At 43.0% G+C, this 122,758-nt stretch overlaps 1 protein-coding gene across 3 annotated transcripts; it reads left to right on the top strand.

Annotated features, from left to right (window-relative positions):
* The first annotated feature begins 2,300 nt into the window (after positions 1-2,300).
* MSH2 (mutS homolog 2) lies at positions 2,301-101,617 on the top strand. 3 transcript variants are annotated; one of them, XM_050951798.1, is made up of 16 exons: positions 2,301-2,382; positions 12,021-12,175; positions 13,356-13,634; positions 15,029-15,175; positions 17,508-17,657; positions 22,360-22,493; positions 44,959-45,158; positions 53,052-53,161; positions 69,284-69,407; positions 72,302-72,452; positions 78,850-78,947; positions 81,884-82,129; positions 84,257-84,461; positions 84,823-85,070; positions 88,164-88,336; positions 97,786-101,617. In XM_050951798.1, the coding sequence occupies exons 2-16, from the start codon at positions 12,056-12,058 to the stop codon at positions 97,954-97,956; spliced, it is 2,556 nt and encodes an 851-aa protein (XP_050807755.1). In that variant the 5' UTR covers positions 2,301-2,382; positions 12,021-12,055; the 3' UTR covers positions 97,957-101,617. The 3 variants fall into 3 exon arrangements, with proteins under 3 accessions (XP_050807755.1, XP_050807754.1, XP_050807756.1); XM_050951797.1 differs by lacking the exon at positions 2,301-2,382 and adding an exon at positions 3,626-4,061; XM_050951799.1 differs by lacking the exons at positions 2,301-2,382; positions 12,021-12,175; positions 13,356-13,634; ... (1 more) ...; positions 17,508-17,657; positions 22,360-22,493 and adding an exon at positions 35,147-36,635.
* The last annotated feature ends 21,141 nt before the right edge of the window (positions 101,618-122,758 follow it).

Genomic DNA, 122,758 nt, shown 5'->3' with positions numbered 1-122,758 from the left:
AGTAATAATAATACATAGCATATATATGTAAGCAGAGTCAGGATAAGCTCTACACTGACATCTGGTGGAAAGAATTTCAGAGAGTGTATTTGCATAGGCATGCCTACCCTATCCCAGACTGCCAAGCTGTGGGACTGCTTGGTGACAAATTGCTCACCCTCAGTTGGGTGGTACTGGCTAGACATGGGACATGGGTTCCAAAACCCAGAGAATTGAGAGAGGCTGGGGACAGGTATTTGTGCCTAGCAGTGCAGTCTCCTTGTGGAGCCAGAAGCACCAGTTGCACCCCCTCCTCTCTCCACTGTGGAATGTCAGAGTTGATTTTTTTATTCCCTTAAGAATTTAAATACAGGTTACTGAGCTGAAATCACTTTGGGCTAATGGTGCACTAGCACTGGGGCTCCCCTACTGTGAGCTGGAATCACTAAGAGCTGAAAATCACTAAAAAGCTAAAATCACTGAGCTGAGAGCACTGAGTATGGTGCTAACTAGTGGGGAGCCCAAAGCTATACTGTGGAACAGAGCTGCTGGTGGAGTGGAGCAGTTCGTGGGGACGGCTGGAGCGGATCACAGGACAGCTGGTGGCAGCAGAGCAGCTGACAGAGCGGAGTAGCTGTGGGACGGGTGGAGCAGCCCACAGAGCGAGCGGAGCCGAGCAGTTTGCAGAGAGAACTGGAGCAGCTCATGGAGCGGAGCAGCTGGTGGAGCGGAGCAGTTTCTGAGGACGGCTGGAGGAGCAGCATGGAGCGGCTGGTAAAGCGGAGCAGTTCGTGGAGAAGGCGGAAGCAGAACCCATGGGGAGGCAGGGCAGTTGGCCCCGGACCATGTAAGGTGCCCCTTTCTATCCAGGCTGGGGGGAGGGACCTCTACAGATAAACTCTCGAACTCTGGGGTGGCATTGACCAGAGACTTTTGGGTTGTTGGACTTTGGGGTGATTGGACTTAAAACCCTAAGGGGAAAAAGGACAGTGCCAAATGTACTTGGAGGTGGGTTATTGTTTATGGTTTGTGTTATAACCCTGTTTGTGGTGTTTCTCCAATGGGATGCCGCATTAATTCCTTCCTTTATTAAAAAGATTTTGCTACACTCAGACTCCGTGCTTGCGAGAGGGGAAGTATTGCCTCCTAGAGGCGCCAAGGGGGGTGTGGTATGTGAGTGTCCCAGGTCACTGGGTGGGGGCTCGAGCCGGTTATGCATTGTGTTACTGAAACGGAACCCCTGGATACTGAACCCGGCCCTTGTTGCTGCCAACTCAGAGGGGCAGAAGGGTTACATATATAATGTGTCACACATTTAAAGTATGGTATGGTATATTGCTACTTATTCCTCACAACTCCTTGTGAGATAGATGGATAAGTATTATTATCCCCATTGTACAGATCTGGAAATCTTGAGTCGGAAGGATGAAGTCACTTGTCCAAGGTCACACAGTGTGACAGTGACAGACTTCTTAGAAGGGAATATGGATATAGCTTACCTTGGAAAATATTTGAAAATATGGTGCACTCAAAATGCTTCCTTCCAGAGACAAACAAATGCGTTCTTTAGAAGTCATCTAAATTGTATTAAGGCCTTCTTCCCTAATTGTCTTCCTCACAGACACAACATAAGAGAGAAACCCTTCAGATCATATGCATTAGGATTTTTTGTGTAATAAGTGTAAAATGAGAAACAGGCCTTAGCGTGTTATTTATAAAACCTTTTGATGTTAATATAGTTATTATTTACAGGGTCAAGCATGGTGAGCTTGGTAAAATGAATGAGTAGCTTTCATTGTGAGCCATGATTTATCTATTCCTGTTTCTAAACATAGTGGACTCTGATCACCACACCCTGCAGCAGTACTGGACTCTAGACTGCTTGATATAAAAAAAAAATCATGTCTAAGAGAATAAAATCAGTGCTAGCAAGTCATTTGGCGCAAGCTAATGGGTGATGTTTATCTTGCCCTTACTGACAATTCCGTAGAGCAGTGGTTTTCAAACTGGGGGTTGTGACCCAGTACAGGGTCATGGAATGTAAGGCACTGAGTCATTAAAAGTCCCATTGGCGGTGCTGCCCAGGTAAGGCAGGCTAGTTCCTACCTGTTCTGACACCGCGCTGTGCCCCTGGAAGCTGCCAGCAGGTCTGGCTCCTAGGCAGAGTGGCCACAGGGCTCCATGCGCAGCCCCTGCCCTGAGCACCAGCTCCACACTCCTGGCCAATGGGAGCTTGGGGGGGAGGAGGGGGACAGTGCCTACGGGTGACAGCCACGCACAGCTACTTGCGTACCTCCGCCTAGGAGCTGGACATGCTGCTGGCCGCCTCCGGTCAGTGGTGCCATGAGAGGGAGGAAGCCTGTCTAGCATCCTCACTGTGTCACTGACCAGGAGCCACCCAAGGTAAGCCTGTGCCCCAACTCCCTGCCCCAGGCCCCCAAAACCCCTTATCCCCGGCCTCAACCTAGAGCCTGCAACCCCAGCCCAGAGCCCCGATCCCCTCCTGGACCCCAACCCCCTGCCCAGAGCCCCCTCCTACAGCCTGAACCTCTCATTCCCAGCCCCACCCTGCATCCCTCACCCCCGCACGCAACCCCTCTGCCCCAGCCCTGAGCCCTTCCTACTCCCCTCATCCCCAGCTCCGTTAGGTCATGGGCATCAACAATTTCCTTTAACTGGGTTGCCACAAAAAAAGTTTGAAAACCACTGTCCTAGAGGGCAAGGTGACTGTCTTACAAAGGTGCATCACTGAGCGGATAGGTGACCACGTATGTTTGAAGAAATAGAAGACAGAGATCACTTTTACAAAACAGCATCTGTATTACACCCCGTATAAAATTATGTACACATAATGTACACAGGGTATGAGTATGACCCTATGCATGGTTACTGTTGTAATGTGGACAAAGTACACACTATTAATAAAGGCTATGGGTCATTGGTTTAGATTAAAAAAACAGAATATACCTCAGCATGAGCTTATGATTGCTCTCAATTCTGATTCAAGATCAAAGTAGCATGTACTGGTACACCCATCACCTAGCACATCTGCAGCATGGTGATACTGGCTATGGCCATGTTAGCTCTTGCTGCTGTTGGTTGTCTTGCAGCAGACATTCCTTTCTGTTGCCAACTCTTGTGAGTTTTGCAGCCAGTCTTGCAGTATTTTAAAACTCCAGCTCCTGAGAGTCACAGGAAGTTTTCATTGACAATAAATGTAAGTTTCTCATCGTCATGGTTGTGGTGCAAAATTTGAAAAAAGCCCTAACACCCCTCCTCGCCCCAAATTAAAAGACCGTAAGACCAATTATTTTTTAAAACTCTTTTGCTTTTTGAATGCTTGCGCTTGGCAATGCGGGCTCCCCCCGCAGCCAGTGGAGCTGAGCTCAGGTATAAGAGGCTCAGGAGCTGGGGGAGGAGCATGCACGAAAGGATCTCGTGGGCACAAACGTGGGCTCTCGGCTCGCTGGGGGCTGGGCGATACTTGGTGAGAAGGCAGTTCCATGGCAGCAGGGCCAGAGGTCCCCCGCACGGACAGGGAGGAGGGATCACTGATAACCAGGCTGGGAAGCAGGCCCAACCACAGCGCCCCGCCCCGTTACGGACACAGCAAAGCCCTCCAGGCAGGAGACAGCTCCGCCTCCAGCGGTGGCCGCAGTACAACGCGGAACAGCAGCGGCCTCATGACCGTGTGAGCGCAGAGCGTCCACAGCACAACTAACAGCAAACGCTCCACCCGCACCGGGATAGGGGCGGGGATAGAACCCGGCGCGCGGGTGACGCACTTGCCGGCCGCGCGGTGATTGGCGGAGCCGTGCGCAGACTGGCGGTGGCGCTGGCGGGAGATTGCAGCATGGCGTCGGTGGCGCCTGGGTCTGCGGCGGAGTCGCTGTGGCCGGAGGGCTCAGGCGCTGAGGGCGGCTTCGTGCGCGCGGTGTTGGCGTTGCCCGACAAGCCTGACACCACCGTGCGCTTCTTCGAGCGCGGCGAGTACTATACGGTGCACGGCGGGGACGCGCAGCTGGCCGCCCGCGAGGTCTTCCGCACCCGCGGCGTCATCCGGCTGCTGGCCGGGGGCCCAGGTACTGGCGCGGGGTCCGGCGGCGGTGTGCGGGCCTGTCCTGGCCGGGGCGGCAGCCGGCCTGGGGGTAACCTCGGGGGGCTTGGGCCAAGGGCCGGGGCGCAGGGTGGACCGTGGGTGTCCCTGTGTTTGGGGACACGGGTCTTGTGTGTGACTGTAGGTGTAGGTTAGGATGTGCTGGGCTCAGCAGTAGAGTCTCCCCTGTAGGCGCTGTTCACGGGGTAACTGTGAAAGGATGTGGGGTGGGCGTCCTGCTTAATGCTTGGCCGCTTGCTCCCAGGTCAGTCCTGAGCTAGAATCCTAGAATATCAGGGTTGGAAGGGACCTCAGGAAGTCATCTAGTCCAACCCCCTGCTCAAAGTAGGACAAGTCCCCAGACAGATTTTTACCCCAGTTCCCTAAATGGTCCCCTCAAGGATTGAACTCACAACCCTGGTTTTAGCAGGCCAAAGCTGCTGGCTGCCCATCTTCTACATATCCATTTGTTGTTCTTATTTTGTTACTGTAGCACTTTGCTTCCCTCCCTGCACCTGGCTGATTAAGTGAACCTGCTCCTCTTCTCCTTTGGTGTGGGTTTGTTTTTGGCTCTTAAATGTGTTCCAGAACCTTCTGAATAGCTGTCAAGGCCCCAGATTTGAACATGCCTGCTGCTGGTGCATAAGACTCTGGTTCATGGTTGAAATTTGAGGGACTCACTGTATATGACTGAGCAGAAAGTGTGACCTCAGTTATGTATACCTTTTTAACTATTTAGGAAGTTTCAACAGGTCTACAAATTTTTGCTGTGTCAGTATTGGGGACTAAGTAATCATTATAACAGCGAGGTTTTGTTAAAGCCGCATTATACAGTACTGTAATCCTCAGATCACTCTATTTAACTGTAAAAGCAGCAAAGAATCCTGTGGCACCTTATAGACTAACAGATGTTTTGGAGCATGAGCTTTCGTGGGGGAATACCCACTTCGTCGGATGCATGTTTTTGATGGGTTTCCACTCCGTACAGCTAAATGCAGTGCCTTGCATGGTGTCAAGTATCAGAGGGGTAGCCATGTTAGTCTGGATCTGCATCCGACGAAGCGGATATTCACCCACGAAAGCTCATGCTCCAAAACGTCTGTTAGTCTATAAGGTGCCACAGAATTCTTTGCTGCTTTTACAGATCCAGACTAAGACGGCTACCCTTCTGATACTATTTAACTATGTGTTGCCATATTGCAGAGTAAGCATCTTTATCATACCTGTGTTGTTTCTGATGAATTTATTACATTGAGTGAAAATTCAGATTACACATTTGACAAACCACCTATGCAGTGAAGCCCATTTAAAAGTACAACTGAGAAATACAGGACTGGACAGATTAGTTGGAGAAATGAGAGCAATGTGTTGTGGGGTGCCAGCATACCTGAGCTGGCTCTAAGCAAGAAATGTATTGTTGCTTTGCGTTCAGGAATGAAAATCTCTAGTATGGTTGCTTAAGGGGATAAGGTGGTTTCATTATGTTTAGTTAAGTTTAAAACACTTCTGAAAAACTTGCAGGCCATGGTTCCAAACCTGTAGTCATATTAGACACACACATTGACATTTTAAGAGTCTCTAAACACTTATTTTAGACCAGTAAGTGCACGTTTACAGGTCTGTGGGTTGCTGTAACTTATGCTCACTGGGTATTTCCCCGGTGCACTGCAAGTCAGCTGGGAATAACCAGACTATAACACTCTTCACAACCCTGAGTGCAAAGATGAGGGAAGGGACATGTTGAAACTTGCTGTGCTGGCTCTACACATGCTTGGAATTTCCCTAATTTTAGGCATTTATGGGTGGTTCCAGCTCCCCAAGTTCTGCAAAGTAAGTGTAATGGGACAGACTTTTTCCATATTATTGTGTGGCATTGGCCAGTTTTGAAATAAAATGTTTGGCTCCAAGCTAAGAAGATTGGATACCACCACTGCAAGAAAACTTTGTCCTAAATTCCTGTAAGCACTCTTCTTGATAGGTTGATAGGATGCTTGGAACTAAATGGTTCCTAATGTATTCAGCCAATTATGTAGTGCAGGGGTTGGCAAACTTTTTGGCCTGAGCACCACATCTGCGTGGGGAAATTGCATGTAGGGCCATGAATGTAGGGCTGGGACGGGGGGTTGGGGTGCACAGTGTGGGAAGAGGCTCAAGGCAGGGGGTTGGGGTGCGGCAGGGGGTTGGGGTGCGGCAGGGGACTCTGCAAGAGGTTGGGGTACACGATTGGTCTGGAGTGTGGGCTCCGGCCTGGTGCTGCTTACCTCGAGTGGCGCCGGGGTGAGAGCGGTGCGCAGCAGGGCTAAGACAAGCTCCCTACCTGCCCTGGCCTTGCACCGTGCTGCTCCTGGAAGTGGCCGGCTCCATGTCCCTGTGGCCCCTGGGGTGGTGGGGCAGAGGGCTCTGCATGCTGTCCTTGCCTGTGGGTACCACCCCTGAAGTTCCCATTGGCTGCAGTTCCCCGTTCCTGGCCAATGGGAGCTGCGAGAGGTGGTGCCTGCAGGCAAGGACAACACATGGAGCCCTCTGGCCCCCCCCATCTTTCCCCAGGGGCCGCAGGGACGTGGTGCTGGCCGCTTCCCGGAGCAATGCAGGGCGTGTGGTGCCATGGGACTGGCAATCGCATGGGCTGTAGTTTGCCCTCCCCTGGTGTAATGCAGTGTTACACCATGATTGGCAATATTTTTAATGCCCCTCATTCCCCAAGTGGTAATAACTAACCAACATGCTTTGAGGCATAGGCAGTCCAGGTACTATTTTCTCTAGTGGCTGTAACTGTGAATTCCCTTTTGTGAATTGCATTAGGCTGTTTGCCAAGGAATGCCTTGTAGCAATGAATTTAGCATGTTAATTACATAGTGCATAAAAAATTTTCTGTTCCCTCCCTGTTTTATTTATACTGTGAGCATCTAGATAAGCCCAGAGAAAACGATATCCAGAAAAATGCTTCAATGTTGAGAGGCAAACTTAGGTCATGTCTACACTGATGGAGTTTTTTTGCTGAAAGTTTGGTTGATGATCAAAAAAGTGCCAAAAGAAAATCGTCGTTGTGTGTTCACACAGTCTTCCTCTGTCAGCAGAGCACATCCACACTTGAGGCAGTAGCATCAACAGTGAGAGTAATGCACTATGGGTAGCTATCCCACAGTTCAGCTCTCCGCCTTCTGCCACTAGGTCTTATGGGAAGGTAGAGTGGATCGCAGCACATCATGAGTCAGTGTCCCATGATGCAATGCTTTCCATCCCGGCGTTCTATGTGCTTCCGTCTTTGGCTCAAGGCATTTTTCAGTGTCCCTTGTTTTCTGCTCACCGTGCCATCTGTCTGAAAGGATGGATCCCGCACTGCTATCAAATGCTCTTCTAGCTATCAGTAGCACATTGTGAATGGCAGTGCAGTTAATCATGAAGTTCTGATCTCAGCGGGATTCACAGTTGCCTGACCTGCTGTGCACCGTGGATAAAAGCAATACCGGATAACTTTTGGCATTCACGGAACCGCTGAACATGGTGGATTGTCGCTTTTGGGCACGGGAGCCTAGAACTGAGTGGTGGGACCGCATTGTTATGCAGGTCTGGGATGATGAGCAGAGTCAGCAGAACTTTTGGATGAGGTAAGCCGCCTTCCTGGAACTGTGTGCTGAGCTCACCCCAGCCTGCTGGACAGGGATGCCCTGCAAATGAGAGACGCACTGTCGGTGCAGAAGCGAATGGTGATGGAAGCATGGAAGTTAGTAACTCCAGACTGCTGCCAGTTGGTCTCAAATCAATTTGGAGTTTTGAAGTCAACCTTTGGGGCTGCGTTAACACAAGTGTGCAAGGCCATTAATCGCATCCTGCTATGAAGGACCATGACTCTTGGCACGTGAAATCGCAGATGACTTTGCATAAATGGGTTTCCCTAACTGTGGAGGAGTGATAGATGACACACACATTCCAATTTTGACACCGGACAACCTTGCAACAGCTTACATCAATAGTAAGGGGTACTTCTCCATGGTGTTGCCAGTGCTTGTGGATCACCACAGGCGTTTCACTGACATCAATACGGGGTGGTCTGGAAAGGTGCTTGAAGCACATATCTTTGGGAACACAGGCCTGTACAGAAAGTTGCAAGCGGGGGCTTTCTTTCCAGACCAGAAGATTACAGTAGGAGATGTTGAAATGCCCACAGTGATTCTGGGAGACCTGGCATACCCCTTAATGCCATGGCTCATGAAGCCTTACACGGGAACCCTAAATAGCAATAAGGAGCAATTCAACAATAGGTTCAGTAGCTGCAGGATGACCAGAGAATGTGTGTCGACAGATTAAAGGCTTGCCGGTGATGCCTTTATGGCAAGTCAGACCTCAATGAGGATAATATTTCCATGATCATAGCTTCATGTTGCACGATATTTGTGAAGGTGAGGGGGAAAAGTTTGCTCGAGACAGACTGCTGAGGAAGAATGCATAACTGCTGCTTTTGAGTAGCCAGATACCAGGGCTATTAGAGGGGCTAACAAGAGGACGAAATTCAAATCAGAGGGGCTTTGAGGCAACACTTTGAAGAGGAGAATCAGTAATGTATGTTGCTATGCTCTGGACTTCAGTGCTAAATGAAATAGAGTTTTGCAAGGAAGCACTTGTGATTTTTGTGGCCTACGATTCAATGTAAGCTAATGATTTAACTGCTTGTTTATTTGTTGCTGCCATGTGTTACCACAATTTGCAGGAAACAGAGTTCTTCAAAAAACTTTGCTTTTATTGCAGAAAAAATACAGCACCACCCACACCCACAGTTGCTGGGGGGAGAGGAGGTAGCAGAAGAGGGCCGACTTTCAGAGCTGTGCATAAGTCCAGCTCTCATCGGAAGAAGCCTCAGTGGGGGTGGAGTGAGCGGGAAAGGAAGAAGTCCCAGACAGCAGAAAGGAATTAACCGGTGGAGTTTGGGGAAGGCATGGGAAAGAGTTCTGAATATGCTGACAAAGAGGGCAGGCAGGCAGGCATCTGCTCAGTTTGGAGCATTATGGAGGACTGTAGCATCTTGGTTTGCTTCTCCATAACTTTTATTATCCTCTCCATTGAATCCCTATTGTAAGCCTCATATTCTTTTCTGTCATGCCTTTCGATTTCCTTCCACTGCCCGTGTTCTCTGTTTTCTGCATCTGACCTCCTGGAATGTCTCCTCTTTGCTCCATCTTGGGCCCTTTCTTATCTGGTGGAGGTGCTCTGCCTGTGTGTAGAGGGTGTCTTGGAAGGCCACATCTGCAGAAGCACAAGGAACAATACGCAGAAGCATGATTAAGTACACACACAGCATTGAAACAGTACAGTAAAATACACCTCTGTTAACACACAAATCACTTTCTTGCTGACCCTTGATGAGCACACATGCTGGTAAACACTCTAAGCATGGTGAGTTTACCCCAGTGCGAGGGACATTACATCAGGAGAAAATCAATATGAAAGGGTCGCAGTGCAGTTGACTAGGGACAGTATTCTAAATTTTGCACCCTTTTCCCCAAACGAGGGGTCAGTGTAATAGATATCTCACTCCTGAGAGGAAGCAAGGGTGCATCTACTACACGCTTGTGGCTTCCGTCCCAGTCCCTATGCTACTTGCCTGTGTGCTGCTTTGGTTCCTGCGCAAGTTCTTGCAGAATGATACGGGAAAGTTTCCTTCAATGGGGAAAGGAACAAAGCAGCTCTGCCAAGGAATCTTTGGCAGAGGATTGGCAAGTACGTCCAGGAAAGTTTCCTAGAGATCTCTGGAGGATTCCCAGGGAATCTCGGTGTGCATCGACACCCTGTTGTGCCATGCTGCTTAGCTGCACAGGAAAATGTCCAGCACATAGAAACACAGCCAGCCCTGTACATTTCTATGCCCTCAACCCCCCTCCGCGCTTCACAAAGCAAAACCACTTACCAGTGTCTCCTCTCATCCATGGAGTGGAGGTGGGGTCACTGCTGAAGATAGCATCCAACTCGTTATAAAAATGGCAGGTCTGGGGCGCAGCACCGGAGCAGGGATTTGCCTCCCTTGCCTTCTGGTATGTGTGCCTCAGCTCCTTGATCTTTGCTCTACACTGCCTCATGTCCCAGTCTTTTTGCCCAAGCTTCATGAAATTTGCCCGTAAGTGTTGAAATTCCTATGGCTGGAGCGCAGTTGGGACTGCACAGCCTTCTCTCGTCAAATACTGAGCAGATCCAACAGCTCTGCATTGGTCCAAGTGAGAGAGCATTTGCTGTATGGAACAAGATCAGTTGGGGAGATGCAATGTGAGCTCTCCATGCGGAGCAAACAGGAAGTTGAATTTCAAAAATTCCTGGGCCTTTAAAGGAGGAGAGGCGAGCAATTGCTTACCTGGCTGTAGGGCAACAGAGTTGGAGTTGCTGACCAGGGTGGCCAGGATGGGCATTGTGGGACACCTTCTGGAGGCCAGTTACAGCGATAAAATGAAGTGCGGTGTCTATACAGGCATTTTGGTGATACAACTTTTGGTGATTATATTTTGTCACCGAATGTGGCGTCGCAGTGTGTAAACCTCTGTTTCATTGCCAAAAGCTGCCTTTTGCCAACGAAACTCTGCATTGTAGACAAGGCCTTAGTATTGTGTTTGATCAGGAATTGCTTTAAGTACAGTGTAATGTTACTAGTTCACATTTATTTTACTAAATGTGAATGGCACAGTCACAGTAGTGATAGTAACTTTTCCCTCATTTGTATTAAGAGGGAAAACATTGTTCTGTAATACATGGCTAAACTTTGATTTTTCCATTTGCACTGTGAAGACTTATTGAGCTTGACAATGTATTACAAATTCTAAAACTTATAAAGATTCAAATCCAGAAGATATTATGCATGCATGCATTTATATTCTTACTTAGTTCCAAGTTTAAACTCCCTCGAGTTACATTTTGGTTATCAGCTACAGTATTAAAATGCCCTAAAGTATAACTTTTATTTTGAATGAAGGTCACGTGTAAAACTTCATTCGCACATTCATCCTGTGCGGCAGATAACATTTTAATTGTCTGCTTTAGTTTTACGTTAAATACTAAACATCATGCTATATAAACAATCCTGCATTGGCACAGAGAGAGCTTTACGGTGCATGTTACACTGGAATCAGAGGAAATGGAAACTCCTCTGTATGGCTATTTGTTTTCTTCATTCAGAATTCAACTATCTAAAATCCTGCTAGAGTTGTAAGATCTGTATGGTAAGTGGGTCTTATATTTAATAAAGATAAATTTCTATCAACATAAAAAGGAGAGAAAAGCTTCAAATTTGGTGGACTTAAATAAGAGTAAAAACAAGAATGTTGTCAGCTACACGTTGTTTCCTTAGGCTAGTGGGCTTTATGGTGATGTACAGGTTTTTTTGAGTTAATGCGCATGCTCTTAACTCTTTGATTGAGGCAGAATTCAGGTCACTACATAGTAGGAGGCCGTCCCTTGAATGAATGTGGACAATAGACTTTTTCATGAGTTGGTTGATGGAGATGAGTTACCATTGGTAAGACTCCCCTGAAGAGCTTGTCTTAAAGTTGTCTTAAAGCTCTGTCTTAGAGCTTGTTTCCACTATCCTTGCTCAGAAAATCTATTGTATAGTGTGAAAAACAAACTAGAATATCTGAGGGTAAAACCTATATTGAGGGAAAAGTAGATCAGTGAAAATTTTTTAAATGTACTTGGTTTCTTTCTAGGTAAATCAAGTTTTCTACAGAATCTGTATCTGTTCTTAACACTTGGAAATCCACCTACTCTTTACAATTAAGTGAGATGTTTTTGTCTTGATTCTTGGAATTTATGTGCTTGCTTCTTCCTTGCTTGTCAAAATAATACTGTATCCTCTAAAGGTTATTAAATTTATTCTTTGCCGAGCTCTCATTTACAAAATGTATCTAAGAAAACCAATAGTTATGTTTACTTTACAGATATTTTATTCTCTTTCCTTTTCCTGTAGGCAATCAGAAACTCGAGAGTGTTGTGCTTAGTAAAATGAACTTTGAATCTTTTCTGAGAGATCTACTTCTGGTTCGTCAGTACAGAGTTGAAATTTACAAGAACAAAGCAGGCAGTAAATCTACCAAGGAGAATGACTGGTATTTGGCATACAAGGTACCATTTTCTATCTCCATATATGATCGAAGTTGAAAAAATGCAGATGTTTACTATACTTCTATTCATCCAGTTAAAACTTTCTTACAGGCTTTCAGTGCCTCCAATTGGCTATATAATTAGGGGGGTAAAGGGGATGTCATCCACCTTTTTGTATGTCCCTGCATTTCCCCACTACTCCAGGGTGGGTGGATCCTGCACTGCAGGTGTGCCATATGATGCTCTAAGGGGAGCTTCAGGACAACTGACTTACTGTATGGTTAGAGGTTTAAATTCATAATTTTTTCTGCAAGTATAGTCTTAATAGTTTGAAAAGTTAGAACCTTGTCTGTTTTATGTACTACAAGCATGGTGTATTTCATTTGTTCCTTTGTACCTTTTTAAAAAATGCATGTATGTACAAACATATAATATTACTATGTTTTACAGCATCAAAATATCGCTACATTACAGCTGCCAAACTGTTTATAACCTCATACTCCAAAGACAACATTGTATTAATCATATTTAGGCTTTCTTTGCAACCATTAGGACAGGAAATTTTTTTTAATCAAAAGCTAAAACTGTGTAGAATCTGAATGTCCTGTGGTCCACAGATACAGACTGGGTGTTTTGACACTTATGGATTAGAGTAACATAATTTCAGACTAGAAAGGTAGTTCAAATTAACCTCTTAGTTTGAATGCAGTGTTATAGCTGTGTTGGTCCCAGGATGATAGACACACAAGGTGGGTAAGGTAATGTCTTTTATTGAACCAACTTCTGTTGGTGAGGTACAAGGTTTTGAGCTTACATAGAGCTTGAAGAAGACCTGAGACCTGAAGAAGAACTCTGTGTATATTCAAAAGTATGTGGCTCTCACTAACAGAAGTTGATTCAATAAAATATATTACCTCACCCCGTTGTCTTACTTTAACAGCAGTTTCAGATTTCAATATAGTCTGGGACTCCAATTGCACTGGGAATGGATTTTATTGGCTACAAACTTATAATGTACTTAATTATCATATTTGCTTTTTATTTCCATTTCAGACTGATTTTAAAGTTTGCAGTGTCTTAAAACTCTGATTTCACTGAAATGCAAAAAACCCCAATTTGTTCTACTAACCTTGACAGTTTTTGTTGTGCAAGAGATTAGAAAAAAATTGTTGTGCCATTCTAAGTTTTCTTTCTCAAATAGGGTTCTCCAGGTAACCTTGCCCAGTTTGAGGAAATTCTGTTTGGCAATAATGACATGTCGACTGCTATTGGTGTTGTGGGTGTTAAGCTATATACTGCTGATGGACAAAGAGTAGTTGGAGTTGGGTATGTTGACACTACACTCAGGAAGCTGGGTGTCTGTGAGTTTCCAGATAATGATCAGTTCTCAAACCTTGAAGCTCTGCTGGTTCAAATTGGACCTAAGGAATGCGTGCTACCAGGAGGAGAGACTGCTGGGGATATGGAAAAACTACGACACGTAAGTGGAGTGAATATGTGGACTGACTGATTTATATTTGTCTTAATTGAGAATGGAAAGAAAAATCTCTGAAATAAGTTGTGAACTAAGCTCCATAAAGGCTAAGAAATGAACGGGATTAATAAATTAAGGTGAAGGAATTCTGGATGATACATACGTCACTTGTTCGTTACATGTTTTAATCAACAAAAGATACTGTTAACCCTGGTCTATGCTTTAAAGTTAGATCTACATGAGGCAGCTCATGTCAACGTAATATTAAGTGTCTACCTTAAAATGTTACTCCTGCTGATGTAATGCCCACTATGCCAATTTAATAATTCCAGCTGCACGAGAGGTGGAGTGCTTAGGTTGACACTGTGTCTTTATAGACACTGTGTTGCTTACATGCACTGTTGCCCCACACTGACAGTTGAATTGGTGTAAGCACTCCTGGTGGGGACATGCACCACTAACACAAAGAGTGTAGTGGGGACATGCAAAAGTCTGTACTTCTGAGGGAATTCTGCAGTTGGGAGCACAGACCTCTGCCTGCACAGAGGTGGGAGATGACCCTACAGCACTGCTTCCCCCCCGCAACCCCGATGCAGCAGAAGGGCCAGGCCAACCCAGAAACACTCCAGGGCACAGACGCCAACTTTTTTCTGCTCCGGTGGGTGCTCATGCCCCTGCCCCGACTCCGCCCCACCCCAAAGTCCCCGCCCTAACTCTGCACCTCCCTGCCCCTATTGGACCCCTCCCCAAATCCCCACCCCGTCCCCGCCGCCTCCCCCAAGCATGTGATGTTCCCCCTCCCTCCCAGGCTTGCCGGGCAAAAAAGCTGTTTCATGGTGCAAGCGCTGGGAGGGAGGAGAAGCAGGATGCGGCAGCGTGCTCAGGGGAGGAGGCGGAGTGGAGACGGAGGTGAGCTGGGGCAGGGGAGCAGGGCAGGGAGTGGGTGCTCCAGCCCCGAAGTACTCATGGAGTTGGCACCTATGCCCCAGGGTCCTGCCCCTCAACATTAGGCACACCAAGATAGCAAGTGAGAGGGACAGAGTTTTGCATGCTCAGCCCTGTGACTGCTCTTGTGGCTTCCCTTTGCTTCTCTGTCAGAAAGCCATTTCTCTGTGGGGAAGCAAAGAAATCTTCAGGGGTCGTGAATTCTGCATGTGCGCAGTGGCATAGAATTACCTCAGGAGTAAAAAGTGATTTAATTACTCCGGTGCCTGTATGGAGTCATAATTTAGGTCAGCATAATTTTGTAATGTAGATATACCCTTGAAGTAAAATCCTATCTATCTTTATCTTCTCTCTGTATAGTCTAACAATTGAATACAAATTAACTTGTCTTTGAGAATACTCTGTGTAGTTCACTCTCACTCTCTTGAGAACTGGAAATGATTTATGCACAACAGATCATTCAAAGAGGAGGAATCATGATTACAGACCGAAAAAAGGCTGAATTCACAACAAAAGATATTGTGCAGGATCTCAACCGCTTGCTAAAATCGAAAAAGGAAGAGCAAGTGACTAGTGCAACGTTACCAGAGATAGAAAAACAGGTGAGTAACTTGTAGCAGCTGCAGATAGAACAGTGATTGATAATACGCTTTTTTTTTTTTTTAAATGGAACACTGTCAATTGTTGACTGACTACTCTGCTTTTACTGTATTCTTTTCTTCCTCTTGTCTGACTTTGTTAATCAGACTGTAAACTCCACAGGACCCAGACTGCCTTTCTATTTGGCCAATATCTGGCATATTTGAGCACCGCTAAAATGTGAACAGTACTTTTAAATGAGTTATAGCAATAGTGTATAACTTTGATTTCACTATACTGGTGTCACTGCTTTTGTAATGTCAGATGTTTAGAAGGGAAGCTTGAAGTCTGTAAGATTCTTTTAAAGCTTTCCCTGACCGCTGAAACTACATCACCTTGTAGTTAATTCTTTAACAGGCACTTTTAAAAGGAAAAACCACTGTTACTAGGGACTACTAAAGCATAAATGGAAAAGAATTTAAAATTTCCTGTGATGCATTTACATTTCTGTACTTAGGGTGGTTGTGGAATAATACTCTTCTTCATGGGTTTATAAGTGGTTTTAGGTTCTTATTCCTATCGTCTGAAACTTATCATAGAGGTCTGAGCTCTAACTTCTAAATTAATGCTCTCTGTATTGGTTCCCCATAGAATAGAATCCCATTTTCAGGTCCTGATGTGACATTCAAAGCTCTTTAAGGAATTGGGCATAGCTGCCTAACAGTGCATGTGCTCTCATGCTGACTTGCCATAACACTTACTTACTCTCAAGGAAGCAGTCACGTTTTAGAAGGAAGCTTGTGATTGCAGTAGAGGGCACCAGGAGTTGGAATTAAACTATAGAATTCAATCTCAGAAGGAATAGGCGTGTCTGCAGACCTTGTGCCTTCATAACTAATTGCAAAGCTCATTTTTATGACTTAATGCTCCCTAAATCTTTAATTACACATTTAGGTTAGTCATAGCAAAAGGAACGGGCCAGTGAGTCCAGTTCCTGCATGGCTGACCTCTGCATATGTGAGAATATCCTGTGTTTTTTTTGTGCTATGGCAGTTGTGCAGTGACCTTTCTAGGCAAAAATCTCATGAGAGGGCCAATTTGCCTGCCACAGCTAGGCACAATAGATTATAATGCAGGTTTGGAATGGTAAGGGTGGTGGGGCGTAAAATCCTGCATGCATTACTTAATTTGTTTTAGACTTTTGCAATAGGTTACGAGTGGGAGAGGTGATGTTCTCTTATTCCATTAATGGCTTCTTTGACTTTATGGAGTTGATGTGATGGGTCTTGGGGTCCCCAGCCCTGAGAGTCACCTTGTTACCCTCCTGCCTTTTTACATAATATCTATACATACGTTTCACAGTAAGTTTAGTGATCAGTGTGATTCTGGCTTTCATTTAATCTTACATGACATCATTTCTGGATAAGTACCATAAAAGTGATGTGCTAAGTGTAGTGAGTTTGTCAGGCCTGATAAAGTTACTGTTACAGAACAGTGAACACTTCGCCTGTTGGTGCTAAGGGTTTCCTAGGGTCACAGTTCATGTGTTAGGAAAAGGTGTGGTTACTTCTGCTGCTTGGACAGCCTCAAGAGACACAGAAGGGTAGTTGCTGGGTGGCTCAGGGAGTAAGCATGTGTGATGGTACCATGGGAGCAGCAGTAACAGCTTCTTCCATAGTACTTCAGTGAAAACAGATGCAGATTTAAACACTTGTGTAAGCACATGCAGTGTTAAGCAGTTTCTCACAAAAATATTCCATTCTCCTTTGATCTCACTTGGATTTGAGTTGGGAGCCAGGGAAAGTTCCTTTTTATCTCCTACCTAACTACTTCAAGATACTAGGCTTTTGAAAGCTAGCTGCACAGACAAAGAGTCTCTTTACTTGCCATTCATTCTTCTCAAGTGTAGCTGAAGTTTAATCCTGAACTTTTTATTTCCTAATTTTTTTTATGGTTGGATGGAAAACAACCATAACAAATTAAATTTTTTTTGTTTCTGAATATTTTGAACATATATTTAGAGCATGCTGTATTTATATACTAAAATACTTTGTATTCTGTGATTTCTAGTGGAAATGCGTAAGACGTATAGGCTTTATCTTCACACTTACTGGATTTTGTAAATCAACCCAGGTTTGATGAACCTGGGTGTAACCCGAATTGCAAGGGCATTATGAATTCTTGTTTTAGGCTAAAGTCTCATCAGATAGTCAGAATTTTTGTTTGCTTTTTGATTTTTTTTAAGTTGACATGGCTCTGAGAAGCTACTCTAGGATATTGTTTGTAATTCTATAAAAGCATCTGTTGGCCGATAGAATTATTTTGTTTTACTGTAACACACCTTTGTAACTTTAGGTTGCTGTTTCATCCTTGTCAGCCGTTATCAAGTATTTAGAGCTCTTGTCGGATGAATCTAACTTCGGACAATTTGAATTGACTAGCTTTGACCTCAGTCAATATATGATACTGGATAATGCAGCTGTTCGAGCGCTTAACCTTTTCCAGGTAAGAAAAACATGTATTTAAACTAATGAACTTGCTTCCAGTTTAATCACAAAAGTATACACTTTGCTACTTGATAGTAGCCTCACAATACAGACTACCCTGAAAATCCTTTATAGTTGTGATGGTGCATAATCGGAGGTTCTAATTTCTGGTTTCCGTTTTTTGGTTTGGCCAATCTAATGCTGTGTAACTTCCTAGAAAAAAGCAAGCAGAGTGGGGGACTTTATCTAATTCTCACCTCCTTTACAGGAATTCCCAGCAGGCAGAGCCAAAGGGGTTCCCATCTCCAGTGGCTGCATCTTAGTCTCGTTTATTTGCATGCAGAATCCTACCTCATTTATAACCACATGTGGGGCGGGGAAGAAGGGACTTGCCACAGTGCTCCTCTTATTGAGCAGGAAGTAATGCAAGGTGCAGCTTACAGCAGTCAGTAAACAGATTCCTTTGAAAGTTCTGCTGACGAAACCTTGACACATTTAAATGGGCGCTGTCAGTGTGGCCTTTTAAAAACAAACGGCCGAATGTCGTCTTTGGTGAATTTGCTGACTGTACCCACAAAGAAGTAGTTCGAACACTGGTGTATATGCTGATTTCACTTGTACTTTTTTTTCTTACCAGATTCGGCTTAGTGCTCCTTGGCCCAAGTTACAAAGTATATACACTTTGGGGCCCATGGAAGAAGCCCAGGGAGTAGAGTACTACTTCTCCACTCCACAAAAGAGAGGCTCCTGGAGATTCCAGGGAATAAAGAACTCAGATCTGGCACCTAGGCGTGCTAGACCAGGGAGAAAGGAGAAGCCTGAACATTCTTGCTGCCTTCTCTTGCTATGTCCAAGAGTTTAGGGAGGGGAACCTCTGCTCCATTCCCTTCTCCAGCTTTATGCAGGAGTTCTTGGGAGCAGCACACTCCATACTCCTCTCCTTCCCGAGTTCCTGTCTGGGAGACTGGGACAGATGTAATTTTCTGACTAGATACGTGGCATTGGGAGGACATGCGGGGAAGGGATAGCTCAGTGGTTTGAGCATTGACCTAACCCAGAGTTGTGAATTCAGTCCTTGAGGGGGCCATTTAGGAATTTGGAGATTGGTCCTCTTTGAGCAGGTGATTGGACTAGATGATCTCCTGAGGTCCCTTCCAACCCTAATAATCTATGATTCTATGACTCTTCCCATCTAATTTTGGGAAATTCTCATTTTAAGATAGGCTTTTATTTAAGAGAGCTGTTGCATAGAGCAAGCTCAAAATATAGTCCTAAAAGTCCCCAATGTAGGGGATGAAAAAGTAGCTTAGTAAAATGACACCTTATTTACACAATAGATCGACTGACTTTAAAATGCAAATTCACTGAAGTGGAATGCTTCATCAAATCTATTACAGATTTCTCAAAAGTCTTGTTGAAACAGGCGGGTTTCTCTTGGAAACTTGCTGGTGTTCCAAGGACCCTGCTGGGGCTGGCACTCAGAGCTTCCGAGCTCCCGTTGTCAAGCCTGGGCTTCCAGGGTTCCTGCAGTGGAGCTGGGAGCTTTGATTCGTAGAATCAGGTTCCAAAACCTGTGGCTCTGGGACAGCCCTGCTATACAGACTACACCAGGGCTAGGCATTCTCAGGGCTTCCAGCTGGCCCAGAAAATTGGAAGTTCCGGGGTCACCAGCCTGAGGCAGTCTGCATGATGGGACTGCCTCTGTGCAGCAGACCCTGGCAGTTGGTCCTGTGTCCTCCAGACTCACAGTTCAGTGTCAGGGACCCAGATGACCTGAGAATCTAGGCTCAGCCAGGGAGCCCATCAGCCCCAAAAACTCCAGGGCTTATTGCAGTGGAATCCTTGAAAGTTTTCTATCTAGGATTCAGTGAATGACCATGTAGGGGCTTGGCTACACTTGCAAGTTAGGGCGCCTTGGGATAATTTAATGTGCTCTGACTCCTGGGGTGTCCACATTGGCAGGGCACATGGAGTGCCTGGACTCCATGGCAGGAGCGCCCCTGGAATCTACCTCCATGAGAAACATTAAGGTTACTGCACCCTGGCTGAAATGCTGGGGTGTCGGTGTGGACGACATGGTGATTATTGCGCTGTGATTGACCTCCGGAAACATCCCATAATCCCTTAAAGTCAAGTGGCCGCTCTCATAACGGTTTTGAACTTGGCTACAGGTATGCGGATATCCCCTTTGAAAGCTCTGTTTCTGACAGCCGGCATGCTTATCTGCCGCGGGACGGAAAGCAGACCATTACTGTGACATGTACCTGCTGCAGAGGCGTGTGTGTGTATGGGACACACACTCTCTCTCTCTCTCTCTCTCTCTCACACGGGCAGAGCGGTGGGGGCTGATGGATTTACCCCGCCACTGTCTGAATTTACAGTATGCTGACACGCTCTCTGCCCCCCAAAACATGCTATCTCATTCCCCCACACCCCAACATACTCCCTGTCAGGCTCCAATCCCCCCACATGCACTTGAAAAACACCCTGCAGCCACTTGCTGCACACTGGGATAACTACGAACAATGCACTGCTCTCTGTAGCTTTGCAAGAACTGCTAATGTGGCCATGCCACTATGCTTGCAGCTGACAGTGTGAACATACGGCAGCACTTTCCCTGCTGCTGTGTCTGGGGGCTGGTTTAACTCCCGGCACTTTACATCTGCAAGTGTAGCCATGCTTTGTTTCAGGAGCACACCATGTTTTGGTCATTCCAAAATGAAATTTTTGATCTCTGCTTTGCCTAAAAATTTCGGTAACTTTGCTTTAATTCCAAATTGGAACAAAAGCAAATTCTAAAACACAACTTCTCCCTAACCAAACACCCTGATTTCCAGCCAGTTTTACTTGCTGTTCCTTATTCCTGTTAGCATTGCAGAGCAATATATCTTTCAGAGAACAAGATGGATCCTATTATCTTTTGCATCATAGTTGGTGTTAACCAAACTCCAACTGTAGAATATTGCGACACCCAAAAAACTCAGCAAAGAATCCTGTGGCACCTTATAGACTAACAGACGTTTTGGAGCATGAGCTTTCGTGGATGAATACCCACTTCGTCCAAAAAACTCAGCTCCTCTCTTTTTGTAAACCAAGTAGATTTGATTTGAAAATGACCTAAACACACTAAACGAGAATCTTTGATATGACAGTTTACAGATTAAAAATGTGTTTTTAAATAACTCTGACAATTTAGCTATTTCTAACTTGTAAATGATACATTAGATACAATTTCAGAACCAGAGTAATTACAGGGTTCAGACAGCAAAGCAGTTCAGACAGCAAAATTAAGGACTTCACTGCTTTTTGTTTTTTCTTTCTGTACTTGCATCAGGGAGCAATTTCAATCAATTTTTCTTGGGATCTTTTATTTTACCCATGCTGCTCAAAGTTTTGTCCTGATTCTCTCTGCTGTAATTACTACAATATAACATCTTGAGCTAGGATTAACAGGGCGTGTCTAAGTAGGTAAAATGAGCTGGAAATGGCTCTCCAAAGACAATGGATGTGGCACAATAAACAGCCTATGCATTTGTTGCCTTATGGGTAAGGCATGTCCTTGGGATTGTTGCTAGCCTGGGAACAAAGCGTCTGCCACATGGCGCTGCTGCTTGAATGTCAGACTTTTCTCTCTTGACCAGTGTTTCATCTAAATAAAAAAATCTGTTATGAAGTCTGTTCTTACATACTTTACAATTTGAGTCAATCACTCTGTGAGGCAGGAAGATTCTGACTGATAGCGCAGTTGATGTATTGTAGTTCTACGTGCTGCCAGAACCATAAAATGGTAATATAGATTGGCAAGTGCAGAAAAATAAAGTTTGCTAGGAAACCTTTGAAGAGATGTAAAACCAAATATATGTTCTACTGTCGGTCAGTTGACTAGGTATGTATTTTTAAATAAACACTTAACTATTACATATAATAAAGTAAATATTTCATATACATAAAGTGCCAGTGTCTACTGTTAACAGTAACTGCTAACAAAGTAAACTATTCTAAAAGTAAAGTGTATTGGAGTTGGCATGGCTAATTTTAAAATAGTATTGGGTCTTGGGTCTGCTTGCACTCAGCTTGATATTTCATAGTAGTGTACATTCTCCAATATAAAGTTCTCCAATATGTTGACTGTGGCTATTGTACTCTGCAAAAATAAGGTTCTTACTTCCCAGCATTTTAAACTATGATACCTTGCTTAATTCCATTTCTCTCTTTTGGACACTCCATTACTATAGTGTATCTCTCTCTGATGGTGAAATCAGACCTGAGGCTGGATTTCTATTTGAAGCGGTTTGCTTTTAATTATAGGTGTGCTTGAGAGGGTGAGATAGAAGAGATCAATACTACAAACCCCTCCACCCAAGTTGAGACTTAGAGGTTTTGAAGCAGATGTATCAGCTATTTTTGCATGTTAACTGTGTCTGAGAATTTCCTGCTGGCTGAATTTTGTATAGTGCATTCAAAAATATAAAGCTGTGCAGATACACGCAGCATGCCTGCAGTTAATATCTAACCAGACACTGAAGATAGTGTACTATAATCTAAACAGACCTGGTTTAAAGGTTGTAGCCTATAGTACCACACAATGCTATTATTATGCTAAATTGAATTGTGTCAGAAATGTAAAACTAGAAAACTCAAATGTTCTACCAAGCTGCAGTTGTTTTTTGCCATACCTTTTATTTATTTTTTTAAAATCATTTCTATTTTTCTCTTTCCAGAGTTCTGGTGAAAATGCCAACAGTACACAATCATTGGTTGGGTTATTAAATAAGTGCAAAACTCCTCAAGGACAAAGACTGGTTAATCAGTGGATCAAACAGCCACTTACGGACAAGAACAGAATAGAAGAAAGGTAAACATACATATTGATATGCATCTGATCACTTCACTGCAAATCCTTACACTACAGATAGGAGTCTGGTTGCTTTTTTTTTTTTTTTTCTTCCCCAAAGCAAAACTAAGATGAGTCTTTATCAGAAACAGCTTTTCAGAGTTGAAATGTTAACTTTCTATTGGAAATAGACTGATGAGCACCTAGAGATTTCTGAAGAGGATAATGTAAAATTGTTTATAGAATGTGTTAGGTGGTACGTTATACTTGGAGCAAAGGGCTTTTTTCTCTAATAGAAGGATTAATGTATCAGGTCACTAAGCTGAACCCTTCTAGTTATAATCCTTTATACTTAATCAGAAGTCACAAGTTACAGGGGTGTGGAGCAGCAATAGGCTTACTGTTTTGAACACTTGAGACTCAGGATATGTCTACACTATGGGATTATTCCAATTTTTCAGAAACCGGTTTTGTAAAACAGATTGTATAAAGTCAAGTGCATGCGGCCACACTAAGCACATTAATTTGGCGGTGTGCGTCCATGTACTGAGGCTAGCTTCGATTTCTGGAGCGTTGCACTGTGGGTAGCTATCCCGTAGCTATCCCATAGTTCCCTCAGTCTCCCCTGCCCATTGGAATTCTGGGTTGAGATCCCAATGCGTGATGGGGCAAAAACAGTGTCACGGGTGATTCTGGGTAAATGTCATCACTCAATCCTTCCTCCTTGAAAGCAACGGCAGACCATCATTTCGCCCCCTTTTTCCCTGGATTACCCTGGCAGACGCCATAGCATGGCAACCATGGAGCCTGTTTTGCCTTTTGTCACTGTCACCCTATGTGTACTGGATGCTGCTGACAGAGGCGGTACTGCAGTGCTACACAACAGCATTCATTTGCCTTTGCAAGGTGGCAGAGATGTGTACCATCCCTACTGCACCGTCTGCCATTGTAAATTGGCGATAAGATGATGGTTATCAGTCATTTTGCACCGTTGGCATTTGGAAATTGGCGATAACGGTTATCAGTCGTTCTGTACCGTCTGCTGCTGTCATGGATGCTCCTGGCTGGCCTCGCTGAGGTCGGCCAGGGGCACATGGACAAAAATGGGAATGACTCCCCGGGTCATTCCCTTCTTTATGTTTTGTCTAAAAATAGAGTCAGTCCTGCCTAGAATATGGGGCAAGTGTACTAGAGAACCAGAGAGCACAGCTGCTCCGGGTCAGAGCCCCAGAGATCCTGCAGAAATGATGAGTGCATGCCATTCTAGGGGGTGCCCCTGCAACAACCCCACCCATTGCTTCCCTCCTCCCCCAACCCTCCTGGGCTACCATGGCAATGTCCCCCCATTTGTGTGATGAAGTAATAAAGAATGCAGGAATAAGAAACACTGACTTTTTAGTGAGATAAAATGAGGGAGAGGCAGCCTCCAGCAGCTGTGATAGTTCAGGGAGTACAGAATCTTCTTTAGACATGAAAGGGGGCGGGCTGATGGAGCTCAGCCTCCAGCTGCTATGATGAGGACAGTTACGAAGCCTTCTGTACTGTCTGCCAGGAATGACCGGGAGTCATTCCCATTTTTACCTGGGCGCCCCCGGCCTACCTCACCGAGGCCAACCAGGAGCACTCACGGCTGATGACGACGATGGATACCAATAATTTTGCACCATATGCCACCGGGAAGGGGATGCTGGTGTTCAGCGCTGCAGCACCCTGTCTACCAGCAGCATGCAGTAGGCATAGGGTGACATTGAAAAAAGGCGAGAAACGATCTTTTTCCCTTTTCTTTCAAGAGGAGGAGGGGGAAGGGTGTAAATTGAATACATACACCCTGAAACACCCAGTAAAATGTTTTTGACCTTTCAGGCATTGGGAGCTCAGCCAGGAATGCAAATGCTTTTCGGAGACTGCGGGGACTGTGGAATAGCTGGAGTCCTCAGTACCCCCTCCCTCTCTCCATGAGTGTCCCTTTGATTCTTTGGCTTTCTGTTACGCTTGTCACGCAGCACTGTGCTGAGTCCCTGCTGTGGACTCTGTCTATCATAGCCTGGAGATTTTTTCAAATGCTTTGTCATTTCGTCTTCTGCAATGGAGCTCTGATAGAACAGATTAGTCTCCCCATACAGCGATCAGATCCAGTATCTCCCGTACGGTCGATGCTGGAGCTCTTTTTGGATTTGGGACTGCATCGCCACTCGTGCTGATCAGAGCTCCACGCTGGGCAAACAGGAAATGAAATTCAAAAGTTCGTGGGGCTTTTCCTGTCTACTTGGCCAGTGCATCCGAGTTTAGATTGCTTTCCAGAGCAGTCACAATGGTGCACTGTGGAATACTGCCCGGAGGCCAATACCGTCGAATTGCGGCTACACTAACCCTAATCCAACATGGCAATACCGATTTCAGTGCTACTCCCCTCGTCGGGGAGGAGTACAGAAATCGGTTTAAAGAGCCCTTTATATCGACATAAAGGTCTTCGTTGTGTGGACAGGTGCAGAGTTAATTCGGTTTAACGCTGTTAAATTTGGTTTAAACGCGTAGTGTAGACCAGGCCTCAGACTATGTAAATGCAGCAGCCACTTTGATTCTTATCTAAAAGTAAACTATACACAGCATGAATACTCTGGTCTCCCAGCCCATTCTGAAAATGCCTTCATTGTGTTAACAGAACATTTAGACACCTCAGTGATCACTTACATAGGATAGCACATCTAGATTGCACCATTAGGAATGTTACCTTCTGAGTGGAGGGACTTGTCTACCTTTTTATAGATGTTTACTATGCAGATCAGTACTTATGCAGATCAAATACTTCTCCACACATAGAATGGACTATTTATATCTATCTTGGGGCTTTATGCTGCAGCCCATCACCATAGTATCTGAGTGCTTTCTTTGTAAAATCAATAATAGTCAAAATACTTAGAGTACTTCATGGAGCTTTTGGCACACTCCCACTCAGTGGGAATGGTCAGTTAGCTTTTATTTTCTCCTAGACGTACAAGTTGAAGGTCATAGTCTGTGTTTGAGAAGTAACTTGTTTGCCCTGTGACATCTTGATCATAATCTCTCTATAAGCAGACAAGTGACATTTTTAACACATGCTAAAATAACCAAGTTATCCTTTCATGTTCTCAGATTGATAGCAGGTTTGTGTGTACATGTACATTTTAAAATTATATTGCAAAGTACAAAAAGGGAGGCCAGGAAATTCCGATTTTAACTTTGAAATGGCCCCAAAAGCTGATGGTGCCTTACAGATATCACTTGACATGCTTATATAAAACACTGTATATGCTGCAATTAGGGCTGTCGATTAATCACAGGTAACTCACATAGTTAACACAGAAAATTAATCATGATTAAAAAAATCAATGGCTATTAATTACACTGATAAACAATAGAATACCAATTGATATTTAATAAATATTTTTGGATGTATACTTTCTAGAAGTAAATATTTTGAAAAATAAAATGTTGATAGCTTAATCTTTTGCAATCTATCTCCCTCTTGATGTGAATTAGCAAGATTGTACTGTATGCTAAAGTTAAAATTTTTGAAGGATTCCAAAGCACTTTACTTCATATGCATACAATATGGGAATTGGTTTACTGCCAGTGAAATGCTGTCATCTGTGGAGTAGAACACTACAATTATTTAACAGTATACAGCAATGTTACACTATTCAGGAAAGCAGACACATTGATATATTCGGCTGAGACTTGTAGGCAGAAGTTAGGTGGAATCGGTTTGAGAGTAACCCACTGGTTTCATTTTCATGCAAAAGTGCCATGAAAACTTAAACCTTTGTTCTTTTTTCAAATGATGCCTCCAGCTGTACCTTCCCCCTCAATCACCTTAATGCAGGGGTCCCCAACGTGGCGCCCGCGGGCTCCATGGCACCCACGGGGGCATCTGAATGCCCCCGCGTCCTGACCAGCGGTCGAGCATCTGCTGAATTTTTGCATGACATCATCGAGAGGTGTCGCCGCTGAAACACCACAGAAATTCGGTGGCATTTTGGCGGATGTTCCACCGCCAGCATGGTCCTCCAGCTGGCGCCCACTGCCTCAGTGCGTCATTGGGTCGGTATTAACATGAAGTGTGCACGTGCTAATGTGCCATCACCATTTCTAAGCAACATCAAATGCTGCAAGTCTCATGGAAAACAGTATAAACCCATCCAGACCCTGCTTGGTTAGTATTGCTGCAAAATCTTGCCCCACAATTGAGATCTGTAGGTGGTATAAGGCAGTCATGCTTTGGAGCTAAATGGCTGATGCAATTCTATTTACATTAGTTACTGAGGAAGTACACAGCATTAGTTTTACGTGTGCGGAATAATGGACATCCAATTATATATGTTGGTGGTTAAAGCAGAGTAGAGGAATAGCAATCGGAATACATATAATATAACATATATGCCTTCCGTTTGTTATGACTTATACACAGGAGAAAATGCATCTGAAGCCATTGCTGTTAGAACATGTGACCTTTTGCTGAAGCAGCTTCTAATAAACACAAGGAAAGCAGGGATTCCTTACACTTGCATTTCTGGGTTTTACCCAGTCTTGTTTCCTTTATAAAGGAAACAGACCACAGCTGTACAAAGGAAGCTGACTACTCAGCCATCCCTATGCGGAGTTGCTTAGGAAGCAGATGTAGGAGGCTGTTGACTGCAAAGCACAAAGCAATGTGTTTCTGATACTGATATCACTAAGTCTGGGTACAAAGATAGTAAGAGCTAATACAAAATATTGATTGCAGTGTGTAACATTACTAACTATACAAATAGCCTATGAAAGTCCTTGCTGTTTGGCAGACATTTGAAATCCTGAGAAATTAAAAATTCTGCTGACTGAACAGTAGAGGATGCTGCATCATGCTTCTTGGTGAGCTCTCATACAGGGTATATTTGGCTGATTCCTTTAGTCTGTAGTACATCCGCATCTTTCTGAAAAATCTCACTGTAGAATTTCTGCTCAGCTTTCTTGAACAAAAACGTTGATTCCACTAAACATATTCAGTCTTATATGCATATTGTCTTATTGTTTTAGTCGCTGGGGCCCAATCCGGGATCTGGGCCTTATTGTGCTAAGCATTGTACAAACACATAAATGGCCCTACACTGAAGAGTTTAGTCTAAATATACTGTAGAGGATTATGCATTTTAACATTAGTTACCTGGCTGGATTATTCTGAGATGTTCCTAAATTTTGCTTTGGTGCTTCTGCAGTTTACCTTGGTTAGGGAAATTAATCCCAGCTCTGGCAGCCTCAAACTATTGTTAATCTGACTACTCGATGTTGGAATTTTTATACCATTCAAGGAGATTTGGATGATGAAATCAAGGGGTTTGGGTAGAATGTCCTTGTCCACTGAGCTTCTAGTGATTCATTCAAGACCTTTTCTAGACTAAAACGTTTTTTAAAAAAAAACTCTTCTAAACTAAAGGGTTTTATTTAAGGGTTTAAAAACTTGTTGCTACCTAGCGTAGTGGGTTTTAACACCTTTCAAAGTATTTTAACTAGTCAGGGCAACACTAATGGTTTTATGGAGATACTGTGAAGCAGTTTCCTATTAAATTTTCTCTCAGGACAGGATAACATAATTTATCCCTGCAAAGTATTGACAGTTAACACTTCCGCTAGCCACAGTGGTAATGTAACAATGCTCTGGAACAGTTGTCAGTCGAGGAAGAAGTTGGGACCTTTCAGTTTTCGTTTGAGATCAGCCTTTTATGTTGAGATTGAAAGGTATTAACCTGCATCTACACCAGGGAAAAAAATTCCTGGTTAGGTTGGAGTTAGCAAACTCTGACCTAAACTAACCTCCTTTTGAACTTGGACAAACGCTGAAAGTGCACCTAATGGCTACAGGGAAGTTTCTAACATGTAGATTGATCAGTTGATGATTCATGTCAGAACGTGACTTGATTGGTTTACAGTACAAGCTACTATAAATAATGCAGGTGAAATGAGCGGTCATTTTACTGACCTGAATGTGACTTGCTGGCTTTTGCAATAAGCCTCTAGTTTAAAATATAGATATACACTTTATCTGATGACAAGGTGACATAGTAGCGCTTAAAACTGTTTGAGCACTTCCATTATAAACCCCTTCTCAAGAATGCTTAATACAGTAACTCCTCGCTTAACATGCCAATTAACGTTGTTTCGTTGTTACATCACTGATCAATTAGAGAACATGCTCATTTAAAGTTGCACAGTGCTCCCGTATAATGTTGTTTGGCAGCTGCCTGCTTTGTCCACTGGTTTCAGAAAGGGCAGCCCGTTGGAGCTAGCTGGTGAGGGCTTGGAACCAGGGTGGACCAGCAGCCCCCCTAAGTTTCCTGTGCGGCACCTGTCCAGCAGGCTATCAATTGCCGGGTAGTTCAGCTGTCCCTCCCCCTACTGCTGTGTGCTGCTCCTGCTCTCTGCCTTGGAGCTGCTCCCAGGAGCCTCCTGCTTGCTGTGCAGGGGGAGGGGGCAAAGAGAGGTGTGCTAATGTCAGGGTGTCCCCCTCCCTCCTGCTCCTGTACCTCATCTCTACAGAGCGGGGTGGGGGGGATGACGACACAACAGAGCTCAGGACCAAGGGAGCTTGCTGGTAGCAGCTGCTGTCTCAACTTGCTGATCTACTTAAAGGCAATGTACTTAGAGTGGGGTCAGGGTACATGGTTTGTTCCTTCCCCTTCCCCCCCCCCATCCCACATGGTGTGTGTCTCTGTTTCCCTCTGCTATGCTGTGTTTCCTCCCTACATTCTGTGTGAGGCTACATTAACAACAATGTGTTAACCCTTGAGGGCTCAGCTGAGTGCTAGTTCATCATTTAGCAGCAAGGCATTTCCTGGGAAATATCCCACCCTCTTCCACCCTCTGACTTCACCACCTCAGCCAAGCTTCACAATCATCATTGCTGTGTACTATATTTAACTGTTTGTTTAAAACTTATATTGTGTGCGTATGTATATATAGAGATTGAGAGTCTCTTGTCTGGTGAAATTTTTTCCCCTGGAACCTAACTCTCCCTTATTTACGTTAATTCTTGTGGGGAAATTGGATTTGCTTAACATAATTTTGCTTAAAGTAGCATTTTTCAGGAATATAACTATAACATTAAGCGAGGAGTTACTGTATTCTAAAAGTTGCTTCAGGGTCACATACATTTTCTTTAGTTGGTTTTTGCTACAAAAACCAAAGTTCAAGACCTGAACTTCAAATGTTTAAAAAATAAAACAAAAAACACTAAACAGAAGCTTCATCAACTGAGCACAAAATAAATCAAACTAGTCACTTTTATGACTGTCCTCTACAAATCACTGATTTTAATTTTTGCATGTGCTACACATGAATTTGACTTTTTAAAATGATTGTCAAGTGACTTTACCTGTATTAATTTGGTTGTGCTGTAATATTCTAGAGAACAAACAATTACATGTGCTGAGAAATGTAACTTTGAACAGCAACTCCTTCTAAAACCAGTAGTTTGCCCAAGCAACACATATCAGTGTTTGGGTTGGATATGTGCCTGAAAGCTGTTTGCTTATCCACACTTATCCGAACTACTTTGGTCCAGAAATTAGATACCCAATCTGATTTAATTTAGGTGGGAAATCCTGTTAATTTATCCAAGTAGACTTGACCATCCTTAGTATGACCCTCAGCACTTCTATTTTGTTATGCTTTCAGTAGTATTTTCGTGAAAGGTATAAATGGAACATTTTAAACATTTAGTATTTGATTGTGTGCCAGAAACAAATAAATGAAACTTTAGCTTAAAGCACCAAACTCTGAGTTAAAGTGTACATTGTCTTGACCGGTCCTCTTCTTTGATATGTTGTACAAAAATAAATAGGATTGAATTGTCTTTGTCTTAAAAAGCCTTAGAGCCTAAATAGGTACCACAACATGCCCATACCCAATCAATATTGAAGAATAAGCAGACTTTCAGTGAGATTTCCTGTTCTAGCATTGCTCAGTACAGGGTTCTTATGCCACCACTTCAGTAGCCGGTAAAAGCTAATTGCTAGTAGAACTGTATGAAATTCACAGGCTTCATTTCAGAAATTCAAGCAAACTTTTTTCCCTCTCTCTTTTCCCACTCACAGTGTTCTGCGCCTGAGTTTGAGGTTCAAACAAAATAAAACAGGAACTTGCTGAAACTGTCAGGTTTTTGTCTGGCTTTTAGGATTTGTGATAAAAATTTCACACAACTTTAATAGACTAGTGAGAAGTGACATCATACTGACCCTCTTCTTTTGTTCTCAGCCTTCCAAGGTTAAGGTATAATAACTTAAAAAAAAAAATTAAGGCTTTGCTTAAGATTTGTTTCTGACAAATCAGGAACTAAAACAGACTTTGGTCCCCTCCCCCCTATGACAGAAGTCTCCAGTTAACCTTTTAAAAGCTGAATGACTTCACTATATGTTCAAATAGTAATCAGTAATCATTCAAAGGTAATTGCTTTCTGTCACCGTGTTCTTCGTGATTACAAATTTGAGCTCATTCCCTTAATGTAAAAGAATAGGAGCCCTGCACAGTTTATAGATTATTGCTTCTGGTCTGTTTAACCAACACTGGATGAAAGCTTGAATATCATAAATAACTAGAGTTGCTAGTTAATAGGGCACTGACAAGTAGTTGAATCTAGACTATTTTTAATTTTTATAAGTCCTGATAGAAACATTTTCATGAAATTATTTTTTTTAAATCTATGGACAAAAATGTATATAAACATTCTCTTCTAGGATTTACAATATACATATGAAAACATTGTGCTACTGCAGTAAAACCAGAATCTGAATCTGGTTAGTTTGTTGTTAAATTGTACAAGCTCAGTGAAGTGCAAAGAGTAAAAAACAAAGGAACACAACTATTCTTGGAGAAGTCAATTTAGATGATTAAAACTCAATTCTAAAAGTCTAAAGTGTTTTGTTTAGTAATACAGGTGTTTCTGTGCCACTTCTTTGCAAACCTGTTTCTCTAAACTGTCCCCAGGAGTTTGAAGAATCTGTAGTTATGATTCTGTGATGCTTTAGTATTTACCTAATCGCCAGGAGTCCTAGAAAAGTATGATTATTGAGAACCAGTTTCAACCAGTTCAAGATTTCTCTTGAAGAGTTTAGGGTGGGGCAGTTTCAATATGTGAAATGATGATAAACTAATTACTGTACAGTACTTTGCTCCTTGTTTTTTATTGTAATTATGGAGAATAAAAAGACTTCACTGTTTTGTTATATGAAAAATGTTTTTAAAACTGCTGATAGGATTGTTATGCAGTTCTTTGTTCTGTCATGAACATATTTAGGTTTCAGTGGATAGGCAAACGTCATTTAGGTGTTTCCTTTCTTAACAGGAAACTGTCTTCCAGTCAATAACTCTCATTCACAACTCATAGTTTCATGCGTGTGAATTGTTCGGTATTCAGTGTGAAACTGAAGGCACTTGATTTTAATCCTAAGTATGATGGCAACGATCTCTGTGCTTTTACGCTGTTCAGCAGTACTGCCCCCAGCACTCAGTATTGGCGATTTCATAAGTTAAATATGTTATATAATTCAATGTTAAACTCATTTGTATTATTTTTCCTGGTTCATAGTCTAGTGGAAATAGTCTATATTTCCATGGTAATTTATACAAATTTTCAGTGATAAAGACTTCACAACTGTTGTTGTTGCTCCATCAAGAACTATTTTTATTGTTTGAATTAGATGTTACTCCTGGGGGGATTCTGTGCCAAAAGATTCAAAATTCTGCATATTTTATTTGTCAAAATAATGTAATATAATCACATCAGTTTCAATTGTTTTGCAATTTATTTAAACTACAATACAGAAAAAAATTCACAGTAACGCTTCAGCATTTCCTAAACCCATGAAAGTTAAGTTACAAACACTTGGGGCTTGTCTACATCACAAAGTTGCAGCGCTGGTGAGGGGGTTACAGCGCTGCAACTTAGGAGGTGTACACATCTGCAGGGCATCACCAGCGCTGCAACTCCCTGTTTGCAGCGCTGGCTGTACTCCCGTTTTGTCTCGGGTGTAGAGGATCCAGCGCTGGTGATCCAGCGCTGGTAATCAAGTGTAGACACTTACCAGCGCTTTCCTTGACCTCCGTGGAATAAGCAGGTATCCCAGCATACCTGAGGAAGCCTCTGGTAATCAAGCAGGTCTCCTTCTCCGGTTTGCTCTCGCGTTCCCCGAACCCCCGTGCAAGCAGGTCTCCTTCCCTGCGGTTTGCTCTCGCGTTCCCCGAACCCCAAGCAAGCAGGTCTCCTTCCCTGCGGTTTGCAGGGGGGTTCGGGGAACGCGACAGCAAACCGCGGCAAAGCTGGTCTCCTTCCCCGGTTTGCTCTCGCGTTCCCCGAACCCCCCTTGAAGCCGCCCAACAGCGCTGCAGTGTGGCCACATCTAACACCACTTGCAGCGCTGGTTGCTGTAAGTGTGGCCACTCTGCAGCGCTGGCCCCATACAGCTGTACAAATACAGCTGTAACAACCAGCGCTGCAAAATTGTAGATGTAGACATACCCTTGGTAACTAATACTCTGCATTCCAGTTATAGTTCTGGATTTTCATTTAAATTACAGAGCATCAAATAGTGCCCTCTCTTTCTCCCCCCACCCCAAAAAAGTAGAATGTCATTTTAAATTGCTCAGACTTTCACACATAAAAGTCATAGTTTTGATAAGTATCAGAGGGGTAGCCGTGTTAGTCTGGATCTGTAAAAGCAGGAAAGAATCCTGTGGCACCTTATAGACTAACAGATGTTTTGGAGCATGAGCTTTCGTGGGTGAATACCCACTTCGTCGGATGTATCTGTTAGTCTATAAGGTGCCACAGGATTCTCTGATAGTTTTGATAATCATTTGTCCTGGACCTGGCTGGGTACTTCGGGAAGTGCTTGGTTCTGATTGTCCTGATGTTTTACTGACTGCTTGGTAAATGTTTAATTTGCCTTCAAAGTCCTTTTTTTTAAAAAAATGGGTCTGTAAATTAAATCCTGAACCATAATCTAACCCATTGTGCCACTTTGGCACAGGAAGAAAGTGATAAAGCACATAGATCTTCCTAGCTGAGGATACCCTTACTGTCATTTATAATAAGGCTCCTTTACATCAGTCTGACAATGAGGGGTGGTTTTATGCTCCTGGAGGTGGAATTGACTGAGAATGGGAATAGTTAACTAACAATAGCAACATTAACAATGTTACTACACAGGCAAGCGACTACATTTCTGCCTGCCTGTGCATAATAAAGTTATTTAAGAAATACTTTATTATAGTAGTCTGGAAACTCAGGTAAACAAAAATTTTAAATACCTTTTTTCCCCATCCTGTCCTCAGTAAGAAATTAATTTTAGTGAAGGCTTTTTGGAGAAAGAAAGGTTGGAATGAAGGCTTTCATTTCCATAAAAAGCACATATCTAAGTGCCTAATATAAAATAACTGTCTAAATCTTGCAGTTTACACGTCAATACACCAATATAGGGAGCTTGACCTATGTAGCGCTTACTGTTCAATTATGGATGTTCTGCAAAACGTTTCGAGAAGCTGGAAATGAGTCAGCAGTGTGCCTTTGTTGCCAAGAAGGCCAAAGGCATATTGGGTTGCATTAGCAGGAGCACTGCCAGCAGATCGAAGGAAGCGATTATTCCCTTCTGTTTGCACTGGTGAGGCCAGACCTGGAGTATTGTGTCCAGTTTTGGTGGTCCCACTACAGAAAGGATGTGGACAAATTGGAGAGAGTCCAGTGGAGGGCAGCAAAAATGATTAGGGGGCTGGGGCACATGACTTGTGAGGAAAGGCTGAGGGAACTGGGATTATTTAGTCTGCAGAAGAAGTGTGTATCTGGGGAGGGGGGGGGATTTGATAGCAGCCTTCAGCTACCTGAAGGGGGATTCCAAGGAGGATGGAGCTAGGCTGTTCTCAGTGGTGGCAGATGACAGAAAAAGAAGCAGTAGTCTCAAGATGCAGCTGGGGAGGTCTAGGTTGGATATTGGGAAACTATTTCACTAAGAGGGTGATGAAGCACTGGAATTGGTTACCTAAGGAGGTGGTGGAATCTCCTTCCTTAGAGGTTCTTAAGGTCAGGCTTGACAAAGCCCTGGCTGGGATGATTTAGTTGGTGTTGATCCTGCTTTGAGCAGGGGGTTGGACAAGATGACCTCCTGAGGCCACTTCGAACCCTAATATTCTATGGTGGTAGAGTAGTGGGATTGGAAAGTAGCCCAACAAGTAGAGCCTTGTGTGGATATAACATTTGTATCCACGTCCGACTGGCAGTCCGCAAAAATGATGGATGTGGATATCTGCACATATAAAGTGGATATCTGTGGCTTTTCAGGGTTCTACCAACAAGAATGTTTTGAAATTATTTGTTTGCTTTGTATCGTATCATTGGAGGAATCAGGGTTGACATAGGAAATGAATGTTTTACATTTTGATAAAGAAACTGATTTAAATACGGTCCTGCTTATTGAGATGTCAGAAATCAAGCTCACTGTTCAGATGTGTAGAGGAGCCTATCACTGTGAACAAAGAAGTTAGCTGCTTCTTTCTTCTCCCGTACCGTTTATTCTCTTATCTACCGAAGAATATCATTTGGTTAGGGCCCTACCAAATTCCCCGTCCATTTTGGTCAATTTCGCAGTCATAGGACTGTGACATTTCAGGGTTTCAGATATTTACACCCAGGGTGGGGGCCACATATTTCCACCATTCTACGTTGTTGTTGATGGAGGTGCTGTTTTCAGAACTGAGTAGCTGGAGAGCAATGGGCAGCACAGACCCGAGGGTCACATGGTATGGGGGGGCAGGGCTGACCTTATGGGTGGGTGACTTCCCTGGGTTCAGGGGATGCTGTAGTCCCTCCCCGCACACAGCCATCTCAAGGGCCCTTTAACCCCCAAGCACTGGAATGGAGCTGGAGAGGGACAGGGCTGGGTGCCAGAACCTTTGTAAAAGTGTAGGGGGGGCACGGTGATGCTGGAACTGGGAGGGCTGGAGGACTTGTGCTCCACTTTTAAACGGTGTAATTTGGGAGTGCGGGGACAGGATTGTTCCTCCAAACTGCAAGCCTCGGGCAGGGGCAGAATAGTGCCAACAGGGGCTGCGCTTTGTGGCAGTGTTGTCCCTCCAAACTGCAAGCCTCGGGTAGGTATGGATTGGCGCCCACAGGAGCTGTGCTTTGTCCCAGGGGAACTGCGCAAGGCAGCACCTGCCTGAGGCTTGTGGTTTGGGTGGGGGGCAACACTGCCACTTACCCTCCTCCCAACTACACCCATGTTAAAAACGTGAGGGGAGCTTGGCCCCTCTGTCTACCCAGTTCTAGTTCCATCTTCCAGGGGTGCTACAGCAGTAGGCAGGGACTATTAACTTTTTGTGGGCCTCCCTGGGGAATGATTGTTAAAGTGGCTGGGGTAAAAGCACAGTGGGGCAGGAGCTAGGGTTGGTCTCTGGAACAAGGGAGGGGTCGGGTAAAGTGCAAGCACAACAGGGCTGGGGAGGGGGTAAACAGGATCCCCCCTGCCCCTGCTCACATAAAGCGGGTACCTACCCGGTTCTAGCCCATTCTCTTTGTCTCTCTCTGCACTGAGCTGTCCCTCCTCCCACAGCAGCAGGACAGGTTCTCTTCCAGCCCTTTGGGGTGGGTGTTGGGAGTGGGAGGAGTAGGGGTTAATGTGGTTGCTCCTATAACCGGACGTTTAGTTTCCAGTCAGCAGTGCTAACCGGACACTCAGGTCCCATTTTCTACTGGAGTTTCCAGTCTAAATCTGGATACCTGGCAACAAGGCTGCCAGAAAAGTCTGAGGAGGGGAGAGGGGGTATGGGCTGGGGTCTTGGCCCCAATTCCAGCCCCTTCCCCAAGGCTCCGCCTTCTCCTTCTCCTTCTCCTCCTCCTCCTCCTCCCCAGAGCAGTGAGCGCACTGTGGCTCTGCTCTTCCCCCTCCCTCCTGCCAACAGCTGATCGGCCGCAGGGGGAGGGGGAGGGGAGGGAATGTAGCATGCTGGGGGAAGAGCCAGGGGAGGAGCTTGGCTGCCAGCAGAGCCTGCCCTGCTGCAGCAGGAGCCCCTGCAGCTGGCAGCATCAGGTTTCTGACCCCACAGTAGAGAATGGGGGTGGAGAAGAGCGGGCCAGCACCTTGCTAAATCCAGTACTGGCAGTAGGTATGTTTCTTCCTTCCAGGCGGCGTCACACACTAGCCTTCAGAGTTCCCTCCTTCCCAGCCAGAATTCAGTTCCATTGTCTACCTTGTTTGGATCTTCCTATACAGCCACCCTGTTTGCAAGCTGCTCTAGAGTGTCTGTCTGTCGTGGCTACCACTGACCTCCTTGCCAGCGACAGGCTGCTTCTGACTCCAGCTCCCAAGCTTGTTTTGGTTTCTCACCACAGCCAGTTCCTACAGTGCTGCTTCCAACCTGCTCTGACATAGCCTTGCTGTGTTTCTATCCTCCTGGGCCAAGTATACCCAGGTCCTCTCTTGCCTCTGGCTGTATTTTATTTTTCTGTGCTGGAAGGATTATGAAGCCCTCTGCTGTAGGAGTTAACACAATGCCCAGTAAGGAGCTGGCATGTTCATTACAATTCAATATTTGTGGTATACTATATTAGAAGGGTACAGTTCTGTCAATGATGATTTAGTTGGTGTTGGTCCTGCTTTGAGCAGGAGGTTGGACTAGATGACCATGTGAGGTCTCTTCAAACCCTAATATCAGGAAATAAAATAGCATACCTTATTTTATTATGTATGCTAATAATAAATGTAAATAAAGTATGCTATTTTATACTGAATCACTGAAACGGAATTACCTTCAGATTACAGTCACAGAAGCTACAGTGAGGGGGCTGGAGTTAGTGATTTTTGCAGTGTCACAAACCCATAGTTTCAGACTCCACACCTAAAATAGCATACTTCAAACACCCAATTCCTCGTTTATTAGTGCATATGTTTTCTTTGCTCTGTTACCTTGCTTCGTTTTTCTAAGTTGTTTTCCATAAGCTAGTTAAGTCGTCTTTCCTTGACTTTTCTTACATCATGCTAGTGGTATTCCCTGAAAATGGGGAGAAGAGGACATTGCATGCTACAGAAGCACTGGGAATTTCAGTCATGACTGGGGAAATAGTGGCGACTTTGTAGTAAGTAGCATGCTAAACGAGGAGTGCAAGTTCTGAAGAATTTTATCTAACTTAAAACAGTTTGGATCAAAGCCTTCAGCAAGTGTGTGGGGAGTGGGGAATGGCAGGAAAATTTTGTAGGAAGAACTTGGACTGTCTAGAAAGCTTCTAGGAAAATTGTGGAATCCTAGATTGCACAAATTGTTCTATAGTAATGCCTCTAGAAGGGAACTTTATTTACCAAGTGCAGACTGGCTGAGCAACTCCACTATAGGTTGTAAGACTACCTATCCTCCCACAGTCATTTGTATGCACATGTATACAGACACAAAAAACATGGGCCAACACGTTAAAGAGCTTTAGAATGAACTGAGAAACTGTTTGGTACAAGCTCAGCCCTGAAGTAAGGATGCACAACTTAAGAAAATTAAGCTTCATACAGTTTTGTTTGTTTGTTTGTTTTTTACTTTCATAAGTATTTACATGTCAGTCTATAGCCACAATATAATAATGTTAGTGATGGCTTCTGTTTGTTATTGCATACTGAAGAATTTTGTCAGCACTAATGAAACTTGGTTTTAACTTTCTAAAGTCTTAGAAGCAACATTCTGATATCCTAAATTGTCCATGTATGTGTGGAGTGTATTTAGAAACAGTATTCTCAGTTGTTGGCATAAAGACTTAAAATAAGAAACCTTAGTAGAGACTTAATTCTCAAGTGTTTCATCTTGAAAGTACTCAACAAATAGCTAATGGATACTATATTGTAAATACTACATGAGACTGATTTTTTAATCTTTATGTAAATAACAGTGTTGCCCTCTGCTGGAGACTCCAAACTCAATCAGAAATTAGAGAAACTTATTTCAAAGCACAAAACCTTATATAATATTTAAGGACTGATTGTAGCAACATAGGTGATGTATAGGAGTGCTTCCCCTTGACGTAAAGTGGTTTCCATCATATACAGGGTTTACATTTTGGTTCAGTCGCTCTCAGCACTCTCACTATACACATTGTTCCAGCAGCCTGTGTAGTAGTGGTGTCACAGAATAATGGTATAAAATCTATTGGCATTACACAACTTGAAGTGATTTTTGCTTGAATTGTTGCTTTTCATACTTTTTTACTTTGTAGAAAATAGCTTCTACATACAAGTCTAAGACTAGGGTGACCAGATGTCCCAATTTTTGTAGGGACAATCTCGATTTCTGGGGCTTTTTCTTATATAGGCTCCTATTACCCCCCACCCCAGTCCCGATTTTTCACACTTGCTATCTGGTCACACTGTAAGACTATCGTGTTTTGTTACAACTTGTATATACAAAAATCCTTTGCAGGTCATCCTTTAAGACTAAATGATTACTGATCTGCCCATAGAGGGGGATATAATGGGTTTTGTCACTATGGCAGGATGACGAAGCTTACTAATTTAAAAAATGTTCTGTCATCTGAAACAAAAGTGTTAACCTGCAAGTTGCACGTACACGTGCTGAAAATGCTCCCACAGAAGGGTATTTTATGCATTACATACAAATTTGACATCAAATAAGGGCTAGGAATACTAGTCTTTTCTCAAATGGTGGGAAAAGGAAAACGTACTACAGAGGAGTAGTGATCCTGAGTTGTTTCAGAAGGACACGAAGCTGCATGAAATGAATGTTGGGAATGCTGGAGGAAATGGTCAGGAATGAGGAGCAGTAGCAATAGGAGGGAATGAGTGGATGGCTGACAGGATGGGAGATGCAATGCTGCTTCATTGATTAAAACAGACTACTCAGATTCTACCTGGAAGCTTAACAGAAGCCTGTGCAGATCCTGGAGTACTGGAAAGAGATGCATCTGACAGCTCTACTTAATACATGGGCTGTAGCATTCTGCACAAGCTTCATTTTCCAAATATTCCCAAAGTGGAGCCCCATATAGTGTGTATTATATGTGTTGGTGTCTCTCTCCTTTGGAGATAGGGCCGAAAGGAAATGTTGCGCCTAATATTCTTTCAGTAAATTCCAATCAGTGTTCCAATGAAAGAGGCATGGCTGCTGTCTCTGAAATTTTTGTAAATGTGCCGTTGGTCTAGGAATCTGCTTTTTTTTTTTTTTTTCTTCCCCATTACACATCTCTGTGAACTTTAGATTCTCATGTTTTTATAAATTTAACTATTGGGATGATAATGGACAAAATAGCCTGGAATGGACAGACTAGAAGACCTCCTGAGATCCCTTCCACCCCTGATATTCTACGACAAGTATCGGCAACCTTCAGCCCTGACCTGCCAGGGTAAGTCCCCTAGTGGGCTGGGTCGGTGTATTTACGTGCCGTGTCCACAGGTTTGGCTGACTGCGGCTCCCACTAGCCATGGTTTGCCATTCCAGGCCAATGGGGGCTGTGAGAAGCCGTGGCCAGCACGTCCTTCGGCCTGCGCCGCTTCCCGCAGCCCCCATTGGCCTGGAACAGTGAACCGCAGCCAGTGGGAACCGCGATCGGCCTAACCTGCGGACGCAGCATGTAAACAAACCAGCCCGCCCTGCCAGGAGGCTTACCCTGGTGGGCCACGTGCCAAAGGTTGCCAGTCCCTGTTATATGGTCTCTGGCTATGTGCTTAAGTTTTTAATAACCTGGTTTGGGGAGGGAAGAGGAAGATTAACATATATCATTAACTCATTTGTTTTTCAATAAAAATTATGTACCAACTTCCCCTGACACACCCCTTTCCAGGACATCGAAGAGCGTGTCCTCATTTATAGTCTAGTGGCCTAAACTTATGAAGAGTAATAGTTGAGTCAAGAAATAGGAATGAAGGTTAAGATACATTCCTCAAAGTGGCTCATTGATTTTGTTCAATAGGTTCAGTATAACACTTTGGCTTTATAGGAACAATCTGGATAGAACGCTTCATACAACATAAAAATGTCTTCATTGAAATCTTCAAATATAAAAACTAGGGCTGTCAAGCGATAAAAAATTAATCACAATCGTGATTTAAAAAGTTAATCGCAATTATTTGCACAATTAATCGCGCTGTTAAACAATGATAGAATACCATTTATTTAAATATTTTTGGATGTTTGCTACATTTTCAATTATGTTGATTTCAATTACAATACAGAATGCAAAGTGTACAGTGCTCACTTTGTATTTATTTTTATTACAAATATTTGCACAGTGAAAAAACAAAATAAATTGTAATTTTCAGTTCACCTAATACAAATAGTGTATCATGGAAGTTGAACTGACAAATGTAGAAGTATGTGCAAAAAGCCCTGCATTCAATATAACAACATAAAACTTTAGAGCCTACAAGTCCAATCAGTCCTCCTTCTTGTTCAGCCAATCACTCAGACAAACAAGTTTGTTTACATTTGCAGGAGATAATGCTGACTGCTTCTTGTTTACAGTGTCACCTGAAAGTGAGAACAGGCATTCTCATGACACTGTTGTAGCCGGCATCACGAGCTATTTACATGCCAAATGTGCTAAAGATTCATATGTCCCTTCATGCTTCAACCACCATACCAGAGGATAAGAATCCATGCTGTTGACGGGTTCTGCTCAATAACAGTACAAAGCAGTGCAAACCGATACATGTTCATTTTCATCATCTGAGTCAGATGCCACCAGCAGAAAGCCGATTTTCTTTTTTGGTGATTTGGGTTCTGAAGTTTCTGCATCAGAGTGTTGCTCTTTTAAGACTTCTGAAAGCATGCTCAATGCCACATCCCTCTCAGATCTTGGAAAGCATTTCAGATTCTTCAGTCTTGGTTCCAGTGCTGTAGCTATCTTTAGAAATTTCACATTGGTATCTTCTTTGCGTTTTGTCAAATTTGCAGTGAAAGTGTTCTTAAAACTAACATGCTGGGTCATCATCCGAGACTGCTATAAATGAAATATATGGCAGAATGCGGGTAAAACAGAGCAGGACACATACAGTTCTCCCCCCAGGAGCTCAGTCACAAATTTAATTAACGCATTTTTTTTTTTTGACGAGCGTCTTCAGCATGGAAGCATGTCCTCTGGAGTTGTGGCCCAAGCATGTGAGACATATGAATCTGTAGCTCATCTGGCACACAAATATCTTGTGATGCCAGCACAATAGTGCCATGTGAATGCCTCTTCTCACTTTCAGGTGATATTGTAATTAAGAAATGGGCAGGAATATCTCCCATAAATGTAAACAAACATGTTTCTCTTAGCAATTGGTTGAACAGGAAGTAGGACTGAGTGGAGTTATAGGCTCTAAAGTTTGGCATTTTGTTTTTGAGTGCAGTTCCGTAACAAAAAAATCCTATATTTGTAAATTGCACTTTCATGATAGAGATTTCACTACAGTACTTGTATAAGGTAAATTGAAAAATACTATTTATTTTGTTTACTATTTTTACAGTGAAAACATTTGTAATATAAAGTGAGCACTACAACACAGATTAAAGAGTGTATAATTGAAATTGATATATTTGAAAATGTGGAAAAACATCCAAAAATATTTAATAAATTTCAGTTAGTATTCTGTTGTTTAACAGTGCGATTAATCACAATTACTTTTTTTGAGTCAATCACGTGCGTTAACTGTGATTAATTGACAGCCCTAATAAAAACTTATATTCCCTAGATCTTGGATTTCCCAGCAGATCTTGCTCTAGAAGCTAAGCTTTATTTAAGAAAGTGACATTTCTAATACTGCTAGCTGAAAGATACCTAATAATATGAAATTCAAACCATTATAGTATGTTGCAAGCCTGCAAAGCAATAGCAGTAATGCAGTGAAAGTTCTGTTCCTTCCTCCTCCCCCATGCCTCTTAAAGAAATATTAATGGTGCAGCCTAGTCACTGTCCACTTACATGATGATATGATTTAACAAGAAGCTAGGACAGCTGCGTTATGTTTCAATATCGAGTCCTTATAAGTAGGTCAACTCTGTCCTCCTACATAATGTAAATAAAATGTTATATAGCTCAGGCATGTTAGAACAAAGAATTATACCTAACAGATTATTGATGTGACCGATGAATAGTTCAGTGTACAGGGAGGAAAAATAGGTTTTTTTCATTGCAAATGAAAGAATATACAAAATATATAAAGATGCCAATGGAGTGACAAATACTACAGTAAAAACTATTCTCAAAAGAAACTCATAGATACCATATTACCTTGTGTAGTGGAAAAATATAACCCAGTACTCCATCACCTGTCATAAGATGGCAGAACCTCTGCTGGCTTTACAGCACATTAAGAATATTTTACATATTTTTACAAAATTTCAAAAATGGGGAAAAAAAAGGAGGAGCTGCTTTTTGGAATTTCATTTTCTTGTTCCCAGATATTGTGCTGATACAAGAGGATGGAAACTGCTTGCTGTTACCTTGCTGATTTTCTAACGGTCTTTTATGAGTACATTTTAATTGAACGCACTTTAAATGAAGACTAGTGTGACAATAACAAACTTGTCAGTGGGCATGCTGATTTTACAGAGTTGAAGTGTCAGTCAGACTAATTCTTTATGTGTGAATGCATTTAATCAATTATGAAATTAATTCTTGGAAGAAACAGCACTTTTGTAGATTAAGGTTCAGTAAAAGCTTTGAAATACAGATAGTAATTTGGGAAAGTAAATAATGTTGGTTGAGTAATTAAAATACAAAGGTGAAGTTAGTAATTATCTTCCAGTTGCTATACATCTTAATTGAACTGAAAAGGATTTTCCAAAAAGGGGATTGTGTCCTTGTTTTGCTGCTTTGTTTTGTAAAGAAGGCTTAAGTTTTGTTTTGTGTTCAAAGTGGCTTTTTTCCTGCTTATTAGAAATGTTAGGAATGGCAAATCTTGTCTTCCCTAATTTAGCTGGAGGACTTATTTTGTGGTTTGTGGGAGTAAGGGTTGATCTCAGGTGTCTTGTGAAGTTTCTCACCTTTATCGCAGCAGGTGAATCATAAGATTGGAAGGGACCATGAGAGTTCATCTAGTCCAGTCCCTTTCACTCATGGCAGGCCTAAGTAATATCTAGACCATCCCTGATAGGTATTTGTCTAACCTGCTCTTAAAAATATCCAATGATGGAGATTCCACAATCTCCCTGGGCAATTTATTTTAGTTCTTAACCACTCTGACAGTTAGGAAGTTTTTCCTGATGTCCAACCTAAACTGCCCTTGCTGCAATTTAAGCCCATTGCTGATTGTCAGAGGTTAATGAGAACAATTTTTCTCCCTCCTCCTTGTAAAAAACCTTTTATGTAGTTTGGACTAAAAAAAAAACCTCACTTGCTTAGCCTGGTCTATACTACAGTGTTTGGTCGAATTTAGCCACGGTAGGTCAATTTAAAAATGAATGCGTCCACACAACCAACTCTGTTCCATCGACCTAACGGGCTCTTAAAATCGACTTCTGTACTTGGCGAGGGGAGTAGCACTAAAATTGACTTTGCTGGGTCGAATTTGGGGTAGTGAGGATGAAAATTGACGGTATTGACCTCCAGGAGCTATCCCAGAGTGCTCCATTGTGACCGCTCTGGACAGTGCTTTGAATTCTGATGCGCTAACCAGGTACACAGGAAAAGCTCCAGGAACTTTTGAATTTCATTTCTTGTTCGGTCAGTGTGGCAAACTCAGCATCACAGGTGACCATTGAGTCCCCCCAGAATCGCAGAGCGTAGAATGTTTCTACTCTTCCCCCTATCATCTCTGTCCCTGAGGTTATTGCAGATTAGAAGGCGAAAAAACGCACTTGCGATGACATGTTTTCCGAGCTCATGCAGTCCTCTCGCATTGATAGGGCACAGCTTAATGCATGGAGATATTCAGTGGCAGAGGCCAGGAAAGGACATGATGATGAAGCGTCTGTTGGAGCTGCTCTTCTAATCGCCCTGATGTCTGGCGCAAAACCATTGTCTGCAGTTGCTTTCACAGAGGGAGAGGCGACTGATGAAATGTACCCCAAACCACTCGCAGCAATGTTTTTTGTCCTATCAGGCATTGGGAGCTTAACCCACATTTCCAATGGGCAGCAGACACTGCAGGAACTGTGGGATAGCTACCCACAGTGCACTGCTCCGTAAGTTGATGTTAGGCATGGTAGTGAGGACGCGTTCCACCGACTTAATGCTCTTAGTGTGGACATACGCTATCGACTATATAAAATCGATTTCTAAAAATCGACTTCTATGAAAATCAACCTAAGCCCAACAAGACTTGGCCTTGTTTTATGTAATGTCATAATTTCACTAGTTCTTCTGACACCAAAAGTTTATTGGTATTGGGTGCAACTAAACTAAAAGGGCCTTCTGCACTTCCATTTTTGCAGTTCAGTAAAGCTTTCCATTATGATCCACCAATAACAAAGTCTTGCCTAATTGCAATAATTCTTCTTTTGATCTTTTATGTAGGTTAAATTTGGTTGAGGCCTTTGTGGTAGACACAGAGCTACGGCAGTGCCTTCAAGAAGAGCTTCTACGTCGTTTTCCAGATCTCAACCGGCTAGCCAAGAAATTTCAAAGACAAGTAGCAACCCTGCAGGACTGTTACCGAATGTATCAAGCTATTAACCAACTGCCTAATGTTGTACAGGCACTGGAAAAACATGAAGGTAACATGCCTCCTGCCCCTCTATTTTAAATGTTTTATGTCTTGTGACATATTGATATTGGCAAGAAGTAGAGAATGGATTTCAAAAGATGATTATGGTAGCCTGTTTTGATGAAGGGAGTAAAACTGAAAGGGAACTTGAAGTGTGTTGTTCTAGAACATCAGAGTTACTTTTCAGATGACTTTAGCAAGTGAATAGAAAATAAAATGTCTCAAATCATGTAGTATCCCTTTTGGAAAAACACTTAACTGATAGGTAGCCAAGATGGAAAGTTCAATCCTGCCTGCTAGGGAGAAATAACCCATAAACCAGTCTGTCTTTAGAATTCTCTCTCGAAATATAAAAATAAATAAAAGAATGTATCATATATACTCGTTCATAAGCCGAATATTTTTGGTAAAAAAGTGAAACATCTACACCAAAATGTGATGATTTTAAACTCTATGGAATATTGAACTGAATATCTAATACATTGTCATTTTGTTTACCTGATGCGTCCACAGGCATGGAGCCCCTCAGCTCCCTGTGGCCGCAGTTCGCCTTTCCCAGTCAATGGGAGCTGCGGGACGTAGCCCACACATTTGCAGAAGGACAATAGGGTTGATGTCTGCTATCTATCTATCTAATCACATTTTTGCTCTTAATAGACATGTTATCTCTGGGGATACAAATCCACTTTGAGAGCTGCAAAACTAAGCATATCTGATGGTATCTTATAGACTGAGCTCTGAGTCCCATTGCGTAGATAGAAAGATTAACCTAAATAATCTATACAGAAGCCCGTGGAACCCCATAAGATTGGGGTCTCTGATCCATGAACTATTGGAACTTATTTACAAAACTTTTCTTAAACATTACATGAATATGTTGTCTCATGCTATAGAATTAGAATTTATAATCCCTATTCCATGATGAGATATCTTTCAACTATAATGTATCTTTTAGATAGGTTTTTCCTCAAAATGCATTTTATCAAAAAAATCCGATGTACATTTTTTTAAAAAATCATTGGTTTTTATCCACCCTGTTTGAAACTAACACTGTACTTAATTTATTGTTGACCTTTTTTTGAAGGAAATATGTTAATTGTAGAATGCAGTAACTCTTTAATAATCTGGGTTTAAATCAAAAAATAAGCTTCCCAGAAATGGAAAATGTTAGTGGAATAACTGGCCATACTTTTTTTTTTTTTCTTTCTGTTAAAAATTAGTGAGGTAGGCAGTCTCTGATTTTTATTAGAATGGAATTTTGTATTACTTCAGCCAGAAAATGTGGCTACTATAGGGCATAATGAATAAGAGAAAAATGAAATTGGGTATTTCTATCTGATATTACCTGAAGATGTTCAGTACTCATAAACAAAAATTGGTTTTTCTTTCTTGATAAATTGTAGTACTGTGTGAAAAGGGAAGGCGAATACCATAAAATAAGATATATTGTCACAATTATGTGGAAAACGGGCTTCCAGATATGAGCCTAGCATGTAGTGTAAAATGTAATCCATTGTAAACCTCTGTATGACGTAGAAAATCCATATTGCTACTACAAATTAAACTTTGATTATATAGGCCACCATATTAAGTATCTGCCTGATCATATTGAAAGCAGATATTTTTTCCTTTAGGAAAGTAAATATATTTACATAGCCAAAAAGGTAGGTTTTGGCTCAGAATCTCACCAAAAATGTCCTTGTTACAGAACAAGGCTTTACAAAATGGTGGTAAAGTCCTTGTAATACGTATATTTATGCATATAGAGGGGAAAGAGGTGTTTTGTTTTTCAGAAATGCTGAACACCACGTAATTTTATCCTCCAAATTACTTAAAATCTGTAGTCTGGAAAAAGGAGAAATAGTAGGCCAAATCTTAATTGCCTCTATTGATGCCGGTTAAGGGATGTGGCCCCAACTATTTTAATCTCATGGGGTTCTTACCATGCCTTATGGGACACCATAACTAAGACAAGTAAAATACTCAATATTATTAACTAAGTATTTTTTAATAAAGAAAAGAATAAAATCAAAACACAAGCAAGTGATAAGCAGTGGTTCCAGAAGAGTTACAGTCTCTCCTGTATGTCTCTCTGTAGAGAACTTTCAACAGAGATTACATCTTTGAGTGGGTCTGCCCTGGTGAGGACATCCTTCTCTAGGTAAATTAAGACCACCGTATATTCCACAAATCAGTTGTGAGTCCTATCTTAGTTTATCTTAAACAGCTGAGAGAAAGCAGGTCTATCCTAGGAGTTCCTTTCATTAGCTTGAATATCTCATTTAATGATGAGCATCAAAAAGAGCATCTGAGCTGCTATTCTCCAAGTAATGTGTATGAAAGTAACTGCTTTTACCAAATTTTAGGAGATACTTAAACGAGTTTGTAATAACATAACATTACCATAATGATTTGCGGTTAGTGCAATTCTGTTATGATGGTGTAATTCAGTCTTGATCTGATTATTTTCCTATCCGTTTGTTTATTGAGATCGGAAGAGCTTTTAACTCATTGTGAGATGGAATATCAAAATGTTTTCTGTTAAGTTTGAGAATCTGACACATTTCAGGACTTTGTTTCCTGATTAATGGTTCTTGGGAAGTATATCAGCCATACCATTAAGCTGGCATCAGTGACTACTTTTCCCTGGAAGATGTAAAGCAGGGTGTCGGCAAAAAAACTTCAGGACCAGACTTCAAAAAGAAACTGCTGAGCTTCAGTTCATCTGCAAATTTGACACCATCAGCTCAGGATTAAACAAAGACTGTGAATGGCTTGCCAACTACAAAACCAATTTCTCCTCCCTTGGTTTTCAAACCTCAACTGCTAGAACAGGGCCTCATCCTCCCTGATTGAACTAACCTCGTTATCTCTAGCTTGCTTGCATATATATACCTGCCCCTGGAAATTTCCACTACGTGCATCTGACGAGTGTTCACCCACGAAAGCTCATGCTCCGAAACATCTGTTAGTCTATAAGGTGCCACAGGATTCTTTGCTGCTTTTAGTGTTCACTGTGTCTTAAGCCTTGTGTCACCATGCCGTAGATTTAAGTAACAAAACTAGAATGAAAATGAATTTTCATTTAAACTAATTTTAAAAGTATCTGTTTTGATATCATTAATATGCAAAAGAAATCCAGTATTTTCTTAATCTTAAATTTGACTTTATTGTGAATTTACATATTTTACCTTTAGACTTTTGAAAAACATGCTCATCTAAATTCATTATTTAAGTTGCATCATTAAACTTTCTTTTTTCTTTTAAAGAAAGTGAATTTTTACTTCTACTTAAATTTAATTATGATGATTTGTCAAGTATTCAGGTATCTGAGATTATGGCACTGTATGTGCCCCTGCTCTGTTAATCAGTGCATGAAAAATTGATGAGTCCACTTTCAGAAAAGAGAAATTATTTGACTCTCTTTATCTAATCCCTGCCACCTCCTTATTGCATCCTATTTTTCCAAATTTAGTTCAGGTTTGTCTTCCAAGTTTTCTCTTTAAAAATAAATAAATAACTAAAATCACAATTCATGTTCCTTCAGTTCTTGGGAATGAGAAATGGAATTGCCTCCATATTAGTCATACTGTGGATGGACTGGAATGTGTGACTTTGCAATATCCCATAAATCCACGATTTCAAACTCCCCACCTAAAATAGTAGCACACTTCATACTTCCAATGTATGGTGCATATATCTTTTCTCTGTGCTGCTGTGCTCCCTTGCATTGTTCTTCAAAGTTGTTTTGCAGAGACTCGTTAGATTTAAAATGTCTGTCTTCCATTTCTGCAACCTCTGCAATCTGCTGGTGAAAGGATTTAATCTTTTACTCAGGAATAGATATAAAATCAATTTTTTTTAATCAAAAGCCAAGCAAAAATAAGTCTGGAAGAGAAAAGGAGAACAAAAAAACCCAGCTTTCTCTCTGTCAGTTTTGAAACTCACTAAGATTGAAAGCAGAATAGCTTAATCTCTGAGCCCATTCTATTCTTGGCCTGCCAGTGAGAGTTGTGTTACTGATGGTACTTGATGTAGCCATCTGTGCACTGAGACGTACAACTTATTTTGCTTAGCCCATTAAATAGCCTTCAGATGGACATGACAGGTCACAATGCACTTGAGATAGAATGGAGTTTATGATTTAGGATTGAAAGGCTCTATAATGCTGATAGTGATCTCCTGAACTGTCTAGTCCCCTAGCTGGTGCATTTTTTAGCCTTTGCTGGCCTGGGCAGAGGGAGTGTCTTTTTATTTAAAAAAAAAAAAAAAAAAAGGTTGAATGAAGTATAAGAAGCAAATATTTACTACTGCTTCAGAGACTTGTGCATTATTAAATAACAATTTGTGGAAAAGGTTAGGATGACTTTCTAGCAGTTTGAATCCTAGACAATTTAAAATGTTGACATTTTAAGCAGAATACTGACGGTGAAGGTCTGCAGAGCTCGTTAAGTTAACAGAAAATGGTGAGAACTTTGCTGATGTCCACCTTCCTGATTCCGCATGTGCTTTGTGATGCTAAAGTCAAGCAGTCTTTTGGGACCTGAGAATATTTTTGGAATAGTAACTTTTAAGAAAAGTTCCCTTGCAGGTTGAGGAGCCTGACTATCGTAGCTTTCCCTTTACAAGTCTTGCACTACCGAGCACTGGAGATGAATGGAGGCAGAACAAACAGGGACTGGAGGACACCAAGACACTGCCTACTATCTTGGTTCATGCCACTATTATAGGCAGAAGTAGGTGCAGAGAATATGCTGCCGCTTTTCCTTATTGGATGTGAGCTGCTGCTGCTGTTCTGCACCGTGCGCCAGGTTAGGGGAGGGAGGGGAATTAAAAGGGGAACTTCAGTTTACCACTCCCACAGGCAAGTCCTGAAGATAATTTCTGTAGACAATTCCCAGGGAGGTCTCCAAGTCATGGATCAAATACAATCCAGTACACAAAATCAGTAAATCCTTAGGTGCACTCCATTATGCTAAAAGCTGTTCAATACCTAATGGGATCTGGAGTGTACAAACCACAAGAGAGACACTGAGGAAGTGTATAAGTTTCTTCCCCTCAGTATGGTTCCAAGGAAATCAGGAGACGGAAGAGTGGTGTTGGGTTTTATGGAAATGAAATAATTTACTTGTTCAGATACCTGAGGACAAAAAGATGGGTTGTGGTTCATGCCTAAGAAACTGGGGGAGGATCCAGATTCTCGGATTGAGAGGGCATCAAAACAGAGCCAGTAACCCACCTTTTTCAAATGGAGGGTGTTCCAGTCAAGTTTCAGATGTTGGCAACTGCAGTACTATTACAGGGGTGGGATGATTGTGATAAACATATCCTAGACCTAGACCATTTAGGGCAGTAGTCAGTTACTTCTCAGTGGCTCATATTGGTGAGGTGAGGCATGAGTGTGAAAGTGATATGGAGGGGAAGAGACTAGGGTTTCTTTGAATAGGTTGATAAGGAAATGGGAAGTTCTGGTAACAGCCAGTACATACACCTCTGCCCTGGTGTAATGCAGGTTCTCATATAACACGGTAAAGCTCTGACACGCTGCTTTGAGCAGCGTCTTGAGGGTGCCGGACCAGGCCGGGGCTGAGGGTTGATAAGGGGCAGAGGGTCTCGGGGGCGGTCAGGGACTCCTCTCCCAAGGTCGGGGGGGCAGGACCAGTGGGAGGGCACTTTTGGGGACCCCGCAGTCCCAGAGTGGCCCGGGGGATTAGCGGGGGGCCAGGAGCAGCCCGCTCAGCTTCCCTCACCCCGGCCTCAGCCATATCGCTCGGGGGAGAGGGCTTGGGGGAAGGGATCCCCCCCTGCACTCACCAGCAGTGGCGAAGCACAGCAGCCCAGTCCTAGCCTGCTCCACTCCACCAGTTCCCAACCGCAGTGCTCCGCTTCCCGCCGCAGGTGAGTACAGGGAGCGTCCATTCCCCAACCTCCCTGCACTCACCGACAGCAGGAAGTGGAGTGCTGCAGCTGGGAGCGGGCTGGGGCAGCCGCATTCTGCTTCGCGCCGCTGGTGAGTGTGGGGGGGGTCGTCCTTTCCCCAACCTCCTTGCACTCACCGGCAGTGGGAAGCAGAGCAGCCCAGCCCCAGATAGCTCCACTCTTCCAGCTCCCAGTCGTGGTGCTCCACTTCCCGCCGGGTAGGTGTGTGCAGGACCTTTCTCCAACCGCCCCCCAGTGACATGGCTGAGGCCAGAGCAAGGAAGGCAGAGCGGGCTGGGGCGACGTCACTCCGCTTCCTGCTGCAGGTGAGTGCAGGGGAGGGGGCATCCTGTCCCCAACCTCCCCACACTCATCGACGGCAGGAAGCGGAGTGCCACGGCTGGGAACTGGCAGGGTGGAGCAGACTGGGGCCGTGCTGCTCTGCTTCCCGCCGCTGCCCGTGAGTGCCTGTCAGGGGGTGGAGTGGGGGGTGGATATGGGTCAGAGCAGTCAGGGGACAGGGGGGGTTGGGAAGGGGGTGAGGTCCTTCGGGTGATTAGGGAGGGGAGTCTCTGGAGGGGGTGGTCAGGGAACAAGGAGGGCAAAACCTTGATATAATGCGGTCTCACCTATAATGCTGTGAGATTTTTTTTGTCTCCCAAGGATCACGTTATATCAAGGTAGAAGTGTAGTACTGTCTTTACCTGTTAATGCATTGAGGTTACTTGTGAACATGAAAGGTGTAGATTGTTTTGAAGAAAACCTCAGAATTCTATACTGAGTCAGCTTCTACAATGTTACAGCCTCTGATTCATTTTGAAGAAGTCTATGATAATTCATATTATTAGTAATACTGATGTATCTTTAGCTGCTGTGATTAAAATATACCTCATGGTTGCAAAAATGTAAACATTTATTTACTGATATGAAGTGTTTGCAGTTGGCTATTGTATAGGCTCACAGTTGCAGCTCAGAAAACATGCTGTTTCACAGAATTATAAATGTCTGCAAGTGCTAACAATAAATCTGGAGTCTTATCTCTTTTTGTATTTCATTGCTTGTGGATTATTTCATGTGTTTAAAATTCTATGTGCTTTTGTGTAAGATGTAGAATCTGCTCTTATGACTGTTGTATTCATTGTTAGATCATGTATACAGGACATGCTTATAGAAAAATAGATATGTTTTACAATTCAGTTTTTTTAATGTTTAATGAATTGGCTTCCCATTCAAAATTAATATTAGCAGATGTAAAGATCTGATGCAGACTGGTGAAGAAGAGATATTTTAACAGTATTTCTCAGTGATGCCCAACGTCTGAGTTACAACTTGTAGTGTTGGAAGCTTCCTAACTTGTGAAATATTATTTTTAATACAAACAATTCACATGGGGCAAAGATAATAGAATTTTTCAAATAATTTCAATTAATACATCTTAAAAATTGGTAACTCTAGAGGTTAAAATTTCAGCAAAAGCAGTTTTGAAATTTCTGCTTCCCCCAGCAACACTGGGTTGTATTCAGATGGCTTATGTTCACTTTGAGTGCTGCATAGTATAGGTAACAATGCAGTTTATTCACATTACCTCTAGAGGAGAGTTACTCAACCTATTTACCATTGTGGGCCACATATGGAGGTGTCTGTGTTACATGGGCAACATCCACACAATGTATATACTATCTGTATGGCCCTGAGGATATTGCTGCAGCTATGTGCTGATTGGGCCGCAAGCAGGTCGTGGGCTGAGAACCACTGCTCTAGTGAGAGTGCAAATGGTTAGTCTCCATCTTTGGAATGAGGTAGATTAGCTAAAAATAGGAAGAATTTCTGAAGTAAATGCAGTCTGTGAAATAACTATTGTCACAGTTTCTTAGTGAAAACTGACAACTCATTAGTTTTATACTGGTGCTATTTTGCTTCAGACTGGTAAGTTCAACCGAATATTTAGAGAAATAATGACTATCACATTTTTTTTCTTTGACAGGAGCACATCAGATGTTGTTGCTGGCAGTATTTGTAATGCCTCTTAATGATCTCAACTCTGACTTCTCCAAGTTTCAGGAAATGATAGAAACAACTTTAGACATGAACAAGGTACGGGATAGTTTCTTTAAAGTATGAAGCATCTTGCTGGCCTGTACTGGTGTGGTTCACTCTTGTATTAAGATATTTAATGTGTAATCTACACAAATATTTTATTGCTACAGAACACTTAAGTTGCTATAATTAGACCAGTATTAGAGTAGTCTATTGAGTATAAATGAGTTATTTTTTGAGTTTGGATTCTGATATCTGGGGAGCAGAGTGACAGTTTTAGACCAACTGTTTCAGACCAACTGTTAGATTTAAATCTGAGTTACAAGGTGGTTACACAGGTGACTTGAAAAGGATGGAAAGCAGGTTCGGTGCCTAGGGTTAGCTTTCTGATAATGCTACAAAGCCAGTTAGATTCATAGATCCAGCCAGTCTCCCAAGGCCCTAGTGAGCAAAAGAGCGCATTCAGCCCTAGAGAGGATTGAAGTCTCAGTGTTACTCTGCCCTACAATTGGTTGAAAATTGTCAACATTTCAATAAATATTTTTCACAGTAATTTTTGCACCAGCTGTACTGTGCAGCCACTCATCTAGAGGATCTTGGAGCAGTCACTTTGGGCTCTGAAGGGAGTTCTATCCAGTTGTCCTTAGCTCAGAGAGAATCATTGCAATACAAGACATTGACTGTTTTAAATTCAAAAGGGATGAGTAGGGCCCTACCAAATTCATGGTCCATTCTGATCAATTTCATGGCCATAGGATTTGAAAATTAGTCAATTTCACATTTTCAGATGTCACCAGGGGAGGGAGGGTACTGACCCAAAAAGGGGGTTGTGGGGGCATTGCAAGGCTGTTGTGTGAGTGGAGGGGGTCGCAGGCTTGCCAGCCTCACTTCTGTGCTCCTATCAGTCAGAGCTGGGCTCTGAAGGCGGCAGCCGAGGAGCTTCCTGCAGCCGGAGGAAGCTCCTGGAGGTGGAGGTGAGTCTGATCTTCCTCGTGCTGCTGGGAGGACTTAAATCTGAGGACTTCAGTAGCTCAGACATAGGTTAGGGGTTTATTACAGGAGTGAGTGGGTGAGAGTCTGTGGCCTGCATTGTGCAGGAGGTCAGACTAGACAATCATAGCGGTCCCTTTTGACCTTAAAATCTATGAGTCTATGAGACACTCCACCTGGGTGTTGGTTACTTTCCTTGCTGTTGCCTCTGGAAAGCTAATATCTGGCTGATTCCCCAACTTACAGCATGTTTAGTGACAACCATACTACACAATTCTCATAACTTCGTATGCATTAATGATGTATGATATATCAATAGAGAAATGACTTTCAGCAGATCATAACCTTTCCCCTGATACCTTACAAGGCATGCTTTATATGTGAGATCAGGATTATATGAAAATGAGGAATATGGGGGGTTACAGTATGCTCCCCCAAGGTATAGAATATCACAAGGGAGTCATATTTGAGGTCGCTACAGTCAAGCAAGGACTCTCAAAACAGGGCGGGGGAGTAACCTGCATACACCAGCCTAGGCATAGTGCAGCCTCCCTTAGAGACTTGGGCTACATAAGCCTTATGCCATTGGTCGAGCCTGGGCTCAGAGCTGCTACACGTTTTGGGGACCCCACAGTCTAAGAAGTCCCATTCTGTGACAGGACAAGATCGGCTGAAGTGTCCTGGACTCACAGAGTGAAAGCATAAAAGTGGGCCACTAATAGGGTCTGGCTGATCCCTTTTCATTGGGGTTTCTGGGATGCGGCTCTGGGACGGGTTGGCAGGCACACATTGTGACCAGTGCTCCGGGGCTGGATCCAGAGGGACTTCCCTCCTGGTCAGTTCCGGTCTCTTGGGTGCCCCCTTTGGCAACTGGGCAGAGTTCTCTGCACCCTGGGCCTCCCCGTGGTCAGACCTCAGCGAGGCATATTTGCCAGGCCAGGCAGTGAGCAAATAGTCCTCTGTAATCTGGACTGCAGCAGCAAGTGAGTAGGGTCTATGCTGCCGAGCCCATGTTTGAGTTGACGTTGGCAGTATGTCTAGGTACTGCTCTAAGACTATCGCGTCTCTGATCTCTGCAGTTGTGTGGACCTCAGGGCATAGCTATTGGGTGGCCCAGTCTTTAAGAGGTTGGGCTCCGGCCCAGGGTTGAGCCCCTGAGGCAAAAAGCTCCAAGTGGTAAGTTTTTCTGGGGATACTCCCAGACGGTCAAGTATGGCAGCCTTCACTGTCTGGTAATCTCTCACCACTTTGTCATCCAGGGCCTGATAAGCCACCTGAGCTTACCTGGACAGGAATGAGGCCAGGCGAGTGGCCCAGGTGTCTTTAACCCAAGCAGCGGTTGTGGCTGCCCGCTCCAAGGTGACTAAATAGGTGTCCAGATCACAATGTGGCCCCAGCTTGGCCAGTGGTATCCCCGGCCCAGAGTTCAACTGATTTGAGGAGGCTGCTGAGCTAGTTAGTCACTGCAACAATGCCTCCTGGAATTCCTGCTCCGGCTGCTGGAGCTGAAGCACCCACACCGCAGCCTGCTGTTGCTGAGCACCCCGCAAGCTTCATGCTGCGCTTCAGTTAGTGCCCTCTGGGTTGCAGTAGAGCTGTGCTGCTGCTGGGCCAGCAGCCTTACCAACTCCTCCATTGTCCCCTTGTTTCAGGGGTCGGCCCCGAAATCTGCACTTCTGGCATCAGTGTAGCAGGGAACACTCACCTCTCTCATGAGCGCCCCCTCAGCCAAGTGTGTGTACCTGCGCGCGCGCACACTTTCTCTCTCTCTCTCTCTCAGATGGGCTCCCTCCCTGGAGACAATGTCTTCGCCCTCTTGGGCTTCTGGGCTACAGCCCTCCAGCTGGGCTATTATAGTTCAGTTTCACATCTAGGGTGCCTCAATGTCCAGGCCACTTCCACCCGGCCCCGCCCACTACTCCAGGCCCCAGCACAGGGACCTCATAGATTTCTGCTGTGTCCCTTTAACTATGTCACACAGCTTCTCTAATATCCTGGGCCACTTCCTCGCAGGCCCACGCTGTCTTCACCCTTACCTCAGGGCCTTGTCCTGATGATGTTCCAGCAACCAGCTCCGGGCTCCTTCTAACTCTCCCCAGCTTCTGGCCTTGCTGCCCTATCCGGGGTTCTGCAGCTCAATCAGCCAGCCATATGCCATCCAGGCTCCTGCAGCTCCAGCACGGAACTGAACTGCTTCTGGCCCTGCAGCTCTTCTTATACTAAGCTGCTTGGCCCACACAGCATGAAGCCAGCATGAAGGACCCTGTCCACTGCCTTTTTTGGGGCAGGGTGTAACAGGGCCTTGAGGCCTCCAGCACGGGGCCTCGGAGGGTCTGGTATATACCCCATCACAGGTAGGCTGTCTAACAGAGTAGCAAATTCCCTATTGACACATTTCTGCATCCTCCCTTATCTTATTGCATGTCATGGAAACAAGATACGAGCACTTCAGTAGCTATGCAGATTGGAGTTCATGCTCACTTTCTGTAGAAAATCCTTGCAACATTCTAGTTTGTCTGTACATGAGTATTTATTTGAAATAATGGAGAAATCAAGCTCTTGAGTTGAAATGTTTACATGCCTGAAGTAAGTATGAGAAGTGGAATTCTTAAGTTGTATAAATGCAATTCTTTGTTTAAAAAGTGAGCAGTATTTGAAAGTTAGTGGACACGTGGAAGTGGTAGTAACAAAAGTGAAATTACCGAAATCTAATTAACACTTTCAGTTTGCAAAGTTTACTGTTACCGCCTTACTGTGAAAAGGCAGTGCATCTTTTTTATCTTGTGAGCCTTGGCAGCCTTGCAGTGATGTAATTCTTAGATGAAGCTTAATTGGAAAAAGCACACAATGTAATAAGTTCTGCTCCATATCTATTAAATATGCTTATGTTGCGTACATTCATTTATATTTTAAATATATCATGTGCAAGTTACTTGTTACAGCTTAGTTGAAATCTGTATGCAATTTGCTGCTTAAAATTAGCAGTGCAGGAACTATGTTGATTTAGGTTGATGTTTTAAGTTAACTGCTTGTATTCATTTTCAAGGCCCTTCAGTCAGACTCCACCTTACTTACTATTTCTCATTCACTATCAAATGGAGGCCAACGCTTGCCTCCAATCTGCCAATGATGACGGCTTCCATTGCGCACTTGTTAAATTTTCAGTCAAACATTCTGCTTTCACCCGTGCTGGCCCTCATGTTTGGTAGGTTCTCCCTGAAAACATCTGCCATGGTATCTCCTTATGCACCTTTTTAATTCCTCCTCAGAACTCTTGCCTGCAAAAAAATATTGTCACATTGTCTGCAAAAAACTTGACAGTGGCTAGGCTGCTGATGTGCAGAGACCAATGCCTACCATGCTGACCAATATTGTTTCTTGTATGCCCCTGCCTGTGCCACTCTCTCATGTCTTATACTAAGGGTACGTCTATACTGTCCCCTGGATCGGCGGGTAGTGTTCGATGTATCAGGGATCGATTTACCGCATCTCTTCTGGACACGATAAATCGATCTGCGAATCAACGCCTGTACTCCACCTCGGCAGGAGGAGTAAGCAGAGTTGACAGGGGAATCGCGGCAGTCAACTCGCCACCGTGATGATGGCCAGGTAAGTCGAACTAAGATACTTCGACTTCAGCTACACGAATAGCGTAGCTGAAATTGCGTATCTTAGTTCGAACACCCCGTCAGTGTAGCCCAGGACTTAGATTGTTAGTGCCTTAGGGCAGGAATCATTGTGATTGTACAACATGGCACAGTGGGGTCCCGGTTCATGACTAGGGTCCAAAGGCACTATCGTAATGCAAATAAGTAAAGCAAACATTTTACTCTAGAAATCGGATATGTATTTTAATTGTTTTGAGATCAAATAAAATACAAATGACAAATTGACAATACTGACAAAGAAAAATGACTGGTAAAGCCTAATTAATAAATGGGTATTGATTAATGATCAGTCTTTCAGACTGCAGTCCAGCAAATGTTCAGTCTCTTTATGCCCACAACATCAGGAATATTATCAATATGCAAATGAAAGACCTGTAAGAACACATGATAGTGACATCAGAAATATTCACATATAACTACCCAACCATTTTATTAATAATTTTGTTATGCAGCTAAACAGTGCCACAAGTACTGAAATACAACAGCGGATAGAAATAGTGCAAAGTGTTTAGCCTTATAACTACTATCACTCACATCTCCTGCCGGGAACCCCAGAGTGTCAGTCATTACTTTCTCCTGCCCGTCTGTAGTGGTCATCCTAGCGTCTCCTCATGCATTCCCCATCCTTACTTCCACCCCAGCACAACCCTACTAAGGTTGCATACATATGCATACGGTTTCCAACTTCTTTTTCCTTATCCATACTTTCACACCCCACTAATTTATGCATCCAACAAAGTGGGTATTCACCCACGAAAGCTCATGCTCCAGTACGTCTGTTAGTCTATAAGGTGCCACAGGACTCTTCGCTGCTTTCACTAATTTAGGGATGTCCCGTTTCTCTTTGGCAATAGGCCCTGTGCTGCAACATTGGTTAATGCTTGTATTCCATCTCTATATCCTAAATATACTTTATCTTCAGTTTTTGGGTGCACTGGAAATGTGCAGTTCATTCACTAATATCAAAATTACAGTAAGATTACCACCTCTCAAGCAATTGTATAAGCAGAACAAGGAAGTTAAACCGTTTCTGCCATACATTTGGCTTTAAAGATCTTTGCAATTCTGACTTTCTGAAGAGGCCAATGAAGTGTTCCTAAATGGTATTAAATATCAGTGTTTGTCCTGTAGCCTGAATACTGTGCGACTTCTACATCTGTTTACCGAACAATAATTGTCAATTGTTCTGCATTTCTTGTCACTTGTCCCTGGATGGACATATAAATAACTACCGTCTGAAACTGTTTTTCCATAGAGACTTGTGTAGAACCACTAATTTTCACTTGTGAAGTGTTTATAAATCCCACGGTTTTGGTGCTGTCAGTGAACCTATTCCAGGACTCGTAATTCTAGCATGTGACCAGTGCATATTCATGATATTTTTTTCTACTGATGTAGTGTCAAGTACATGTAACATTATTTGATTGAATCGAGTGTGCATCACTAATATGTTGCCTTTGTGGCAAATAATTGATCCAGATATAAAAGTTAACTTTACTTTCCAGCATAGAGAAGCTTTTTCCTATGAAGAAAAAAAAAACCTGTATTAACTTACTTCATTGTAAGATACCATCAGGGCCGGTGCAACCATTTAGGCGAACTAGGCGGTTGCCTAGGGCCCCGAGATTTGGGGGTGCCAAAAAGCGCCCCCCAATTTTTTTTTAAATGGTTGAGCAGCCGCTGCTGCTGGGACAGAGAGGGAGTCTGAGCTGCCAGCGGCAGCTGGCAGCCCAGGGGGTTCCCCGGGTCAGGGCGCCGCCGCGGCAGCCGGCAGCCCAGAGCTTTCCCTGGGTCAGGGCGTGGCAGCCGGCAGCCCAGGGCGTTCCCCGGGTCAGAGCGCCGCCGCGGCAACCGGCAGCCCACGGTGTCCCCTGGGTCGGTGCACCGCCGCGGCAGCCAGCAGCCCACAGTGTCCCCCAGGTCAGTGCGCCGCCGCGGCAGCCCGCAGCCCAGGGGGTCCCCCGGGTCAGCGCGCTGCCGCGGCAGCCCGCAGCCCAGGGCTTCCTCTGGGTCAGCGCACCAGCAGGGCTGCCCAGAGAGGGGGACAAGAGGGGCAATTTGCCCCAGGCCCCGCAGGGGCCCCCACGAGAGTTTTGAGGCCCCTGGAGTGGGGTCCTTCACTCGCTCCAGGAGCCCAGGAAAACACTCGTGGGGCCCGGGCCCCTGGAGCTTCTTCTGCTCCCGGTCCTCGCTGGCGGGCGATCCTTCCGCTCCGGGGCGGAAGGACCCCCCGCCGGTGAATTACCACCGAAGTGAGACCCACTGCTGACATGCAGCCCGGTCTTCGGCAGTAATTCGGTGGTGGGGGGCCCTTCTGCTCTGGGACCAGTCTCCGAAGTGCTCCGAAGACCCGCGGCGGGGGCACTGTACCACAGAATTACCGCTGAAGACCCGGCTGCACTTCGGCAGCTGGTCCCGCTTTGGCGGCAATTCGGTGGTGGGGGGGCCCCATGGCGGGTCTCCGGGGCACTTCGGCAGCTGGTCCCGCTTCGGCGGCAATTCGGCGGTGGAGGGGCCCCGTGGCGGGTCTCTGGGGCACTTCGGTGGCGGGTCCCGGAGCAGAAGGGCCCCCTGCCGCCGAAGATCCCAGGCCCTCGGAATCCTCTGGGCTGCCCTGGCGCCCCGTTGGCAACCCAGGGAGGTCCCCTGGGTCAGCACGCCGTTGCCGCCAGCCCAGGGGTTCCACTGTGCAGTCCTGCTTGGAGAGGACATGGAGCAGAGGTGAGCTGGGGTTGGGAGGTACCGCAGGGGTCCTCAGGCCAGGGGGTGGGGAGCTGCCATGGGGACGGGCGGCACACTTCAGGGCGGGGGAGGGGGCAGGGAGCTGCTGCAGGGCTGTTGGGGGGCGCAAGGTGGAAGTTTTGCCTAGGGCACGAAACTTCCTTGCACCGACCCTGGATACTGTAGATCACCTGTATAAGATTTTTGGCAAAACTTTCTATTTTATGTCAGGTCAGTGAAGAAGACATGAAAGATGAAATTCAATAAAGACGAGTGCAAAGTACTTCACTTAGGAAGGAAAAATCAAATTCACAATTACAAAATGGAGAATAACTAGCTAGATGGTAGTACTACAGGAGAGGATCTGGGTGTTGCAATGAATCACAAATTAAATGAGTCAAGTGTGATGCTGTTGCAAAAAAGGCTTATATTCTGGAGTACGTTAACAGAAATGTTGTATGTAGTAAGACACAGGATGTAATCTTGCTCTACCCAGCAGTGGTGAGGCCGCAGCTGGAGTACTGTGTCCAGTGCCGAGTTCCATACTTTAGGAAAAATGCAGTCAAACTGGAAAGAATCCAGAGGAGAGCAACAAAAATGATTTTTTTAAAAAGCTCAGTTTTTTCAAATCCTATGAGGTAAAATTAAGAAAACTGTACGTGTTTAGTCTTCAGAAAAGAAGACTGAGGTGGGGACTTGATAAGTCTTCAAATATGTTAACGGCTGTTAGTAATAGTTTGGTGATCAATTGTTCTCCATGTTCACTGAAGGTAGTGCAAGAAATATTGATCTTAGTCTTTAGCAAGCAAGATTTAAGATGGACTTTAAGAAAAACTTTCTAACTGTGAGTATATTTAAGTTCTGGAATAGGCTTCCAAGGGAGGTTGTAGAATCTTCCAACCCAACCCAACACCTCTGATTTTGAGAGAGAAAACCCTGACCTTTTGGTCTGTTTCAGAAAGTAAGTGGCAATGATCACAATTGATTATTGTACACTATGTTCAACAGTCCTGAAAATTCAAAGTTGACATCTTGATGTCCTTTCACTAAAATGGGTGAAGCAACCATAAAGTTTTGTTTTATTTTCACACAACTTTTTCTCTATCTCCTATGCATTTCTATAACAGTAATTTTTGAAGTGTAAAATAGCAAACATGATTCATAAATGTCACTAATTTCCCCAGCTGGCTAGTACTTTATATTAACATTCTGTTCACAATATATTTTTTCAGTCATTTCAGGAAAACTTTTTATTACTGATAATTAAAGTGCAAGTCTGTCATGGAAGTCATGGATTCCATGGTTTTCCAGGACTTCTGCAGTGGCCGGTGTGGCTGACGCGGACGCTGCCTGAGGAGCTCAGGCTACCCCATGGCCAGCTGCGCCAGCCACTGCTCAGGCAGTCTCGGGCCACCACGCCTCCCTCACCCCCGGCAGCAGGAGTTTGGGTGTGGGAGGGGGCTGGGGCAGGGGGTTGGGGTGAGGGGCAGGTGGGGGTTCTGGGCGGCGCTTACCTTGGGGCGGCTCCCTGGGAGCAGCAACATGTCCCTCTGCTCCTAGCCAGAGATGCGGCCAGGCAGTTCCGTGTGCTGCTGCCGTCCCTGCAGCTCCCATTTGGCTGTGCTTCCTGGCCAATGGGAACTGCAGAGCCAGCACTCGGGATTGAGGCAGTGTGCAGAGCTCCCTAGCCACGCCTCTGCCTAGGAGCCGAGGGACATGTCGCCCCTTCTGGGGAGCCATGCAGAGCCAGGTAGGGAGCCTGCCAGCCCCACCAACTCTCCCCTCCCCCCAGCAGCAGTGAGGGTCCCAGACCACACGCTGCTGCCCACCCCTTGCCCCAGCACCCGTGGCACCCCTGGTCTGCCCTGCCCCACCCCCAAGAGGACCCAAGGGGTAGTACAAGTCGTGGATAGGTCATGGGCCATGAATTTTTGTTTACTACCCGTGACCTGTCCATTACTTTTACTAAAAATACCCATGGCTAAAACATGGTCTTACTGATAATGTTTTCTCATGTTGGCTGTGAAAGTTTCACTATTCCAAATAGATAACATTTCAAGGGTTGCTATAATTATCGTTTTTAATTGTTATAAAGGTGCACAAGTGTCGATCCACCCACTCTTATGTCACGAATGTGTCATAAGGCTATGTTGTAACTTAACAGATATTCTGGTTCCTCTTTATCCAATTCTAGTTCCTCTTTCTGGGGCCCTGACCACATCTTTCTGCCTCAGCATGCCCTTTGTACAGAAAAACAAGTTTAGCAAAAGTTATAACTCTTGCTCTTAGCTAAAGGCTTTTGGGCCTACTCTTACTCTATTCTCAGCAAAAAGCCTGGGGCCTTGGGTAAGGTAGGGTCAAGGGGGGGGGTTTCCCTATCAGCTAAGATAATAACTTTTGAAAATTGTACAGGCTTTAATTTTGAATATACACACTTGTCTCCAAAGGAGACATCACTTTTTCATCTGTGTTCCATTTTGGTGGTATAGATTAATAATTGGCTTTCACTTTTTGCTTAAAGGAAGAAAGGTTGATGACTGACAAAAATGCTAGAATTTACAGTATATGCTAATAGAGATCTAGAACCTTACACTAGTTGGAGGCCATCTGTTGATTTAGTGTTATGCCTTGGGACATCTGTTCTTTTCCAACAACTGTGCTAAGCCTTTACCCTTCAAATGCATTCTAACTTGATGTTTTTATTGCATTTCTGCTAAACAAAATAATGAATTGGATATTTTTAGTGGCACCTCATAAAATGCATTATGTGGAATTTGTTTTCAAGTCATAGGAGTTAATTAAAATGGTTGTTGATTTCCCAGCTGTGGTTGTACTGGAACAACAAACCTTCCTCAGTATGAGTATTAAAATTTATGCCTTCCGGCTTTGTATTTTGTTAGATTTTTATCAGATTTAAATATAATGGCTGAATCTAATAGAGAATAAGGTATGAGAGAGTTACAAGGTGCCAATAGCAAATAAGTTATGTTAGTAATCCATTCAGAGTAAGCTTTCTGGGGTAAGTATCAAAGAACACAATTTGAAAAGCACCAGATATATTTGCAGTCCCATAATGACTTATTCACTTAAATAGCTGTAATAAATGTTGGTAACTGGATAACTTTTTTCCATTCCTGTATTTGATTAGTAACCACTTTTTGCCATAGGCTTGGCACTCTATACATGTAAAAATAGTGCATTAGACTACAGCATTGCCTAGAAGGGTCCAAATGGAATAGATTTTAATTACTAATGAGTAAATATATGCACCTACTTAAGTGTTTGCGGGATTTGGGCTGTAGCTTATTTATTATCCACCTATGTACATTTTTAACATTACTGAATATGTCTGTGTTTGTTAACACACACCAGCAGTCCTGAGAAAACTAAATCTTGGCAAGCTAAAAAAAGACTTTTTTGGTGGTAGGCAGGAGGTAAGAAGGGAGGGAGGTAGTTAGATCTTCTCTTTTTTTAGTTAACACTGAGTTAGGAGGTTTGCATTCAGTCTAATGCTCTGGTAAGTGAATATACATGGATTAAAACAATGCAACAGTGATACATATGGCCTAAAATGGAACAATTCAAGGCTATTTGATCTAGACTTTGCTGACGACATCGCTCTTATCAATGAAGATTCCAATGGACTACAAAAATGCACAAACCAAGTAAAAAGTAATGGAGAAATTAGGTTTGAGATACAATGCAAAGAAATGTTAAGTTATGTTAATGGGGACTACAGGGACAGAAATCAGAACTGAAGAAGAGAAACTGGAGAAGGTGGACAATTTTATGTATCTTGGAAGTACCATCAGCCAAGATGGTACTAGTTCTGAGAAAATAAGAAGAATCTGGAAGGCAAACACTGCATTTGGAAGACTCAGAAACATCTGGCAACTCAGGAATATCTCCCTCAAGACAAAACTGAATGTGTACAAAGCAATTATTGCCATCACAACATAATAGCAGTGAGACATGGCAGCTTACCAAGAAAGATACGCAAAAGCTGGATGCATTTCATCACAGATGTCTGAGAAGAATATTGGGAATAACACACAGAGATAGGAAGACAAATGAAGTCAAAAAAATTACTGGACAAGGCACCCTCTCACAAATAATCCCCGGAAGACATCAGTTACTGGGACATGTGCTGAGAATGGAAAAAGAGTGCTTACCAAATACAGCCATTGAATGGAAGCCAGAAAATGCAAGAAGAATGAGAGCAAAACCACGAATAACATGGAAACTAACAGTTCTGAACAACATCAAGCATCTCAACATGAAATGGGAAGATTTAGAGAGAAGGACAGTTGACAGGTAAGGATGGCAAATGTGGGTAGCCCAATGTGCAGCAAAGCACAGGATGGTCTAAGGTAATGCCCTGGTATTGCTGTATCAGAAACATCTGTCAGTTCATGACTGTTACACATCTACTATTCCATGCCCAGAATGGAAATAGAAATCTTTTGACCTGTTATGGCAGATTCCATTGAAAATAACTGCATGTTTGTACTCCTTAATTTCTGAAGCCAGGTGAACATTCAGCTATATTGCAATTGAAGAGTCTTTCATTTTACAATTCAGTATCAGTTTCAGCCATGAAGAAATTATTGACGTGCTCTTACAGTTAAAAATGTGTGCAACAGTGGTGATGACTCTCTTTTTTTTATTTCTGCTCTTATTGGAAGCCCTAGAGGGAATAAGTCCAGCCCTTCAGTGTTTCCCTAGGTTCTCCTGGTAGATTTTTCCATAGTTATATGGCAGAATGTTGCCATAAAAAAGCTTTTTAATGTCTGAAAACTATTGGGAGGCCACATGTTCGTTTTTTAAATTTCTCACTCCAGATTGGCAGATGCACACAGAATGAAGAGATGACTTTATGGAGGAGAAGAGAATAGCTTCTGTGTTGGGCAACTTTTCTAAATACAGTTAAGGCTACAATCAGTAAAAAAAATATTAAACTCTCCAATGTTCTATTTTGGGATAATAAATGATTATTTTATTATTCTGAGAAGTTTTATATGGAATGGCAGATTTGATTTATTTTTTTTAACCAAATAATTTAGGAACTCCTTTGTGTTTGTTTTTTAGTAAGCTGCAACATCTAGTCAGTTAAATTCTCACAGTTAAGGTTTATAAAACATTAAGTATTAGCTTAATCAGCTTGCATTTGACCACATTCTCCAAGGTAACAGTTCTGTTTCAGCATCTGCTAGTCAAGGATAGACTAGTTGAGTATAGTCTTCGAATACTTGAATGTGGCACAGGTGATAACAGATCTGTTTACAGGAGTTGGAGTAGGGCGATCAATTTGTTGGCTCCTACAGACTTACTGGAAGCAGTGCAAACCAAGATACACATTGCTAGGAGTCTATGGCTATAAATGCTGAAAACTATTTTTCATGTTTTGCCTTTTTGTGATTACTGGCTTTGGAGCGTAAGAGGGGAACTGGATTTGGCTTGAAATGGAACGTGGGAGCCTTTCAACTTTGTGAGTCTGTGTGCAGTCCTGGTTGGTAGGGAATGAGAATCTGTAGCGCCTAGTAGCTGTTTGGTCTGTGTGAAATTAGTTTCTGTGATGTGGCTGCTGTTCTTGTAGGTGAATGGATCAGTCTTCTTGATATGTCAGGCAGGTGATAATCAGTCCAGATGCAGGATTTTTTCACCAAGTTCCATGCAAGAAGGCTTTCTTGGTGCACAGCTTTCAGGTGGAAAAACTAGAGTCAGGATAGTGTAGGCTACCTGTCCAATTGTTCTGCTTGAGCACTGTTGCTTATTAGGACATCTTGAGTGAGTGTCCATACTGATGATGTTGCATGTAAACCAATTAATGAGGTAGGACAAACACATGAAGGAGGAAACAATAAGGTAATGAGTTAATCAAACCGTATCTCTAAAATTACTTAACCTGACTGCAAGGAAACCTGTGGACTGTATACCTGGTCTAAGGAAAATTGGGTTGAAATTGGAAAAGATTTCAGAAAATGCACTGTAGGCTGCCTTTCATAACCCTATAGAGTGTATTTAATTGTTAGAAGCTTGCACTGAAGCACTTGCCTATTTCCAAAAGGGTTGCTGTTTTAGAACACCCCATCCTTGTGGTTTGCCTGCTAGGTTTATGTAGCTAGGTGGCTATGCAGAGTGTGTGAGAATCATGTAACAGTCATCTCATCCCTCTCCAACAAACATGTTTGTTTACTACTGCTGAGCTATCTGCATGCAAATAAATATTCAAATCTATCTATTTCAGATGTAAATGGCTCAGTCACATATCAGCCTGAGGCAATTTGGGGAATCTGTCTGTGTATAACTTATGAATTCTGGTTGATGTTATGAACTTGTTATGAAACTGTTACATCATGGAATTGCCTCTGTGGATGTGAAAGCCATATTTTGCTGATGGGTTGTAGTATGTACCTACCAGGTTTAATGGTTAAGTATAGTGATGTGACTGAACAGTGAGTGTGATAAGGAGGTTGTCTGAGCCAGAAACCCAGTCCAACCAACTTTCCACTTCACCAGCAACATACAGCAGCCAGGTGATGATAGGGGGATACTTAAACTCAAGACTCAGATATGCAGTAAGCATTGGTCAGGAGAGAGAAATGTGCATGCTTTTGTAGTGGGTGGTCCTGTTTAACTGCAGGACCAGCCAAGGTCAGAGAGAGTAAGCTGACAAGAGGATCTTTGATTCTGAAGTGAAAACATGAGCTGCAGGGGAAGGATCCTGGATACCCCAGAGGACTCTTCACAAGCCTCACGAACTCTCCAGAATGGTGAGGAATGGGAGACAGGAAGATGCCTATAGGCATGTTTATTCTGTGTCTCTCTTGTGCTGCTAAGTAAAGAGTAGTTTGTGTTCAGAATCCTGTGCAAAGTCTGTCTGTTTGTGTTCGCTCTTGTATATCCCTAGTGTTCCATGTTTTCAGTTTTTATTTGTTGAAAAATTCTCCATTGTATTTTTTAGTATTTATTTTCCAAACATTAAAACAAGGATGAAATCAGGTTAAAAATTAACAAATCAGGGAAAAAAGAATAAAAACTTTAATAATATATGCATGGTGTCAAGTTTTGGAGGGGTAGCCATGTTAGTCTGTATCTGTAAAAAGTGACTGAGTACTGTGGACCTTCTAGACTAACAGACGAAGTGGGTATTCACCCACGAAAGCTCATGCTCCAATACATCTGTTAGTCTATAACGTGCCACAGGGCTCTTTGTTGCATATCATACACAGTTTACTCTACAGTATAATTGAAAATTATTTTTATGTACAAAGGTCTTTTTTCTCACAGAACTAGTAGTTTTTTCAGAAAATCCTGGTTTGTGTACTCCTGCATAATTTTCTTCAAAGTATCCTCACTCATGTTGTGAGCCTCTTGCTGTCTTGGAGGTAATCCAACTTTGAAAATAAGTGCTTTGCATCAGTAGATCCAGGGGGTGCCCTTAAAGCTCACCATGCCACTTTGCTGAAGTTGGGAAGTGGTGTCTTGATGACTGTTCCAGAAAGCCAGCACATCCAGTTTCACATTGTCGGAGATAGGCACGTTCATGTAAGTAGTACATTTTCATTTCAGATTTGAAATTTCATCTTTAGTGGCAAATGGTTGAAACTTTCTGGCATAACAGCTGTAGTCTGCTGCAAAATTCACCTTGAGGAAGGGATGCATGACTTGGATGACATTCCAGAAAGAATCTTCAGCACCAAACACTTCAGGGTTGAGATTACAGGCCAGAGTTGTCTCCCATTTCTTGCTGAGCATAGCATTGAAGGTTTTGGTATTCTTGTGCTCTGGGGTCAGAAGAATTTCTAGAAACAGCTCCGTTTTCTGCTTGAGCACTGATCTCAACGCTGTAGTACTTGCAGTGCAATGCATTTTCTTCGTTCCTGTCTTTACTTTTAGTGCAAATTTCTAATCACTGATTTTCTTGTTGGTATTCAGGCATAGATTTGTGTTTCTTCCCCATGTTTACCATTTACCTTATCTTTTTCTGTGGAGGGTTTCCTGTTTAAATTCAGTACTGCACTAAATGAATGCAAAGAAATAGTGGAGCTGCGTCGCCTTGTGAGCCAATCAGAGTGCAGTATTAACATTTTTTTTTCCAACCACCACTTTGTTTGTGTTCTTTGCTTTGTTGGAACTGCTTCAGTCACAAAGCTGCCGGACACAAGAACTGTGTAAAGCAGTGTTTAACAAAAATAAGTACCTGAAAAAAATACTGAGTGGATTGATAAACAGGTGTAAATCAGTAAAAACCCAACTCCTTTAATTAAAAAACCTGGTAATTTATCAGTGAAAATAGGTAAAAACTGAAAATGCAGAACACTACATATCCCTAAAGGGGTTACTGTAAACCCAGAGTTCCCATGAGGCTGGAGTTCTGGGAAGAGGTGTATGTAAGTTATGGGGAAGTCTGATGAGACCACACTAGTCCCAGGGGCTAGGCAGTTGGACCATAAGGTGTCAAGTCTCAAGAGGGATACTCTAGCAAGGGGTAGTACTTAGAATCTGTTTAGACTCAAAAAGGCTTAGCGTACATGGGACCCAGTGAGGTGAGCTTCAAACACAGCAGCCTGCGGAGTGTCCAGCCAGAGGAGGCTTTGTGTGCGACTCAGCAAAACTCTCTCCAGCTAAGAATATCATCTGACACAAACAATACTGAATTATGAAATGATGTACAAAAACTATTAAACCAAATCAAACGAAATGACTAATGTAAAAACATTAAACTTCTGCATAACGAATGTATGCAGCAATCAAAATGTTACTATAGTTATATTCATTCTCATTCTTCTTTTTGTAGGTGGAAAATCACGAATTCCTTGTGAAGGCTTCTTTTGATCCTAATCTGACCGAGTTGAGAGAGAAGATGAACAAACTAGAGGAGAGCATGCAGTCTCTTCTAAAGACTGCAGCCAGAGAACTAGGTACGGTGGGGTAAAAATCCCTTTTAAGACTTTATAAAGAAAGTGCTGTGAGATCTACTGATCATATAAGAGTTAGGTATATTTATCTTTAGTTTAATTATTTAATTATTTGTTAGGCTTCTGGATGATTTTAATGGTGTTATTTAGTACGGTATGTGGAGAGTAACAAACAGCTTTATGCCCAAATTGCTTTTTGGGAAAGGTGGTGTTTCAGAATGTTTCACCAGTTGCTGCATACCTATTACAGAGTTGTACAGAATTTATTTACTGTAACTGTGTCTAGCCTTTTCCACTGATTTTATTTTTATTGAGACCCTTGGGGAATATGTAGTCAGAGACCCTGTCCTTATCTATTCATATTGGTGTCCATTCTGGAAACGCCCATTTCTTGTGGTATGAAGGTGCATATAAAATGGAATACAGAATTCTATTAAGCAGAATTAAACATTTAAAACGACCATTTCTTGTGTGGTACAGTCAGTGCAAATCTCACATTGATCAGTGAGTCACATAATCTCTTTTAATGAAAATAAAGTGGTAAGAAAAACTGGCAACGCTGACAAAATAAATGAATCTCTAAATGACAGTTTTTTATTTACATCATAGTTTTGCTCATGTGACCCTGCCGCTGCTTGTTCTGGAAGTTCCAGATGTACCCTACACACACATTACTGTCAGAATAGTCACTATTTTAGTGAATGAAAGTCTACTTCGTTTGCTGTATTCCAAAAATGGTGCTGAACTTATTTCTGACCGCTTTGATTGGTTTTGGGGACACAAGTCAACCAAACTTGTTTATACTTTGTGCTTCTAAACAAAATACCTGGATGAAAGAGAGCAAAAGACTTGATTGGCTAGAACTGGACCTGGGGTTTCCACCTCCAGAAGCATGTATCAATTGAGATAAGCAGTGCTTTTAATTCAAATGAACGTAGCTCTGTGTCAGGGGTTCTCAAACTTCATTGCACTATGACCCCTTTCTGACAACAAAAATTACTATAGGACCCCATGCGGGGGAATTGAAGTCTAAGCCCGCCTGAACCGCTCCTGCCTTGGTCGGGGAGGGCGCAAAGCCAAAGCCCAAGTGCATCAGTCCTAGGCAGGGAGTCTGTAACCTGAGCCCCACCGCCTAGTGCTCAAGTCCTCAGGTTTCAGCTTTGGCCTCGGGCAGAGGGGCTCAGGCTTCGGCTTCAGCCCCAGGCCCCAGCAAATCTAAGCCAGCCCTGGTGACCCTATTCAAATGGGTTCGCGACCCACTTTGGGGTCCCAACCCGCAGTTTGAGAACCACTGGTCTGTACTGATAGTTGTATAGACAGTACCTGTAATTTGCTTCGTACACATCATATTTAGTCTTAGCTGAATATGGAGGGAGGAGTGAGGAGGGAGAAAAATTGTTCTTCTTATTCGCTGAGGATAGGACAAGAAGCAATGGGCTTAAGTTGCAGCAAGGGAAGTTTAAGTGGACATTAGGAAAAACTTCCTAACTGTCAGGGCGGTTAAGCGCTGGAATAATTTGCCTTGGGAGGTTGTGCAATCTCCATCATTGGGGATTTTTAAGAGCAAGTTGGGCAAACACCAGGCAGGGATGGTCTAGATCAGGAGTGGGCAAACTACGGCTCGTGGGCCAGATCCAGCCCCTCAGGGCTTTGGATCCAGGCAACAGGGTTGCTCCCTGTGGTGCCACGGGCACGGCGCCGCTCTCAGAAGTGGCTCCAGGCTGGAGGGGCAGAGGGCTCCGCATGCATTGCTCTTTCCTCCAGGCACTGCCCCCCGCAGCTCCCATTGGCCCCGGTTCCCCATTCTCATCCAGTGGGAGCTGTGGGGAAGGTACCTGCAGGCGCTGGCAAGGGCAGCGCACGCAGAGCCCTCCACTCACCCCTCCCCCAGCAGCCACGGCACTTCCTTGAGCATCGCAGGGCTGGAGACAGGGCAGGCAGGCAGCGAGCCTGCCCTGGCCCTGGTGGCACCCCAGAGCCACTTTAGGTAAGTGACGCTGGGCCAGAGCTTGTCCCCCTCCTGCACTCCACCCCCCAACTCCTTGCCGTGAGCCTCCTGCCTGCACCTCGCACTCCTGCTGCACCCCAACACTGTGCCCTGAGTCCCCTGCCTTCACCCTGCACCCCTGCACACCCCAACCCCCTGCCACTTCCCTCCTGCACCCCAACCCCTGCCCTGAGCCCCCTCCTACACTCTGTACCCCATCTCCCTGCCTTGAGCTCCCTGCTGCACCCTGCACCCCTCCTGCACCCTAACTCCCTGCCCTGAGCTTCCTGCTGCACCCTGCACCCCTCCTGCACCCTAACCCCGTGCCACACCGTGCACCCCTCCTGCCCCCAACTCCTGCCCTAAGACCCCTGCCCTGAGCCCCCTCCTGCACTCCACACTCCTCCTGCACCCCAACCGCCTTCCCTGAGCCTCCTCATACACCCCGCACCACTCCTCTGCCCCAGTCCCTAGCCCTGAGCCTCTTCCTGCACACCACACCCCCTCCCATACCCTGCGCTCCCTCCTGTACCTGAACTCCCTGCCCCAGCCCTGCATACAATTTCCCCATCCAGATGTGGCCCTTGGCCCAAGAAGTTTGCCCACCCCCAGTCTAGGTAATACTTAGTCCTACCATGAGTATAGGGGACTGGACTAGATGACCTCTTGAGGTCCCTTCCAGCCTGTGATTCTATGATGCGATGCTTATTTTGTATCCAGCAGGAGAATGGAGCTTTGAGTTAAGTAAATGTGCCATTTGATGGTTTACTGAATTAATGGTGGAAGTGAGCAATACATTTCCAGACAAAGTTCTGTAGCACCAAAGACAAGAACATTAAACTTGGCATGCCCAGTGTAATTTAAGTCATTCATTTTTCTTTTCCTCCCCCACCTTCCTCATATTGAAAAGGCTTGGAAGCTGGCAAGAACATCAAATTGGACTCCAATTCACAGTTAGGACATTACTTCCGAATTACCTGCCGGGAAGAGAAAGTCCTCCGGAACAATGCAAAATATAAGATCTTAGATACCCAGAAGAATGGTGTGAAATTCACAAATAGGTATTTGGCAGACATTATTAATCTTTCCAGTTGTTTGATTTGAGATGCTAATTCATCCCTTTTTGTGTAGACCTATGAAAGTTTTCTTTCAGAAAAATACTGTTAGCATATTACTCTTGGGGGAATTCTGCACCACTGTGCAATACAGAATTTTGTATTAATGTGCATGTAGAATCCGCCTCCCCTCCTGTAATGGGTTGCAGTCCTGCTGGCCGCCACTAGGGCCTGCTGGACTCGGCAGAGTCTAGCTCACACATAGAAGACATCGCTCTGGGGAGGGGACGGGACAGAGGATTCCTGGCAGCTGCAGTTCAAAGCATGCCATGAGGAAGGAGACAGCATGCAACCTGGGACCCAGCATCATGCTTTCTCTCCCTCTGGATCCCTGGGCTCAGGGGCGAGGGTGGGGGCATGGAGGGAACTGGGTATCTGGACAAGGGGAGCCGTGGCTGGGCATGGGGGGAGGGAGGGAGTGGGTGTCTGGGCCCTGTGGGGGAGGGGGTCTAGGTACCCAGGCAAGGGGAGGGCCCACAGCTGGGCTCGGCGGGGAGAGGGAGTGGGTATCTGAGCTGGGGTGGGGCTGTGGCTGGACTCTGGGGAGGGGTGTCTGGCCCCCCCACCTGGACTCTGGGTCAGGAGGAAGGGGGAAGAGAAACAGGAACTGGGTGTCATAGGAGTTTCTTTAATTCTACTCCTGGTAGGGTGACCAGATGTCCTGCTTTTATAGGGACAGTCCCGATTTTTGGGTCTTTTTCTCACATAGGCACTTATTACCCCCCACCTCCTGTCCCGATTTTTGACATTTGCTATTTGGTCAGCCTAATTCCTGAGGGAATTTTTGTGTCTGTATTGTACAGACATACTTGTACAGACATACTTGCTGACATACTTGCTGAGGGAGCACGGGCTATAATGGCAGAGAGGAAGGAGGGTCAGGGCAAAGCTGGGAGGCAAAATCAAACCAGTATCTTAGATGCCTTTATACAAATGCGAGAAGTATGGGTAATAAGCAGGAAGAACTGGAAGTGCTAATAAATAAATACAACTATGACATTATTGGCATTACTGAAACTTGGTGGGATAATACACACGACTGGAATGTTGGTGTGGATGGGTATAGTTTGCTCAGGAAGGATAGACAGGGGAAAAAGGGAGGAGGTGTTGCCTTATATATTAAAAATGTACACACTTGGACTGAGGTGGAGATGGATACAGGAGACGGAAGGCTGGAGAGTCTCTGGGTTAGGCTAAAAGGGGTAAAAAACACAGGTGATGTCATGCTGGGAGTCTACTACAGGCCACCTAATCAGGCGGAAGAGGTGGATGAGGCTTTTTTCAAACTACTAACAAAATCATCCAAAGCCCAAGATTTGGTGGTGATGGGGGACTTCAACTATCCAGATATATGTTGGGAAAATAACACCGCGGGGCACAGACTAGCCAATAAGTTCCTGGACTGCATTGCAGACAACTTTTTATTTCAGAAAGTTGAAAAAGCTACTAGGGGGGAAGCTGTTCTAGACTTGATCTTAACAAATAGGGAGGAACTTGTTGAGAATTTGAAAGTAGAAGGAAGCTTGGGTGAAAGTGATCATGAAATCATAGAATTTGCAATTCTAAGGAAGGGTAGAAGGGAGTACAGCAGAATAGAGACAATGGATTTCAGGAAGGCGGATTTTGGTAAGCTCAGAGAGCTGATAGGCAAGGTCCCATGGGAATTAAGACTGAGGGGAAAAACAACTGAGGAAAGTTGGCAGTTTTTCAAAGGGACGCTATTAAGGGCCCAAAAGCAAGTTATTCCGATGGTTAGGAAAGATAGAAAATGTGGCAAAAGACCACCTTGGCTTACCCTTGAGATCTTGCGTGACCTACAAAATAAAAAGGCGTCATATAAAAAATGGAAACTAGGTCAGATCACGAAGGATGAATATAGGCAAATAACACAGGAATGCAGAGGCAAGATTAGAAAAGCAAAGGCACAAAATGAACTCAAACTAGCTATGGGAATAAAGGGAAACAAGAAGACTTTTTATCAATACATTAGAAGCAAGAGGAAGACTAAGGACAGGGTAGGCCCACTGCTCAATGAGGAGGGGGTAACAGTAACGGGAGACTTGGAAATGGCAGAGATGCTTAATGACTTCTTTGTTTCGGTCTTCACTGAGAAGTCTGAAGGAATGTCTAGTATAGTGAATGCTTACGGGAAGAGGGTAGGTTTAGAAGAGAAAATAAGGAAAGAGCAAGTAAAAAATCACTTAGAAAAGTTAGATGCCTGCAAGTCACCAGGGCCTGATGGAATGCATCCTAGAATACTCAAGGAGTTAATAGAAGAGGTATCTGAGCCTCTAGCTATTATCTTTGGGAAATCATGGGAGACGGGGGAGATTCCAGAAGACTGGAAGGGGGCAAATATAGTGCCCATCTATAAAAAGGGAAATAAAAACAACCCAGGAAACTACAGACCACTTAGTTTAACTTCTGTGCCAGGGAAGATAATGGAGCAGGTAATCAAAGAAAACATCTGCGAACACTTGGAAGGTGGTAAGGTGATAGGGAATAGCCAGCATGGATTTGTAAAGAACAAATCGTGTCAAACTAATCTGATAACATTCTTTGATAGGATAACGAGCCTTGTGGATAAGGGAGAAGCGGTGGATGTGATATATCTAGACTTCAGTAAGGCATTTGATACAGTCTCACATGATATTCTTATAGATAAGCTAGGAAAGTACAATTTAGATGGGGCTACTATAAGGTGGGTGCATAACTGGCTGGATAACCGTACTCAGAGAGTAGTTGTTAATGGCTCCCAATCCTGCTGGAAAGGTATAACAAGTGGGGTTCCGCAGGGCTCTGTTTTGGGACCGGTTCTGTTCAATATCTTCATCAACGATTTAGATGTTGGCATAGAAAGTACGCTTATTAAGTTTGCAGACGATACCAAACTGGGAGGGATTGCAACTGCTTTGGAGGACAGGGTCAAAATTCAAAACGATCTGGACAAGTTGGAGAAATGGTCTGAGGTAAACAGGATGAAGTTCAATAAAGATAAATGCAAAGTGCTCCACTTAGGAAGGAACAATCAGTTTCACACATACAGAATGGGAAGAGAATGTCTAGGAAGGAGTATGGCAGAAAGAGATCTAGGGGTCATAGTGGACCACAAGCTTAATATGAGTCAACAGTGTGATACTGTTGCAAAAAAAGCAAACATGATTCTGGGATGCATTAACAGGTGTGTTGTAAACAAGACACGAGAAGTCATTCTTCCGCTTTACTCTGCGCTGGTTAGGCCTCAACTGGAGTATTGTGTCCAGTTCTGGGCACCGCATTTCAAGAAAGATGTGGAGAAATTGGAGAGGGTCCAGAGAAGAGCAACAAGAATGATTAAAGGTCTTGAGAACATGACCTATGAAGGAAGGCTGAAACAACTGGGTTTGTTTAGTTTGGAAAAGAGAAGACTGAGAGGGGACATGATAGCAGTTTTCAGGTATCTAAAAGGGTGTCATCAGGAGGAGGGAGAAAACTTGTTCACCTTAGCCTCCAATGATAGAACAAGAAGCAATGGGCTTAAACTGCAGCAAGGGAGATTTAGGTTGGACATTAGGAAAAAGTTCCTAACTGTCAGGGTAGTTAAACACTGGAATAGATTGCCTAGGGAAGTTGTGGAATCTCCATCTCTGGAGATATTTAAGAGTAGGTTAGATAAATGTCTATCAGGGATGGTTTAGACAGTATTTGGTCCTGCCATGAGGGCAGGGGACTGGACTCGATGACCTCTCGAGGTCCCTTCCAGTCCTAGAGTCTATGAGTCTATGAAATAAATTACCAAAATAATTGAAACTGGTGTGATTATGTAGTGTTGTTCTGACAAAATCTGCAGAATTTTAAATTTTTTGGCACAGAATGCCCCCAGGAGTAGCATATTTACCTAATGAATTGCTTGGTTTCCCCGTCTTCTGTGTAATCATTTTGCTCACAGACTGAAATGTTGTTGAGATCGGCATGAGGGAAGGGAGTGCTGATGCAGGCATTGCTGTCACTACCACACTTCTAGCATTCCCTCTCTACCCTGCCGCATATTTTTGCTCTTTTGATTTCAGGCCCTTTCTGTTGGATGATTTGGCTACAATTGTCCATAGTGACAGCTACAGTGAAGGCAGTTTGCAGGCTGTTGTAGAAAACAGATAATTGTAGTTTTAGATGCAGTTATTTGAGGAATCCTTTCTGTTCTTCGGTATATTTTGCTTAATTAATTTTCTTGTGTCTTGGCCTTGCCGAATATGCTGGCTTAGTTTGTTTTGTATATTTGTGTAGATAACCAAAACAAAAATGAGAGAATAAACATTAATTTGATTGAAAGATTATAATGTTCTTCAGAACATCCCTAAAATGTAAAGCAGTTATCTTTTGAGCTCTTAGTTGTTCTAAATCTTGTTTTACTTCACAATCCAAAATTGATGTTAAATACTGTTAATCAGCTATGGAAGATGCAAAATTTAATAAGTGAAAGTGTCCTCATAGAGGATTTATATTTATAAGTAAGCCAAAGAATCCCTGAGGAAAACGTAACTTTTTTGTAACATCTTTGTTGTGAATAAAGGCCCTCAAATAGACTGAGTTGACAGTCATGGAGCTGAATTTCCTCTATTCATGGAATAGGCACAGTTGCAGTGCAAACTTTCCTCTACGGCCCCATAGAACCTAACCTGGAGAGCGGAGATTAAAAGGTAGCTTAGAGGTGTATATAGATAAATATTTGTTTAAACAGTCTCTTGAACATCATGTTGTGAAGCTGCTTGGAGTGGCTCAGGAGCATGAGCACCAACCTCAGGGAAAACTGTTAAGGAGGAGGGCACACATCCCAAATTGGCTGAGAGGTCTATACTTAGATTTCACCAACTAAGTACCAAGTGTGAACTTCTCATGTACTGCAGTAGCCTTAACATGGAGTCAGACAGTTCCCTTGGGTACTCCAATCTATCTTGCACCCAGATAAGCTTGCCATTGTGATAGATGGTCCCTTGTATCAAATATCACAATGTTCACTTACCCCAGGTCATTTGCACTTGAAGTCCTACACCAAGGATAACCATTGTAGCTAATTCCATACTAAATTAATTAAAAATGTATTAACTAAGAAAAGAAATAAGTTATTTACAAGGTTAGAGGAAGTAAACATACTCTTTGGAACTTAAGATTAACTCATTTGTGTGTGTAATGGAAGTGCTATAATACGCAAGCTCTGTAAGTCCTTTAGGGTTAAACTCAAGCCAAGCGCTGGGGATCCCTTGCATATCTTGTACCTTCCAAGTCCAGGCAGTGAAGAGATGCAGTTTCTTCCTGTTAAGGATTTTTATTCCCTTCCCCCAGAGTCAAGCAGATGGGACATGTCCCCATGCACATCTCTTCTTCATAGTTGGGAGGCGGGAGGGGGAAGAAATCACTGAAGTCTTGTCCTTTGATGTTCCACAATGGTTTGTCTGATGTCTATGGGCCTTCTTTTGTTGGACAGGAAATACTTCCTGTGGTGAACCTAGTATTTAGCACATGCTAGTGCTTCTCTCTTGACTCTGGAGGTTTACAGTTTCAGCGCAAATAAGTAGATATTACCTTATAACATGGGATGCAGATATGTGAGATTACTGTATGCAGCAATTTACAAGCATTTCATAAAGTCCAACTCTAAACATTATTTTCATAAACCTACTACATGTTGTAACAGTGCTAACACACAGGTGAGCCAGACTGGTTTCCAGCTATGCATTTGTCAATGTTCAGTTAAGGCCTAGGGGCCTTGGAATGAGCTGGCACCTGATCTGCCAGCATCACGCATCCATCTAAACCCACCTTATTTGAAGACTATGAATTGTTCATAATGTGCAGTAGCTACTTGAGACTTTATGAATGAATAGTATACATTGCTTTCTTCAAGTGTGCACAGCTCTAATATGGACCTCTGTACGTGTTTGGGCAAATCATTTAACTGCTCAGTGTCTGGTTTTCCCCCGTCAGATCTTCCACACATCACAGTTCATTATAGGGTAGCCACAGTTCAGGTCTGATTCTGTCCTTTTAAAAAATAAATAAATCCATTCTCCTCTCACACACACACACACCCTGCTAAATTTTAAAAATAGCTGTGTACAGACACATTAAACTGCTGCTTACGGTCACAGTTTAGGATCTTCTGTTGGATTGTAGTCTAAACTCTAATCCATTTGTTCAGACCAACATCACCTTAGATGTTCTGCATCTTGATTTTTGGATTGCCCTCCACAAGTAGAACACAGTTAACAAGTTGCCATTAAATGAAAAAACAAAAGGTGATGTATTGTAGCAAACAGTAGTACAGATTGAGAGAACGTCAACTTGAATATTGTGATTTTGTTCACAGTAAATTGAGCTCCTTCAATGAAGACTACATAAGAAGCAGAGAAGAGTATGAAGAGGCTCAGGAAGCCATTGTTAAAGAAATCATTAATATTGCTTCAGGTAAATAGGTCTCTATTAACAAATGAAATGAGCTGAAATGTTTTGGAGAACTGATTTAAAAATTGTATTAAAGTTAATGTTTAAAATTAAATATACACAAGTTAAGAGGAAGGTACTGTACATCTGGGGTCTGGCTTGAGTTATGAGGGATTACCCGTATCGGTTACAAGGCTGAAGAAATACATGCATATCACATAACCAGCATAGACCCAGATTGGGGTGCGGGAGTTTTTGGAGTGTCAGTGAATAAGTGGGCTCAGGTACTCCACCCATGGAATGTATTAAGAGTCCAAGTCAGTATTGGTGTAGCGACTAAGAACATGGGTGGGGAACTTACTATAGTCTTTATTTGTTCCTGTATACACAATGATCTGTTGTTTGCAGTTGGTTTCAAGCATGAGTCCCTTAACTCCCAAATTGTTTGAAAATGAATTGGTCACCTATTGAGGTGGCCAAAATGTTTAACATTCCTGGGTGAAGAGTGCTGCAGTATTATAACTTGGAAGCATAGTTTCATGCAAAGCAATTCTTAAATCTTTACGGGATAAATTAAAAAACTCACGAACATAAATCCCAAATCTGGAAGAAAAAAAATGCAGTTAAGCAAGCTTTATTTAAATGAGCCACTAGCCCAGTAAGGAAAGAACGGAGAGTTATGCATCTTTAAGCTAAAGAATAGTGAAGAAAATTGTAGAAATCAACATGGTATAAGTGTTCTGTGTCTTTATGAATACTTTCTTGACAGCTTTAAGTCGATCAAATAAATGCTCATAGTAATTATATAAAGCACTGTTCTTAAGAACTAGCTTTGAAGTTGTTTTTGAATGGTAACTGTTAAACTTTCAAGTGCTTTAAAGGGAGAATGAGTAACCAGGAAAAAAGCTGCTGATAAGAGGCAAAAATGTTAGGTGCAGAGAGATAAATAATCAGTTAGCATTGCAGCACACGTGTTTCATACTGTGTAGAATGTTGACCTGCAGTAGGTGCATGTATGTATGTGTGCGTAGCAACAGTTATGCACTTGATACAACTCTGTTATAGCAGCCTTGTCCTTATTTTTTTTTCTTTCTTTAGCTTCTCTCTCTCAGCAAATATATCTTGGGAATAGATAGTTAAGCACAGATATAATGCTGAAGAACAAATGGAAATTAATTGATGATTTCTCATTCTGCCATATAAACTGTTCCAGGTTATAGGAATTGTAGGTCCTATTCTGTAATTGGGTACCATAATTAAAGAAATACAAAATGTTTAGAAGAAGGCTGAATCTCAGTGGCCACTTGCATCCAGTACTGTGGTATTGAATCCACAAATACATTGCAAAGCCAGTGTTCGTTTGGCTTGATCGGATCATATTTTCATAGTTTGCATCATGCAGTAGCTATTAGTTATGTCGTTTGCTTTAATATACATTGGGCAGCTGCATGAAAGCAAATTAGGAGGTATGTAAAGATGGCATCTTCTACAATAAACATCCAACAGACATAAAAGTAGGTCTCTCTTGACTCATTTAAAGACTTCACTGGTGTGTTAACAGAAGCCTACAGATGTATACTCCTATATTTAAACATAATTTTTCTGTCTCTTTCCAGTGGAAGCAATATAATTAAAAAAAAAAAATCTACAGTCTGGATTGTGTATACCAGGGTTAGGCAACCTATGGCACAGGTGCCGAAGGCGGCACGTGAGCTGATTGTCAGTGGCACTCACACTGTCCAGGTCCTGGCCACTGGTCCGGGGGGCTCTGCATTTTAATTTAATTTTAAATGTAGCTTCTTAAACATTTTAAAAACTTTATTTACTTTACATACAACAATAGTTTAGTTATATATTATAGACTTATAGAAAGAGACCTTCTAAAAACGTTAAAATATATTACTGGCACGTGAAACCTTAAACTAGAGGGAATAAATGAAGACTCGGCACAGCACTTCTGAAAGGTTGCCGACCCCGGTGTATACAATTCTTAATTGGAAGTGATCTTTTTTAAAAGAGCCTTCATGCTGCTCTGTACCCTGCTGTGCAATGAGATGCCTGGTAGAATTTTCTGGAATGAATTCTTTGCACTGTGCTAGTCACTTCTTTTGACATGTTATACCATTTGTAAATATTAAAGTAATTACAGGTTTGTAGTTCAATCACTACCAACACCCTCAACAAACATTTAATACTATTAACACACGTTATAGAATTTAAATAACTACACAGTATGTGCTCTCACTCGACCTTGCTTTAGTGACGCATCCAAATAGTGGTCATCAGAGGTTGTGTGGTCGTTCTGACCATCTATTTTTCCATATTTAAATAAGCTTTCCCCCTTTTCTAATGCCAATAAGAGGCAATTAGTAATGGGCAGGCCTCCTCCCCATTATAGATTGAGAGCATCATATCTTTGTGGTCCAAGTATAGGAATCACATGATGACTTCTTAACTCTCACTTCAAATATGGTGTGATGATCTGTCACTAGAGCAGTCGAGTCTATTTTACACATTTGTATTATCACATACTATTCATTCAACTCAGATTTGTCACTATCATCTGCAATAGGTGGTCTGCAAGATGAATGGAGTTATTTATTAAAGATGTATTCATTACTTCATTGGTTTCCATATTTGCTTTAAAGCAAAATTTAATTTTAAAAAAATGGATTTTGTGACCAGATCATAGTAATTGATTGGAAAATATGTGAAAGATAAGTTGAACTCTGATTTTGAGATTTTTCCATGCAGTTTTATTTTAAATTGCAGTCTTTTCTTTTGCATAGTGTCCACAAAATGCTGTGTGCTGCACAAATGCAAAAGGAGAGACAGTCCCTGCCATAAAGAACTTACCCTATTTTAGTTCAAATTTAGGTTTAAAATTTCCTTGTTTTTTATTTGTATAAATATAAATTCAGTACCATTATAGATGAATTGTTCTGCTTTTCTTAAAACAGGATATGTAGAGCCAATACAGACAATGAATGATGTGATAGCTCAGTTAGATGCTGTTGTCAGTTTTGCTCATGTATCAAATGGAGCACCTGTGCCGTATGTACGTCCAGTCATTCTGGAAAAGGGACAAGGAAGAATTGTGCTGGAAGATTCCAGACACCCTTGCATTGAAGTTCAAGATGACATATCATTCATCCCCAACGATGTTAACTTTGAGAAGGGCAAGCAGATGTTCCATATTATTACTGGTAAAAACTAATTTTATATGCAATATTTTCAGTTTTCATTTAAACTCAAGAAACAATGTCAATTTTGAAGTATTTCTTGTGAAAGATGTTTTTAAAAAATGAGTCTGTCAAAATCATTCAGTGCTTTATTGGTGAGGGGGAAGAGACCATTTAGTAATTTACTTATACCAGTGTTGGCATTTGGGGTAGGTTTTGAAAAAAAATGAGACTGGCTTTCATAAGCCAGTTTCAGCATCGCTATATTTTTGTGATGGTTGTATTAATAAGCATGTATTTTAAAACAAGAAGTGGCCATGATGTACTTATAAAATGTTTCCTTCTGTGCTGGGTACTTCATACACACGGACTCACCAGTTGTCAAAATGACTAGTCATAGAACTGGTCCGCATCATTGTAACTAGAGATGTGCTTGTGGGAACGCTGGTCATGGCATTTGGGGTCTGGTGACATTTAAACAGGATTGTTAGGATGGAAGAGAGAGAGGTCTTACAAATATTTATAGATACTAGAACCTAGTAAATCCCATAGCACTTTGCAAGATGACACAGTGTACGTGGAGTTGCCATACAATTTCTGTGGAGTTGCCATACACTTGAGTCAGCGTTATAAGTTAACACTTAGGGGAATGTTAAATCTCTGTTAATTTAACATAGAATGGACTACTTTAAAAGGTAAGTATGACATAATATACTTAATAGATTAGTGATATAATAAACTCTTGTTTTGGTAACACATTGTAAGGTCAAATCATTCTTAATACCAACAACATGATTGCCACTGTACATACATGGAGGAAGACATGGTTTCTGCCTTGAAAAATCCCAGAATCTAAGTTGAAATGCATCATAATTCATTGCATTGTATTTCCATTCTTGTTATGATGATTAGATAGGCCATTCTATTTGAAAATGTTGTCGGCAGTCCTTGTTCAGAAGTTATTGCTAATGTGACTTACCAGGGAGATGTATAAACGTCATATTGATAGTGTAAGTGCTGATTACTTTACAGGTAGACTTTACAGGAGCAATACATTTTAATATGTCCAGTAGACAGTGTAGTTTCTATACAGAGTATAGATGTGTAGTTTGTCTAAAATAGTATCTATGCTGTATATATGTACATTTCCTGTAAAATGAATAATCTGCTATACTTTCATACTCTTCTGTTACCAGAGTGGATTAAAAATCAATGGATTAAAAAGTATGTGTGTGGGGAGGATGTAAATTAAACACATCTTTTTAAAATCTGTTTAAATTTGATATTTACAGCCTATGTTAACGCCTAAATTTACTATAATCTATTACAATCACGTACATAAAGAAATGCTGCAGCAATGAGCCTCCCTCAAATTTTAGTTTGTCTAGCAGGCGCAGAGAATGTTTTTCTTCATTTGGTGTAGTTAATTCTAAGATGAGAAACCGACTGGATGTTGAAAAATCAGGAAAGTCTGTTCTCCTCCTCCAGTCTACAAATAAAAATTAAGTGGGAAAGGAATGAAGTCTGTTCATTCTGAACATTTGAAGGACAAGGAACCAGATTTTCAAAGGTGTTTATAGGCACCCAAGAAGCAGATAGGTGTCTAGTAGGGTTTTCAAAAGCTCCTGAGGAAGGTCGATGACCAGAAATGATCACCAATTCACTAACTACAGTTAATGTTTCCTTTGTTTAATAAATCACTTTTAAAAATAGTTTTATATGGAGCAGATTGTGGAGGAAGTAATTGATCTTGTAACTTAAAACAGACTGCATTTATTGTTGAAAGGAAACACTATCAAGACTGATGAGCATAAAATTAAACCCTTCTGGCTTTGCTTTAGTTTACCAGTATGTACATGCACTTCAGATTGTTGCTCATATTTTTGAGAAGTCAGATTGTTAAAAAAAAAAAAAAATCATCTTTAGGAAGAGCTACAGTCAAGTATTTGCAGTTGCAAGTAAGTCCATCCATGAAGCTGTGCTACTTGTTGCAGCTGTTGGTTATATAGGGAGGAAGAAGTTTTTAAATGTCTTTTCTTAGGTTAAATTTAGCTTCAGACCCATTAAGCTTAAGAATCCCTTAAAGCTGTATATAATGTACAAAGGAGAAGAAGCTAATTTATTAATTTCTTGTCAAAATTAATTTCTTAGGTCCTAACATGGGAGGGAAATCAACATACATTCGCCAGGCTGGAGTGATAGTTCTAATGGCCCAAATTGGGTGCTTTGTACCATGTAGCTCAGCGGAAGTGACTATTGTGGATTGTATTCTGGCTCGGGTAGGAGCAGGAGACAGTCAGTTGAAAGGTGTCTCGACTTTCATGGCAGAAATGTTAGAAACTGCTTCAATTCTTCGGTAAGAGCTGTACCTGCTTTGTATTTCATCAAACGGGGAGGAGGCTACCTTAAAGGATTTCTTTATATTGTACCGTTTTTGTTTCTGTTACTTAGAAGATATGTAACTTATCACCATAGATACTGATTCTCCTAGATGAGGATAGCCTAAGTGTTTTACTTAATGAGTGCTCATCTTCATTCACACACTTTCTTGTGAGCCTGATTATAATCATGTCTCTTGCATAATATCATTTCTGTGTGTGTGTGTGTGTGTGTGTGTGTGTGTGTACATAGTTAACTATTTGCACTTGCATTAGACTAAATTTTGAATTTCAGAGAGCTTGCACTATCTAAACTTTGAAAAAATGTTTTTATTTTAGGACAGCATCTGAAAACTCTTTAATAATCATTGATGAGTTGGGAAGAGGAACTTCAACATATGATGGATTTGGGTTGGCATGGGCTATTTCAGAATATATTGCCTGCAAAATTTGTGCCTTCTGTATGTTTGCTACGCATTTTCATGAACTGACAGCACTTGCTAACCAAGTGCCAACTGTGAATAATTTACATGTCACCGCACTAACCACTGATGAGATGCTGACTATGCTTTACCGTGTCAAGAAAGGTGAGATCTTTTAAATGCTGAACAAGATAAAACTATCAGATGCCGTGGGAAAGGAAAAGGGAGTCTTTCCTGCAAAAAGACCTGAAACTACCTTTCCTATTTTAATAGTGATGGCTAAGAACAGCTTGAGACCTACTAATGATTTGGTCCATTTCTCTCTGAAATTGGATACCTTTTAGAGAGCTGCATCTCTGGCTGAATATAGATGAAAATCAGTATATTTTGGTAATGAAATGAGTTGTTTTCTAATCCCCAGACATAGCTCTACAATACAAGTGAAACCTTTTTGGCCTGTTTTTAATATTGCATTTTCAAAAGGAGAAACCCTTCCCAAATAATTTCACGGCTCTGCATTTTTCTAATTAGCATACTACCTATAACTACTTTGGCATATTTCATGCTTTATAATTTTATTTTAGAGCAAAAAATTGGAATCTGTTTCTACAGGGAGGATAGGTGTTAGAGTTTAGCAGAACAGTTCAGTAGGATGGTAAAACGAAATAAAACAGTAAGCTCCGGATACATATATTTTATTTAACAAATAGTTCAATGTGTGGAGGCATAATCACTGAAAATATTGGCTAACTTATTTATGCAACAATTCATATCTAGCAAAAAGTTATTTTGCCCCCATTTTAAAGGAACTGGCAAATGAAGTTGAAAGCCCAAAGGCAAGGATTTTTATTGAATCCATAAACTCGGGTACCATATCACTGGAGAATAAAAATATAGTACCTGTATTTAAGGAAGGAGAAAAAAGGTAATCCAGGAAACTACAGGACCGAAAGTTTCACCTCAATTGTATGCAAGGCCTTAGAACAAATTTTGAAAGAGGAAAGTAATTAAAGACCTACAGCTAAACAGTAATTGAGGTAAAATACAACATGTTTTTTATTAAAGGTAGATCGTACCTGACCACCCTGATCTTTCTTTGAGAAGATAACGGATTTTCTAAACAAAGGAAATGCAGTAGATTGAATCTACCTGGATTTCAGTAAAGCATCTGATACAGTTCCATAATTAAAATTAATGTGAGACTTGAAAGATGAGTAAGGAACTGGTTAAAGGGGAGACTGCAATGGGTCATGCTGAAAGGTGAACTGTCAAGCTGAAGATAGATTATTTGTGAAGTTCCTCAAGGATCAGTCTTGGGACCAATCTTCTTTAATATTTTCACTTACAACCTTAGCACAAGAAGTGGGAATGTGCTAATAAAATTTGCATATGACACAGTTGGGAGTTATTGCCAATACAGAGGAGGACCACAATTTAATACAAGGAGATTTGAATGACCTTGAAAACTGGAGTAATAGATATGGGATTAAATATTATAGTTCAGAGTGCAAGTTTATGCACGTAGGGACTAACAACAAGAATTTTTGCTTTAAGCTAGAGCAGGGGTTCTCAGACTTTTGTACTGGTGACCCCTTTCACACAGCAAGCCTCTGATTGTGACCACCCCCCTTATGCATTAAAAACACTTTTTTATATATTTAACACCATTATAAATGCTGGAGGCAAAGCAGGGTTTGGGGTGGAGGATGACAGCTCGGGAGCCACTGAGGGATCCCGAGCTAGATCCTTATCGGTTGGAAACCCAGGAGAAGACTTGGATGTATTGGTCAATCACAGCTGTGAAAAATTCTAATATAATCCTAGGACGCATCAGGTGAAGTATTTCCAGTAGAGAGAGAGAAGCATTATTACAGTACAGAGTACTGATAAGACGTCATCTGGAATACTGTGTGCAATTCTGTTCTCCATTGTTTAAAAAAGATTAATTCAAACTGGAACAAGTGCAGAGAAGGGCTGCTAGGATGATCCGAAGAATGGAGAACCCTGCCTTACAAGAGGAGACTTAAGAAGTTTGGCTTTGTTAGCCTAACAAAACAAAGGCTGAGGAGAGATCTGATTATCCCTCTGATGTATTTATAGAGAGAAAACACCAAGTAGGGAGAGGAGTTGAGTTAAGTTAAGGGCCAGTCTTGGCCCAAAAACAAATGGAAATAAATTGGCTGGTGGGTCTCACCCACAAATTCAGAGTCTAACTGATCCCCGTATTTGGAAGGAATTTTCCCCTAGGTTGGATTTGCAGAGACCCTGGAGGATTTTTGTCTTCCTCTGCAGTGTGGGGCATGGATCACTTTCTGGTTTGAACTAGAATGGTGGAGTCTCTGATTTGAAGTCTTTAAATCAAGTTTTGAGGACTTGAGTAACTCAGCAAGAGGTTAAGGGCCTATTACAGGAGTGAGTGGATGAAGTTCTATGGCAGGAATTGGCAACCTTTGGCATATGGCCCAACAAGGTAATCACTCTGGCAGGCCGGGCCAGTTTGTTTACCTGCCGCATGCGCAGGTTCGGCCAATCGCGGCTCCCACTGGCCGCGGTTCACTACTCCAGGCCAGTGGGGGCTGGGAAGCGGCGGTCAGCACATCCCTTGGCCCGCGCCGCTTCCTGCAGCCCCCATTGGCCTGGAGCGGTGAACTGCAGTCAGTGAGACCCACAATCGGCCGAACGTGCGGATGCGGCAGGTAAACAAACCAGCGTGGCCCGCCAGGGGACTTACCCTGGCGGCCCACGTGCCAAAGGTTGCCAGTCCCTGTTCTATGGTCTGTGATGTGCAGGAGGTTAGACTAGATGATCATGATGGTTCCTGTGGGTCTTAACGTCTGAAATGAAAGGAATATGCCATGATGTATCAGCCATCAACATGTATAAAATAAACCTCCAAGTTCCTTCATAGCTTTCTGTGCATATTTTTGGACTTATATCTTGGCATAGCTAATTATATGTTGCAGAGCTCCATACCAAAGTGCTTGGGTGAAACTGAGGAAAGTACTAAAATACCAAAGATAAAAATCATTGTAACTTAAAGGAATGTCATGTACTTTCTTTGCACTATTCTGTGCAGGCTTGTAGGCAAATAACACATTTCCTAGGATGTTATCAAATATAGCCTAAGTGGCTGTAAGTCAAGAAATATTGGGAGAACCTAAATTATATCGAGAGAAATATTGCAGGGCTTGTTTTTATGATCTTTTAGTCATTGTAAATATTTTCGCCTGAGAGTTAACTTTATTTATTTTTCTCCAGGTGTCTGTGATCAGAGTTTTGGAATACATGTAGCAGAGCTTGTTGCTTTTCCAAAGCATGTAATAGAGAGTGCAAAAGAGAAGGCTCTGGAGCTAGAGGAGTTCCAAACTATTGGAAAACCTGAGGAATCTGAAGGAGAACCAGCAGCTAAGAGACGCTACAGAGAAAAAGAGGTTTGTTAACATAGGCCGAACAAAACCCATGTCAGGTAGTCAGACTGATAACCATTATTCACTGCAAAAAGTTATACACAAACAATACATTATTTTGAATGAAAAGATGGTGACTGGCAAAAGCCTTTCATCCTTTCTGGAACAAACAGGTTGCAGAATTGTATTTTGCTACATTTAGCCACTGTTTAAATGGGCCAGAAAAATGTCAGTCTCTGGGAATGTCATCTTCTCTAGTGTTGTCAGTTTAGAGCTCCCCTCCAGGGAGATGCACATGAACCCTTTAGAAAGCAGTGGGTGGAGTTGCATGCATGTCTTCTTGCTGAGCTGAACAGTACAGACTGAAGGCATATATGGGACCATGGCTCCATCTGTCTCTCAGTGTTTTCTTTCTCCAATGGGCTGAAGGCCAGAATTGATTGGTTGGTTGGTTGGTTGGCTGGCTTGTTTTGGGGGGTGTGTGTGGGGTGTGTGCGCCTTTGGGTTGTAATTTAGTTTATATGTAACTAGCTCTCGCATTTGTTAGGTTTGTAGTTTGCCTGGCTCTGCAGTTGACCCACTGTCTTTGTCCTGTTACGTGAGGGTTCATCTGCACTAATTTCTTCAACCTCAAACAGGCTTGTTCAGTATAGTTGATTCCAGTAAAAAATTAGGTTCATATTGTTTTCTAAGTATTAAGAGAATGCGGAATCAGTCAGTGCTACGCTTGGCTGATGCGGCAACTCATGGTGCTAGATGCCATCAGGTGGTCGAGGGACATCTACATGAACACATCACTGGACTTTGGCAATACCAGGAGAGATGGAGCTGGAGTTCCGATGAGAAGTGCAGTCGGGAAAGTAACTGAAACACTTCCTTCATGGATTGTTTTTTCTAAATAGACAACCTACCCTAAATTCTCTGTTACTGAGGGACAGTCTTCACTCACTAATATATGTTGTTTTCCACAATGAAAACTCTGTACAACTTTTCATGAGTGATATACCCCAGTATTTGGATTCTAATATCTAAACTGTATTGTTAAAATTATGTCACCTAAATTTGGTTTATTGCTGATTATTCACTATATACATATTTTATCTTATCTATATGTATCTTATGACTTTTAAAACAAACTTTGTATTTGTGGATAATCTAAGCACTATATCCAGATGTACAGACAGTAAATTTTTTTAGCATTAATGTCAAAGATTAGCATACCAGGTGTGTGTTATGCAAAATGAAAGTCATTCTTCAAGTGCTTGCTCATGTCCATTCCATTGTAGGTATATGTGCTTGTCACATGCACTGGTGCCAGAAGATTTTCCCTGAGTGGTATCTGTAGGGGACCGGCTCTGGCACCCTCTGGAGTGGTGCATGTATGCACCGGTATAAGGGGTGCTGCCTCCCCCCAACGCACCCCTTTCAGTTCCTTCTTACCGCCAGTGACGGTGCTGGAACATCATAGAATCATAGAATATCAGGGATGGAAGGGACTTCATGAGGTCATCTAGTCCAACCCCCTGCTCAAAGCAGGACCAATCCTCAACTAAATCATCCCAGTAAGGAGTTTGTCAAGCCGGGCCTTAAAAACCTCTAAGGAAGGAGATTCCACTCCCTCCCACTGGTAACCCATTCCAGTGCTTCTCCACCCTCCTAGTGAAAAAGTTTTTCCTAATATCCAACCTAAAACCTCCTCCATTGCAACTTGAGACCATTACTCCTGGTTCTGTCATCTGCTACCACTGAGAACAGCCTAGATCCATCCTCTTTGGAACCCCCTTTCAGGTAGTAGAAAGCAGCTATCCAATCCCCCCTCATTCTTCTCTTTTGCAGACTAAATAATCCCAGTTCCCCCAGCCTCTCCTCATAAATCATGTGCTTCAGCCCCCTAATCATTTTTGTTGCCCTCCGTTGAATTCTTTCCACTTTTTCCACATCCTTCTAGTAGTGTGGAGCCCAAAACTGGACAAACTACTCCAGATGAGGCTTCACCAGTGCCAGATAGAGGGGAATGATCACATCCCTCGATCTGCTGGCAATGCTCCTACTTATACAGCCCAAAATGCCGATAGCCTTCTTGGAAACAAGGGCACACTGTTGACTCATATCCAGCTTCTCGTTCACTGTAACCCTTAGGTCCTTTTCTGCAGAACTGATGCCTAGCCACTCGGTCCCTAGTCTGTAGCAGTGCATGGGATTCTTCCGTCCTAAGTGCAAGACTCTGCACTTGTCCTTGTTGAACCTCATCAGATTTCTTTTGACCCAATCTTCTAATTTGTCTAGGTCCCTCTGTATCCTATACCTACCCTTCAGCGTATCTACCACTCCTCCCAGTTTAGTGTCATCTGCAAACTTGCAGAGGGGGCAGACCATGCCATCCTCCAGATCCATTAATGAAGATATTGAACAAAACCGGCCCCAGGACTGACCCTTTGGGCTTCAAGCGCTCTTTATGGAGTGGGCCCTCGCACCGGCCTCCGAGATGGCTAGATCGGACTCCGCTCCAAGCACCTCTGCATCGGTGTGGAGTAACCCACAGTCCCCAACCTCTGACTGGTGCCTATCCTCATCACCAGTACCTGCTAAGAAGCAGAATAAACACGCCGGAAGAGGGTGGTCTCCCATGTCCCATAAAGGGAAGAAGAAAGCTGGAACCAAGCAAAGACCAATGTGGGGCAGCTCATCCCCTCCGGAGCACAGCCAGGCTCCAGCATCACCAACTGATCTGTCGATCCTCCTCTGGACCCACCCACCACCCCAGGAAGTGGCAGAAGAACCCAGCACCTAGCAGTGCCATCCATGCCAGAGGCCTTTCAGGCTGCTTAAGGACATATTGTCCCTTCTGGTGCCGTGGAAATGTGCAAGAGAAGTTGCCTGCTTGAGAAGCAAGCCCTGTGGCCCTTACAATGATCCCCATCTCCACAGCATCACTCCCCAGCACCATCACAGGCGGCATTCCACCAGTAGTCTACAGAAATGCACTATTGTCCCTCCGACACAAGCAGGCTGGCCTGCCGGAGCTCCCGGCACTGCTTCCCGGACTCCAGGCACCACTCTCCGGAATCCCAGCATCAATCACCGGCTATCTGGCGCAGACCTCCCAAGGCATTCTGCCAGTCTCCAGAGGCCCAGCACAGGTCTCCTGAGCATCTACGTCGCTCTCCAGACTCTCAGCACTGATCCCCTGACTTTCAATGCCGGTCCCCAGAGTCACGACACTGGTCTCCGGATCAATGGTACAGGTTTCTGGAGTCAAGACAAAGGTCACTGGAGCCCTGGGACTGTTCCCAGAGTGTGAGGCGTCGATCACCAGGCTACAATCCCCAATCCGCCGAGCGCCTTCACCAGAGGCACAACACCGAGGTCTGACATCCTGGCACCAGTCCCCAAGGGAAGAGCACAGGAACAGCCAGCATGGTAAGGGCAAGGAGACGGCAGCGGTACCACTCTGGTCCCCAAGACAAGTCTCTTCCTCCTCAGGCTCGAAAGGCAAGGAGGTCGCAGTGCCCACAGGCCAACATCACCCACCAGTGGCATTGGAATTTCCCCCGGGACTGCCAGCAGGCTTGTGGCCTCAGGGCCAGTGGCCAGCTCCATGGCAGTTCTGAAACCCATGGGGGTTCCCTCAGATATCACAGCATGTGCTGCAATCGGTCTCAGGGACATCTGAGAAGCAGTCGGCGACAGTCTCCTGACTACCCCCAGACTCAGAAGAGGAGTTGGAGCAGGATGCCCAGGGGCAGCCAGCCTCGGCTGAGGCTCCCCCAGCAAGGGAAATGGAGTTGGTTGACTCACCTGTGCCCACTTCCTCATCCTCTTCACCTCATGAGGCGGTGGCGGGGCCCTCCCACACTGTTCCCCAGGATGGCATCAAAGCTCCCCAGGAGCTACTTAAAAGAGTGGCAGCAAATCTGAGGCTGGAGGCCAAGGAATTGTCGGAACCCTCCAACACCCTATTTGACATATTGAGCACAGCAGCCCCTTCCAATGTGGCCCTGCCCATCCCCGAGGGGGTGGTAATGTTAATCAAGGCTTTGTGGCAAACTCCATCCTCCCTGCTCCCCCATCTCCAAGCATGCAGAGAGGAAATAGTCCCAGTTAAAGGCTTCTAATACCTTTACACCCACCCCTCCCCGAGTTCTTTGGTCATATCCACTGCCAATGAGCATGACAGACAGGGGTAACCTGGTTTGATCCCTAAAAACAACGATGCGTATAGGCTCGATTTGTTTGTCGGAAAGATTTATTCGCTTGCCAGCCTCCAATTGTGAGTGCCAACCGCTGCTTGGAAGATATGATTATAACATTTGGCAATCCATGGCCAAGTTTGTGGACTCGTTGCCAGAGGGCTGTAAGCTGGAGACCCTGGCCATTCTCGAGGAGGGCAAGACAGTGGTGAGAGCTGCCCTCCAAGCAGCCTCAGACATGGCAGACTCCGCAGCCAGGACCATGGTTTTGGCCATGTCCATGAGAAGGGCATCTTGGCTACAGTCATCTGGGCTATTGGTAGAGGTTCAGCAATTAATCCAGGACCTTCCCTTCGATGGCCTGGCGCTGTTCTCGGACCAAACAGACAACAAATTGTATGGCCTAAAAGATTTCAGGGCTACACTGTGCTCCCTGGGTCTTTGTGCTCCTGCACCTGCAAGAAAGTGATTCAAACCACGGCAGACCCAGAGATTCGGGAGCCAGTCCAGGTCGGAGCCCTACTGCAAGAAGGGTAACAGCTATAAGCGGCACCAGGGCCAACTACCAACCTTCTCTGCTCAGTTGGGGTCTACCCACCACCATCTGGGTAGCAAGCAGGCCTTTTGAGGGTGTGCCCCAGGGTGACTTGAAGATCAAGAGGGACAAGGTACGAGTCATGATCACCCCAGCTTGACCGTGCCAACATTGGTTCGGCACGCTCATGGACTTAGCGGTAGCAGCCCCATGGACTCATCCCAACTGCTCAGGACCTGCTCCTTCAGGATTCCAGACTGTTACTGCACCCAAACCTCGCCTCTCCCCACCTCACAGCATAGATGCTGTGTGGGTAAATCTTGAGGAACAAGCCTGCTCTAGTCAGGTCTGGCAGGTTCTTTTGGAAAGCAGAAAACCCTCCACCAGAGCAACTTACCTGACAAAGCAGAAGTGCTTCTCATGCTGGGAATCGGAGCAGAATATCTCTCTGGTCCAGTCATCTCTACAATCCATCCTGAATTACCTGCTTCACTTAAAGCACCAGGGCCTCACCTTTTCATCGATCAAGGTATACTTGGCATATTGGCCTTCCACCCTCACATCCAGGGTAGATCAATATTCTCACACGAGATGATCATCAGATTCCTGAAAGGCCTTGAAAGACTTTTTACACCTGTCTGGGATCCAGTTCCCCAGTGGGATCTCAACCTGGTCCTCTCCAGGCTCACTGGCCCTCCCTTCGGTCCTCTGGCTTCCTGCTCTCTTTCGCAACTGTCATGGAAGATCACATTCCTTATAGCTGTTAGCGAGGCGAGTCTCTGAGATTAAAGCTCTTATGTCAGACCCCCCATATACAGTATTCTGCAAGGTTCAGCTGTGTCCCCATTCAGCCTTTCTGCCAAAGGTGGTGTCACAATTCCATGTTAACCAGGATATCTTCCACCCGGTGTTTTATCCAAAGCCTCACACATCAAACAAGGAGAGTCGTCTGCACACCCTAGATATCAGGCATGCCCAGGCTTTCTACCTGGAGTGCACCAAGTCCTTCCACAGATCACTCAGCTCTTCATTGTGCTGACTTATAGGATGAAGGGCCTTCTGGTGTCTTCTCAGAGGATTTCATCCTGAATCACTACCTGTATCCAGACTTGCTATGAGATAGCACAGGCCGCTTCTCCACTGATAGTGACGGCTCATTCAGCTAGAGCTCAGGCGTCGTAGGCCGCTTTCCTGGTCCATTTCCCTACTCAGGGTATCTGCAGAGATGCGACGTGGTCGTCAGTGCACACCTTTACGGCGCACTATGCCATTACCCAGCAGACCAGAGACGACGCTGGTTTTGGCAGAGCTGTGTTGCAATCGACACGTCCATGAACTCCTATCCACCTCTGGTGGTGCTTGGGAGTCACCTACAATGGTATGGACATGAGCAAGCACTCAGAGAATTAAAAATGGCTACTTACCTTTCGTAACTGTTATTCGAGATGTGTTGCTCGTGTCCATTCCAATACCCACCCTCCTTCCCCTCTGCTGGAGTTCCGGCAATAAGGAACTGAAGGGGATGGGGGCGGGGGTGACGGCTCCCCTTATACTGGCACATATGCATGCAACTCCAGAGGGTGCCAGAGCTGGTCCCCTACGGATACCACTGAGGGAAAAACTTCCAGCTCTGGTACATGTGGGGACCGCACACACCTACAATGGAATGGACATGAGCAACATATCTTGAAGAACAACAGTTAGGAAAGGTGAGTAACCCTTTTTTTCCCTGGGAAGGTTTGTAGTCTATACCCATTTAGACTCTTGTTCTTTGAGTAAACTTACTATTGTTGGTGAGAGCATTACTGGTTAATCTGCTCAAAGTCAAAGACTTAGCTCTTTGGACTCTGGGACTTCAGCGTTTTATAGCAGTTTTTAGGTTCAAAGGCCATAAGAGGATTTGGGCTGAGACTTTACCTCTTCCTCAGCAAAGGAAGAAAAGGCATGAGTGTTCCCTCTTGGCCTTACACAGACTCTGGGAGGAGGTTGAGGAGATGCAGATCTGAGAGCAATCTCAGATGTCAAGGGAAGCTGATTCAGACACTGCCATGGTTCCAATGGTCTGTTGCCTTTCTCAGCACCAATTGATCATTTGGTACTAGATGCTGGCATGGATCATGCAAATGAGCTGCCAATTAAAATTGTTCTTCTTACTCCTTCTTCTTCCCTTTTCCCCCCTCTAATAGGCTTAAGCAAGGTTTCATTCCCCTGTATACCTCCTAGTAATAGGCTACAGGAGGCTTTCTTGTAACAATCTCTAGATGGCTTCTCTGCCATTCTGAGAGACCTTGGGCCAATAATGATCCCATGTTGCCTTTTCACCAAGGGTGCCAGTAATGGATCCACCTTATCCTATCTATTTGCAGGTCTCCTAGGTTTGTGACATATGGAGATAAATCTGAAGAAACCATCTCTTCTCAGAAATGCTTAATGCATCAGTCTGTGCGTAGATGAGTTATGACCTTAATGGTGTCATAGTGTCTAAAAACCTTGGCACTTATGCCACCATATCCCAAACAGCTTCTATAGTTTAAGAAATATCTTTGTTACAGAGACATGCGAGGAGGCTAGCTGGCGCTCTGTCATGGAGTTACACAGTATTCCTTTCTCAACTTGTACCAGGTCTCACGTACAACTGGGAAAGTGGTTCTGCAACCAGTCCTACTTCCTGTATGTGGGTAGGGGAGAGGTTAACTTGCTGCTGTCACAGGAAATGGGCGCATATGCTAACAATACTCAGACAAAAATTCATTACCAGTAGCCAGTGTTCCCTCTAATTTTTTATGTTAATGTGCAGAATGAATTTTATGTACACCAATATGGAGGTGAGGGGGGTCAGGACTGGGTGCAGGGGGTGAAGGCTCTGAAGTGAGACAGAGGATGAGAGGTTTGGGGTGCAGGCTTCCCCAAGGCTGCAATGAGGAGACAGGACCCTCCCCCCCAGCCCTCTCTTGCCGCAGCTGGGGGCAGGTCCGTGCTGGGGCTGGTGGAGAGGGGCTTAATAGGCGGCTTAGAGGGAACTTAGCCAGTAGCTGTAGTTCTTCAAATACACTTAGTCCAAATCCACGTTGCTTCCTATAAATCTTTTTATAAATCCTAATAAATGCATCGTCTTGTTGTGGAGTCCTGAGTAAGTGGAAGGACATGAGGGATGGTTGGGGCAACAGTCCCTTACAATAGCGTACTCCCAAGTCTAAATGTTCCTCCCTATGAGAGAGCATATACACAGCCCTGTGGTCATGGCCCAGTAGAGGATTCCAGTTGGGTTTCCAGAGTACAGACCCATCTGAAGGTATGGAATCTATGCAGTCTACTCAACTTAGGTTACTTTTTACCAGTGACTGTTCTTTTGTTGCATCTTAATCAAGGTCAGGGTAAAATACTCTGCAAAATTGTTTCTCATGTCTGAGTTCAAATTGTGTCATCTCTTAATTTGATGTAAATTAAATTGCTATAATCTACTGTAGCAAACCTCTCAACATAGGGGAAAGTTTCTTTCTTAGGTGTTTTAAAAATACTGTTAAGGTTATACCATACAGTGTCACTTCAGAAAGAGAGGCAGTAGTACTGCATCATTTCAGATGTTTTGTCTTTCTTAACTTACCAGATGCATTAACATCACTTCTGGAGGCAGACATATGCTATTATATCTGCAAGTCCTTTAGATTGATGAAGGTTCCTCACTGGATGTGCTTTGCGTAAGAACCTCATGCTAGGAAATCACAATTTCAGGAGCCATGGGATTAAGCAGGCGATTGCATTGGAGATGCGCAGAGGCTGATGCAGAATCTTGTACTCTTGACACATTGTGTTACCAACACAGGGATTCTGAATACTAGTCAGCAATTTGTTTGGTGCTCTTAATGTTTGGTTTTATTGCACACTACTTCAATTTTTAAAAGTTCTGCTCATTGGTTTCCTTAAAGGCAAATGCATACAGTGTTTCTGTTTTCATGTGTTCCCCTTGGTGCCTGCCAGTCTCTGGTTGCTTGGTAACAACTTGTCCTTTCCTTGTTTTTAAAAACATTTCTATTTGCAGTTTAGCTTCACAATAGCGGTATAGGTATTCCAGCTGTTGTCAGTCACATACTTTTTATGTTCACCGAATGCACAGCTCTAGAGCTAAACTATGGACTGGGATTTAAATATGAAACACAGTAGATCCAGCCTTTCAAAGTAGCAGGTTTTAAAATCTTTACATGGACAGGTACTAACCTAACAATTTTTGTTTGTCAACAAATGATTTCTACCCATCAATCAGAAGGTGAAAGCACTCTCTTATTGCTCTGCTGCTAATTGCTCTACTTCAGGGGCAGGCAACCTATGGCATGCGTGCCAAAGGCAGCAAGCGAGCTGATTTTCAGTGGCACTCGCACTGCCCGGGTCCTGGCCACCATTCTGGGGGGCTCTGCATTTTAATTTAATTTTAAATGAAGCTTCTTAAACATTTTAAAAACCTTATTTACTTTACATACAACAATAGTTTAGTTATATACTATAGAAAGAGGCCTTCTGAAAACATTAACATGTATTACTGGCATGCGAAACCATAAATCGGAGTGAATAAATGAAGACTTGGCACAGCACTTCTGAAAGGTTGCCGACCCCTGCTCTACTTATTGCTCTGCTAAATCCTTTACTTCAGGAAAACTTCTGACGCTTAATGAAATTCTGTTCTTGATGCTTCCTTGGTGGGATTGGGAAGAGAATTAGCTTAAAGCTTAAATACCCTTTCCTTTTTCTTTCAGGAAGGTGAAAAAATAATTCAGGATTTCCTTTGCAAAGTGAAAGCATTGCCCTTGAGAGACATGTCAGAGGAAGACATCAGAACCAAACTGAAACAATTGAAAGCTGAAGTGCTGGCAAAGAATAATGGTTTTGTTAATGAAATTGTTTCCCGAACAAAAGTTACTCCATGAAAAAAGCTAAAATGACACTGCTTGAATTGTTTTAAGTCACAAGAACTATTGTTTTCTTGTCTTGTAGGTTTTATGCTTTGTGATGTTTTGTACTCATTACTGAAGCAACACTTTCTCCTGACTTGTAATTACTTTTTTAAATGAGTACCTATTGTACCTGCGTAATAGTTTAGTTACTGCTATTTTCAATAAAATTGTTTCTCTGTCAGGGAAGTGTGAATAAAAGAGAATCATAGTTTTTCCAGTAAGTCAAACCACATATAACTTTTACCATGCTGTGTTAGTTATGAAAACTGTCAGTCCTAACACAAAATCTACAGCTGCCCTCTACTGCAGTTGTTTTTGATTGTCATCACTGATGTTGCACTAGCTGGTCCAAAGGAGTACCCGGGATAATTGTAGTTTTAACAGGGCTGGATTAGTGATGTCTTTTAGAAAAACATTTGATAAGGAATCTTAGCTAATGATTAGACATTTAACTAGTTCTGACTATACTCTCTTTAAGTGCAAAGGATTGTTTACACCTGCGTGAGTCAGACATAGTACAGGCTAGTGCACTTTCCATTCCAGTGCTAGACCTTCATTGTACAGAGACTGCCAGTTGTGTGGTGGGTTGTAATGTGAACAAACAGGAACTAAGATGATGTCACCAATTAACTTTCTTTTGTGAGTTAAATAAGATTCACGTAGCCGAACTTTCCAGAAGGGAGAAAGCTAATTCATTTTACCTGATCTACTTAACATGCTTCTGCGGGGGAGGAGGGAGCCTGTCTTATGTATGCAATGATTTGACTTGAAAGAGGACACAACTGTCCTGTGCATGTGCTATTACTGTGTCTCACATACTGTGTACCAGCTAGTGTGCATCAATTCAGCGTGCAGTCACCTCCCTCTGTTGGCAAGCCCTGAAGCACATCAAGGTACAAGTTTGCCTGCAGCACTTGCCTGTTAGCTATATATGTTGCTTTATATCTGAAACTGGCAGTGTGAAAAGCTTTATTAAAAAAAGTGATGTCTGGTTGTGGGATTATAGAACATACATATGGTGAAGATGACACACATGACTCTTTGATATATGCTCTAGCAGAGATTAAACCAGAATGTGTGTTAAGAGTGTTGATAGCAGCATGCTGTTGAAAAACTAATTGTGTGTGTCTGATCTATACACTTATTGGAGTAGAGTACATATAATTTTATTACTAGAATGTTTGTTTCTAAGAGGGTTATCATACTAAACTTGAGAAGTTGATCATTTTTACTTTTAATCAAGTATAAATTGAAAAATAAGCATATTATACCCTAGCAGATGTAGGAAAAGGTTAGTTCGATGTAGAGATTTTATGTACATTGGACTCTGCCACAATACCTTATATTTGTTTTAAATTAGAATACAGTATACTTTAAATATATTCATATTAAACATTGTAAGAAAAAATATCTATATAAGTATAATACTTATATACAGTATTATAGTGTCTGTAAAGTAACTAGTTTGTCAGAAGAGAATAGCATAAAGCAGTGCAGAGTACTGCAGCAATACAAGTCCATTTCCTTGCTATACAAACATTCTTATAATAGATATTTAGTGGGAATCGGTTTAAATTACTATAGAAATTCATGGGAAATCACAGGATTTGAATTAGATTGACTTGTTTCACTATATCTAAAGAAAGCTAGCAGTCCTTTGAAGATTGTGAGTGACATACACCTATTACAAGCCTAGGGAAATGAGTGACTAGTGTATTTGCTTATGTGACGATCACATGCTTGAGTCAACCTCGTAGTGAAAATGTTGCCATGCTGTGTATTAGAATAAGGTCCTTGTGACTGCTAATCTATGCATGTGCTCTTCCTCAACGATGGAAGAGGAGTTTTACTTCTGTAGCATGCCTGCTCAGCTCCACAGTTGTGATATATGGGCATTCCACAGGATTTCAGCTCTGAGGCTAGAGTGGGCAGGGTACAAGAACCATCTTGGTTCCTCCCCTATTCTGCCCTCCAAATCCCACAAGAAAGGAAGGTGTAAGCAGATAGAACCTGAGGCTGTATTAATGTACACTGCTTTTCTGCCTACTCTTGGAACATCCCTTTTGAGGGGCACCAGCAGCAGCTGTGCTGAGGAACCCCCAAAGGACAGCTGCTGTAGGAGCTGATGCTGTCCAGAGTTGTATGAGAGGAAAGTATAGTCAGGAGGGCTGTAGTCAGGATCAGAAATATACTCAAGAGCATGGGCCACTTCTGGAGATGCCCCATTGCAACCTGTGGATTAAAGGTGGGAAATCCCTGAATGCTTCTGCAGGATGGAGGAACCCTCCAACAGACCTGTGAGTAGGAAATTGTGAGTTGAACTTTGCAAAGTTTCCTCCCATCATGCGGGTTGTTCCTGTGATGGGGAGAACGGTGCCATTTGTTTTAATTTAAATCAGTGACCCTCCGACTGAGGCTTGAGAGCTGCAAGTGGCTCTTCAATGTATCTCCCGTGGCTCTTTGCAGCATATGATATTAAAACACGGTGTGACTTAATTATTAACCAATGTAAGTTAATGGTAGTTAATAAAGTAATACTTGGTCATTTTTTTATATATAAGTAGTAAATGAAACAATGAATACTCAGAAGAGCCACAGCATATATATAATTTTCCGTCATAGCAAAATGACTGGCCAAGTATTTTATTAGCTGCCATTGGTTAATAGTAAATATAAGTAGTAAATGAAACAATGAATACTCAAAAGACCCACAGTAGTGTGAAATGGTTATTGCTAATCTGGCTCCTGAACCACTGAGGTCTGAGTATCACTGAATTAAATCTAGCTGCTTTTCTTTCAGAAACATGGCCATAATGACAAGAACTGTGCCAGGAAAACATCTTAAATGAAACAGGAACTATGTCATGAATGCAGATTATCAAAGCTTCAGAACTAAATTCTGCAGTTATCAAGAAAGCTTGAGGCCACTCACTGTCAGCCTTGAGTAAAGATGCAATTTTCTCTTTTGCTCATTCACACCCCTGTTCTCAAAAAGCTTAGCACTGAATACTTGCTGCATATTCAGTATCAGTTTGTAATCTGTGTAGTTGCTTTTCATTTAGAAGGCTGTTGAGGAAGAAATAGCTTCTGGTAAAAGAAAAGGGCATATTACCAAACACTGCTAGACTTCATTTCTTTGAAAAATGCCATTTTCTCCCTGATTGCTTTAGCATCTGATCACAAAGTAGAATGGTAGAGCAATGTAGTGTATATGCAAGAGAACAACATCTATTCAATATACAAATACTTGCTTTATTTTTGTATTGCAGTCATAAGCAAGTGAGATGTAGCTTAAGACAACTGAAAAGAACTAGAACAATCTGATATAGTGGTAGGGAGAATTCAGTGATAGATAAACAAGTTAATGAATTAAAATAAATCAGCCTATCACTTCTGAGACTCCAGGTCTCATGTGACCAGTAACCTAGCAGTAGTGTTTGCCTTTAAGCTACTTAAGACTAATATGTATAGAATAACGCTGATCTGAATGTCAAGTTGCAACTGCCTGTTCACCTCTAACAACTGATAAAGTGGCTGATAAAAATGACTTTAAAATCTGATTTTTGTTATATGTTGTAACTTAAATGTTTATGGAATATAAGATAGCGCATAAATATCCTAGTTAAATGTGTAATTTAACTCCTTGTCCATTGAATAGCATTGAATGCATATAGTCAACTTGTGAAACTAATGACATTTTTATACTATTTAAATATTCTCAAACAGTATTAATGAGATCTTTCTTTATTCAGTAATTCAACCCCTGGGCACATGCGTTAGAAGATTGAGACCACGAATTACACTTTGTCAAAACACCTGGGGAGATAAAAAGATAGAGTGCATTAGAAAATCACTGTAAACAATTGCATTCTATAGTATAGCTTTGGGGACAAACAATGGAATTAGGACACCACTGTGACCTAAAAAGTCTGCTTTTACCACCACAAACTAGTGAGGGGGCCAGCTGCTTGAGAGGACGCCTGAACAGTAAAGGCATCAGCATAGGGTAACACTCCTAGTGCAGTACAGTAACTCCTTGTTTAATGTGGTAGTTATGGTCCTGAAAAATGCTACTTTAAGCAAAACAATGTTAAGTGAATCCAATTTCCCCATAAGAATTAATGTAAATTGGGGGGGGGGGGTTAGGTTCCAGGGAAAAATTTTTTTGCCACACACGTTGTTATATGAAACACACACACACACACAGTTTTAAACAATTTAATACTGTACTGTGAAGCTTGGCTGAGGTGGTGAAGTCAGAGAGTGGGATATTTCCCAGGGAATGCCTTACTGCAAAATGATGAACTAACACTCAGCTGAGCCCTCAAGGGTTAACATGTTGTTGTTGTTGTTTGTTGTTGTTGTAAAATGTGAGGCTACATTAACAAGGCAGCATGAATGGAGGGAGGAGACACAGCATGGCAGAGAGATACACAGACTGTGTGTGTCTGAGAGATGTGCATTGCCCTTTTAAGTATGCTGATCCCACTCTACCCTGCCTTTTTAAGTAGATCAGCAAGTTGAGAGGGCAGCTGCTGCCAGCAAGTTCCCTCTGTCCTGGGTGTCCCCCCCGTTCAGGGTACAGGAGCAGGGGGGAGAGGGACACCCTGACAGCAGCCATCTTCTCCTTCTCTCTCCCCTGCACAGCAAGGAGGAGGCTCCTGGGAGCAGCTCTAAGGCAGAGGGCAGGAGCAGCACACAGCAATGCAGGGAAGGGACAGCTGAACTGCTTGGCAATTGGTAGCCTGCTGGGCAACTACTCCACAGGGAACTTAGGGGAATGGGGAGCCGATAGTGGGGCTGCTGGTCCACCCTGGTTCCAAGTCCCCACCAGCTAGCTCCAATGGGCTGCTCTTTCTGCAAGCAGTGGACAAAGCAAGCAGCTGCCAAACAACGTTATAAGGGAGCACTGTGCAACTTTAAACGAGCATGTTCTCTCACTGATCAGCAATGTAACAACATTAATTGGGATGACATTAAGTGAGGAGTTACTGTACACAAGAATTAGGGCTGTCAAATCAGTCACATGATTAAAAATGAATACCATTTAAATATTTTTGATGTTTTGTACATTTTCAAATATTGATTTCAATTTAGTTGGGGATTGGTCCTGCTTTGAGCAGGAGGTTAGACTAGATGACCTGAGGTCCCTTCCAACCCTGATATTCTATGATTTTCCACACCTCCTCCCTCTCAGATTTTGGAAGGCACTTCAGATTCTTAAACCTTGGGTCGAGTGCTGTATCCTTAGAAATTTCATATTGGTGCCTCCTTTGCATTTTGTCAAATCTGCTGTGAAAGTGTTCTTAAAATGATCATGTGCTGGGTCATCAGCCGAGACTGTTATAACACGAAATACATGGCAGAATGTGGATAAAACAGAACAGGAGACATACAGTTCTCCAAGGAGTTCAGTCACAAATTTAATTAACACTTTTTTTTCTTAAACGAGCATCATCAGCATGGATGCATGTCCTCTGGAATGGTGGCCAAAGCATGAAGGGGCATATGAATGGTTAGCATATCCAGCACATAAATACCTTGCAATGCTGGCTACAAAAGTGCCATGTGAACACCTGTTCTCGCTTTCAGGTGACATTGTAAATAAGAAACAGTCAGCAGTATCTCCTGTAAATCTAAACAATCTTTGTTTGTTTTAGCAATTAGCTGAAAAAGTAGGGCTGAGTGGAGACTTGTAGGCACTAAAGTTTTACATTGTTTTGTTTTTGAGTGCAGTTATGTAACAAAAAATCTACATTTATAAGTTACACTTTCATGATAAAGAAATTGCACTACAGTACTTGTAGGAGGTGAATTGAAAAATAGTATTTTTACCAGTGCAAACATTTGTAATCATATGAAGTGAGTACTGTACACTTTGTATTGTGTTGTAATAGAAATCAATATTTCAAAATGTAGAAAAACATCCAAATATTTAATAAATTTCAATTAGTATTCTATTGTTTAACAATGCAATTAATCATGATTAATTTTTTAATCATAGTTAATTTGAGTTAATCACATGAGTTAACTGCAATTAATCATCAGCCCTAATAAGAATACATAACTTATTAGTTATAGTTATTAGTAATAAGAATAACTTATTACGGCACCACAGGCTGAAGTTTGGTTTCATTGGGAGAGTCTCCTGTTTAGGAAATCATGTGTATTTGAATCTTGGAGGTGTGGCCGGGGGAAGGAAAATTAGGAACAGGATAAAAATTGCCAAAGCAATCAGCAGCTAGGGTTACTAACTGTCTAATCACACAAACCCAAACACCCTTACCATCCCCTTCCCCGAGGCCCTGCCCCTCCCCACTCACTCTTTTCTCCCTCTCTCTGTCACTCGCTGTCCCCCATCCTTCCTTACTTTCACTGGGCAGGGGGTTGGGGAGTGGACTCTGGGCTGGAGCCCAGCAGTTTGGAGTATGTGAGGGGGCTCTGGGATGCAGGAGGGGGTGCAGGCTGCAAGCTCTGGGAGGGAGTTTGGATGCTGGAGGGGGGCTCCAGTCTGGGGTAGGGGTGCAGGCTCTGGGAGGGAGTTTGGGTGCAGGAGGGGGTGAGGGCTGCAGTTAGGCAGCACTTACTTCTGGCATCTCCCAGTCAGCAGCATAGCAGACCTAAGGCAGGCTCCCTGCTTGCCCTGGCCCCATGCTGCTCCCGGAAGTGGCCAGCATGTCACTGTGGCCCCTGGGGGAGGCCAGGAGTCTGTGCGCGCTGCCCCTGCCCCTGCTCCGAGTACTGACTCCATTGCTCCAATTGGCCACAGGGCTGGGGTTGGAGGCACTGGGGCAGCCTGGGCTGAGAGGCCGGTAGCTGCAGTGAGGGTGCTCTGGGCTTGGGGGGGTGGGGGGGAAATGTGGAGGGGCCCGGCGCTAGCCTCCCCGAACAGCTTGTTCACCCACTGCCCATGCACCTCAATGAGAGGCATAAACTCTTTTACATCAAGCTTGAAGCGACACAGTGTCAGTGTAGATGCTGCTGTTTGTTGTATCACCATAACTGGCCTCCCCCAGTATCACATGATGCCTACCGTGACCATTCTGCTCACTGTTTTGAACTTGGCTGCCCTGCAGGCATGCATCCCTCCCCCACTTCAAAGCTCTGGGAAGTTCTGACAGCTGTAAGTGTGGCTCTGTTCTGGGCAACAAAGAGCAAATCATTAATGTGGAATGCTGCATTCTCCCACACTAGGAACGTGGAGGCAAGCAGGGATGCGTATGTGTGAGGGAGAAAGAGAGATAGACTGCTGTGCAGAGCCAGGGAGGGAGGTGGGGGCTGATGTTGGGGGTGTCCCTTTCCCCCACCTCAGGACTAGTTGCTTCCAGGAGTTGTCTGAAATTAAGAGACAGCATGCTGACACCCTCGCTCTCCCCTGACACACAAACACTCTCACATAAACACTCTTACCCACTCTCTCGCACACTGTCACACATACAGACACTCCTTGTCACACACTTTCCCACCTCCCCTACACACACACTTTAGTTGAAAAGCAGCTGGCAATCTAGTAGGTTCCCCATAGAATGATGGGATTGAGAAACTTGCATCATGTGATGCTGTGCCTGTCCCACGAAGCATTGCAAACCCTTCCCAATGCATCCTGTGGCCAGTTGCACAGTGAGATAGCTACCACAATGCACTGCTCTCTGTTTCAATACAGGAGCTGCTAGTGTGGATGCACTCTGCCAACACAAGGAGTATAGTGTGGACATACAACAGTGGTTTAATTAAAGCGCTTTAAATAAAACGGCATAACTTTTGGCGACAAAACTCTGCAGTGTAGACATAGCCTTAGTTTCATTATCTAGAAGATGGAATGTGTACAGAGTAGAATTGGTACACAAAGCCTGACCTTATGGGTAGTCACCCACCAGAAGCATGACTCAAGCAGGAACAAAGAGAACGGTTTTGAATGTTGGTCATTATAATCCTGCCATAAGCAATCCTGGCCAGCTGTACATTACAATGAAATACAATCACATTGAAACTCAAGCACTGGCTATGCAAACTGAGCTCTCTCTTGCCAAAGAGCAGCACCAAAACGGCAGCGTGCAAAGCATATGCTCAAGGCCTAAGGCTTCTGCCCCGTGTCATGTAGCAAAAAGTCTAGTTCAGTATCTCCATTTCTCCCACCCAAAAACAAATGTTATTAGCTGAACTACTCTCTTGTGATTTGAACGCACTCTTATGGCTCAGGGGACTCCACCTGTTCCCCATTGCGCGTTAAGACAAGTTGGGTATTAAAAACACTGGGGCAGCTCACTTCCTCCAACTTTTATATATAACATTTTACATTTCAGATCAATGTCCGCTTCTAATACCATTAAGGTTTGTGATATTGACCTAGGTGCTCTGGCTGGAGTAGGTTTTCCCTTTCAAAATCAACTAGAAATGCAGAATAAAAAGCATGCTCATTTCTGTATCCTATTCTTGGTCATTTTTTCAACTGAAATAGCAGTAGTTTTTCAACTCTAATTCTCTAAGATATATTTCCTACCACTATACTGTGAGATAACATTAATCTTCACTGCTGGAGATAATGTGATGCATTGAAAGTGCAGTCTGACAGGTCACCCACACACTAATGGAAATAAATGGCATTTTAAAAAAAACTTTAGCTTTATCCATATTTCCTAACCAGTAAGTGTATTAGAGGGGAAATGATTATGCATGTGAATAGGGAAGCCTGATGAGGGGAGCCATGGCCATGACCTAGGATGAGACTTAGAGGTGTACCCTCTCACTGTGCAAGGCTATGCCTGTGACCAGTGTTCAAGCAACCCATGGGGTTGCAGAAATCTGAGTCAGACCATTACTAACCCACCAAACCCACTGGTAACCTGACAAAGTTGCAGTGATTGTAACTGAAACCCCCCAAAACTAGACTTGTTGGATGGCTGATGGAAAGTGAAAAACCCACATGGCTATTTTCCAGTTTTTCCAAAGGTGAAAAATCCCTTGCAGACACCAAAACTGGCAGTCAGCCTAGCATCACTAGAGACCCAGCTACTAGATTAAGGGTGGGAAAAGTGGGACTGAAACAAAACCCACAATACTATTCTACCCAGGCAGCAAACTCCATCAACCCCCCCTCTCGAGGTCCCCCAACTGGGAGCCAATCACCTGGCCACAGCAACACCACCCTGTCCAATGGTGGTGGTGGCAGCATCAATGCATTGGATAGACCCCAGATGCAGCTGGTGACCCCTATCCCACCCATGCTCTGGAGCATAACAAAGGAAAGGAGAGGGAAGGAAGGAAGTTGAGATCCTTCCACTCCCTTTGCTTACCGCTCCACTTCTACCCCCATCACAGCCACGCCCTAGCTAGTAGTGTGAGCATTTCTAACAAACTGGCTTAAATATTTCTAACTTCAAAATTAATGCTTTGGAGCCATCTTTGCAATGTTTTCTTACTTCCATGCTGTTTCCTGATTTCTTTTAGTTCTCACAAATGAGCATAGCAGGCAGTTGCTTGACACTCACTCAATATTGTAGAAGCTACACAATAATTAACCTGTTCCATTGTAGAATTGCTATTGTGTGTATTGCACTGGCTGAAACATGCTCTTCCCCCTCATTTTATGTCAATTGCTTAATTGTTTTTAGCTCTCATAAGGGCAGCATCCAAGGCACTTGCATCACTAACTAACTTAAATAATGAAGATTCATTATAAAATGTAGCTTGGCTTTCCAAAGCAGCTGGGAGCTGTGCACATCTGATAAACAAAGGCCATGATCCTGCACAGCTGCATGCACCCAGAGGCCTGCCTGAGTGGAATCCCTTTCTGGAGCGGAGTCTAAAATTGCACATTCTTCTACGTTTAAAGCCTACAACGTAAAGTTGAAAGAACCCAGAAGGATTTTACTTAACCTGTATACTTGTTGTATGTATGTCTCCCTTTGATGTAAATGGGTGTGGAATGCCTAGATCAGGGAGAGAAAGGGTGTGCTTAGGGTTTAAAACCATTGGTGTGGGATGTGGGAGAGCTACGTTCAATTCCTGGCTTTACTGCAATCTTCTAGTGTGACTATGAGCAAGTTACTTAATCACTCATGCTTCAAGGTCCATCAGTAAAATGGGGACAATAATACTTCCCTACCTCACGAGGGTATTGTGGGAATAATTCACTACCATTAGGTCTTCAGGTACTGATGGACGAAGATGTTATGAGTGCCTAGGCAGAACAAGCCCCAAAAGCTAGATACGCTGCATAGGATGAGTGTAAATAATGCATAAGGGAGTGACACTAAATGATGAAATGCTGTGAGATGTTTTCACAATGATTGCTTTGATAGCAATTTGGCCTGTATTTTCTACATATCTCTATGCTGAGACACAGGATTTGGTAATCACTTCTGTCTATGTAAGCATGTGATGTATTTATTGAGTACTATAAACATGCATAGCCCTTAACAGACAAAAGTCATGAACGAGAGCCTGATTCCCCCCCACACACACACACACACTTACCAGCAGGTATACTGCTCACTCTCCCTATGTGCAGCACACAGCTGCTATTTTGTTTTTAGATTTGCAGCTGCAGCTTTTATGGAGGACACAAACATGCACTCAACTCACCAGAATCAGTTTTGTTCTAGTGGTTTTCTCTTAATTTAAATTAAGTGTGTGTGTTCATTTTGCATTAAAACATAACATTTACTAAGTGGACTACAGACCAAAAAGATTAGAAAATATTTAGGTGGCTGGTTAGCCCTTTTTGTCAAGGGGTTAAGTCTTGTGGGAAAAAATTCCATGTTGATGCTGGAAGGCACTCAGCTGGTTAGATTCTGCAGGCTCCCATAATGACACCTCTGCTGTTACAATGTCTAGGGAAAAGTTAAGACTTATTTTTAATCAGCTTTTTATTCCACAGTAATAGTGAGGGACTTCGCTTCAATTCATTAAAAAAAAAAGTAGATTGAATAGTAAGTGGTCCTGATTTCTATATATATATTTTTTAATTTACAACAACCAATTTAATGACTGGATTTCTTTGCTTTGAGTCTTCCAGGGAGAAAATTAATCTCTAGAAGGAAAGTCTTTCAGAAGCCTCAATTTATTTCTTGTTTTAAAGATTGGATTGTTAAATATAATGTTACAGTACGTCTAATCAGAGTAACTGGAGTGCTGCTCACCTATCTGCTGTGAATAACTGTGGGATTACAGTTTGCTTTAATCTATACCATAAGGGATAGACCCTCAGATGGCATAAATTAGTGTAGCTGCGTGGCGTCAATGGAATTTTTCTGATTTACACCAGCTGAGGATCTGGTTCTTAATTTAAGCCCAAGGGTCTGTGCTATTACTGTTGCATACTTTCCAGTGCTTAATGCTTCTCCCTTGAGAATAGAACATGGCTGTGGCTCACGTTGAGATGGTCTCATAGCAGAGTCTGAGGAGCTAATGTGCATCTTTATAACTAATGATGCAAGGCCTGTTTTGATGATCTCAAAGAATTCCAGCAAGCAAAATAAGGAGTGCAATGAGAGTTGATTTATCCAAAAATAATAGAGGCTGGTTTACCGTGTGCACTTAAACAAGAATACAATAAAGAATTATCGCAGGCTTTGGTCCAACCTCAGTACACGGAGAAAAACACACTGCTCTTGACCTTTCTTTTACTATTTTCCCTATCAAAAGAAATCAAATGAGATGCCAGGATGTACAAAGACTTTTTACATGAACAAAAGTTCCTGCTTGTTTAACTAACTAAATAAGATATTTTAAATGAGTCTGTAATAAAGAATGACACACAGGCAGGCTGGTCAGAGACTACTCTTCATTTCCTAGCTATAGCCCCCTAACGTGTACCAGGGTTATTAAAAACTCTAGTGTTGATTATTATATTTTCCCTTGTCCTTCCCTTTTGTTCAGTTTTGTTGAAAATCTAAGCTAATAATAAAAAAAATCAGTCCAAAATAACATACTCTTAACAGCCAATCAATAAAACAGACTGGAGGGCAGCTTTGACCTGGTTATCAGCGATTCTGCCAATAAGTTGGCATCTAATTTCATTCAGGCAGGGACAGCCTTTTTTGTTATCCATATACAGTGCCTTCCACAACAAGGCTTTGCTCACTGACTGGGCCTGTAGGTGCTACTGTAATACACATAAATAATACTCTGACTGTTAAGATTCCCATAACTTAGCTTAATTGTATGGGTTTGCAACATAACGGTCAATCAACACAGCTGAATTTTGTCAGGAAAATGAGCCTGTCTTACTACTGCATGGATCGCAGTGTTCCAGAACTTTTTGAATGAATTTGTCTAGCAATTTGCAGTCATCTTTATGCTTGCACTGGCATGTATGGTAGCTCTCCAAGGCTCTGCTCTTGCCACATGTAGCAGTGAGGAGGATTTCACCCTCTCCAATTTCTCTTCAACACCATTTGCTTCCAGGTAAATTGGGAAGCACAGCAGCTGCCTCCTTTGCCAGGCTCCCTTTCTGATTGAATGAGGGCTGTGTTTCAGCCTCAATCCCTTGGACTGCTACTTTTCAGATCTATCCATATAGCAAATAGGGATTCTTAACTAGTTCATTTTTTCTTTATAATCTGCCAGATGATCCTGTAGCTCTGTGTACTTGGATAAACTCAGTGATATTTAGAATACACATCTGTAGTTATTTATTTGCAGGGTAGTAGTGTATAGGTGCCAGGTGTTGTACAAACTGAGACAAAAAGATGGCCCCTGCCCAAAGAGCTTATAGTCTAAGCAAGGACAGCTGTCACCAGTCATTTGTAGTGAAGACACTAATTGTTAGCTGCTTTTGGACAACTAGGATTTTGGCTGCCAGTGAAATTGGTAATACAAGTCAATGAATTGCTTTTGGGCTACTGTGTAACTTCTAGCTGATGTGCTAGTAAATCACTGTAATAAAAGGGAATGGGCCATGTGATTGGGTCAGGTGTATAACCTCTAGTTAGCCAGGCTGGGGTTTAAGTGGAGACTGAGCCCAGTTAGGCCATGGGGTGGCACTTGGAGGTGTGTGCCTAACTGGTGATCAAATGCAGCTGGGCCCTCCTAAAGGTGGGAGCAGAGGGGAAAAGGAGACCAGGAAGAAGATGCAGATGAAAAGAAACTGGGTGTTTTGTTTCTTGGGCTAATGGTTGAGAGACGCGAGGAAGGCCTGAAACTTTAGAAAGCCAGAAAGAAGTCTGGGTAGCTGGGGCATTGAAACCTGGGGGCAAAGGCAGGTTGTCCTGAACCAGGGGGAAGCCAGAGTCAGAATGAGCCTGTGACATCTGCTCTGTTGGGTGGACTGTTTCCTGATCTTAATGACTGAACCATGTTAATGAAGTGTGGGTTCTCAATCATATGGAAAGAAGAGTTTGTTGCATAAACACACTGGGCAATTTTTTCGTCAATTACCTCTTTTTGTAATCTGCTAGATCTTATCACAAACTTACCTATGGTTGTTTCTGGATGATGGAGGGTTTTTTTTCTTTTTGCTACAGGTGATATACTGTGGCTATGTAACATACATGATGTGAATGAAACACTAGCATTGGCAGATAACTCTGAAACTATAGAAAATAATGGCGATCTTGAAGGTGGATAGTCTTCAGAATCCTGTATATTGAGGATGTATTCTCCTAAACAATGTGAGTCAATGCAGTTATTTAATTATTATTACCATACTGCTCATTTAGTATTACTCATTGCATTCACTGACACTCAGTACCACTTTAAAGATGAAACTGTAAAAGGAAGATCTGCCTATTTCAACTATATATTTTTTATCACAACTATATTTTTTGCTCAAACATGAGAATTCAAGAATAGTCCAGAAGGAAGACAGGCCGTCCTCAAGAAAGAAGTACAAAATAAAAATGTTTACCAATCTGAAGATCCTGCATGTTCAGACATGGTCCTTTCATCATCTTCAATGCAGCTTTCTCCTGAGAAGGAAACCTTCTCATGATGTTTCATTCAGGCAACCAGACCTTGCATTTCTTTGTTGGACTGTTTGCCTTTTGCACGTGTGCCTGTCTTACCCACCGATAGCAGAACTTCATTAAAATATTCCCAAACTGGGTCTCTTTTGTGGCCTGCTGCCATTATAGGTTTTCCCTTCTAGTGAGAGAATGGTATGGTAGATCTTAAATCAATGAAGGCTACACTCAGAAAGACCTCAAGACTTCTGGAATATGCTGCTCAAACAATTTCACTTTTGTTTCTACTGCCTGTCGCTCCCTTCTCACATTTATCTCCAGACTTCTTCTCCTTGTCCAGATCTATTCCACCTCCAACAATCTTCTATTTATCTAACTTTTTAAACTTAGCACTTTTTTAGAGAGGTAAGGGATTGACTGTGTGTACACAAATTTGCAGAAGGACAATAGAGTTGATGTCTGTTATTTCTCTTCTCTATATATTTATTTTAAAACATTTTTGCTGTTAACAAGCATGTTATCTCTGGAGACACAAATCCACAGTTTGAGAACTGCAAAACTAAGCATCTCTGATGGTATCTTCTAGACTGAGCACTGAGTCCCATTGCGTAGATAGAAAGATTAACCTAAATAATCTATACAGAAACCCCTGGAACCCCATAAGATTGGGTCTCTAATCCATGAACTATTGGAACTCATTTACAAAATTTTTCTTAAATGTTACATGAATATATTGTCTTATACTATAGAATTAGAATTTATAATCCCTATTCCATGATACATTATAGCTCAAAGATATTGCATCTTAATTAAAACTATCTTTTAGATAGGTTTTTTCGCTGAAAAAGCATTTTATTAAAAAAAAATCTGATTTAAAGACATCTGATTGTCTAAGTATTTTTGACTTGTTCTTCCCCTATTTTAGACTCTGATCCTACCTCATTTTCACTGGCATTCACTATGTTAGACGTACAATCAGCACCACCCTTCTTGGTGAAAACCGAAACAAAGAAATCAATAAGCACGTCTGCCATTTCCACATTTTCTGTTGTTGTCTTCCCTCCCCCTCCCCCCCTTCATTGAGTACTGGGCCTCCTGTCCTTGGTCTTCCCCTTGTTTCTAATGTATTTGTAGAATGTTTTCTTGTTTCCATTAATGTCCCTAGCTAGTTTGATCTTGTAATATTTATCTAAATGTATTTATTTAAATATTTATCTTCTGGATTGAAATGAAATGGGGTTGGGAATCTTAAACTAAGATTGCCTAACCTCTTCCAGACGGAACATTCCGTCTGGATCATTTTAATTAAATTTTATGTATTGAGCCCTCGAATCCCTGTTTCTCAGATGTAATTGGAGCAATGAAATTCATTCTACTGAATTCCAAACGTGTGCAATGTGTTGGAATATCTGTCAAATGTAAGGGTGTTGTATGCTATACTAGCTCCTTGGCAATCCAGCAGGCAAGGGGAAATGGGATTTGTTACTAATCATCATGTAATTAAACATCTGGTTACATGGAAATGAATGTCTGCATGTGTGTGTTTAAAAACAAAACAGACATGGAGCCTAGAAAGCTGAAGAATGATGTGTTGCATATAAAGTTACACAGCACTGTAATATAACTAAACACTGGCTGAGTTGTGCTCAGTGCCCGAGATCAATTTTGTGTTCCCTGATCCCCAGGGCTGCTGGGAGTAAATTCTGTTGAGGCTAACTGGAGCTAGCTGCAATGACTCTGAAGGGGCTGTCATTCTGGTCAGGCATTGCTGAACACAGTGCTTTCCTGACATCTCTCTTCCCTATCTAGAATACTCCATAGAGCCAGTGATTTTCAACTCAGAGATTCCCCAGTGCTGAGGATATCCCTAGCTGGCCACTTAGACCAGCTATAAGGTTGCATTGCTCTACTAGAATGGCACATGGCTGCCTTATCAGGGAGGAGAATCTGTCCCACTGCTTTAAAGCAAAGAAAGTTTTAGTTGCTGATCAAACTCTTGTCCCTAGTCTGTCTGGGATCAATGCAGAGATAATGGGATTAAACAGCAAAGCCAACATTTTTATAGGACCAAACAAATTGTCTGGATGTGGCAAATGAGGGGGTTAAGAGTACCATGTTTTATGAATATGATTTTCCCCTCAGATTACCTGACTCATATTAATCAAGTTGACTGCCAGGAGTCAAATCAAAGGATGGTGATAAGGCAGAAATAAACTGGAAACGAAAAGACAAGACACAGTCCTGGAGGAAACCATGGAAAACTGTTTTGAGGAATATCCCCTACCTGGCTCCACCAGGGCCAGAACAGTTTACTCTTCCCAAGTTTGAGCCTAGGATCAGAGAAAGTCCTAAAACGACAATGTCCTGGCCTCGGAACAGAGGAGGGAGAGTGGGTTGTCAGCAGATGGAAGCTGACACCCTGACTGGTAGAGGGAGGCTGCTGCAAGCAGGAGAGGTAGGCTTTCCCGACTCCAAGATGGGAGTAAGCTGGACCTCTCAGAACTCAGGTAAGGAAGTCTGCCTCTAGGTCTCTTGTTGTGGTAACCCATTCTCCTAAAGGCCATGTACCTGTGCAGAACATATAAAATGTGCTTTGTTTCAAAGACATTGTTTCCATATCACTGCAAAGATTTGCTATCACAGGTGCCCAAAGGGAAACACTTGTGTCAAAACTGAGTTGGACATATCATTAATATGGATGGGATGGGGGGGATCCCAGAGATGTAGTCTCAGGGTACATTGACAGTGGCAAGGAGGTTTCCAAAACCAAAAACCTATGGCAGTGAGTCTCAGAGCCCAGGTCAACTGACTCAGGCTTCCACTGTGGGGCTAAAGATAGCAGTGTAGGCTTTCCTGCTTGGCTGGAAGCTGGGCTCTGAGAGCCACTCACTGGGTTCATGCCAGCAGGCTCCTTGCAGCTGCCTCCCTGAATTGCTTCCTACCATGCCTGTCAGCAGGCCTCTCCCATAGCCTCTGTAAATTCACCCTTCACTCAGGGGCAGGACTCCCCTGGAATCCTCCAATAAATCCCAAACCAAGAGCATAAAGTTAAGCCAACTTTTGCCTTCCTCAGACTTGACCTTTCATGCCTCTTAAGGGTCCCTTGCTATATTCCTTAATTGAGCACTCCCAGGGCTCTCTCCCTGACACCCAGATCCTGCCATTTTACTCAGGGCTCCTCACCACTGGAGTCTGATTCACATCAACGGTTGCTCTGTCTTCCTCCTGGCCTCCTGCCAACCTTCTCTACTCAGGTGGAGAACTCAGGAGCAATTCTTCCCCTAGGCTTCCTCCTTGACCTTTCCCTAGTCTCTCCACTCTAGTCCCAGAGTGACTGCAACATTTGCCCCTGCAGCTTCTTACTCTGCATTTCCTCTCTTTATAAGAGCCACCCAGCTTCTTCTCCAGCTATAATTAAGACAGGCCAATCCTCCATGTACAGCCAGGCCCACACTGACCCTTTCATTGTCTGGGTGAGGTACACAATCCATCCCAGGAGGACATTCAGTAAACATCCACAGCTTCCTCTTTGTGCTTCTGTTAACAACCCCAAATTCAGTTAGCTCCAAATTCCCATGTTAACCTTTAATCCAAAGAAAAAGCAATCCCCATTTACAACTTTGAGCATTCTAGTGTATTGGTGGTCTTGGTTCAACACAGGGTTGGGTTTTTTTTATGTGTGTGTGTATATATATATATATATATATTAGCCATATATTCAGTGAGTAGCACTAGGTGGTGTGTCCAGTTCATGCTATGATGTATGTGTCCTAAACACTGGGATTACTGCATGTCTCTTGATGTGCATTATTTAGTGTAAGAATACAAATCAGCCTATTGTTATGGGCAATTGTTTATGTGGATATAATGATATCAGACAGACTGACAACTGAACTAGAACTGCGTCTGACAAAGTGGGTATTCACCCACGAAAGCTTATGCTCCAATACTTCTGTTAGTCTAGAACTGGAGTCGCAACCTTTCAGAAGTGCTGTGCCGAGTCTTCATTTATTCACTCTGATTTAAAGTTTCGCGTGCCAGTAATACATTCTAATGTTTTTAGAAGGTCTCTTTCTATAAGTCTATAATATACAACTAAACTATTGTTGTATGTAAAGTAAACAAGGTTTTAAAAATATTAAGAAGCTTCATTTAAAATTAAATTAAAATGCAGAGCCCCCCAGACTGGTGGCCAGGACCTGGGCAGTGTGAGTGCCACTGAAAATCAGCTCACGTGCTGCCTTCGGCATACGTGCCATAGGTTGCCTACCCCTGGTCTATAAGTTGCCACAGGACTCTTTGTCATTTTGAACTAGAACTGTGTCGTCTTTGTAGAAGACAGATTTTAAAAATATAGATATGCTATATAAAAATATAGATATACTATACCATCATCACCATAGTATGTGGGCCCCACACAACCATTTAGCAAGGTTGGGGAATATTGTTGTTGCCATTGTAAAGATGGTACAGAGATGAAAGCCTATTTCCCTACATTTCTGAGTATATCTAATAATTGTGGGTACCTGACATAAGATACACAGGATACAGGGCCATATTAAGATATAATATAACTAAACTACAGTTTAGGTAGGGCCTTGCAATAGGAGGGGCCTCTAAAAAAGAAAAAACTGACTCAATTTAAAATTTTTCCAAAATTGATTGATAAATAAAGGAGATATGGGAAAAAGAAGATTCTCTAAATATAGACATTTTCGTTCAAATATGACAAAAATATACACATTTGATTTCACAAATACCCTTACTCTACTCTTACCTTTCACTAATTTTTCATTATTGACAGGCAGGAGACCAAGGCTAAGGGGAAAAAAAAACAATAAATGCACTTGTAAAATTAGTATTTCTATGAGTAACTCTGCTATCAGTCTCCTAAAGCCGTGTTTTGTTGGCCAACTGCTACAAGTAAAATTCTGACCATGCCTTCATAACTTATTTAAATAAATAAATACATCTCTCTGCTAATACAATCAGAAAAAATGTGAGGTCAGAGATGGCAGTGTTGTGAAGCAATCCTGCCAAACTCATACTCATATGGGACTTGTCCTAGAAGTGACATCATGTATAGTGTCCCCCTTGGCTGGTAATAGCTGGAAGGCCACCGTCTTTTGTTTATTGTCCAGCACGCTCAGTTCTTAGGTTTCTTAAGCGTTAGTGCGTTCTTTCGTCTTCTAATCTTACATATGTACAGTTGTGTGTTTTAGCGCACACACCACTTTCTGCTTCTTTCACTGTCCATACTTCGCATGACTGAGTTTGTACGTGATCATTTTATGGACTTGGGTCAAGTGGATCTTAAGGAGGATAAATTTGTGTTGGCTTCCCTCTGTCAGTTTCAGGAACCTTCACAGTAAATATCAGAGAGTGCAGACGAAAGGATAAATAGAGAGTTTTGAGAGAAGTGAAGGAACATATACATATATATCAAAATATTCTGAGTACTTAGTTTGAAATAACTTGCTCACCATGTGCATATATGATTTGAAGCCTATAATATTCATTATATTTGCTTGAATATAGGCTAGTTTTTCCTCACTTTCTCAGTGCCTGTCTAGAAATTATCAGTCTTTTTTTCTGGTAATTTTTTTTTCTCTTTAGTGCATATAGCTTGTTGTCACTCTGTGTGTTCGAGGTGTTTACTGGAGATTAATTAATGGTCCTGGGGGATACAGAAGTTAGAGAAGTGAATGCAAAGAGAGATGTCTGCCTAGAAAATGCTGCAAGAAAAGTTATCTGCCATAAGCATTCTGTGACAAACTCCACAGTTTATCATTTGAGGACATGATCACTGACTTTGCTCTCCAGAAATCACAAAAGAAAATATTTTAAATTTCAGTGGTAAAATTAATGTGATGTGCAAATAAACATACTGCAGGTTGTACTGCTTCCATTAAGTAAGCCGGTCTGTGTAACAGTGACTGCTTTTGTGTTGCTGTAAATATTAAGTTTTCATAGCTACTAATTAAGAAATCAGCTAAAAATATGTTAATTTGAAACTATTTTATAATGCAAACGGGCATATTGCAAGACATTTGTTTTACTTAGATTATTCTATTTTTACAACTTTGCCTTTGTATATATGCAAATATAAAGCTTTTGTGTTTATTTTTCAATGCCCTTTCTATGAAAATAACATTAATTCTTTTTAACCTCTTACACTTGGCATATTTCAGGGCCTCAATGTCAAAATCCAGCCCTGCTAGGATGTGATTTTCAGAAGCATGGGCACCCACAACTCTTGTTGAATCAATGAGAGCTGAATTCGCTGCACCTCTGGCAACTCCGGAATGTGGTAGACATACCACTACTAAAGCAGCAGGCAGCTCTCTCAAGTAAGCAGAATGCTCTGGAAATGCAAAAAGTGATTTTACTTTGTCAATGGAGATATCCATTAATACCATTTGAGGATCTAGTCCTAAATTTCCAAAGAGCCTTCTAAGCTGTGTCTGCAAACTTTATGAACCTGCACAAGTAAATAACCATATTTGTGTGTTAAATATATCTTCTAACCTGCCAATGCAGGATTTTTCAGGGACATTTTAGAAACTCTTTGAAAAATTGGGCCCTTGTTCAGTGATTCATATTACAAGTATTGACTCTGTCAGTTTGTCCCTTTAGGGATGTAGAGTGAAACCCTGCATGCAGTGTATCCTTGCCCAGTTTGTATGGTTTCATTAGTCAAATCAAGTCAACATGTGCCTGGGAAACGTAAATCAATGTGTTTTTTCCAGTTATTTAACATTAGACAAGTCACAGTAGTAAGTAGCAATGAGAAGTTCAAACACCTTCTCAGCAAACTCCTATAGTTGCTGGGCCTCACCTCTGCAATTCTTCATTTTAAATAGTGCCTCAAACTGCTTTTCATGTTTGTTTGTGGCTTTTATTGGCTTGATCCAAAATTTTTTTATAACTTTTTGGTTTGGCCATTGAATCAAAAAATTGTTACTTTCACAGTTCTACTTGGAGTCCCCAAAACCTTAGCAGCATTAGTAGGTCTATTTATGTTGGGAAAAGAGAGATGGGAGTACCAAGTTAGGCAGCTGGTGAACACCTTGTGCAGCCACCTGGTGGAAGCTGATTTGCTCAGGATATTCTGATAGACTCTTGTCTTTTTCTGAAATACTTCTATAGGACTGGCCCAGCTCCCATTAAAGTCAACAGAAAGCCTGCTGTTGATGTCAGTGGAAGCTGGACAAGGCTCACAGTGTTTGATATGGCAAGATGGTCACTGAGGGCACTTAGCATCTCCCTTCTGTAAACTGGGGGCCCAGGCTTTCACCCACTTCTATCATTCACTTCAGTGGGAACAGAAGCAGGCACTAATCTGGCACAACCACAGCTTCAGCTAAACTAAGCATGAGCCAGCAGGTGCTTACTGAAAAGATGATGAAGAAACTGCAACACATTCCCTACAATTCACTGTCAAGAATAAACTTCCAGGGAGTGATTTAACCAAAAGGTTAGTGGCATGTTTCATAGCTCTTAATCTGAAGCTATGGAGGTTTGGAACATAAATCTAGGTGAACAGCCCTACCAAAACCTGCACCAGCAAACATTTAGGTAGCTGTATATTCTGGGAGTTTAGGAATACACTGTACGTCTACTACATGATGTTCCCATACAACTGCAAGAATAGAGATTAGGCAATGTGAACCCACTTTGTCCCCTAAAATAAAATCGACTGTATCAAAAAGCATTTCATTTCCTTGCATTGTACTGAATACTATAAAAAATGGACACAAGCAGAGTTCTCTCTTAGGCCTGATCTAACTGGGGGGGGGGGGGGGGACGAGAGGGGAGAACAATCTGAGATACGCAACTTCAGCTATGAGAATAGCATAGCTGAAATCGACGTATCTTAGATCGACCTACCTCCCATCCTCACGGCACGGGATCGATGGCCGCGGCTCCCACGTCGACTCCACTTCCGTCTCTCACCCTGATGGAGTTCCGGAGTCAACAGTAGCGCGTTCAGGGATCAATTTGTCTTGTCTAGATGAGACACGATAAATCGATCTCCAATAGATCAATCACTACCCACCGATCCAGTGGATAGTGTGGACATACCCTAGTAATACAAAAAAAACCTCTTCCCCTAATTCAGCATTGCAAAATGGATTAGGGAATTGGAAGCACTGGATTAGGTGGCTCAAGTAGAGCAGCAGATATCCCACTGGCAGTGCTCATCTTGCTGCGTCATCACCACATTTACCTGTGCCATTCAAATGCTATTCTCTTATCTTCACAAAAACCTTTGTTTTCTTCCATGCAATCCCTTATGCTTGTGGAAAAACTCCACATCACAATCCAGACAGACTTGCAATGCAGTATTTCCTGCAAAAAGCCCCTGGCTGCTAATGACTCAGGTGAGGAGTTGACTCCTGTCTATTCTGCAAAACATGCTCAGTGAGCTGGTACGTTGACCTCCCACTCCCTGACCCCCTCCATGTGTTTGCTTCATCTGCTTATCAGACCTTGTCATAAACCTAGACTGAGAGCTCTTTATGGCAGTGATCATCTTATTCTCTCTTGTTTGTGCAATGCCTAGCACAATGGGGCTCTGATTCTTGATAGGGGATGGTGGGTGCTACTGTAATGCAAATAAATCGGTGATCCTCTCTCTGGGCTGGATTCTGCTTCCCTTGAAGTCAGTGACAAACCTCCCATTAACCTGAAGAGTGCCACTTGGAGTTCTAAAATCTCCAAGCTGCACTTCCTATTTTAAGCCATGATTAAGTGAAAATTAAAAACTTAAGCAGAGCAAGAGGAGACATTGCATTCTTGCTGAAGAATGAAAGAGAGTTATGCAGGGAGGTGGAGACAGTGGACAATGCCTGAATGTGAATCTTTGGGGGTGGGGGTGGGGGATAGGGGGCTGTGGAGCTCTTCCCCATGTATTTTCCTCCCTCCCACATCTGTCTTTTTAGCTCTCCTGTTATCTTTTCTCTTTCTAGCTCCCTTCTGCCAGTCTTCTGCTTTACCATTGATTCCCTGCTGCTCTGCTCCGCTCCACTCCTCTGAGGGCTAAGCTAGCAATGCAAGCAGCAGCTATATCAGTGAAAATGTCTTAAATCTCCCAGTGGCCCCTCCACATATGAATCAGTTTTTCTGACAGGGCTGTCCAGCTGCCAGTAAGGCAGAACAACAGGAATGCACAATTTCATTCTGCTCTGTTGACGGCCATACACCATGCTCATCAATGTGGGATTGGAGGATCTGAACAGAGAGGACAGAGACAGGATCAAAGTTTCCAACTAGAGCTGTGGGAAATGGGCAAATTCCCCTTTCCCCTCAAAATTAGCTTTACGTAAGTTTTTGACTAAACTCAATTTCAGCTGCAAGTGCTACCTTTGCTTGAAAAGGAGGCATTTTCATTTGGAAAAAGTCTGATTTTGCTTGGAAAAAAAATGTGTACATTAGCAAAAATTTCAATTCACACTGTAAGGTGAAAAACAGTGAAAAGATCAATGGGCTTAAAGCTATTCAGGCTGGATGGCTCAAGGCATGGGCTATGGAGGCTTAGGCTCAGGTTGCCAGTTCAAAGACACAAGTGGCTGAATATTGTTTCTGAGAAGTTATTTAATAGCACATGTAATAAGAGTTGTTGCTCTTAATCCAGTTCCTAGTGGGCATATGTCCATATCAGAATTGGCATCTTTGTCTTTAGAGATATGTAGAGGATTCCTTCCGAAAAGAGACCTGGCTACTTCTTTTCCTTCCATGTGCCAGCTCAGCTTGTATTGTTGTTGGCTGTGCTAATATGGAACCTGTTCCTTGGACAGACATTGAATTTCAGGCAGCAGGGCTGCACCTTTCAGGCCTCAGTATTAAGCACTGATTTCACTCAAATTTTATAAAAATATTCCCATCCTACATCGTGTGGTATGTCTGCATTCTCTGTAAATGGCCTGTGTGTAAGGGGACTGTTGCCCCCTTGCTAACATTCAGTGAGGGTGTTTGGTTGCTAGCTCCCAGCACTAAAAAGGGAAGGGTTGATGGAAAATCAGAAGCCTGAGACTGACAGTCCCCAGGAACAATGGGGAGAGGCCAATCCTCCAGGTCAGTCTGATTGACAGGGCGGGCAGGCTAATCAAGGAGTCAGGAGGCTGGGGGGTGGGGAGAGTCCCTTGTCTGAGTCAGATGGAGTGGGGCCAAGCTAAGGAGAGAGCAGGGGCCCAAGCTAAGCTGCTGGAAGCAGAGCTGCAGCCCAAAAAGCCAGAGCACAGCCCAGAGAGAGCAGACCTGCCCTAGGAGCAGAGCTGCAGCAACCAGAGCTAGAGGGGCCAGACAAGCAGCCCAGGAAACAGGTCAGAGCTGGGAGCAGAGTCACAGAAGCAGCCTGCAGAGCAGACCTGTCCTAGGAGCAGAGCTTTGGCAACCAGAACCAGAGAGGCCAGAGAAGCAGCCCAGGGAGCTGAAGGCAGAGCAGCAGCAGTAGCCGTGCTGAGGCAGTGTGGAGCTGGAGCTGGGGCTGGAGCAGTCCAGAGCCGGGTATGGTGAGCAGCTGAGAAGAGCAAGGGGGATCCTGGGCAGTGAGCCCAGCACAGGGAGACACCCAGCCAAGAGGCCCTGCAGGCCAGACTTTGAGAGGGATCATAACCCTGATAGGGCGGGGATGATGCTGGGGAGAAGGGTCCTGCCACCCAGAGCCTGAGAGTGTGGCCATCGCCAGAGCAAGCGTCCAAGCCGCAGCATCCCTGCAGCACAGCCAGGGCCTGAGAAGGAGGCCTGGGACCTACAAGGAACAGACTGTGAACTGCCCTGACATTCCAGAGACACTGTTTGTGATGTTCTCTGCCACAGAGCAGCGTGATGTGTTTTCCTTTAACCTTTCCCATTTTTCCTTATTCTTT

The sequence above is a fragment of the Gopherus flavomarginatus genome, chromosome 4 (assembly GCF_025201925.1).
Source record: "Gopherus flavomarginatus isolate rGopFla2 chromosome 4, rGopFla2.mat.asm, whole genome shotgun sequence".
Taxonomy (NCBI): Eukaryota; Metazoa; Chordata; order Testudines; family Testudinidae; genus Gopherus; species Gopherus flavomarginatus.
The sequence above is the reverse complement of the archived record's forward strand: the minus strand, read 5'-3'. Positions and strand labels throughout refer to the sequence as shown.

Excerpts from the sequence above, each read along its gene's own strand:
- MSH2 (XM_050951797.1), top strand. The coding sequence starts at position 3,833 with ATGGCGTCGGTGGCGCCTGGGTCTGCGGCGGAGTCGCTGTGGCCGGAG. Across the intron at positions 4,062-12,020 it reads GCTGCTGGCCGGGGGCCCAG|GCAATCAGAAACTCGAGAGT; the intron begins GTACTGGCGCGG and ends CTTTTCCTGTAG. Across the intron at positions 13,635-15,028 it reads ATATGGAAAAACTACGACAC|ATCATTCAAAGAGGAGGAAT; the intron begins GTAAGTGGAGTG and ends TATGCACAACAG.